At 34.4% G+C, this 119,827-nt stretch overlaps 7 protein-coding genes and 1 long non-coding RNA gene across 25 annotated transcripts; 4 read left to right on the top strand and 4 right to left on the bottom strand.

Moving 5' to 3' along the window:
- Nucleotides 1-27,023: 27,023 nt before the first annotated feature.
- Nucleotides 27,024-33,783, top strand: LOC121268916 (ATPase 11, plasma membrane-type). Its single transcript, XM_041173184.1, has 21 exons — nucleotides 27,024-27,396; nucleotides 27,512-27,631; nucleotides 27,724-27,822; nucleotides 27,917-28,054; nucleotides 28,190-28,324; nucleotides 28,419-28,598; nucleotides 28,696-28,902; nucleotides 28,988-29,107; nucleotides 29,216-29,335; nucleotides 29,551-29,673; nucleotides 29,756-29,860; nucleotides 29,998-30,142; nucleotides 30,918-31,082; nucleotides 31,199-31,437; nucleotides 31,629-31,661; nucleotides 31,805-31,886; nucleotides 32,274-32,434; nucleotides 32,606-32,791; nucleotides 32,880-33,062; nucleotides 33,149-33,327; nucleotides 33,421-33,783. Exons 1-21 carry the CDS (start codon nucleotides 27,343-27,345, stop codon nucleotides 33,515-33,517), a joined length of 2,871 nt encoding a protein of 956 aa, XP_041029118.1. The 5' UTR covers nucleotides 27,024-27,342; the 3' UTR covers nucleotides 33,518-33,783.
- Nucleotides 33,784-49,099: 15,316 nt separating this feature from the next.
- On the bottom strand, nucleotides 49,100-59,794 carry LOC121268917 (protein NRT1/ PTR FAMILY 2.11-like). 3 transcript variants are annotated; one of them, XR_005941282.1, is made up of 5 exons: nucleotides 59,274-59,793; nucleotides 58,935-59,152; nucleotides 58,092-58,651; nucleotides 56,998-58,003; nucleotides 49,100-49,316 (listed from the first exon to the last, which is right to left on the bottom strand). XR_005941282.1 is itself a non-coding variant. In XM_041173186.1 (4 exons), the coding sequence occupies exons 2-4, from the start codon at nucleotides 59,073-59,075 to the stop codon at nucleotides 57,100-57,102; spliced, it is 1,605 nt and encodes a 534-aa protein (XP_041029120.1). In that variant the 5' UTR covers nucleotides 59,076-59,159; nucleotides 59,274-59,794; the 3' UTR covers nucleotides 56,895-57,099. The 3 variants fall into 3 exon arrangements, 2 of the variants coding, with proteins under 2 accessions (XP_041029120.1, XP_041029119.1); XM_041173186.1 differs by lacking the exon at nucleotides 49,100-49,316 and having other exon boundaries at nucleotides 56,895-58,003; nucleotides 58,935-59,159; nucleotides 59,274-59,794; XM_041173185.1 differs by lacking the exon at nucleotides 49,100-49,316 and having other exon boundaries at nucleotides 56,895-58,003.
- Nucleotides 51,511-53,415, top strand: LOC121268918. The gene is made up of 4 exons (XR_005934266.1): nucleotides 51,511-52,028; nucleotides 52,134-52,199; nucleotides 53,107-53,148; nucleotides 53,270-53,415. It is a non-coding gene; the product is annotated as an uncharacterized LOC121268918 (long non-coding RNA).
- A 3,810-nt stretch (nucleotides 59,795-63,604) lies between the features above and the next one.
- Nucleotides 63,605-65,101, top strand: LOC121234030 (protein JINGUBANG-like). The gene has a single exon (XM_041129828.1). It carries the CDS (start codon nucleotides 63,722-63,724, stop codon nucleotides 64,967-64,969), a length of 1,248 nt encoding a protein of 415 aa, XP_040985762.1. The 5' UTR covers nucleotides 63,605-63,721; the 3' UTR covers nucleotides 64,970-65,101.
- Nucleotides 65,102-74,412: 9,311 nt separating this feature from the next.
- Nucleotides 74,413-84,812, bottom strand: LOC121234149 (inositol polyphosphate multikinase beta-like). Of its 12 annotated transcripts, XM_041129969.1 has the most exons (7): nucleotides 77,836-78,182; nucleotides 77,330-77,745; nucleotides 76,799-76,882; nucleotides 76,628-76,695; nucleotides 76,448-76,551; nucleotides 76,247-76,318; nucleotides 75,231-75,425 (listed from the first exon to the last, which is right to left on the bottom strand). In XM_041129969.1, the coding sequence occupies exons 2-7, from the start codon at nucleotides 77,397-77,399 to the stop codon at nucleotides 75,404-75,406; spliced, it is 420 nt and encodes a 139-aa protein (XP_040985903.1). In that variant the 5' UTR covers nucleotides 77,400-77,745; nucleotides 77,836-78,182; the 3' UTR covers nucleotides 75,231-75,403. The 12 variants fall into 12 exon arrangements, 7 of the variants coding, with proteins under 7 accessions (XP_040985905.1, XP_040985903.1, XP_040985904.1 ...); XM_041129971.1 differs by lacking the exons at nucleotides 75,231-75,425; nucleotides 76,247-76,318 and adding an exon at nucleotides 74,413-74,731; XM_041129970.1 differs by lacking the exon at nucleotides 76,247-76,318.
- A 4,972-nt stretch (nucleotides 84,813-89,784) lies between these two features.
- Nucleotides 89,785-98,363, bottom strand: LOC121235746 (ribosomal RNA small subunit methyltransferase G). Of its 4 annotated transcripts, none has more exons than XM_041132128.1 (8): nucleotides 98,075-98,363; nucleotides 97,768-97,960; nucleotides 97,514-97,623; nucleotides 97,267-97,345; nucleotides 97,101-97,168; nucleotides 92,310-92,376; nucleotides 91,845-91,958; nucleotides 89,785-90,055 (listed from the first exon to the last, which is right to left on the bottom strand). In XM_041132128.1, the coding sequence occupies exons 1-8, from the start codon at nucleotides 98,300-98,302 to the stop codon at nucleotides 89,925-89,927; spliced, it is 990 nt and encodes a 329-aa protein (XP_040988062.1). In that variant the 5' UTR covers nucleotides 98,303-98,363; the 3' UTR covers nucleotides 89,785-89,924. The 4 variants fall into 4 exon arrangements, with proteins under 4 accessions (XP_040988062.1, XP_040988063.1, XP_040988064.1 ...); XM_041132129.1 differs by having other exon boundaries at nucleotides 89,785-90,037; nucleotides 98,075-98,362; XM_041132130.1 differs by lacking the exon at nucleotides 91,845-91,958 and having other exon boundaries at nucleotides 89,785-90,037; nucleotides 98,075-98,360.
- Nucleotides 98,364-110,199: 11,836 nt separating this feature from the next.
- Nucleotides 110,200-112,501, top strand: LOC121234169 (U-box domain-containing protein 38). Its single transcript, XM_041129992.1, is given in 4 exon segments — nucleotides 110,200-111,029; nucleotides 111,032-111,811; nucleotides 111,814-111,876; nucleotides 111,879-112,501. Coding segments are annotated over 4 exon segments (1,614 nt in total). The 5' UTR covers nucleotides 110,200-110,500; the 3' UTR covers nucleotides 112,121-112,501.
- A 426-nt stretch (nucleotides 112,502-112,927) lies between these two features.
- On the bottom strand, nucleotides 112,928-118,541 carry LOC121234168 (glutamyl-tRNA(Gln) amidotransferase subunit A). Of its 2 annotated transcripts, XM_041129989.1 has the most exons (12): nucleotides 118,315-118,540; nucleotides 117,158-117,259; nucleotides 116,813-117,037; nucleotides 116,600-116,682; nucleotides 116,405-116,505; nucleotides 115,937-116,060; nucleotides 115,691-115,845; nucleotides 115,278-115,414; nucleotides 115,017-115,187; nucleotides 114,644-114,868; nucleotides 113,640-113,873; nucleotides 112,928-113,326 (listed from the first exon to the last, which is right to left on the bottom strand). In XM_041129989.1, the coding sequence occupies exons 1-12, from the start codon at nucleotides 118,501-118,503 to the stop codon at nucleotides 113,189-113,191; spliced, it is 1,884 nt and encodes a 627-aa protein (XP_040985923.1). In that variant the 5' UTR covers nucleotides 118,504-118,540; the 3' UTR covers nucleotides 112,928-113,188. The 2 variants fall into 2 exon arrangements, with proteins under 2 accessions (XP_040985923.1, XP_040985925.1); XM_041129991.1 differs by lacking the exon at nucleotides 113,640-113,873 and having other exon boundaries at nucleotides 118,315-118,541.
- Nucleotides 118,542-119,827: the final 1,286 nt, after the last annotated feature.

The raw sequence follows: 119,827 nt of genomic DNA, 5'->3' as shown, positions 1-119,827 counted from the left end.
TCTACATCGAAGCCTTCATTCCATTTCTCAATTCGTGTCTAACCTTTCATATCCCTCGAAGCCATCCTCCTCGCTCTTCCACCTAGGCACACACCAAACACCTTCTCCGGTGTGGAAGCCTTATCCTTTCCAAAATCCTCTCCCTTGAAGCCTTATCTTCTCTGGTTAATGTCTGAAATAAATTTGCTTTATTTATTGATGCCTTCTTCTTTTTCTCTCTTTCTTTTTGTTTGCTTGATTGGGGAGTTTTGCCGCTAATGATTCATTTCTAATCTTTCTGGTTAAGCAAACAAAAACTAGTTGCATGAGGGTTAATAACAATAGTAAGTTTTTACGAACATTTACCATAAAATGTAATGACTCTATTGTGTGAATTGCTTGTAAAGAGGAATATAGTGAGTGTAATGGCTATTGGAATGATGGAAAAATAAAAAGGCACACAAGATGTTTGATAAAAGGCTCAATAAATCCACAGATAGTAGCTATTGAGCCTGTGTTGGCAGAAGATTTTGCTACTGTCCAAACAAAATAAACTAGCTATCTGAATTTGTTGTTGGAATCCTTTATTAACGACTAACTAAGTTTTGTTGCTGGAATCCTTTATTAACAACTAATTGGAATCAAAATAAAGATCTCAATAGCTTGTTGCCACTCAGTGGATCTTATGGCTTGTGAAAATGATGTTAGTTCAGTAGTGAAAATGCTTTTGGTTTTTATGTTGGTTTTTTTTTTATGCTGAGATCAAGTTGAATGTGAGGTTATTTGCAGAGGATAAAATAGGGATGAAAAAAGGTACAAAAAAAAAGAGAGAGAAATTCAAACTTTGTTGACGGTGGAGATGGCGGGGACCTCTATGGACAACGATGGCTACTGTGGTGGGCGACGACTTGACTGTGGTGTAAGGTTGTGATGGGTGACAAAAGAAGCTAAGGGAGAAAAGCTTCGACAGACAGGGGCGCGACAAAGAAAAACCAAAGTGAGGGCAACGGAACTTGGTGGTGCGACGACCTTTCGCTGTGGCGGCGACGGAGCTGGTGCGGTGCAGCTGTGATCTGCATACTGTGCCGCGGCAAGGCAAGATCAAAAGAAAAGTCAGAAGGTAAACTTGAAATTGAATCTAAAGATCAACTAAGAACGTCTCTTTTCTAATTTGTGTAAATTTGCCTGCGTGACATTCTGTGATTGGGTATGTTATTCTCATAAGTTCAGTCGGACCATTTCGAATAGGACACTTTTTTTTACTTAGAATATGTTTTTTTTAATGGCGATTTAAGTTAGCGCCCCAAATGAATGCTTTCGACAATGATTCTTGACTTTTTGCACCAAATACAAAGTGCTGCAAATAAATTTAGCCACAAAAAGTAGTATTTCTTGTAGCATGTTCTATGACCTTCATGATTAGCATCAACTTAACTTAGGATTAATTACCCTAATCTTATTATTTCTTATAGTCTTTGTATTGGATTGGATATGATTTCGAACAACATCTGACCTCCTAAGAATAAATTCAACAAATCCGATTTGGATTCAATTAATCTTTTCAAAATTGAATGTATATCGTGCACGTATCCCACACAATCGAAATGACCAATGGATTGATCAGTTTGTAAAGGGAAAATCCAAGGAAAATAATGAATGATGCATGCCGTGAGTGCATCACTTTTCACACCTTTTTGAACTGCAAATGCAATGCTAGTTTGCCCTCCATTCCATTCTCTTTTGCTTCCCATTTACAAAAGAGAAATAACTTGACGCGTTACGGTGAAGTACGGAATGGTACCTTTATTTTTATTTTCTTGGTTTGCACAACAGAAGGACAGACAAAGCTCATGTGATGTGATTTTTTTAGTAATTTCTATAAATTGGTTGCCTTTTTTATGCCTTCTAAAGTTGTTTGCTGCATATGCTGCCAAACCCAACCACGCTTGTCACTTCCCACCGCCCATTTCACATACCTCTCCAATTATTAGCCCCACCAATCCAATTGAAATCAATTTACAAAATCAAAAGTGCGACATATTATTTAATATGAGGCGCTTGCATTTTCTCCTTTAGTAAATATAATTTTAATTAAATTAAAATTATGATAAATAGAAATTTTTTTTAATAATATTATATACAGTTATAAGATATGCAAGATTCGTATACTCTTTTTATTTTTTTAAATAAAGTCTACTATTAAAAAATAATTATTTTTCATGTGGATCTCTAGATTTATTTACTTTTTTTAAAGGTGTGCTCGGAACTTACATACCTTAAAATTATATATATTATTTTCCTATTTTAATTCAAAAAAAGATTTTAGAGATATATTTCATGGTCAGAGTTCCACCAAGAGATACATTTATATGGATGCATCTTGTTGTATGAAATGCTTTAGATCGAATGATTTCTCATTATGGATAATTGGTAGAACATTTTTATGTGTAAAGTGTGTTGTAATGTTCCCAAGGGAGTGGAAGAAAAGTAAGTTGGGCTTTTGGTTTTCATTAAGTACGTGCTTAGTTTGAAAACCTCGATTGGTTTTCTTGGTGTGTTTGGTGACCTTCAAATTTAGGTTTGTAAGTTCAAATTTTCCTATCAAATTTAATCGAACGAATGAGGAGTGAGAAGCACTTGACAATTAATGAATAATAACCAATAATCTTGAAAATGACGTCATTTTTGTAACATTAAAAACTATATTTCTATAAAGAAAAGTTCAAAGCAAGGCTTAAAAGGTCGTTGAATTTTAAATCGAAAATGTTGGTTTTTAAATTTAGAAATGATTAAAATATTTGATATAAAGTAAAAATAATATGAACTATTACCTTTGTTCAATATATCAGTTCGGTTGTCTAGATTTAAATGAAAATGTGTCTTAGTACTTGAACTAATATATGTCTTTTGGGGATATGAGCCTTAACCGCTTTCCAACCAAACAAAAGGTTGTATCCTTTGGTGAATTAGAAATATTTTCAATATATTATCTAATCTTTGAGAAGTTGTGACTTCTTAAAAGTGCTCCTTCACTTTAGTTGTGGCTTTTCATAAATACCCTTTCATTTATATAAGTTGTGACTTTTCACAAATACCATTTCATTTATGTGATATAATTTTTCACAAATACCATTTCATTTAAATAAGTTGTGACTTTTCACAAGTACCATTTCATTCTCTATAAATAGGGAACCTCACCCACAAATTCATATATCTCCAAATTCTCTACAAAATTAGAACTTCCTTCTTCTTTTTTACTTTCTTTTTTTGGGCTTTGGCTATTTTATATCAGGTTCGAGGATCTCCTTTTGTGTGCACCGACAAAGAGATTAACGGGAACTGATGTTGTTGTAGCTTGGGAGTAGACTGTCAATAAGCCTAGTGCATGTTTATAATTGGAGGCGGCGGAATCTACTCTAAGGAAAGCGTCCGTCACAACGTGCCTCAATACTGAGTTCTCTCTTTCTAATTTGTTCTTGTTATTTTACATATTCTCTAGTTTACAAAGTGTTTCAAAATATTTTCCAACAATCTTAAAGTATATCCTCTTTATTAAACTAGATGTGTGTTTTAATTGTTTGGTTGCCACCATGACTTCAAACGAACCAATTGCACTCGAAAAATTTGGAGGAGTCAATTTTAAGTGTTGGCAAGAAAAGATGAAAATCTTTCTTACAATGCTTGGATTATATTTTGTTATTGAAAATGATCCTCCTTCTTATGATTTACATGAGCCCGCACGTATTATTGAATTGCAAATATATGCAGAAAAAGATAATTTGTGTAGATATAGGATTTTAAATCATTTAAGTGATACACTTTTTGATGTTTATCAACACATTAAATGTGCCAAAGATATTTGGAATGCTCTTGATAAGAAATATGGTGTACAAGATGTCGAAATGGATAAGTACACCGCAAGCTAATTTATTGGTTTCAAGATGGATGATTCCAAATATGTGGTATAGCAAGCTCATGAGCTAACTATTCGTTACCATGAATGGGCCAACGGGAAATGAATATTACCGAGCATCTCCAAGTTACTTGTACAATAGATAAGTTGCCTCCTTTATGAAATAATTTTGGCCTATCTCTTAAACATAAGACTGAAGATATGACCATGGAAACTATGATCTCTGCCATTAGGATCCAAGAACAACACTTGAAAAATGATCTAATCCCACCATTGGTTTATGATTTTCAGTCTAAAGCAAATATTGTAGAAGACCATAAAACACATAAGAACCCAATATATCAAAAATCCAAATTCAATAAGGGTAAAACTAATTATGGGAATAATTTGAAACCAAAGTCATATATTAACAAAGATGACAAAATACCCATTTGTTTTAACTGTAACAAACCGGATCATTTAGCCAAAAATTGTCGCTATAAGAAGAGGAAATATCAAGGCAATGAACAAACAAGATCGCCTAACCCACAGACTCATATGGTGCTTTTCGGGATAGACTCTATTGGAACCAATGAACGGTATGTAACCATAAGTCTCCAAGTTTATCTAGCTTGTAGTGCTACTGATTGGATAGTAGACACAGGAGTCAATATACACGTCACTTCTAACCGCAATATTTTTTCAACATATCAAGATACAAGCAGCATAAAAGTGACGATGGGTAACTCCACCTCTACACAAGTATTTGGAGTTGGAAAAATGTACTCAAAGTAACATCTGAAAATACTCTTCCTTTAGAAGAAGTATTTTACGTACCAGAGGCGAAGAGAAACCTAATTAGTGGATCTTTACTTAGTGGGGTAGGTTACACATTATTATTTCAATGCAATAAAGTTATTGTAACTAATTATAAGTCATTTGTGAGGAAATGTTATGTGAATGGTGGTTTGTTTGTAATAAATATTCAAAATAATGTAGTAGACAAATTTGATTCTAATAATAAATTTGCATTTACTACATGTTCCTCTTCAATATGGCATACTAGATTAGGCCATATTAATTATCATAATGTTAAAAGAATGATGGATTTAGAAATTATTTATAAAGTTCCTGTTGAATTGGATGAAAAATATTTAATCTGTGTTCAATCAAAACAGCCTAGAAAGCCATTTAAATCTATTATAAGAAATTCATTGCTGCTTGAATTAATTCATAGTGATGATTGTTATTTAAATGGTGTCTCCTCTAAAGGTGGTAATAAATACTTCATTACTTTTATAGATGATATGTCCAAATTTTGTTATGTTTATTTGATGAAAACAAAAAATGAATCATTTAGTAAATTTGTTGTCTATAAAACTGAATTTGAAAACCAATTGGAAAGAAAGATTAAAATTATCAGGTCTGATAGAGGAGGTGAATACTCCTCTAATCAATTGGTTCAATACTGTGAGGAGAATAATATTATACATGAGGAAACCGCTCCATATTCTTCTCAATCTAATGACGTTTCTGGAAGGAAAAACAGAACCTTGATAAATATGGTCAAATGCATGCTCTCTAGTTCCGACTTACCTGAGCAATGGTGAGGGGAAGCAATACTTACATCTTGTTTTATCTTGAATAGAGTACCATTTAAGGGATCTGACAAAACATTATATGAACTCTGGAATGGTAGAATACCCAATATTAATTTCTTTAGAGTTTGAGGTTGTCTTGCAAAAGTTAATATTCCAAAAAATTACGATGCAGTATTCATTGTGTATGCTAGACATAGTTCTGCATATAGGTTTTTTATTATCAAATCAGAAGTCCAAGGTATTGATCCCAACACCATTATGGAGTCTAGGGATGCAACATTCTTTGAAGATCTATTCTCTTTCAAAAATAAGTTAGAAAGATCTTTACCTACAGTAAGTTTTCCTTCCACCAGTAGTCAACCTACCATTATACCAAATCCTGATAGTGCATCTGGATTAGAAAATGAACTTGGAAGGAAAAACGAGTTAGAAAGGAAAAAGATTTTGAACATGATTTCTATACTTATTCTATGGAGGAAAACCCTTTGACTTTCAAGGATACCATATTTTCCATTGATTCTACTTTTTGAAAAGAAGCAGTAAATAATGACATGGAATATCTTAAGACTAATAGTACTTGGAACTTATGTGATCTTCCTCTTGGATGTAAAACCATTGAATGTAAGTAGATTTTTAAAAAGAAATTGAGACCTGATGGTATTATTGATAAATTTAAAGTTAGGCTGGTTGTAAAGGGCTTGACACAAAGAGAGGCTATCGATTATTTTGATACATATTCTCTTGTTACTAAAATAACCACAATTTGTGTTCTAATTACTCTAGCAATGATCCATAAACTTGAGGTCTACCAAATGGACATAAAGATCGCATTTCTTAATGGTGATCTAGAAGAAGAAATATACATGGATCAACCAGAGGGGTTTGTGGTTCCAGGACAAGAAATGAAAGTTTGTAAACTTATTAAATCTCTCTATGGTTTGAAGCAAGCTCCTAAACAATGGCACCAAAAGTTTAATGAAATAATTTTATCTTATGATTTCAAGATAAATGAATCTGATAAGTGTTTATACACTTTTATAATTGATGGTGCATGTGTAACGCTATGTCTTTATGTTGATGATATTCTCATCTTTGGTACCAATATAGATATTGTTCTTAATGTTAAAAAATTTTTATCTAAGAATTTTAACATGAAAGACATGGGAGAGGCACAGGTAATTCTTGATATTAAATTAATGAAATCTCGTGATGGTATTAGCATAAATCAATCTCATTATATTGAAAAGATTCTTAAAAAGTTTGAGAGATTCGAATGCAAACCTATTAGTACTCCTCTTGATCCTTGTTTGCATTTAAGTAAGAATCTTGAAGATCCTGTGTCATAAATGAGATATTCTCAATTTATTGGTACGTTACTGTATATTGCTAATTCTACTAGACCTGATATTTCATATGCTGTGAGTAGACTTAGCAGATATACTAGTAGGCCTGATAATTCTCATTGGAAGGTATTGGAAAGAATTCTTAAATATTTGAAAGGAACCATGATATATGGTATCCATTATTCTGGGTATCTCACTGTATTAGAAGCATATAGTGATGCTAGTTGGATAACTGACACAGTAGATCGTAAACGAACGAGTGGATATATTTTCACTCTCGGTGGAGCAGTTGTGGCTTGGAGATCTTTCAAACAAACTGTGATTTCACGATCTACTATGGAAGTTGAATTAATAGCCTTAAATACTACTGGACATGAGGTAGAGTGGCTTAAAAATTTATTATCAGAAATTTCACTAGTTAAAAAATCAATGCCAGCTATTTCTGTTATTTGTGACAATCAGGCTATGATAAATGTTTGTAATAATAAACACTTTAATCATAAGATGAGACATTTGAGTATCAAACATTCAGGGATAAGATACCTAATAAAGAATGGATACCTGACTTTGAAATATGTAAAGTCAAAAGATAACCTAACAGATCCTTTGACGAAAGGACTGGCAAAGTCGAAGCTTATACGTACATAAATGGGGATGGGATTGAAGTCCATTAATTAGGTCACCGGTAGAGGCAACCCAACCTTCCTGACTGGAGATCCCAAGAAGAAGGTTCAATGGGAAGAACAGACTATTTGAGTGACTGGATGATACTATTAAAATATTATTATAGGTCCATCCCTAGGGTATGAGTGCTACAAATGTAATGACAAAGGAAAAACGAAATGCTTTAAATGAGTCCAAGACAAAGGCGAGGTATTGAATTGCAGGTACCCTTGAAGGATTCACATATGTGAGTGTGACTGTGTGGCCGCAATCTATGGTAATTAGGCTACTCCCTAGAGCGCTCATGAATTCAAGATACGGTGCACGGCTTTTATGCACTACCTTAAAAGGAACCAGATATATGTCGTACTATGAGTGTGGTGTGGAGAAGCCTGAGTTAAAAGATTCTGGTTCAAGACTTGGTTCACCATGGATCTTTCAAATGGAAACACGCTAACACTAGGTAGACGTTCAAAGCTGCAAGCTACCTCTATTGATGCATAGTACTTAGTCCAAATAAAATTGTATTCTATTTGGTTCTTTAAAATATTTTAATCAAGTGGGGGATTGTTAGTTTTTAAATTTAGAAATGATTAAAATATTTGATGTAAAGTAAAAATAATGTGAACCATTACCTTTATTCAATGTATCGGTTCGGTTGTCTAGATTTAAATGAAAGGTGTCTTGGTACTTGAACCAATATATGCCTCTTGAGGATATGAGCCTTAACCACTTCCCAACCAAACAAAGGGTTATGTCATTTGGTGAATTAGAAACCTTTTTCAATGTATTCTCTAATATTTGAGAAGTTGTGACTTCTCAAAAGTGCTCCTTCATTTTAGTTGTAGCTTTTCACTAATACCTTTTCATTTATATAAGTTGCGACTTTTCTCAAGTATTATTTCATTTATGAGATGTGATTTTTCATATGTATCATTTCATTTATATGATATGACTTTTCATAAGTATCATTTCATTTAAATAAGTTGTGACTTTTCACAAGTGTCATTTCATTCTAGTTGTGACTTTTCACAAGTACATTTTCATTCTCTATAAATAGGGAACCCACCCACAAATTCATATATCTCCAAATTCTCTACAAAAATTAGAGAAACACTTTTTCCTCCTTTTTGTCTTTCTTTTTTTGGGATTTGACTATTTTATATCAGGTTTGAGGATCTCCTTTTGTGTGCACCGACGAGGAGATTAACGGGAATCGACATTGTTGTATCTTTGGAGTAGACTGTCAATAAGCCTAGTGCATGTTTATAATTGGAGGTGGCGGAATCTACTCTAAGGAAAGCATCCATCATAACGTGCTTAACACCAGGTTCTCTCTTTCTAATTTGTTCTTGTTGTTTTACATATTCTCTAGTTTACAAAGCGTTTCAAAATATTTCCCAACAGAAAATTGATCAGTATTAAATAAGAAAATATGCAATTCAATTTAAATATGTAATTGATGTATAAATATGTTTAGAATGTGAAATCATTAAAAAACATAGTAAAAAAATTATATAAATCTAGATAGCTTTGATAAGAATGCAAGTCATGTATATATCATGTGACCTAAAATATCCTCATCTTTTTGGCATCAATATCCTTATTTATGAACAAAATAAATACCCTAATGAAATTATAAGATCATAATATTTTTTATATTTTGTTGCATCATCTCTAATTTGATACAAAGCATTCACTTCTCTCGTAACTTTACTCTTCAACCAAATAGAGAATCAGTTTCGAGTTGGATATATTATTGTACTATTTTCAAGCAAGCCATGGTTTGGAACTATTGATCATATACCATTTGAGTATTTGTAACCTTATTTTAACCAAAAACAACATTAAAAAGAACGTAGAAATTAACATCTGTTTATATTATGACCCCCAAACTATCAACTTCTTCATTTGACACTGCAACTTGATAATTTAGTCACAATCTATTTTATGCTACTTGTTCTTTTAAGGTCTAAACTGACTAAATTAGTAAATTATCTCGCATTGTATGTTATTTCCTAGGGTTGCAAATGAACATAGCAGCTTGTGTATATTCGGTTTGAACTCGATTCATTTAATAAATGAGATATTCGTAAACATTAATATAATTCCAACTATTCTAGCAAAAGTTGTATAAACTCGGGTTGACTCAATTTAGGTTAGTGAACAAAACTCATATAAACTCGATTTAACTTGTTTGAACTCATTTTGAAGCTCGTAATATGTGTTATATACATGTGTTATATTTATTACATGTAGTTATATTTTGTATACTTAATTATATATTATCTATTTATTTATAGTTTACGTTATTTAATATATTTATTATATTCCCAAAGTGTGCATAAGATAATTTGTATAATAATATTTTATACAACTATAACTTTTGGTTTATTATATTATCTATATATATATATATATATTAAATAGTTTAGTTTATTACATTTATATGTATTATTATTGTTTAATTATAACTATAAGTTAATTTATTTTATAAAAAGTTATACCATAAGAATTTTTTAATCAAAACATAAGATTCAATTTTAAAAAAATGGATCAGTTCAAACTTGAGTGTTTGTTTATTTTTTGTCCAACTCGAGCCGAATTTGAACAATATTAATGGTTAATGAGCCGAGTTCGAATAAAAATATTTGAGTTCGAACGAGTAAACATACTACTCGAGCTCGAGTACCCTTATTCGAATTTGATTCAACTTGGTTCATTTGCAGTTTTTAAATAATAAATATTACCCTCTTTTGTATTTCCTTTAATAAGAACTACAATTTGCAGGTCATTTCATGTTGAAATTAAGATGCAAAGTATCAATATTAGTCTTCAATTCGTCTAACACGTCCAATCCCAACATAAACCAAGTCTAGTCTTTGCAAAATAGCGTACCATCTTCGAATATTGGTTGGCTTTTTTTCATTTTCCTCGTGTTAATGTGATTGAAAAGAAAGAAAGTCTGGATGATTTGGTAGCACCATCACATCATGAATTTGATTCCACATTGAGATTCATCCCTATGGATGCATCTATCTATCTTCAATAATACTTCTGATAGTTACATGAAGTGAATATATTCACATGCCTTAGTTGTCATGATCAGCTAGTGGTGAGCCTGGAACAATATTTTATGCTTTTTTTTTCAGTAAAAAAAAAAAAAAAAAAAGCATAAAAACACTATTTTATACTTTTAATGTTCTTAAAGGAGTGAAAAAAAGTAGATTGGACTTCATGTTTTTCATCGTGTGCTTATTTCCTAAAATTCCTAAAAAATATATGTTTATGCATAGAGCAATGCTAGCTGTTGCTCGTGCTAAACACTTTTATTCTCAATTACACATATTAATGTGTCATATTTCAAGTAGTTTCTTTTATAAATCACTTAAAAGGTATCCACTTTAAATCTTAAGTCACCAAGTATGACTTGGGATGACAAAGATGATAAGATCAGCCTCGTTTATTTTCAGATATGAGATGAGATTAGTTGAGATTAAAGTTAAAAAGTTGAATAAAATATTGTTATAATATATTTTTTAATATTATTTTTATTTTAAGATTCAAAAAGTTGAATTATTTATTTTATTTGGTGTGAGAATTTGAGAAAGTTGTAATGATGAGATGAGAAGTTTTCAAAATTTTGCGTTTTAGTCTTCAAAGCAGACCAAAAAAGTTTAGATGAAAGTGAGATAAGATGAGATGGTTTTAGATGAAAATTGAATAAAATATTGTTAGAATATTATTTTTTAATATTATTAATGTTTTGAGATTTTAAAATGTTGAATTGTTTATTAAATTTTGTGTGAAAATTTAGAAAAGTTGTAATGATGATGAGATGAGATGAAATATTTTCACTATCCAAAATGAGTTACGTTCGGGTAATGAGGTGATTTCAAATAATCTATTAATAGAAGTAAAAAAATAATAATAAAATATTAAATTGTAGTGAATAGTAGTAAAAAATAATGAAAATTATGTGAAAAATAATGATAAAATACTCAATTATAGTACTACCAAGCACAGCCTAAAGTGATCAAGAAGAGTATTGCTCCTATGCATAAATGTAGTGTGGTCATAATGGTATTCCGCGGCGAAAATTGCAATCGACAGAAAAAAAAAAACACATTTTTTTTAGAAAACCTTATAAACGGTCGGGCTGTTGAATACCCAATAACAGCCTTCCAATTACAACCCGCCACACAACTCTTCCATTTTACATGTTGTGTATCTGTTTACATCGAAGCCTTCATTCCATTTCTCAATTAGTATCTAACCTTTCATCTCCCTCGAAGCCCTCATCCTCCCTCTTCCACCTAGGCACACACCGAGCACCTTCTCCAGCACGAAGGCCTTATCCTTTCCAAAATCCTCTCCCTCGAAGCCACACCGAAGCCTTATCCTCTCTGGTAAATGTCTTGAATAAACTTGCTTTATTTATTGATGCCTTCTTCTTTTTCTCCCTTTCTTTTTGTTTGCTTGATTGAGGAGTGTCGCCGCGAATTATTCATTTCTAATCTTTCTAGTTAAGCAAACGAAAACTAGTTGCAAGAGGGTTAATAACAGTAGTAAGTTCTTACAAACATTTACCATAAAATGTAATGACTTTGTTGTGTGAATTGCTTGTAAAGAGGAATATAGTGAGTGTAATGGCTACTGGAATGATGGAAGAATAAGAAGAAACACAAGATGTTTGATGAAAGGCTCAATAAAGCCACAGATACTAGCTATTGAGCCTGTTGTTAGCAGAAGATTTTGCTACTTTGCTACTGTCTAAACAAAATAAACTAGCTACTCTGAATTTGTTGTTGGAATCCTTTATTAACGACTAACTGAGTTTCATTGCTGGAATCCTTTATTAGCAACTAATTGGAATCAAAATAAAGATCTCAATAGCTTGTTGCCACTCAATGGACCTTATAGCTTGTGAAAATGATGTTGGTTCAGTAGGGATAAGAATGTTGGTTCAGTAGTGAAAATGCTTTTGGTTTTCATGCTGGTTTTTTTTATGCTGAGGTCAAGTTGAATGTGAGGTTATTTGCAAAGGATATAATAGGGACGAAAAAAGGTACAGAAAAGAAAAATTTTTTACTTAGAATAAATTTTTTAATGGCGATTTAAGTTAGCACCGCAAATGAATGCTTTCGACAGTGATTCTTGACTTTTTGCGCCAAATACAAAGTGTTGGAAATAAATTTGGCCGCAAAAAGCAGTATTTCTTGTAGCATGTTCTGTGACCTTCATGGTTAGCTTACGACAATTTTTTATTTAAAAAGATACAATTAGGTATTTTAAATTCTTGTTCGATAATTTTAAGAATTCAAAGTGGTAGAGAAAAAGATGATAAATTTTCGTGAAACTCACTTTATATATTTATTTTTCTTTTATTTTACATCCTAAAGTCTTGAAGGAAACAATAACTCTAAAGGATATATTTAGAAAGTGAGATGAGTTGAGAATATTTTATCTTCTTTTAAAATGTTTTATAATTTCATTCATAAATATCATTTAAAGAAATAACACTTTTTAATTTCAAATGTTAAACTATTTCATCTAATCATTAAAATTTTTCAAAACTTTCAAATAAACACAAAAAATAATACAACTTTTTTAAATTTTAAAGCAAAAATTATATTCAAACAATATTTTAACTTTATAATATTTATATTAAAGTTTTCTCTCTCATTTCTCAAAATTCAATAAAAAAATTTTAATTCAAATAATTTCACTATTATTTACGAATCATTTTACTAATATTCACAGGATTCTCATTCCATCTAATTACCTCATCTTATAGAATTATTATCTTTATAAATTTAACTAATTACTTTTCAACAACACTAAATACCAGACTCTCTAAATCTATCATTATTCTATTAAAATATTGATTTTAATATTTTCATTTATTTTAATTTTAATTATAGTTTAAATATTCATTCGTTATTAAAATAGTGAATTATAATTTAATTCAATGTTATTCTTAAAGTATAAATAATGAATTTTTCTTTAACTTGTAATAGTTTACCAAACCAAATTTAAATATATAGGTAAACCAAATTTAACTATATAAAGTATATGGAAGCAGTTTACCGACCGGGAGGTAGACAGGACAAAAAAGTTTTTCAACTGACCCACGTGGGCACGATGCCTAATGATCATGAATGTCAAAGTCTTTGTAATAATGATCGAAATTAAATAAATGGTGCCAAGAAAAGAAAAATGACAAAAATGCTTTTCTTTTTGTACAATCAAAGGAATTATATATCTGATTTGTTGACAAGATCAAACATCTGATCTTTGTCTAAAAACCATGCATATTGGATTTGGGTTACGTCGCACTTTCTCCCTTCCCCTTATTGAATCACGTGAAAGGGAATCTATGCCATAAAAAAAAAAAAAACATACTTTAAAGTTGAATTATAGCCTTGATCAGGGATTAGATCATATTAATAGCATGATTTTTGGCAGATTATCTACTGCTCTACACAAAATTCAATAGCTGTAGTGGAGAAAAGTAGAAGAACAAAATCTAAAACTTTAAAAATCTTCCATCTAATCTCATTTTATAATAATAATTTTTTTAAATTTCTGCATAAAATAAAATAAACAATTCAATTTTTGTTCGAATTTTAAAATAAAAATAATATTAAAAATATATTCTAACAATATTTTATTTAATTTTTTTAATTTTAATATCAATTTATCTTATCTTATTTCCGAAAAAAATCTTTCTTTTTTATTCTTTTCTCCTTTTTTATCCATTAATTGATGATTTGAAATGTCCATTTCTAATTTTGTTCGCTCTCTCTCCATATTACGTACAACCCCTTTTTGGTATGTATTATAAAGAAGAAAATAGGTCCAACAACTCATTGCTTTTGGGTTGGTTTGGGTTTTAAAACTCATTTCCAATTTTTTGACTTTAGAGTTTTTTTTAAAGAAAGGAAAAAAAAAAAAAAAAACTCTTTTGACATTGTCAAAAGCTAAAAAAAAAGGTTTAAATAGGAAAGAATTTTTTAGTTTATAATGACAATTCATATATCCAAACTGATATACATTCACATCATCTTTTTATATGTATTATATGTATTATATTTAGTCACGTCAATTTATAAATTTTATTTTTATTTTTTTAATTCTCTTTATGAATCTAACACTCATAGAGAAATTGAAGGGTATAGAAAGAAAAATAATTTTATTGTACAAAACTTGCTAAAAATATGTTAAGAAATACAAAATGGAATAAGTTTGAATATCAAAATGTTGGAAACTAACAACATAAAACCAAATTAACCAAAACTCTAGAAATGTTGGACCCATTTTTCCTATATTCTTGACCATTTTACCAACAAATGGGATGGGACTAATTTATTGACTTCATTTTTCCATTTTTTTTTCCTTTTGTTTTATACGTTATAACAACTGCCATGATGTTTCTTGGTACGCCTTCTTTTTTGCATCTTTTCCATTTTTGATGTTTCTTGGTACGCCTTCTTTTTTGCATCTTTTCCATTTTTCTAGAGTCTATTAATAATAGAGAAAATATATTTATAATCGTCAATTGTGTAATTATTATGTAATCATTTTGAAAAAAATAAAAAAAATAAAATTCATATGAAAAAATTAATCTTTTAGTAGTAAATTTTATTCTTTTTTAAAATTATTATACGACGTTTATACACTTCACTATTATATATAAAATTACTTTTAATAATAATAATAATATTTCTTAATTATATAAAATACCATAAAACATATAAAAATATAAACTAAGAAACGTCATCGATCGATCGATCTTGTTTTCCACGTGAACCACCAAACCTACATAGCCAACACGATCCAATAATAATTACGAGAAAAAACCGCAAGCTCCATAAACCCTGCTAGCTAAAGTACTAGTACTTGGATAACTTTCCTACCAAACAAACGTCGTACGGTGGTGCCAATAAGACACGTAATGCATGCACCTTGCCCTATGTACATCTCTTAACATATATTAATAGAATTTTATTATGTATAAGTAAGTTTACGTATCAATCTATGTATTAATATTATTATCTTTATATTTTAAATTTAAATTAGGACTATTTTCAATAAAATCTATTTCTGATAAATCATATTGAATGAGTGTGCGTATTAGTGTGTATAATCGCTTATAATTAAATTTTTTCATATTAATAACTGTTACATTTAAAAAATTATATAAAAATAATTTCATAAATTAACAAGATTTTATATATGATTTATTAAATTTATTTTATAATACAAATAATTTTATAAGCTATTAATCATATTAAATCACGTTAATCTACATGATTACTTAATCTCTTGGGAAACGTATTATATTGTCAAAGCTGGAAACTTGGAGACCAAGCCAACGCATGCAATTGGACTTTGGAGTCAACAAGAGGTGATCAAGAAAAGATTTGAAATTTATGGACGGAGTAAATATATATATATATATATATATATATAATTATTGTTATTTTTTATTTTACTTTTTTTATATATAGAGATAAAAAAATTAAGATATTGTCAATTGATCAAATGATTCTTGGTTCTCTTATTTTAATACTGGATTCACTTTTTTGCTGCTCGAACTTTATGTGATTCTATAGTAGTATGCTCATATATTTATTTATTTTTTATTTAATAAATTAGAAAGTGATTTTTAGCATATTAGTTTATTTTTTTATATTTTAAAAATATTTAAAGATGTTTAAAAATATAAAAAAAATAACAAAAAAATAAAATCTAAAATTTTTACTAATGGAAACGCCCGACAATCAAATATCTATCCTTTACAATATAACTGTATAAAATATGACAACATGTCTATCATCTTTATTATTTTTTAAAAGATTTCAGTGTCACATCGACCAGATTTAAAACATCATTAATTATTATATAAAGAAAAATAATATTTATAATTATAAAGGCATAAGTACTACGGTTTTATTTTTAAAATATAAATAAATATAAGATCTATTTAAAAAATTAACTTTTTTATTAATAAATCTTACTATTTTTTTAAAAAATACACAACACTTATATAATTTATAATTCAATCTAACGTTATTTTTTTAATTAGTTTTAAATTTTTTTGACTTTGTAATACTTGGAGACACAAACTATGTAGGTCAGTTTCATTGGAGATAAATAATAATAATAATAATAATAATAATAAAATTAAAAATAATATATATTAAATAAAAAAAGAAGAAGACGAAGGAGATGAAAAGAAAGCTGGGATGAAGAAAATAGGGAAAAGCAGAATCATCAGTCACCACTGACTCTCGTGACTTTTCGGATGCCCGAAGTTGAATTATTATTATTTTTTTTTCTCGACAATGTTGAATTCATATTTTTTTCAAAGTAATGTTTTAATTTAAAAAAAAAATCTTACCATTACTTTCATATTATACATCATACATCATTTTTTATTTTTATTTCTCTTACCAAATATATGGTATATAAATGATGAGTAGAAAATTTTAATTAATTTAAAAAAATAAAATATATTAAAATTTTAAAAAAATTAAAATAAATATAATATATAAATTGTGAAAATATTGGTAGCAAAACTTTCAATTCAATGATTTCTTTTTCTGGCTGGGAATGAAAAAGAATAAGGACAGAATTAAATACAGAAATCATTTTAAAATATAAAAAATAATATTTTATTTATTTATTTAAAATATCTTATATCAACTCATCTTATTATTAAAATTAACGATAAATAAATAAAATAATATTTAATTAAGTCTCTGATCTAATTGCAGTCCTGCCCTACTCGAGCTGTGGCCCGATTATACTTTATTTGTTTCAATTTTTTAATTATGTGGGTAAGTTTATTTATTTATTTATTATTCTATTGAGCAATTAATGTTTTCGGCAGAAGCTAGGATTTTTAGCAGCTGTGACTTTTGTTGATAGGTGCATGTATGTATGGCTGGCTTATGTTAGCTAAAGTCATGAGTTAATTGAAATGGGCCCATACACTCTCATTATCCATACATACATCATCCCTTGGCATCATGTATGTATGTATGTTACTGATTGAATTTTATAAATAGGCTTTTTACACTTTTTTATTTCTTTTTTTTTTCTCAACAAAAAAAGATATTTATAAATAAATTAAACGATTACAAGATATAAGTTTGAGGTGAAAGTCATATAATCTAAGAGTGAGGGCAGTATGGGTTTTAGGGATTTGGAGTTTTAATGAGGCTTTGCTTGTTGGAGAATGATGCAGTTTCCATATTCTTTGGTGGCTTAGTTCTTTAAAGAAAAGTATTTCAAGAAGAAATCTTTAATGGAGCCTAAACTCGATAAGGGTGCTTCTTTAATTTGGAGAAGTTTGTTCTCAGCAATTGACTTGTTAAAAAAAGGTTAAGATTGAGAGTGGGTAATGGTCAAAATATTAAGATATGGGGGTATAAGTGGCTTCACTCTCTAGAAACTTTTAGTGTGCAGTCACAAGTCAGCAGGCTGGACTAAGAGGCAAGAGTGAATGAGTTGATTAATGAGGAGAATCACAGCTTGAAAGAGCAGTTAGTAGCCGAAATGTTCAATAAGGAAGCAGCAGAGCATATTTGTAATATTCCTATTAGTTTCCTTGGAGGACCCGATAAGAGTTATTAGGGATATACTGGTGATGAAACTTTCAGTGTAAGGAGTGCTTATTATTCTGCTCTAAATCAGAAACATATGAAATAGGGAGAGTCTTCCATAAAGAGTGGTTTGGAAAAGTGTTGGAAGAAACTATAGAAATTGGAGGTACCAGAGACTGTGAAGAGCTTCATGTGGAAGGTTTGTCAAGTTGTGTTGCCAACAAGACATAATCTATATAAGAAACAGGCGGTAGACAATCCAATTTGTATGATATGCAAGCAAGAGGTTGAAACAGAGGTAAATGTGTTATGGAGATGTGTTGCTGCTAATGACATATGGAATGATGCAGCAAGCCCAGTGCAGAAATGGAATGTAAATGAAATTAATTTTTTAGAGCTTTGGATAAGGTGAACAGAGACACTAGATGATGTTACTCTCAGTTGGGTTACTGTTATGTTGAGGAAAATCTGGCTAAGAAGGAACAAATTTCTATTTGAAGGTAGAATGATTGATCCAAAAGGACTTGTACTGGAAACTGATGAGCTAATGGAAGAGTTTAAGGTTGCGCATGTGAGAAGGCAAGAAGGTCAGCAAGGAGGGACTTGTACCAACAACACTAGAACATGGAAAACACCATCAGAAGGTTACATTAAGGCCAATTGGGATGCTGCACTACATAAAGATGTTAAGAAAATGGGTATTGGTGTCGTAGTTTAGGACTGTGAACGAGAAGTTTTGGTTTCACTCCTTGCTAAAAAGAGTTTTAACTCCAAACCAATGCTAGCCGAATGTTTGGCATTGTATAGAGCAATGGTTTTGTGCCATGAGCTTAACCTTTGCAATGTAATATTTGAAGGTGATGCACAAAGTGTTGTGAAGACGGTAAATAGTAAAGAAGAGAATTGACTTTGGTTTGGACAAGTAGTGGATGATATCAAAGAACTACTTAAGAGAAGACAAGATTGGAATGTTGAATGGGTACCTAGAGCAATAAATGTTGTTGCACACCAACTAGCTAAGTTTAGTTTTAATTATAACAATGAGATTGTAATGATCGAGGAGAGTCATGAGTTTACTTCAAGTAATATCTTGTTTGACAAACTCTATAATTGATCTGTTATTATCAATGGAAAGTTCATTTTAAAAAAAAAACATAACAACACATGTAATGCATGCACCTCGTCCTCTCGTACATCTCTTAATATATATGACTAACTGCTATAAGTATAAAGGGATTATCTAAAAATAATTTTATAAATTAATGTGATCTGTAATATTTATTTTATAATAAAAATAATTTTATAATTATCCCAATTTATATGATTATTTAATCTTTGTGATACGTATTATATTGCCAAAGCTGGAAACTTTGAGACCGAGCGGTAGGCTTGTTGATGGGCGGGTGAACTACTAAAGCCAACGCATGCATTTACATGATTATAAATGCATTCTATTCGTGAAGACGAATACATATATATCATGTAAAAAATCTTTCTCCTTTAAAATATAACTGTATAAAATATGATATCACGTCTATCATCTTTCTTATTTTGGAAAAGATTCAGTGTCACATCAGCCAGATTTAAAACATCATTAATTATTATATAAAAATAAATAATATTTATAATTATAAAATATGTAAGCGTGTTGCGTCTTTATTTGTAAAATAATAAATATATAATCTACATAAAAAATTAATTTTTTAATAATAAATTTTTCTATTTTTTAAAAAGAGTAAAGGATACTTACATAACTTTTAATTCAATCTAACCTTATTTTTTTAATTAGTTTTTAATTTTTTTGAGCTTGTAACACTTTGAGACACAAACTATATAGGTCAGTTTCATCAACATCACATTGGTGTCGTGTCTATATACATATCCCTAGTTGTACGCAAATTGAAGATATAAAAAAAATAATAACAATAAACTATGATAAACTTAAAATAATATATATATATATATATATATATATAAAAGAAGAAGAAGAAGAAAGGGGAGAGGAAGAGAATATAGTCCGTTCTATTTGACTGCTTGTTATTTTTTAAATTTTTTATTTATATTTTTTTAAGAAAAATTTAATTATAAACGATTCTGCATATTAATATGTAGATTTTATTAAAAATAATGATAATTTGAATTTAGAATATGAAAATAACAATATTAATATGCAGATTAATATGTAAACTTATTTTTAGATAGTAAAACTCTTTTTTTAATAGATTTAAATATTTTTAAAAAATAAAAAAATATACTTATACACTTAAAATTATTTTTTTAAAAATAATATTATTTATTATTTTAATTTTTATCATCTTTTTATTATTTTATAATATGATATTAGATAATTAAAAATTATTTATTATATTTTATTTATAAATTTATTATTTAATATTATATTGTAAAAAAATAAAAAGGTAATGAGAGATGGGATAACGAAGAGATGTTTTCAATTTTTAAATGGGCAAAGTAACTTTTTCCATGGAAAAAAGGAGAATCATCGGTCATGACTCATCACTGACTCTAATGACTTTTTGGGTGCCCGAAGTTGAATTATTATTTTTGTTTTTTCTCGAGAAAGTTGAATTCATTTTTTTTTCCGAGCTGTGGCCCAATTAATAATTATGTGGGTAAGTTTATTTATTTATTATTCTACTGAGCAATTAATGTTTTGGCAGAAGCTAGGATTATTAGCAGCTGTGACTTTTGTTGATTGGTGCATGTATGTATGGCTGGCTTATGTCAGCTAAAGTCATGAGTTAATTGAAATGGGGCCCATACACTCTCATTACGCATACATACATACATCATCCCTTAGCATCATGTATGCATGTATGTTACAAATTGAATTTTATATGGTAACAAAAATAGGCTTTTTACACTTTTTTTTTATTTCTTATTTTTTTTTTCATCAAGGGAAATAGTTCTTACCCTTTGAAATGAACGAATATATTTGATATGAAAATAAAATTTTATCTGAGATTCATTATTGTTAGTAATACTTATTATATCATGTAATGCATGTTAAGTAATTATCATTTAAATACTGATTAATATATAAAAAAATCAGTTAAAATGTGCCGTATCAACTAATATGATTAAAAATTATAAGATATAAAATAAACACTATCATTAACGTGTATTTCTTGGTATTTTAAAATTAATATTTAAACCCATATAATTGACTATATAGATCTTTATGGTACAACTACATTTTGAATAATTTGCAGATCGAGAAGCACTGCTGACAACATACACTTGTGATAAATAGAGAAGGAGAAAATCTACTTTGCCTCTCTAATTTGACACTTTTATTTAACTCCTAGTTAAAATTTATTATTTTATTTTATTTTATTTTTACTTAGTGGTTAAGGAAGTGATTTTAAGTGTATTGGTGTATTTTTTTTATTTTTTAAATATATTTAAATATGTTAAAAAAATGTGAAAAGAAAAAAAAAAAAAAATTTACGCTGGACGGTATGTCCAGCGGTCAAAATGGGGCGGCTACTATGCCGCCCCCAATAGATAAGATAATGCTGACAAGTGACAACATGCAAAATATGTGCACATGATCCAAATTTGGAAATTATAAGGTACATATATTTTGGACAATCATACACTTGGAATGAAATGTGGCTAAAGGAACATATGTGGGGAAAGAAAAATAGGTGACAATTTGGTGTCTACCATGCACCTTATAATAAGTTACAAACCAAAATCCAAAAATAGACTTGTTTGGATACCAAAAAAAGAAAAAAAAAACAAATTTCTAATCCACTGCAAATTTTTTTTAAGATTTATTTTATTTTTTCATTTAATAAGATGCATTTTCTTGAGTTATCTTAGGGTTTTTATTTTTATTTTTTTTATTTCTTTTATTTTGAATGGAAAATGAGAAAATTTATAGCTAATGTTTCATTAACCGAAAAGCTAATAAGAGCACTGTTATCCATTTGCCTTTACTTCTCCAACACCTTACACGGGGTGATGTGGTATTTTATTTTATTTTTGTTTTCTTCAAGTAAAACGAACGTTTTATTGAATTTCTTCCTCTGCACGCCCATTCGAATTTTTCCCCTCCCCTGCATCACCCCTTTCCCACGTTGCTCCTCTACCCTCCTTTGGCCAACTGTGCTTCGTTCGTCTCATCACCGTGTTGTGCCGCCGCCGACGCCAACAAGCCAAACAAACTCCAGTCATTCGCCACCATCTCGCAGGTGACATTTCTCTCTCTCACTATACATGGTGTTGGGTTAGTTTTGAGATTATTTTATAGATCCTCTCTTTCTTACAAGTGTTTGTGTTTGCTTCATAGAAGTAATGACTGAGTTCTTATTGTATTTGTATGTCCTCTTTGTTTAAGTTTTCCTTAAAATGACAACAAATGTAGTCAATTATATGCAATATCTTTATTGAAATGCAATTTACAGTTTAGGCTCAAATGGACCTATCCACACAATTCCTTAACAAGTCTGGCAGAACAGATGCAGATAATTGAACTTCTAATCAATAAAGGGGCTCTATCAAGTTTTATAGTTAAGCTCTTATCCAGTCCTATCTCAAATATAAAAAATTCGAGATGAGATAACTATAAAATAATGAAGGAAATGGAGATGGAGTAACCTGTAAAATGTTGAGAAACCAAGAGCGAGAGGGTCAGAGAATGAAGGAAATGGAGGTGGAACCTTCAAAATTTTGAAAAAACGAGGGCGAGAGGGCCAGAGAGTGAAGGAAATGGAGGTGGAGTAATTTGTCGATGTCGGTCTGGACGTTCCACGGTGAGCGAAGGTGCAGAGGAGAGAGAGAAATCGCCTAGGGAAAACAGAGGCTTGGTGGGTGCAAAGCCTTTTCTCGCACGGCGATGCAGCGGATCTGAGCTAGGAAAAATAGAGACTTGGTGGGTGCAAGTCCTTTTCTTGCACAGTGATGAAACAAACTCTGAGATTTTGGAAATGAGATTTTGGTGGGTTACAGATAGAGGGAAGTGAGGAAGATGGGAAGAAAATTCTCTGAAGGGACGAACCCCATCTAGGTGGGAAGTGAAAAATCGTGACATGGCGACCAGATCGGGTTTGCCACTTCACAGTGTGTGGTGTTGGTAACTTCAACCGGCTTAGGAATAGATTTCTTTCGCTAATAATAATGTTACCAAATTTAGTTTCCTCTCCTTACTACAACTATGCAACAAAAATAAAGGTGTGATGCTAGTTGTAACAATAACAGCATTATTAATGTGGGAAACATATATTAATCATAAAAAATTAGAAGATTTAGAAACTTAAAAATCAAGCTATAACTTTATTATATATTGTCAGGTCAATCGTGTTGATGTAGTGTGCCAAAAATTTTATTCTCAAGTTTGTGTGTAGATTATACTTAATAAAATATTTATATAACATGATTTGATCGAGAAGATAAATTTTAAAATTTTAATATTAAAAATCAAATTATACAATTTAAGTGATGTGATTTACTGTTGATACTATTTGAAATATCATCACCCAAAATAACTTAGGTTAAATACAAAAATAATTCACGTTGTTGCTACAAAACTAAACTACTACTTGACTTTCTAGTTGAATTTTTTTAATTCATTTAATTTTGATAAAGATGAAATTGATCCATGCAGTCAGAAATCCGTAGTAAACTTTTAAAAATTTAGAAGCGTCACGCCAATACTAACCGACCAAGAGATGCTTGACACGTGTTACTTGAATAAAAAACTAATAATCATAAAAACAATAAAAACAAAAAAATAAAAATAATTTTTCCAGAAAGCCATTCCCCATGATTGAATGGGCAGTCGAGGAACCCTCTACCACCCAAGCCACCTTTGGGCCATTGAGCTGCCCGCGACGAGCCACCCAACACATGGGGAGGCAGGGATGTTACCTGCATAGGTGGGAGTGAGGTTGACCATTCCTCACACCCGTCCATGTTGGGAGTAAGGTTTGCACCCCACACTCCATCTCGGGAGGCAAGGGACGGGGCTCCTTGCCCTGGTGCTAGGGACAGGGGAGGACATCTCATCCGTCTTGCCCTTGCCCTCGCCCAATCCAATGATACTTATGACCCATTGGACTTGAAACTATTTCTGGATCTAAAAATAATTTTTTAGATCTAAATTTTCACATAATTAAAATTATAAATTAAAATTTGTAAATATAACCATAATTGGTTAGAGTTGTATTCACTTCATTACATTGCCTTGATCTCATAGTCTTACTTTTATATAAGAGGTCAATGCAATACAATAGTCTTACTTAAGTAACGTGAGACTCAGTGCAATGAAGTGAATAGACCTCTGACAAATTATATATAAATATATACAATTTATTTATATAAATATTTATATTTATATAAATATATGTCCTAGCGGGATAAGGGGCAGGGCAGGGCCCTGCTGGGTTAGTCTGCTCCCTGTTAGAATTTCTCCTTGCGGGGCAGGGGTCCTGCCCTCGCATGGGCGGGTACAGTTGTCTACCTTACCATGCGGACGGGGGTGGAGTAGTGGGGTGAGGCCCCCGCCCATCCCTATGGGGAGGGATTTTGTTTATTTATTTATTTTTTTCAAGAAAATATATTGTAAATACATTTAAATTTTATGACTGATTTTTATTTATTTATTCAAGTAACAGTTATGGAATGCTGATATGGCGTTTCTAACCTTTTACCAATGGATTTTCTGACCATTGGGGCCAATTTAATATCTTTATTAAAACTATGAGAAATAAAAAATATAATAAAAAATGTTTGAAAGTAATTTGATTTTGAAATAAACTATATTGATTAATTTTAAAGAAATGTTTTAGCCACAAAGAGATCTTATAAAAATAAATTTACAAACTGACGTGTTTTGATATAGTATATTGATTATAAAGTTATTTTTAATATAAAGTAGATATAACATATTCTATGAAACTATATCAATTTTTGAATTTATTTTTATAAGATTTTTTTTGTGACTATAACACTTTTATATTTAACCCAACTAATTATGAGTAGAAAAATTATACTCATCATCCACACACCACACACTATATGTAATTTTTTTTCTCTTACCAAATGTGTGATGTATGGATGATGCGTAGAATATTCAATTAGTTTAGGAAGAATAAAACTAAAATAAAATTTTAAAAAAATTTGAAAAATAAAAATAAGTGTAGTGTGTGCTATGTGGAGATGATGAATAGCAAAACACGAGTAGAGTAATGATATTATGCCCCTAATTTATACCACTCACTTTGATACTTGACGTGATACTACAATATAGTGTATGATGCCTTATTAAAAAAAATTAAAAAAACATATATTCAAAATAAAATGGCTTCTAAAAGCATAAAAGATGAAGATTAAAATTCTATACTACTTTGCATTTGTGTTCTTAATTTTTTTTAATAAGTTACATAACACGTTAAAGTAACAAAATGAGTAATATAAATCAAGGAGGATACAACCATTATTCACTAATTATATAAATAAATTGAAGAACCTGGTTTCCTATTGGTTAATTGAATTAAAAGGCAACGAAGTTCGTGAGAGTTTAAGCAAACAAGTTACGTGATAGAGTTTGAAAAGATTAGGGGCTGATGCAGGTTGGTGTCCTCATTCCATTAATGATGATGTCTATATCAGAATCGTCTTCTGTCACTTCTAAATATATATATTTTTATACATCTATTTTATAATCAATAAACTTAACAAGCATTAATTCATGCAATTAGTAGAACGGACAAAAGACTTTAAGACTTTGAAAATTAATAATTTTATAAACTTTACTATAAAGAAAAATAATTTTTTAGTAATATTATTGTAAAATTTTTACATTATACATCATACACGTGACATAATTTTATTTAAAGAATAAATTTTAAAATTTGAGTCTTATAAATTAAATCTTATCATTTAAATGACGTGGATGCTATGTAAATAATGTGTGATGTAGATAACTTAGAATAAAATTAATTTTCCCTTTTTCATGATGCAGTCTATTTTTTTTTTTATGAAAATACATGTACCTTATATATTTGGAACTTGCGTAAGTTGTTACTTTTTTATTTATACAAAAATGACTCTTATAATTGAGAAATGATATTTCTAATTGTGAAATATATAAATATCGTGTAATTATTTTTAAAAAAAAAGTAAATATGAAACTCATATAAAAAAATAATTTTTTTAATAATGAACTCTACTATTTTTTTAAAAAATTACGTAACACTTACATATTTTACGATCGTATCTAATATTCTATTTTAAAAATAATTTGATAAAAATATCTTCAATTTAAAGCAAAAATATTAAAATAATTTTTAAAAAAATTCTGTGTATCTCTCGTTAGTGTTGAGGTGCTAGAGTTTAGATATAAATTTAATATTGTTATACTGATTATTGCCTAATAATTTCAAGTCTCGTTCAGATAATAAAATGAGATAGAAAAATTTTAAATAAAGATAAAAATTAAAAGTTAAATAAAATATATTTAAAATTTTAATTTTAATTTTTAATATTATTATTATTTTAAAATTTTAAAATTTAAATTATTTATTATATTTTATTTTAAAATTTTAAAAAATTATAATAATAAGATAAGATTAAGGTGTCGTTTGGATTCGAAGATGAGTTGATATGAATTGAGATGGATTGTGAATAGTATTAAAATTTGTGAGTAAAAGTTAATAAATAATAATAAATAATAATGAGATGAATTGAAATGAATTGAGATTAGTTACGAATACAACCCGGACCTAAATAAAACCGTTTCAATCTCCAAACAAATCTCAATTTTAAATATTGCTAAACCTTATATCTCGGCATGAAGTTGGATACAAATCCGTACTAGCGTAAAGTAAGGAGTAAAAGGTCCAAAGTGCTTCTTTCAGTTCTTTGATATAAAAGTTTTGTTGCAGGGGCTTACTTGATATTTTGTTCAGAGAGAGAGTACAAAAAGGTTGCGACTGTTTATTGTCTTGCCACCACTCCACTGCTCTTTTAGCGGTTCTTCAGTTCTTCTTCTCCCTGGTTTTCTTGCAGATTTCGTGTTGGTGGACTATCGTCATTTTGGTCTCTAACCTTAAATTTGGGTTCAAAACCGGTTTTTTTCTTTTTTTAAACTGGGTATTGCTTGGTTTCTGTTCCAATTCTGAGTTTTTGTGTTACATGGTGGCTCCTTGATGGGTTCTGATCTGTGAATGATTCTGTTGTGAGAGGAAGTTAGAGAGTGTGACTGCGTGTTAGAGAAAAGGGAAGAGATGGGGGACAAGTCTGAAGTTTTGGAGGCTGTTTTGAAGGAAGTTGTGGATTTGGTAATAGATCTGAACAATTTGAAGCCTTTTTTTGGTTTTTTATTGTGTCTGTGCTGTGGTTTTTGTTCTTGTAAGAGGTTCTTCTGTGTTAACATTTTGGACTTCGTGAGTGTAGGAAAACATACCCATTGAGGAAGTATTAGAGAATCTGAGATGTAGCAGAGAGGGTCTCACCACGGAGGCTGCCGAGGAGAGGCTAACCATTTTCGGCCACAATAAGCTTGAAGAGAAAAAGGTACTGTTTCATTTCTATGGTTTTCCTCGTTCTATGGTGAAGTCAGACGTTGGTCTTCTGCTTGCTAATATTGTCTTCTCGTTGTGTTTCAGGAGAGCAAATTCTTGAAATTTTTGGGGTTCATGTGGAATCCTCTGTCTTGGGTGATGGAAGCTGCTGCCATCATGGCGATTGCGCTTGCGAATGGAGGAGTGAGTACTCAGCTTTTCTGGTTCTTCTCGTTATTTCTTCGAGAATTTGTTGGTTCGCTATGACTTTGTTTAATTGTGCCTTAAATTTCTGCAGGGGAAGCCCCCGGATTGGCAAGATTTTGTAGGCATTATAGTCCTGCTTTTCATCAACTCAACAATTAGTTTCATCGAGGAAAATAATGCTGGTAATGCTGCGGCCGCTCTCATGGCTCGTCTCGCTCCAAAAGCAAAGGTAACGGATTTGATGGCTTGCTCTTCTGTTGCAAATTAGCGATCTTTAAATTCGGGTTGCGTATATGGTCTCGTGTCAATGTTTATTTAAGGGTGATTCTGAGATGGTTTCAATCATGATAATTTTGTTATAAAGGTTCTTCGAGATGGAAGATGGAGTGAGCATGATGCTGCGGTTTTAGTTCCCGGTGACATTATCAGTGTTAAACTGGGAGATATTATTCCGGCTGATGCTCGACTTCTTGAAGGAGATCCATTAAAAATCGACCAGGTTTGTCTCCTACTATTGAGTGTTTTGTATTCTGTATTCATCCTTACAATTGGTAAATTTCCATTTTTCTTAATTTCTGATTTGGGCTTCACAGTCTGCACTTACTGGTGAGTCCCTTCCAGTCACGAAAGGTCCTGGAGATGGTGTCTACTCTGGTTCGACTTGCAAACAGGGAGAAATTGAAGCAGTGGTCATTGCCACTGGGGTCCATACATTCTTTGGGAAGGCTGCTCACCTTGTTGATACCACCAACCAAGTGGGCCATTTCCAACAGGCAAGCGGATAGATGCACTCTATCTGATTCTTGATCACTATTCCGTGTCTTTCACAATTTTCATTTCAAGTATATATCTTTTTACCTGGTTTTGTAGGTCTTGACTGCAATTGGGAATTTCTGTATTTGTTCAATTGCTGTGGGGATGGTTATAGAACTTATCGTTATGTATCCCATCCAAGATCGGAAGTATCGTCCCGGAATTGACAATCTTCTTGTTCTTCTCATTGGAGGAATTCCAATTGCCATGCCTACAGTTCTCTCTGTGACAATGGCTATTGGTTCTCATAGGTTATCTCAGCAGGTTCGTTGGGTTGTGTTAGTTGTCCATTTGAATGTGGCATTAGGATTTTATGGCTTGTGATGGAATATGGTAACAATGATGGCAGGGAGCTATCACAAAAAGGATGACTGCAATTGAAGAGATGGCAGGCATGGATGTCCTTTGCAGTGACAAGACTGGCACTTTGACGTTGAACAAGCTTACCGTTGACAAGGCTCTTATTGAGGTCAGTTAGGTGATTCTGTTGCTTGCTTGGTTACAGCTGTATTTCTTCCTGTAATAAGATTGGAAAAATACTTATTTTAAACACATGCCTGAGAATTTACCTCTTCAGGTTTTCGCGAAAGGAGTTGATGCAGATACTGTTGTTCTGATGGCAGCTCGAGCTTCTAGAACGGAGAATCAAGATGCAATTGATTCTGCTATAGTTGGGATGTTGGCTGATCCAAAGGAGGTAACTTAATTGAAGTCAGGGTGGTTCAATATTTTTTCTGGGTGATGGTAATGCTGTTACTCGTAGTTCATTAATTATGGTAGTGAAATCAGGATTCTTTTTCTTGGAGGAAATTTATTATGTTCATTTTTTTTTCACTTGATTTAGTTATTTGATTCCAATTTGTTTGTTTGTTTTTGTTTTTTTTTTTAATATTCCATTCTTGCTCCTGAAAGGCACGTGCTGGCATTCAAGAAGTACACTTTCTCCCTTTTAATCCTACTGATAAGCGGACGGCATTGACTTATATTGACCGTGATGGTAAAATGCACCGAGTCAGCAAAGGTGCACCGGAACAGGTAAGTTGCCCTCCCTAACTTTTGTTTGTGGCAGTCCTTTGATACAATATCACCCTAAGCTCGTGTGCCATATGATTGTTAGATTCTGAACCTCGCCCATAATAAGTCAGACATTGAGCGCAGAGTTCATGCTGTGATTGATAAGTTTGCAGAGAGAGGTTTACGATCTCTTGCCGTAGCATACCAGGTAGCGGGATATCTGTTTCTTTCTTTTCAAATCCTATCATAACTACAGAAGATGTACATCAGTGCTTTGTTGTTATATTATATTTTACTAATATAATTCCAACACTCCTTGATTGGATTTTCATCCATTTTCTGCAGGAAGTTCCGGAAGGAAGGAAGGAGAGTGCTGGAGGACCATGGCAGTTCATCGGTCTAATGCCTCTCTTTGACCCACCTAGGCATGACAGTGCAGAGACAATAAGGAGGGCTTTAAATCTTGGAGTGAATGTGAAAATGATTACAGGTGCGTTATATTGTAATTGGAAGCCATGGTTTTGCTCGAAGTCCGGTAGTTGAAGTGCAACTTCATATATGCTTTTAAATCTTTCTAAGCAAAAATGTTTCCTTTGTGTCTCAAGTGGTGTATTTGGATGGAAAGGAAAGAACTGTGTTTCAATGATAAGGAGCGTACTTTGGAGGAGGTTCAGAATTTTTTTGTGCACTATTTATTGCTTTGGTTTTCTGCTTTAGTGATTAATGGAGCTTCTGCTCATGATTGTTTGTTGTTTTCTGCTTCTTGAATGTATTTAGGTGTTTTCTTTTGTATACTTCTTGTATACATGGCATTGCCTATTTCATTCGATTTAATAGAATTGTCTTTCTTACTTGTAATAAAAAAAAAGATTTAAAAGCATAAATAAAATGCTATTGCATGTGAGGGAGCCCTTACAAAAATGAGACTTAAAAGTCTTTCAATCTGGTTCCAAATGTGGGCTGGGTTTCCGTATTTGGATTAAACCTCATATTGGATGTAGAAGTTCAAAGCTGCCTTGACCACAACCACTGGTCTTGGTGGGTGAGATCATTTTATATAAGCTATAATTCTACTATTCTCATTTATCCTTTAATCAACTGAAACGGTTCTTTTTTCTTCTGTATTCATAGTGCTGGTGATCAGCTTTTCTAATATTACTCTTATATCATTTATTTTTTGAACCTTTTATCACCCTCTCTTGAAGGTGCAGTAATACCCTTTTTAGTAGTTGGCTTATGTTTCTGAGCCTTGTGTTTTCTGTCAGGTGATCAACTTGCAATTGGAAAGGAAACTGGACGTCGGTTGGGAATGGGTACTAACATGTATCCTTCATCAGCTTTGCTAGGACAGGACAAGGATGAGTCTATTGTAGCTTTACCAATAGATGAGCTGATAGAGAAAGCTGATGGCTTTGCTGGTGTTTTCCCTGGTATTTTGATTTACATCTTGTTTGAATTGTATTCAGTCTCAGCTAATTTTAATTGTCACTATAGGTTGCCAGTCTTAGTGCTATGTTGTCCTTATATTGTTATATTAATTGCTCAGAGCACAAATATGAAATTGTAAAGCGTTTGCAAGCGAGGAAGCATATATGCGGCATGACTGGTGATGGAGTGAATGATGCTCCTGCCCTAAAAAAAGCTGACATTGGGATAGCTGTTGCTGATGCAACAGATGCAGCTCGTAGTGCTTCAGACATTGTCCTCACAGAACCTGGTCTTAGTGTTATCATTAGTGCTGTTTTGACCAGTCGGGCAATCTTCCAGAGGATGAAAAATTACACAGTAAGCAATAGGCATAGGTTTCAAGTTTGATTTAACATGCTTATAGTTTTAGTATGCTTATGGTTATGATCAATGCCAATTTTTATTGTGATGATAGTTCTAAATTTATTTGTGTCAAGTGCGCATAAGCTCTGGTTTGAGTACAAGTACATATTTGATCAATTTACTAAAATTCGTCTTCTGCTTGTCAGATTTATGCGGTTTCCATTACTATTCGTATTGTGGTAAGCCAACTGTTCTTTGATTTTATAGCATAGATGGCGCCATCTATGTGCTTTATGGCAAGTCTTTGTTGATGATTATATTTGATGAGTTAGTGAGTTATTTTCCACTCAGAATATGTTCTGCTTCTTTGATATGGTTACAGCTTGGCTTCATGTTGCTGGCGCTCATATGGAAGTTTGACTTTCCACCTTTTATGGTGCTTATCATTGCCATCCTTAATGATGGTTCGTGGTTTCTTCACTTTCTTGTCTCTCTCCTCCTCCCATTTGTTTGCGTGTGCAGCACAATTTATATAATTATTTCTTGCACATTAAATAGGTAATATAGTTGCTCAAAAACAGGCATTCACTGATCTTGTTTAGTAGGTATTGAGATTTCACTGAATAGATAAAGGCGGATCCTGTCTCTTTTAGCTCCATATTTATTCACATAACAGTTTCTTATGGTGGTACTGTTGTTAATTGATGCTCGCTCTATCATGGTAGTGAAAAGGTTTCTGCTGTGCTAACCAATTAAATGCTCTTCTAAGTTTCATATATTTTTTTAACTAGCAGTTTTAATGCTGGTTGCAAGTATCTTTGAGCTTTGTTACTTGCATTATGACATGTCAGGTACTATTATGACCATATCAAAAGATAGGGTGAAACCGTCTCCTTTACCGGATAGTTGGAAGCTAGCTGAGATTTTTACCACTGGCATTATTCTTGGTAGTTACTTGGCAATGATGACGGTTATATTTTTCTGGGCTGCATACAAGACAGACTTTTTTCCGGTAAGATGGCCCACCTTTGTTCTCATCCGTAGGCCTTACATGACCCCTAGGAATGAAATGTGTTCATTTTTTTTGCAGCATATTTATCAGAATTCTTTTGTCTATTTATATGGTTCTGGACGCTTCTTTTGGTTACTTACTAATTGATTTCTTTGCGGGGTGCTTATTCAGCGCACATTTGGGGTGCCAACTCTTGAAAAAACTGCTCATGATGACATCCGGAAGCTTGCTTCAGCAATATATCTGCAAGTGAGCATCATTAGTCAGGCCCTCATATTTGTGACACGATCTAGAAGTTGGTCATTTGTTGAGCGTCCTGGGATGTTGCTTGTAGCGGCTTTTATTATTGCTCAGCTGGTGAGCCAACTGCCTACAATTTTTCATTTTGCATTCATTGCTGGTGGTTAAAGACAAAGTGTTTTTCCTAATCTTTCACTGCCGGCAGATTGCTACTTTGATTGCTGTCTACGCGAATTGGAGCTTTGCTGCAATTGAGGGGATTGGATGGGGTTGGGCCGGCGTGATCTGGCTGTATAACATAATCTTCTATTTTCCTCTTGATCCCATAAAGTTCTTTATACGCTATGCTCTAAGCGGGAGGGCTTGGGATCTTGTCATTGAGCAGAGGGTATGAATGGCATCGGTTTGTTGGAGTACATTATTCTATGGTGTCTTTGTTACTAGTTATTATTGATTGATTTCTCGAAAATGTAGATTGCTTTCACAAGACAAAAGGACTTTGGGAAGGAACAGCGGGAGCTCCAATGGGCACATGCACAGAGAACATTGCATGGGTTGCAGCCACCGGACACCAAGATGTTTACTGAACGAACACATTTCACAGAACTCAATCAAATGGCTGAAGAAGCCAAAAGAAGAGCCGAAATTGCAAGGTAGGTGGTGATCTTTGACAAAGGAAATGTGTGTGTTCATTTTGTACACAATTCTGCTTGTCTGATTTGTTTTATTCTCATTGCCTCGTTCAGATTGAGAGAACTCCATACACTAAAAGGTCACGTGGAATCAGTGGTGAGACTGAAGGGTCTAGACATAGACACAATTCAGCAAGCATATACAGTCTGAGGAAAGTTCATATATTGGTCCTTACCAAATGCTGCTGTGAAAGCTGCTTCTTCTAGCTTTGAGAGTAAAGACATGTAATCAAACATGTCCCTGAGTTTACCCCCAAAACATCCTTTTAAATATGACACTATAATGTCCATTTTCAGCGGTTACAGATGGCTGAGGTCAGCTCTTACCTATTTTCTTCCCCCTCTGTGTTTTGGACCTCTCTCAAGTAGCCTCTTGTGGTGCTCGAAAATAGTGAAGTGCTTATTATATTAATGGCATATAAGAAGTCCATATCGATATTTATCCTGTTTATCATATGCAAACCTTCCTTGCTTATATATATATAATACTTGTGATTCTTAAACTCATGACACGCCCGTTGTACTTTTCACCTATTTGATATTTTCAGTTTTTGGAAAATTCGAGACTTCAAAATGTTATTATCTTTAATGAAAATGTGCGTAATAAAATCATTTTGAAAATAAATGTCTTAAAAATTGGAGTAAAAAAAGAAAAGAAAATAATAATGTGCTAGAGTAAGGGTGGATCTCCACCTTGCGTGAGGTGGAATGTGGAGGGAGAAATTAATTTTTTCTTTTTAAAATCTTTTTGTTGTTTTTGTAGTGTGTTTTGTTTCATTTGTTTTATTGTTTTGTTTCATAAATTCTTTGGGTTTGTTTTCTTGTCTGTTGTTAAATTTATTCTATTACATTTTTGCTTTAATTAGCTAGAAATGTTGGAAAATGGGCTCAATGGCCTTGGTTTTCAGGGGTAGCGTAATGATACTCTTACCACTCGAGACTATTGGTTTACTACCACGATTTTCTCATATGTAAGAGATTTGACTGTTTGCTCTGTCAGGAGTTTTTTGTTCCTCTGATATATGAAGCTTCTTTATTCAAATTGCCCGCTTTATTCAAGCACAAGCCCATCCCCGTCTTAGTGCAAAGTGTGAACTCCCATCCTGATGGCGAGCCATCGTAAACGGCGGCAGAACGAGATGGATAGTCTCTTGCACACGAACTCTCTCTCTCTCTCTCAATAAAATCTTTGTGTCGGTTTCGTTTTTAGTGGCCAACCATCGTTCAAAGGCGTCTAGGAGAAATCACTTGAATGTTTTCCTTCTAAAACTTCTGGAGTATGGGTCTCCAAGCTATAGAAATCCATCCAAGTACTTATAAAAAAAGTTAATGGAAATTCATATAAATTTTTGGCCATTATTATGTTCATGGTGTGGCCATGTGTGTATCTTTCAAATACTTGTGGTGATCTTTGGTTTTGATGCATATTTCTCTACATTTATAGTAATTTTATGACAGAATTTCCATTCGAGACGCAAATGTTAGGTCTGAGATTGGAGAACGAAAATGAATGGAGAATAAAAATGAAAGGAAAACGAAAGGAAAGGGTTGAGATTTATTAGAGCATGTGTACATGCCTTAGAGGATAACACCTCACAAGCCACATCCACTGCATTCGTTGCATGTTCTCAACAAAATGCCAAAATTGACTGCTCAATATGGAATATTGTAGACTCTTCTAGAATGATTCTTTTGTAACTGCTCATCTCTTCTATAAATATGAGTGCTACTGTATTGAGGGGAATATTCGAAATACCAGAAATGTATTTGTTTAATATGAAATCTCTTTGATGCATTCTTTCAAACACCTCTGCTACACTTTGTTTCTTTCTTGCTTTAACATGGTATTGAGAGCCCGATAGGGCCAACGCCCACACTTTCCTTCTCTGATCATCTTGGCAACACCCAAACCCACTTCCTCGAATCCCTCCATCACCAATTCAGCCTCACATCTCATCACCATCAAACTTTCTATAGATAACTATCTACTCTAGCACGCCCAAATTACCATGTTCCTCAATGACAACCAACTCGTTGGATATGTCGACGGATCCATTCCCATACCTCCCACCACCATTGACGATGAACCTAGCCCAGACTATACCTTTTGGCTTCTTTAAGATCAGCTCATAATGTCTGCAATTTATTCCTCCCCCACTGGTATTGTCATTTCCCATGTTCTTGATTGCTCCACTTCCCATCAAATCTGAAAAACACTTCACAATCTTTACTCTGCTCAACCACATCTCATCTCATGCTCACGAAGTTTCAGCTTGCAACTCTAAAAAAAAGGTCCGATTTAATCTCTACCTATTTTCATAAAGCCAAGGCCCTGTCTGCATCTCTCAATGCCGCAGGCCATCCTCTCCCTAATTTTGAGTTTATCATCTATTTTTTAACTAGATTAGGATCTGATTTCGAGTTCGTAGTGTCTTCCATCACTACGCGTCTCGATCCTCTCTCCATTTCTCAGGTCTATAGTTTTCTTGTAAATCACGAGTCACGTCTTGCACATCAAACCCTATCTCTCATCTCAAACAATTCCTTTAGTGCTAACTCCACCACTATACAAGGTTCATTTACTCCTCCTAACTGAGGCTGTGGTCGTGGCTTTCAGCGTGGACGGAGTGGTTGTAATTTTACTATGTCTCCTTTTAATTTCTTTTCTTCTTTTCACACCAATCGACCAACCTACCAACTCTATAATCATATTGGTCACACGGTCATGTCTTGTTATTATCGGTTTGATCATGCATATCAGTCTCCTCCTTCCCCATCTCTCTCAGCTAATTTAACTAATTTCCTGAATATGTCCATTGCATCTGCTAATTGATTTCCAGATACTGCTGCTTCTACCCACTTCACTTTTGATTTTTCTAAGCATAATCTGGAGTTCACTCCCTATCAGGGGCCAGACCAAGTAACTATTGGAGATGGATCATTCCTTGCTATTTAGAATTCTGGCTTTGGCTTACTTTCGACACCTTCTGGCAATTTTCTTCTCCACTAATTACTTCATGTGCATTTAATTTCTCGAAATTTATTATTTGTTAGACAATTTTGTTTGGATAATTCAATTTTCTTTGAATTTAATTCATCTGTTTTTTTTTTTTTTTTTTTTTTTTTTTTGGTGAAGGATTTACATTTCCATGAGGTACTTCTTCAGGGCCCCGTTAAGAATGGCATGTACATCCTTTCAATTGATGATAAGGATGTCACTCTTCCCTCACGGTATGCTTTCATTGGCGAAAGGACCTCACCTAACACATGACATGTTCATCTTGGTCACTCCTCTCCTCGAATCACTTCCTTTACCACACGACATCACAATCTTCTAGTCACTTCCACATCCACCTCATCTCCCTGCTTGGCGTGTCTTCAAGCCAAATTACACGCTCTCCCTCACTCACTCTCACTTTCTCGTTCTAATTTTCCTTTTCAGTTGTTATTTTTAGATGTCTAGGGACCTGCGCCTATGCTATTCTCCAGTGGTTTTAAGTTTTATTTTTCTATTATTGACGACTTTACCAAGTATGTTTGACTTTTTCCTTTACGTGCCAAATCTGATGTTTCTCCAATTTTTCTAACTTTCATTAAATATGTATGTAATACTTTTTCTAAAAATATTATTGTTCAATCTGTTTGGGGCAGTGAGTTCTGCCCCTTTCATGCTTTCTTGCAAAATATTGGCATTTCTCATAGAATCACCTGTCCATATTCTCATGCACAAAATGGCAGCATTGGATGGCGTCATCGCCATATTGTTGAAACTGAGCTCTCTCTTTTAGCCCAGTCTTCGGCTCCTAACAAATATTGTGTTGATGCTTTCCAAATAGCCGTTTTTCTTATAAATAGAATGCCCACACCCATCCTTCATCATATTTCTCCCTCTCAAGCACTTTTTAATTCTCTACCTGATTATAATTTTTTACTTGTTTTTCGCTCGGCCTGTTGGCTTAACCTTTGTCCATTTAATCATCACAAATTAGACATGCGATCTTAACTTTGTGTATTTTTAGGATATACCCTTGATCACAAAGGGTATACTTGTTTGCATATCCATCTGGAAGAATTTATGTTTCACATGATGTACATTTTGATGAAACTCTATTCCGATTCGCATCTTCTCAAAAAATTTATCTAGTCAGGCCCCTATTGCGCCAACGCCCATTTCAACTAATTCTTTCTCTTCTTCCCTACCAATTCGAGCATTCTTTCCAAACACTCAAACTTCCTCCTAGCCCCCAATCTCCCCGTCTCCCTCCACAAATCCATCCCTCACTCTCATTTCTCATAATCAAGCCCATGAGCCCATCATCACAAATCCGACCCACCCTTCCGAATCTCCTTATCCTCTTGAATGCACTTCTACTGCGCCGTCTCCTTCAAACCCTAACTCCTCTCTACATCTTGTTGCTCTATCCTCCTCCATCTTTTCTTGCACAAACACTCATCCCATGACTACTCGGTCCAAAGCCCCCATCATCCGTCCCCTTTATCGACAAGATGACACCATTCCATGGCCACTCCCTCACCACAGTGTCTCCCTCACCACATATTCTTCCATCCTCGATGAGCCCACCTCCCACATGGAGGCTTCCAAATTCCCGGCCTGGCGTGCTGCCATGGCCAGTGAGTTTGAAGCTCTCATCTGAAACGAGACATGAACTCTCGTTCCTCCCTATCCGTGTCAAAATCTCTTTGGTTCGAAGTGGGTCCTTAAGACCAAACAGCTTGCCGATGGGACCATTGAGCGGCGCAAGGCTCGTCTCGTTGCCAAAGGGTTCCATCAACAAGCCGGGCTTGACTACTTGGAAACCTTTAGCCCAATAGTTAAGCCAGTTACCATACGCCTCTTGATCTTTATTGCAATGTCTTGACAATGGCCTCTTCATCAATTAGATATACAAAATGCATTCTTGCACGGGGACTTGGAAGAAGATGTCTTTATGCAGCAACCAACTGGGTTTGTTCATTCTGATTTTCCTCATTATGTTTGCAAATTGAAAAAATCTATCTATGGTTTGAAACAAGCCCTAGGGCTTGGTTTGCAAAGCTTAGTTCGAAATTATTAGCACTCGGTTTTCATGCTTTCATTTCTGATTCATTCCCTTTTATTTTTACATCTGCTACTGCTTCTGTGTATGTACTAATTTACGTCGATGACATAGTAGTTACTGCCTCAGATTCCTCTCTCATTATTGATTTTATATCCTCTCTGTCCATATATTTCTCGGTCAAAGACCTAGTTTCCCTTCATTTCTACTTGGGAATTCATGTCTGTCGCACTGCTAAAGGCCTATTTTTATTTTAGTCTCATTACATCTTCTGACCTATTGAAGAAGACTAATATGCATGAGTCAAAAATCGTGTCAGCACCTATGTCTACATTTGATAAACTTTCAGCCCTTGATGGATCCTCATTTGAGGATCCTCATCTTTACCGAAGTGTCGTTGGCAGTCACCAGTACATTTCCTTATTCGGATATCTCGTTTGTAGTCAATAAAGTCTGCTAGTATATGCATTGTCCCTGTAACTCTCATTGGCATGCTGTCAAACGCATACTGCGTTATCTCAAACTCATCACCTCCCTTGGTTTATTTTTTTTTCTTCTGCCTCTCCCCTTAAACTTACAGCATTTTCGGATGCTTGGAAATCGACAGGTGGGTTTTTGTGTCCATTTTGGGTCTCACTTAGTGTCTTGGAGTTCCAAAAAATAACTGACAATAGCTAGATCCTTTACTAAAGCAAAATATAAATAAGTTGCAACTATTGCTTTTGAACTTTTGTGGATACAAGCATTGTTAAAAGAATTGAGAATTTTTATTTCTGAAGCACCAAACTTGTTATGTGATAATATTAGTGCAACTTATCTTTCGGCTAATCTTGTTTTACACTTACAGACTAAACATGTGGATCTTGATTATCATTTGTATGTGATCGTGTTGCTAACAAAACTCTCACTGTCTCATTTATTTCAAGTAAAGAACAAATTACAGATATTTTCACTAAGTCGCTCTCATCGACGTGATTTGCTCTCCTATGTTCAAGCCTCACCATCCTACCGGTGTCGCTTGAATTGCGAGGGGATATTAGAGCATGTGTACCTTCCTTAGAGACTAACACCTCACAAGCCACGTCCACTGCATGTTCTCAATAGAATGCCAAAATTGACTCTGCTTATTATGGAATATTGTAGACTCTTCTAGAATGATTCTTTTGTAACTGCTCATCTTTTCTATAAATATGAGTGCTATTGTATTGAGGAAAATATTTGAAATACCAGAGATGTATTTGTTCAATATGAAATCTCTTTGACGCATTCTTTCAAACACCGCTGCCACACTTTATTTCTTTCTTGCTTTAACAAGATTTGAGTTTTGAAATTCAAAATGAAAACAAAAGAGTTTTAAATTTCGAAGTGTTCTGACTATCTGTTCAGTTAAATTTTTGACATATGAGCAGAGCCAACAATAGCAGATGGAGACGCAAGAAAAGAAAAGAAAATCAAATCTATGGGTAGTAAGCAGCTAGTCTCAAGTGGTAAGTTATCATTACCTTAAGGGCATGCTCCTTTCAAAACCAGGAGCAAACAATTTCTTGATGTCATGTCCTATCAGTAAAAAGCTAATGATTTACCTAACATATGTGATGTGGGCGCCTTACAGACTTTTAGGGTAAAAGATGTTTATTTGCAATATCTTAGAACTCTGGTTCGAGATTCAAAATGAGTGTTTCAACGTTAAAAAGTTGATAACACATGCGGTCTGATGACAAATTCTCAAAGGAAAAATCAGTGCTTAAAGTTGGTAGTTTGGGTCAAGTGTTTTTGTTGAACTGTTTTTGACATTGCAGGCATTAAGCAAAGGCAGCATTTAATTACTTGTTTGAATAAGAACTAAGTTGATAAGCTACGATAATAATGGATCGCCCATCTACCCAAACAGATGCTACTTCATGTACATGTATGCGGTCCTGCCCAACTAGTTCGTGATTCAACTTTCAATACCTAGTTTCTATTCTTAACTCCCGAATGGTACAATAATATCCAAGTTTTTTCATCACTTTCTTTTGATTTCTTGATTAGAAATGATACTTTTAATTTTACGGCACGTAAGTCTTGCATATTTTTTTAAAAATAAATAAATATGAGATTATTGTGAAAGAGAAGAAGAGATCTCGCTTAAAAAATCTGCTCTTTTAAAGAGTAAGGATGCGTTTAGATGTTGAAGTGAGTTGAGTTGAGTTGAGTTGAGATAATAAAATATTGTTAGAATATTATTTATTATTATTATTATTCTTTTAAGATTTGAAAAAATTGAATTGTTTATTATATTTTATGTTAAAATTTGAAAAAATTATAATGATGAGTTGAGATGAATTGAGAAGAATTTTAATTCCAAACGAACCCTAAATTAGTCCATTTAGAGAGAGTTAATTATACGACAAGGTGGCCATGTCGAGGTAGTGGGGTTGCCCCCATGCAAAGAAGTTTATCTCACATTAGTTTACTTGCGACCAAACTGAAATTGAGACTAATTTTTGGAGCAAAACAGAGATTTCCTTAAGGAAACGCGTAATCATTAAAGGACTACTGAATTATTGCATGACATGACATGACTATATATATATATAGTTTCAGAATCAAAGACGTACAATGCTTTTCCACTTGCTCTGTTTTGGATCTTTTTGGATGATGCTACAGATCTCCCTACCGGATCACCGATGGTTCAAGTGTATTTTAGATTTTTTTTTCTTTTATTTATTTTCTTAACATCTGTAAGTATAGTTTTTTAACAAAAAAATTGAAAAACATAAATTCAATAATATTCATTTACTTAATCATCAAGGGGAAAAAAAAAAAAAATCAACCATCATCTATTGGTTCAAACAATATTATCTTTTTTACAAATTTTGAAGAGTGATGTTAGGGTGTAGTCTGAATCTCATTTTTATATATTTTTTAATTTTTTTTTATTCATATTTTTTTAAATTTTTTAAAAATATAAAAAAATTTAAATGTATACTCTGTTTACTACTGTTTTTTTTTTTTTTTTCCTGATATGACATGATTGACATTTTTTTTTTCTGATATGATATCATGGCATTGATCATGAAAGATTGAAAGTTAGTATAAAAGGCAAGTGTATGACATCACTTCTTTCGCAATAATATCTCACAATGACCTTCTGTTCTGGAAAAATATCCGACATTGACAAAGCCTAGTATCTGCTGGTCAAAGCTCCAGAAGCTCCATTTTTATTGTTATTTTTTTCCCTCCTCGGCAAGTAAAATTTTTATAGGTAAACTAATCGATACAAAATACAAATTTGATAAGGTTCTAGAATCTTTTCAAAATTAACACATATTATAATATAAAAGTAAAAAGAATAAAGTAAATGATCGGAGTAAAAAAATTGATTCTACTCAATTCCCACAATGAGAGATCATTTGGTGACAACTTTTAAATAGTCTGACGAATAAATTATAAAACTGTAGCTAGAAGTTGCAGTAGAAAGGGTTGTGCTGCAATATGTGATAATCCAACTTCAACGTGCATTCCGACCATTTTATTTTGTTACACAAATTATTTCAAATTATTTTATTTTATTTAATTATTATAAATTTTAAAATTTGTATATAAAATATAATAACTAATTTAATTTTTTTTAATTTTTAAAATAAAAATTATATTAAAAAAATTATATTCTAACAATATTTTATTCAACTTTCAAATTTCATATAAGCTAAATTCCTAATCAAATTGTTAACTCTTTTGAACAAACTGAATTTTAGATTACGTTTAGATAATGAGGTGATTTTAAATATTCTGTGAATAATAGTAAAAAAATAATAAAAAAGTAATGAAGTTAGGTAGGGTATGTATTACCGGCTCTTGCAAATATAATTTTTCAGAGGAAAATTGTAGTACTTGATTTAATAATAATAATAGTAATAGTAATAGTAATAGTAGATCTATAATTATTTAATAACCCTTTTTATAACCAACCAAACTCAAAGTGACTGTGCATCTTCATAGAAAATGTTAAATAAACCCCTTCTTGATTTGAATCTTTTAGTTTTAGATATAGAGAATTGTAGAGAACAGTAGGTTTAACTCTTCTCCGTCGTCGTCATTGGAAAATATTTCATTATCTTCTTTCACTTAGGCAGAGACAAGGGTTTTTTTTTTCTCTCTCTAAGCAAGCTTGCATTTTATAAATAAAATATAAATTATTACAAACGATTAAGGAGAGTCTGTCCTACTATCGATATACAAAATAGTAGAAGGAATAATTACTAATGGAATGCTACCAAACAAAGAGTTTGTAGCCGTCCATTGTGCAACAAAATACGCAAATCGATTTTGGGATCGATTAATCTTGTGAAAACTCCAGCCCATGTGAGATTTCAAAGAGTTTGCAATATCATCCGAAATTGGTGCTATTTGCCAAATTTGTTCCTCTTTATAAATAGAAGAAATCACCAACTGAGAGTCACCAACTAGAGAGATAAAGGGATGGTTGAGGTGTTCCGCCATTTTAAGAGCTAACTTTGACGCAAGTGCCTTTGCAATCACTGGGGTAGTAGTAAAATTTGTCTTGGTCTAGATTTCGATGACTTCTTCTGTTGAGTTTCTACTTACAATTGAATCCAATGTGAAAGAATTCCTGACTGCTGCATCGAAGGATATGCATATTTGATTTGTGAGAGGTTTTTGCCATTCCTTCTCCACTTTGGATTCAAACTTTTCTTTCCATGCATGAAGATTTTCTTGATAAGAGAGACTCAACTGTTGTGAAAGATTGTGAAGAGAGAGTTCCTTATGATTATGGACTTGGTCATTTTGAAGCCTCCAGATAAAATCTAGAATCAGACCAGCAAAAATTTTGAAGGGCTGTTCTTCCTGGGAGGTAAGATCGAATTTTTTCTGAGGGTATAAAATAAACTGGAACCAATCCTTCATTGAATTTACTGCCAGCGAAGATAGATTTAAAGGCCATCTGCTGCAACTCCAGAGAATTTTGGTTATGGGGAATTCCATGAATAGGTGCAGGAGAGTCTCTTCTTTTTCATCACAGAGCGGACAATTTATGGAAGGAATGCTCGGAATGAACCTTTTAAGGTGCTCTATTGTTGGTAAAATATCCCAAATATCTTCCATAAAAGGAGCTGGTGGCGGTCATAGATCCTGAATTTCCAAATTTTCCCTCATGAAATATCTGGGATTGCTTCTCTGGAGTAGTTGGCGATAGTTGATGCAAGATGGCGGGCACTTTTAACTGAGAAAATCCAATTTTGAGTTTTAGTCCAAATAGCACAATCTGTAGTTTGATTGGAGTCGGGTAAAGGAATTTTAAGGATTTCCTTTATGCTTTCTTGTTAGAACAGGATGTTAACATTGGGAGATTTCAAGATTTATTATTCTAAATGATCAGGTTTGAGACCTTGAGGACAGTCGAGAGATCAGCTGTGTGGGTGAGAGGGAAATGTTTAAAGTTTTCCAGAGCCAAAATCCAGGGATCTAGCCAAGCTCTCACAGACAAACCATTTACAATTTTGAAACATGTACCCTTTTCGAATAATGGTCTTGCCTTTATAATTCATTTCCAGAGACTCGAGTCAGTTACCTTTTTGGTTGCTAATTCGAATTCGCTTGATTTCAAATATTTTTTGATAGAAGCTTGTGTTAGATATTGTTGCTTGGTTGGCTCATTTCTCATCCTGTCTTCGCTAACAAAGCCACATTCATATTTTCCATCAGTCTTAATCCCAATCCACCATTTTTTTTTGGTTGACAAATAGATTTTCATGATTTTAGGCAGAGCTTGTGCTTTTGGTTATTTGCTTTTCCCCACCAAAAATTTTTGAAACTAGTGTTCAGTTTCTTGCAGATTGATTTTCGAAGCATATGTGTTGAAATTTGATATGTGGGGATGGCACTTGCTATTGATCTGATGAGCATAGTTCTACTGGCTTGAGAGAGCATTTTTGATTTTCAACCATCCAGCCTTTTATTAATTTTTTCAAACAAATCTTTGTAGTCCTCTTTCCTGGATCGACCAAATGTTGTCAGCATGCCCAAGTATTTTATTTTTGAGGTCGACTCTTTGTATGGCATATTCTTTGAAATTACTCTTCTTGTTGCTTGACTAGTATTTTGAGTAATGTAGATAGAGGATTTGCTTTGATTGACGTGCTGGCCAGACCAAGCTTGATATTTATTTAGAGTATTGTTGATCGCCTGAATCGACCTTCCATTTTATTTTGCAAAGATAATTAAATCATTTGCAAAAAGAAGGTGAGATATTGAGGGACTATCTCTACTAATTTTAATACCTTATAGCTTTTGCAATGCTTCTGATCTGGCCAATAGCCTTAAGAGTACCTCCGTACATAGGATGAATAGAAAGGGCGCGATGGGGTCGCCTTGCCGAAGACCCTTTTGTGCCTTGAAGAGACTTTTTGGAGATCCATTGATGAGAATAGAGAAAAAAGCCGTAGAAATGCATTCTTTAATGAGATTTATCCAAGTTGAGTTGAAACCTAAAACTCTCATAAAAGCATAAAGAAAATTCTATTCAATAAAGTCGAAAGCTTTTTCCATGTCTAGCTTTAAAGCTATCTGACCTTTCTTCCCCTTGTGATGCTTTAGGTGATGAAACATCTTATGAGCTATTATTGAATTTTCCTTGATATTGCGACCAGGTACAAAGGCTGTTTGGAAAGGAAAAATTATGGATGGAAGGGATATTTTTAGTCGATTTGTCAAAATTTTTGTGATGATTTTATAAATGACATTTGTCAGGCTTATTGGTCAGAAATATTGAGGGGAAACGGGATTTACTATTTTGGGATTAGGGCTATGTGGGTGTGGTTTATTTGTTTCAGAAGTTTCCCGCTTCTAAAGAAATTTTGAACCACCGCGACCACATATTTTTGGATAATATGCCAGTAATGTTTGTAGAAAAGAGCTGTCATCCCATTTGGTCCTGGTGCTTTATGATTTGGAATTTGTTTGAGTACACCAAAAATTTCTAATTCCGAAGGGAAGGCATAGCTATCAGGAGTTTATTTTCATCATCTGAAATCTGTCTTTTGAAAAGGTTTTCTAGATGCTTAAGAAAAATAGGATTTGTAGAGGTATAAATGAATTTAAAATAATCTATGAAAGTAGATTCGATGATATCTTGATCCATTGACCAAATACTTGGGCTTAGCTTGATTGAGTTGATCTCATTTCTTCTTCGATAGATAGTCGTTGACAAATGATAAAACTTTGTGTTTAGGTCAGTTGTGGTGAGCTAGTTGATTCTTGATTTTTGTCGCCAAAGAGTTTCTTTAGTTTTGAGTTGTTCTTGAAGCTTATAGTGAAGAAACTTCTCTCTCTGTAAGCTCCACTGGTTTGGTGGATTACTCTGGAGATTGCTTAGCTCTGACTCGAGATGCTTGATATTGGTCTGGATCTTCCCGAAGTAGATTTTATTCCAATGTTGAGTGCCTTTTTTGTTTCCTTAATTTTATTGCACAAAATAAAAGTTGGATTCCCATACAATTGATGGTTCCATACCTCTTGAATTATAGCATTACTGAGTGCCTCTCGAATCTAGAATTCCTCAAATTTAAAAGGGGAGAGATTCTTCCTTATCTTCATAGTGTTAAGCAAGAGGGGATTATGATCAGAGGTTAAAGAAACTATGTGTTGGATAATGGCATCTGAAAAAAGTAGGTGCCAATTTACATTGGCTATACCACGGTCCAGTCGTTCTCTAATTATTGCATTTCCCATTTGATTATTTGTCCATGTGAAAATAGGCCCCGAGAAGCCAATATCAATGAGGCCATGAGAATCCATTAAACTTTGTAGGCCGCCTATGGATGAGGTCGTTACTTGTTTGCCACCATATTTATCTTGTTGGCCTAATAAGTCGTTGAAATCACCTATGCAGAGCCATGGACCATTAAAGGAGCCGTGAGTTAAATCCAAATGAGTCCAGAATTTTGCTTTTATTGTTTTTGTCCTGGGGCATAAACAAAAGTTACTAACCAAGTATTACTGAGAGGATCAGAATAAACCAAAATAGAAATAGCATTAGCATTAATATGAGCCGGTTCTATATCCACACCTGGTCACCATGATAACAAAAGGCCTCCTTTTTTTCTCGAGGTAGGGACGTGTACAAAATGGTGGAAATCTAGTCTATTTACAATAATAGAGGTGCTATCATTAGACACCATGGTTTCCGACAAAAAGATAATATCCGGATTAAACTTATTTATAAAAACCCTTAAACTTCTGATTGCTTTCGGGCAGGCTAGACCCCAACAATTCCAAACCAGGGACTCCATGGAAGAGCTGGAGGCATGGTAGAGCCTGCCTTGTCAGCTTTCTTGAATTTTTTGGGTAGTGATGCCTTGGATCAAGCTCTGGTGTATGCTTTTGATCTTGTAGCTTCCTTTGTTTTTTTAACCTTACCAGATGATGCTCCTTTTGTTTTAATGGAAAGTAACAAACTAGCCGCTTCTTTTTCCTCATCTCTAGCTTCTTTGATAATGCTGCCTGTCTGTGGGTTATCAACCTCAAGTATTTTCTACACTTTAGTTCTAGGTGGGTTAGAACCTTGGTCAGAAAAAAGGAGTTGCCCTTTTGATGAGGATTAGTGAAGTTGAGCTATCCTGACCACCAGCTTGAGAACCAACTTGTAGCAAAGGCTCAACAAATCGTATGTTGGGCCTTGAGTCTGCCGGGGGAGCACTTAGTATAATTGGTTGATAAGTGATAGAAGACACAAAATTTAATTGTTTTGGTTTTGGATCCAACGGGCTTGATGCATTGAATGGGGGATCGGACTTCCATTTGTTATTTTGGGCCATACCTTCTAGTGGGCTTTTCATGCTCTCTGTTGTCTCTCATGGGCCCTGTAGAGAAAGATCAGTTGAAATCTATTGTGAAATATTATTTCCCACCAACGAGAAACCAGACAGTTTAGTTTGCATAAAGACTTCCGCATTTGTCTTCAACCAACTAAGACCCATTCTTCAGTGTTTATAGATGGGGAAATGATAATATTCTTCGAGTCCGTCCCCGTGTGGTTACTGCAGAGGACCTGTGGAGAGATTGATTGAGAACCCTGTCCTCTTGAGTAATTGATGGAGTGAAGTTTGGTGGAGGAGAGTTAACACCCGGAGTGAATAAGTGAGTTTCGGTTGTTGGAGGGCCATTTATTACAGTTAAGGGGCTACTGTAGACTACAGTCGATGGGGCCATCCTCACCATCCAATCCTGAGGGAGTTCGCATGCCGGAACATCATTGTGAGTGCCATTAAGAGCGCCGCTGTGAGGGCCACTATGAACGCCGCTGCAAGGGGCTGAGAACATCTGTGGAGACGTCAGTTTTGGCTCGGTTTCCTTCTGCCTTGTCGAAATCTGGGAGGTGAGTTGATTTTTTGCTGGGTTTTCCGCTAGGTTGCCTTTAGATTTTCCACTGGGTTTGCCACTTGCATTTGCTTCAGATTTGAATTGATACTCGTTTGGGTTTTTGCTAGAAATAAGCTCATAGGGAGAATTAACTCTAATCGGAGGTTTGAGTGAGTAATCTTTGTGTAAGGTCCGATTATCTGCTTGATGAAAATCCCAATTTTATCCCAACTTTCCTCTAACGAAATAATTTCCTATTACAAAGAGGTCTTCTTCTGTTATAATAGCTTTTCATTTCCCCTGTAAATCATCTGTTATTGGTTCGTTTAAAGGAAACATTGGTAGAATGAGGGCCGACAAACCAAAACCCCTATTTTCCAACATTTCAATGTTTGGAAGGCTCCCTCTTTCTTGAGTCCTTTCTTCTTCTTCTGGAGAAAGATCCATAGAGATTCTAGGGACTATTTCTTGACCTCGATGAATAGGATTAGTTGACATGAAAATAGGAGATTCTGCACGTAGCCAAGGCCCAAATGGCATCTGTTCTGAGTTGGACTTTAGAGAATTATAGAAAATTTGAGAGTGCTCGATCCTTCCACTGGCATAACAAAAATCAGAAAGACGTTCATATTTAAACGAGACCCATGTGTTAAAGTTGTTGTCCTTTGGTTCCCATAGTCCTTGCTTCAGAGGTTTGGTGATGTCTAAGTCCATCTTTATTATAAGAAACGATCAACATCCACACCTAAGAAGGTTCCAAGGGTATTCCCTATTTTATAAGCATTTTTTTTTTTGTCGTGTGGTTTTTGGTAAGCCCATGGATTTGAATATGGAAGGGTGATGGGTTGAGATGAATCTCTTTCCATGTAGTTTCTACAAGACAGTTTTTAAGGATGAGGAGATGCCCTTTGAAGTTCCAAGGGATTTGGCTCAGGATTCTCTTTTTATCACTAGCATTTTGAAAAGTAAAGACAAATGTGTATACGTCAAGATCTTCAATGTGGAACTTACTTAGGAAGCTCCAAGCGGCTTTGAAGGAAGCATTTAAGGAAATTCTGTTCAGTGGACGAGTTGCAACTATTCTACCGATGAGAGCTAATTCAGGGTCACCATTAGAAGGTTCATTTTCAGGAGATAGATTTAAACCTTCCCAAGAAATGGCCTCTGTTTGGTGAATTAGCTGCTCCATATCCATAAAGGTAATGACAAGAAACTGTGAGAGTTTGTAGAAAGTTGTCGAGGATCACTATTGAGAAAGGCAAAGAGAACTCTAGGAGAGAGAGCGGGAGGCAAAAAGAAGTTATTGTAGAAAGTTTTTACATAAAGTTTTTGTAGTGTTATCTCTCAAGAGAATGGAGAATAAAAATACATATGCCATGTTTCCCATTTATGTTAACGCATGCATCCTGCTTTAGTTTAACTTTGCATTACAAATTGGCATTTTCTATTCAACTAATCTGAACCTACATAAAGTTGATACATAAGTAATGGACCTTAAACTGCCTCTAAAAATATTATTCAAGATGGTGTTATCTCAAACTCACCACCTCCCTTGGTTTATTTTTTTTTTCTGCCTCTCCCTTTAACTTACAACATTTTCAGATGCTCATTGAGTTGGTTGCCCGCATGATCAGAAATCGACAGGTGATTTTTGTGTCTATTTTGGGTCTCGCTTAGTGTCTTGGGGTTCCAAGAAACAATTGACAATAGCTAGATCCTTTATTGAAGTAGAATATAAATCAGTTGCAAATATTGCTTGTGAACTTCTGTGGATACAAGCATTGTTAATAGAATTGAGAATTTTTATTTTTGAAGCACTAAATTTGTTATGTGATAATATTGGTGCAACTTATCTTTCGGCTAATCCTATTTTACACTCATAGACTAAACTTGTGGATCTTGATTATCATTTTGTACGTAATCGTGTTGCTAACAAAACTCTCACTATCTCCTTTGTTTCAAGTAAAGTACAAATTGTAGATATTTTCACTAAGTTGCTTTCCTCGGCCCGATTTGCTCACCTACGTTCCTCACCATCCTACCGGTGCCGCTTGAATCACAGGGGGATATTAGAGCATGTGTACCTGCCTTAGAGGATAACACCTCACAAGCCACGTCCACTGCATCCGCTGCATGTTCTCAACAGAATGCCAAGATCGACTCTGCTCAATATGGAATATTGTAGACTCTTCTAGAATGATTATTTTGTAACTGCTCATCTCTTCTATAAAAATGAGTGCTACTGTATGGAGGGAAATATTCGAAATACCAGAAATATATTTGTTCAATATGAAATCTCTTTGATGCTTTCTTTCAAACACCTTTGTTACACTTTATTTCTTTCTTGCTTTAACAAGATTTGAGTTTTGAAATTCAAAATGAAAACAAAAGAGCTTTTAATTTCAAAGGGTTCTATCTGCTCAGTTAAATTTTTGCATATGGGAAGAGCCAACAATAGCAGACGGGGACATGAGAAGAGAAAAGAAAAGAAAAGAAAAGAAAATCTGTGGGTAGTAAGCAGCTAGTCTCAAGTGGAAAGTTATCATTACCTTAAGGGTATGCTCCTTTCAAAACCAGGAGCAAACAATTTCTTGATGTCATGTCCTATCAGTAAAAAGCTAATGATTTATCTAATATATGTGATGTGAGCGCCTTACAGACTTTTTGGGTAAAAGATGTTTATTTGCAATATCTTAGAGCTCTGGTTCGAGATTCAAAATGAGTGTTGCAACGTTAAAAAGTTGATGAACACATGCGTCTGATGACAAATTCTCAAAGGAAAAATCAGTGCGTAAAGTTGGTAGTTTCGGTCAAGTTTTTTGTTGAACTGTTTTTGACATTGCAAGCATTAAGCAAAGGCAGCATTTAATTACTTGTTTGAATAAGAACTAAGTTGATAAGGTACGATAATAATGGATCGCCCATCTACCTAAACAGATGCTACTTCATGTAGATGTATGTGGTCCTGCCCAACTAGTTCGTGATTCAACTTTCAATACCTAGTTTCTATTCTTAACTCCCGAATGATACAATAATATCCAAGCTTCTATCACTTCATTTCGATTTCTTGATTAGAAATGATACTTATCTTACGGTGTGGATGTCTCGTGCATTTCTTTTAAAAAACAATAAATATGAGATTATTGTGGGAGAAGGGAAGAGGCCTTGCTTAGAAAATCCGCTTTTTAAGGAGTGGATTGGTCCATTTCGAGGGAGTTAATTATACGACAAGGTGGTCATGTCGCCGAGGTAGAGGGCTTGCTCCCATGCAAAGAATTTTATCTCATATTTGTTTAACTTGTGACCAAACTAAAATTGGGATTAATTTTTGGAGCAAAACAGAGATTTCTTTAAGGAAATGCGTAATAATTAAAAGGACTACTGATTTTTTGCATGACATGACATTACAATATATATATCTATAATGAATATATAAGTGGCGATAGAGGTGAACAGTAGAATTGTCGTCCTCCGTACATCTTGCCCTTTTTTAGGTGTTTTGTCTTTTTTATCCTTTTGTTTCACGTTTTGTGTTCGTTTATGTGAGGATATTTTAGTCTTTACATCCTGGGATGTAACGTTGTGTTAGTGATATTTTTCTCAGAAGAATTTTAGACCACACAAATCCATCTCTCATTCTCGGCTTTGTCTGCCTCTCGAGTTTTCTCTCTCAACTCAGACCCCCTCTCTTTTCTCTCTCTACCTCGCGACATGACCACCTTGAAATATCAAAGACAACACAATTTCTTTGTTGCTTAACCACATCTGGAAATTAATGCCACCATAAATGTTTCATCTCAATTCATTGTTGCTAGATGAATTAATGTTTTTTTGTTGCTTCTATTTTTTGTATCTTCTACAATACTTTGTTGTTTAAAGCTCCATGAACGGCATCCATAGGGCTGATAACTCTAGCTAGATGAATAGCTACATTTCTTCTATACCATTCACACTTTTTTAATTTATAGTAATAATGATTAAGTTATATTTTAACTTTGACTTATTTACTTATTTCTTACTATTGCATAAAACTTGAAAAAGTAAGGCAGGAATCCAAATCCAAAGATGAATATTTGAGGAAGTTAGAAGAGAACTTATAGAACCTTGAGAGCAAGGCAAAAGGCAGAGATTAGAGTCATAAAAATCTACATGAGAAGATCAAAAAACTTGAAGGTAGCCATCCACAACCAATATGAGAAGCAACTTTAGAAATTATCTGAGAGATTGAAGGGAAAGGAAGAAGTCTACAGTAATCTCCAGCAAAATTGCTTCCCACTTGAACTATAGTAGATAATTATGCCTTTTTATTTTATTATTATTGCTAAATTTGGATTATTTATCCTTAAGGTCAAAGAGTTGGAGACCAAGCTTTTGCTTTTACAGCACTCAGAATCTGCATATTTTCAACAAAAGGTTTGTGTATCTAACTCTAAAGCGTGAATCGTTTATTAAAAAGTCACTGCTATTATACTATTTTTTTTCCTAGTGTTAATCAAAATTCTTTTTGTTTCCATAATTCCACCCTGTTAACATTTTTCTATGCACCCATTTAAGTCCCAATTAGTCCTCCACTTTTTTTAAATGAAAACCAAACTTTCAATTAAAAGTTGGCTTCATATGTAGTTTCTTTCAAAACTCTCAAACTGCATGGAACTCTATTGCCTTTATTGTTGCAGGAGGAAGTACTTTTAGAGCAACTTAAGAAGTCCAGATTATAGGTAAACTAGGCTTGCAATTTTTTATGGGTGCAGACCATTTTTTCCTTTTTGAATGAGGTTCTTATTGGGATCCAAAGCTAAAAAAAAGGATCTAGCCTGTTAAAAAGCATTTTCACAAGTCATTTTTTATGATTCTCTTGTTAAAGCAAAACAAGGCCGAAAAAGAGAGTTCTTTTTAATGTTAAAGCACTACGAAAGACTATTCTTTTGTACCACTCTTTGTGTTTGAGACTTGATTTCAAGAATTCAGTTGTGAATAAATGTAGGACATGATTAAACTAATTCTCTGATCCCTTGTAGTGATGGTTCATATTTAGGCACAATTTGATTCACATGAAAGAAAATTTGAAACTTTCGATGGCAATAATTTACCACAATTTGAAACTTGTAAAATAAAATTAATGCTATTAGAATTATATCTTTTGGAAATTTGGTGTCTCATTCACTCCAGAATAAAGAGATTTTCTTTTGAAGTATAGTTTCATTACCTCGAAAACAGAGGCTAACGAAAATATCAATGCAGGAATCAATAACTTGCTCTTTTGGATTACGCTTCACTTTCTATTAGAATTAACTTGGATTTGGGTTTATGTTACCCTCAGGAGCAAAAGGCAATGCTGGAGAATGAGGCCCTGCGCAATCAGGTGAGAATTAAACTTGATTGAACTATGCATACATACACATCAGAACCATTTCTTCTGCATAAAGCCATGTGAACGACCTAAATTTACTGTACTGATGTTTATTGTCCCTAAATATGAACAGCTTGAGCAAAAACGAAGAAGCATCTCCAAGTCAGTTTCCCTTGAATTTGAGCCTAAAAAGAGGAGGTTTTCCCAAACATGTTCAAAATTGTTTCTACCTCATCTAAGGAAAATGAGCATTCAGACACTTGTTTGCAATTGGGGTACGTCACAAGTTTGCATGAGTTCAATATCTCCAAATGTATTGCCCCCCCCTCCTCACCAACACCACAAAAAAAAAAAAAAAAAAAAAAAAAAAAAAAAAAAAAAAAAAAAAGACAACTGGGGACACACGCCTTTCTTGTTATGGAAATCCGAAGAAGATGTGATTTTTCAAAAGAGTGTTATTTGTTCTATGGTACTTTATAGGAAGTCATATTAGAAATTAGTGATAAATTAGTTTCTTCTTTTGGATGCACTAGAAGAATTTGTTATGGTTTGATTCATTTGAATATGTTGTAATCAAACTTATGATAGTCATTAAGTGTGCTATATATTCATGACATGCCTGGAAGCTTAAGTTTGACTGTAATTGTCCATGATTTATGTTGATTTTGTTATTATTTGTGATCGTAAGTTAATTTTATCATGTTCAAACTTCTGTGGCATTTACTAGCCTTGTTATCGTAGCCATCCCAACATTAAATGTAAGTTGACTGGTGTTTTGTTTAAGTTCATAATATCTTTGTATTGCTTGCCCCAACATTATATATGATAATATTATTTATCTCATTTATAACGATTGTGACTATCCTTTCGATTGTGTTTAAAATTTTATCATGGGGCTCAAGTGACTTGGACATTACAGTCAATACCCATTTATGCTTTAGTCTTTTAGCCTTTTTTTTTTTCTTTGACTTTTCCTTTATGGCATGTAATGGGACAAAGTGTTTTACTTTTTTCCCTTGTGGGACCTAAAATAGGTGATAAAGTGCTTTACTTTCTTTCACAAACAATTATTTTCATTCTCTTGCTCTTTCAGTTAATTGCTAAAGGATAAATCTGAATTATCAGATGTAATTTTCCAATGAGTGCCTGATATGTGTAGTTATGCACATTCTTCTATTTCGATAGTGTCTAAATCCAAAGAGAGTATTACTCTTTTGTTCAAAGAGATATGTGTAGTTATGCGCATTCTTATAGACATTAAAACCTTAGATTTTAGAGTATCTGCTACTATGCATGCTTGACTTGTACTCATATAATTTTTTCTGGTCTAGAGTAAGAATAATGGTTTTCTTTTATATACCAGATACGTGAACCCTAGCTTGTCTCAAAATTTTCTCTATAGGCAATTTCTTAAGTTTGTAATCATATTGTTTCAAAAAATTAATAATTTGATAAGATCCTCATTTTACACTCTTTGTTTGATCTTATATTTTTTGACCATGCAGTTGCAATTGCAATGACTGTTATGTACCTAACCACACTGGATTAGGTAAACCAAATATTAGAGTGGATTCTCTAGAAAAATACTCATATTGTTTTTTTGAAAATTTATTCTTATAATCTCTAGCCTTTAGTTTTAAATCTTTTTTGTTAGTTATTTATACGCTTTCAGGATTTTGGAACTTGTGTGCAAAGTATGGCTGACAAAAATTGTAAATGTTTATGCAGTTCATTTTTTTCTTTTTAAAGAATTCAAATTTAATTTTTATTTTTTTTTAGATGTCTATCCAAGAGTTTTATATTTTTCATGTGATTTGCTGCTTAATGCTTGCTCTGGCCTTGACTTTATTTTTTCTGCTTTTCATTGTCCTTGGGTTGCTTGTCTTGTCTTGATTAATACTAAACTGGTATTATGTGGTGTGTTGTTATAGTGTGTCAGCATTAATGAGTTCTTGAAGACTGCCCAAGGAGAAAGGTACTACAGCCGAGCTAGTCATGGTAGACTCATTCTTGGAGAATATTACAACACAAACTTCCCAAAAAGATTGAATGATTCAACTTGGTGCAGATATAGATCAACTCAAGCAATATCATAAAAAATTCAATACCCTCCTAATAAATCCTATAGAAAAGTACACTACATGAGAAATTATATATTAAACTATGATTCATCTATGATGTGTGTACCACTTTATTTTATAAATTTGTATCAAACACAATTGACATTAGGCATGTTTGATACTTTATTTTATAAACTTGTATCAAATTTTGTTTTTGTTTCTATGCATTAAATTATTTATCAATCAAATTTTCTTGTAAAAACCATATTATTTTTGTAAAAAAACTGTTTCACCCAACTATGCAAACGTCCATTTGTGTGTATACTAATTTACTTTTCTATCTATATATAGTTCATATATATATATATATATAAATGAACATGTATATTTTCTCTCCCTGAACGTTTCATTACTACTGGTATATATATACACACACACGGTGGTTTCAGAATCAAAGACGTACAATGCTTTAGCTCCTACTCTATTTTGGACGTTTTTGGATGATGCTACAGGACACAGTCCTACCGACAAGGGTATTTTATTTTATATATATTTTAAACATTTATAAATATTTTTTTTATAAAAATTATTACTTAATTATTAAGAAAAATTATTTTAAAAACCAAACAAAAATGGTATCATCAATGGTTCAAAAAACATTATCCTTTCTACAAATTTTAAAAAATACTATTAGGATGCCGCGCAGCAATTGTGTCCTTAGGTAAAATTTATTTTTTTATTTATATTTTTTAATATTTTTAAAAAATATAAAAAAATATGAATACATTAATAATTATTTTTTTAATTAATAAATAAAAGAATTTTAAAAAAATTAAATAAGGTTAATAATAGTGCCATTATTATTCTAAAAGGATGACTCTCTGTCAGTGTTTCAATAATTAAACGATGACTCTCTGTCAGCGTTTCCACCTCTGTTCTCTCTTTTTATTTTCCTGGCAATTGATCATGATAATAAAAGATTGAAAGTCAGTCCAAATGGTAAGTGTATCACTTGCTTTTGCAATAATATCTGACAATGGCCTTCTTTTCTGAAATAATATCTGACATTGACAAAGCCTAGTATCTGCTGGTCAACGCTCCAGAAGCTCCATTTTCATTCTTTTTAATATGTGATAATCCAACTTCAACATGCATTCCGACCATTTTATTTTGTTACACAAATATCTCTTAAATTTTTTTATATAAAAACAATAAATAATTTAAATTTTTTAAATTTTAAAATCAAAGTAATATTAAAAAATAATATTTTATTTAATTTTTAACTTTCATCTTATCTAAATTCCTAATCAAATTGTTGGCTCTTCAATTTCAAACTAGGACACGTTTAGTTACGAAGTTTAGATAAGATGCTTGGTTAAAAATTAAATAAAATATTGTTATAATATAATTTTTTAATATAATTTTTATTTTAAAATTTAAAAAAGTTGAATTTTTTATTATATTTTGTGTAGAAATTTAAAAAAATTATAATGATGAGATAAAATGATTTTTTATATCCAAACCGGGCCTAAATCGTACTCTGTTAGTTGTGTGGAGGGTGTGATTACCGGCTCTTGCAAATATAATTTTTCAGAGGAAAATCATAGTACTTGATTTAATAATAATAATAATAGATCTATAATTATTTAATAACCTTTTTATAACCAACCAAAATGACTATGCATCTTAGCTTAACTCTGCATCAGAAACTGGCATTTTCTATTCAACTGATCTGAACCTACATAAAGTCGGTACATAAGTAATGGTCCTTAAACTACCTCTAAAAATATTATTCAACATGGTGTGTGTATATATATATATATATATATATATATATATATATATATATATATATATATATACAGCCTAATACAATAAAGATTAGCTGTGAACTTGTTTATCATCAGGCGATTGTTTTTCCAGATTGTGTTGATCCAGGCTTCTCTTCAAGAGTATCATCCTTGCCAGTCCCTTTGTACCTGTACCACCTTGAACAAACTAGAAAGTAGCCAAAATTCAGCACCTGTATAGCAGCAATTGTGTAATAAAAGTAGTCCAATCTTCCCTTGTTAAGATCTTCTGGCAACCAATTCCCGGTTGCAGCCCCCTTTGTTGTTCGATGAATAATTGATATCAGGAAACTACTCAAATAACTTGAACCTCCCATGCCACAATATAATAGAGATCCACCAATGCTTCTCATATTCTCAGGGAATTGCTTGTAGTAGAATTCAACTTGGCCAACAGCTGCGAATGCTTCAACTAGTCCAGCTAGTGTTAGTTGAGGAATCAACCAGAGACCTGACATTGAGGAAATAGCACCTCTTCTTGGTTCAACTCCTAGAGTTGGCTTGGTTAGAGCTATTGTCCTTCGACGCCCTTCCACCAGAGCAGATACTAGCATAGTGATAATGGAGAGAAATATGCCAATTCCCATCCTCTGGAGGACTGTGATGCCGCCTTCTTTTCCAGTAAGCCTTTCGAGGAATGGGACAACAATTCTGTCATAAATGGGTATCCAAATGGTCAAGCTCAGCATCAAAAAGACAATGTAGGATGCAGCTGGGATCTTGAAGTTGCTGTTTCCTAGGCGTCTGTTAGATTGCTGGGCTTGGAATACTGCATAAGTATTCTGTTGAACTATGACAAGATAATATATGAGGGCTGCAATCCATATAGGAATCACTCTGAACAAGCACTTCACTTCCTCCACTTGCTGCATGGTGCATAGTTTCCAAGGATCAGTTGCTGATCCATCTGGGTTTATTTCATCTCCGGGGGTCACAATTGCGGCTTTGTCCAGGAATCTGCCAAAATGAACATTTTGGTTGTTTCAGTTTTTACACCCAGGTGTTCATGTGACCTTCAATTTCAAAATTCTTAAAAGTTTCCTACCTGAATTGCTCGGAGTATGGAAGCTTGGAGTTAATAGAACTTGGAGGAACATAGTTGAAGAGGGAGAGCCATGGCTGTTCTGGTGGTTTTAACGACCTTTTCTTAATAGCAACCACTATGACCTGTATCAGACTGGTCACAGGACTACCTGTGGCTTTAACTTTCACATACATTTTTGAACCCATGAAAAAGAGTGCACACGAAATGAGCATCAGAATTGCTGGAATTCCTAAGCCTATAGCCCAGCTCACATTGGATTGCACATACACAATGAGTGTCAAGGATACCAACTGAGCAAAAGTAAAGGTAAAGAAGTACCAATTGAAAAAACTATTGATTCCCCTCTTCCCAGATTCTGTTTCAGGGTTGAATTGGTCGGCTCCAAAGGCCAGGTTGCATGGCCGAATGCCAGCAGCCCCTACAATTAGAGATCCAAACCCAGTCAGTAAAAATGCCAATTGCCCTGCTGTTGCCCCTTTGCACGTGTCAATCTCTCCTGATCCGCAGGAGGGTGGATGCAGCTTCTTGATTGCCGCTGTTAGTTGTATCAGAAGCAACCCCTTTACAAAAATAGACAACAAATCAGACATCAGATGCATTCTGACAGAAGTTGAATGAGCTAAAATTCTGCATATGGTTGCATCAAGCAAATGAAGAGGTACATCATTCTTATACAGCTTTCTCAAGCCTTCTGTTTTCCTTGGACCTCAGTTCTTGTCTTTTTCATATAATTTATAACAAATAAGCTTTATTCAGAAATAAATTTTCGTCATATACAAATGTCATCTCTCATGGATGCAAACTGATTACAAAAGGAGTATGAATGGTAAGCAGTAGTAGTACCATAAAGGAGGCGACTGTTGCAAACCCCAATGTCTTATAGCGACCAAAGTAAGTGTCACAGAGGAAAGCACCAACCAAGGTGGAGAAGTTGGTGGTACCATTGAAGACGTTGATCATGGTTGCAGCTGTAATGCTCTTCATGTTGAAGACACTAGTAAGATAGATCAAGAGGTTGGATAAGGTGCCAATGGCTCCCAGCTTCTCAAAAGTCTCATTCCCTGAAATCTTGTGCAAATCAGAAACTAAGGGATTTACAACAAACAAAACTCAAAATGAAAAGAAGAAGAAAGTAAAGGTCAGTCACAGAAGGGGGCATGCAACAGAAAACAATAAGCTAACCTATGATAAATGGCATGACTCTCCATCCTCTGTAGTTAATTTTAGGCTCTGGAGTTCTAACATCTTTCTCATTATTCTCCATGGTTCCTCCATCATTCTTCTCCATTCTCTCTAATCTCTGTCTCTCTGTCTCTCTGTCTTTGTGCGTTTGTGTTCGCGCTATTTAAAGAGAGAGATATGCTACAAATTCAGAGGAAGAAGTTCTACTCCTTTTCCAACCTTTCCCACCTATATGTTTGCCATTTTCATTTCCTGATGGAGACGCCTAGTCTTTCCCTCTCTCTCAGGGATCATTTTTTCTCTGAATGAGTTACAAGAGTACTGTGACTACTGTCTTCTGAGGTTCTGTTGGACCACTGAGCCTTCATTCAGACCATTAGTCCAATGGAAAACAAAGTGGTTTCCGTGAACGATTTGAAGTTCTCCTAAAAAATCCCTCTCGTAACAAAGAAGAGAAGAGAAAAAGATTCCTTGTCATTCAAAGTCTCAAACTGGTAGATCGAGCAAGATTATGCAAAAACATAGCATATCCTATAACATGGTGTTAAATAATACAAGGTAGAGCTATGCCGCTCAGGTTTGACAGTTAGGCATGCCCTTAGTACAGTAAATTGCATTTTTTGTTTAAACTAGTTTTTAAATATCTTTAAATATTTTTTAAAAAATAAAAAAAATCAATAAACAAATAATCACTTTCGTAATTATTAAATAAAAAAAATTCTATGAGCGATCAAATTAAGAGAACAAACTCAAACGGCATATATAGTATCATTTTCCATAATATAAAGGTAGGTTTTGTTAATGCTTTCTATAAATTAGATTGGTACTTATTTAGAGAGAATAGATTTTATATACCTACTAGTTTTATGCGTAAGTTGCTTGTGTGTGATAAACATAGTGGTTTGTTGGGTAATTTTGGTGTAAGGAAAATTTTTGTTGTGTTGCATAAACGTTTGTGGGAATATCATTTGCCATTCAATGACGTGTTGCATGAACGTTTGTGGAAGTATAATTTTTCATTTATTGATGTTTTGCATAAACGTTTGTGGAAGTATCATTTGTCATTCAATGACGTATCGCATGAACGTTTGTGAAAGTATAATTTGTTATTCATTGGTGTGTTATATAAACGTTTGTGTGAGTATCATTTGCCATTTATTGAGTTTGCATATAATTGGAGTGGTCATTTTGGTGTGAGGAAAGCTTTAGATATGTTTCATGAACATTTGTGAGAGTATTGTTTGACATTCATTGAGTTTATATATAATTGGAGTGCTAATGCTACTACTCAATTTCACCTTTTGAAATTGTTTATAGACTTAATCTATTTACTCTTTTAGATTTAACAGGATCTTCTAGATAAGTATCCTGTTTATGCTATTTTCAATGTTGCTAACCATTTTCCTTTTGATCCAGGTGGAGATTCGAGGTCGAATCCTTTTGAGGAGAGGGGAATGATGGGAACTAAGGTGTGCCTAGTCTTAAAGATTCTTTGCAACTTCCAGATGAGCCAATTACAAGATCAAGAGCCAAGAAGATCAATGAGACAATGCAAGAATTGATGCAATCCACTTGGAACGAGTTTAGCAAGAGCCCAACATTCAAGATGGGCTTGAAGGTTAAAAATCCAGTTTTGATTCATTTGATAAGCGATGGAAGAGGGCAACGACAAGACTTAAAGGCTTTAGGCTCTTGAGAGGTTTCAACTTATTTAATTCATTTAAATGACTTATTTTATTAGTTTAGAATTATTGGGTTTAATTATGAGAAGGACCTAAGGGGGGTCTATTCAAGGGCATGTTGAGAAATTTATTATTTTTGTTGAACTAGGGTTTTAAGAAGTACTGTAGCGAACTAGGGTTTCAAAAGTACTATAGCCGAGTTACTATAGCGTTGTACTGTAGTCGTGATACTATTCACTCAAGGGTATTTTTGGAAGTTGGGGTTTTATTTTAGTTAGGATTTTAATTAAGTTTTGGTTTAAATACTTTGTTGTCTTATTTTAAGAAATTTATGAAATTTGATGAATTTATTCATTGTGAGTTGAGTTTTACTCCTCTTGTTCTTAATTGAACTTTTAAACTTATCAAAGGTAAATCATAACCTTTATGGCGTTCCTCCTTGTAATCTGGATTTTTAAGACGGGTTCTTCTACAGGTCTAGATTTTAATATAATCTAGGTTCTTGAAACAAGTTCTCATTAGGTCTAGGTTCTCCATCCATTGACTTGATTTTGGCTTTCTTGGAGAGTTTTCAAATTGACTGTGGGTTTAAGGGATTTCAATCCCGCGGGTTCATATCACATAACTTCTACAATTCTTTTGCTTTTCCTCCTGGTAAGCTTTGCGACACTTCTTAGCGAAGGGAAGGTCTGAAAGTACCCGTGGGGTCTTTTCTTCAACACAAAAAAGAAGCCATGCTAGATTTTAGTGGCCATTGAATCTTGTTAGCAAAACCTAGAATGCTACAATGAAAGAAAAAATCCAAGTCCAAAACTGCTTCCTTTTCCGCGAAAGAGAACCAATGACACACTCATACATTGTCAGCGGAGAACCAAGAGTCATGCTTACAACGGTAATGGCTATGCCAGCGATGGTGGAAGTAGCTCGCCCAGTCCACCTCCTTCGCCGCCCCGTCACTCCAGACTCTCCCATTGCTGCCACGACGGTCACAGGGATTCCCCTACCCCAAAACGAACCGTTTTTCCCCTCCCCCATTTTCATCTCCATTTAAATCTCGTTTCTGTCCAAAAACGTAATTCACTATCAAATTAAAACGCACCGTTTCATTAAACGGTACAGGTGGGATGGATTGGTGCGCATTCGTCCCCCAAATCGCCTTCATTCAGAGTTTTCCTATAACATATGTATGAACATGTCATTAATATTCGGTATGATATAAATGTCAATAATGATATCTATAATCAGTCTGCAAAAATATTATATCAATTCGTATAAGTTATACGGTATAACTAATTAATTAATAGCGTAAGCAAGTCATGCATTTTATAGTGCAGAAAAGGCCAAATAATTAGGGCATAAGATAAGTTTTTTTTTTTGAGACAGATGCATGTACAAAAAAATATATATAGATCATTATTTGAGGATATATGATAGATAATCCATTTCTTGATTTATTTTTTTTCTTAGCTGGGTTGGTTAGTAAGGGTACCCTAGCCTAACAGTACACCATCCAGATCTTACGTACCAAAAAGGATATCATAAATATATATGTGTATATATATATATATATGTTGATGAAGTAAAAAACATTAGTGCATATTTATATATATATATATATATATATATATATATATTATAAATTTATATGGGACATACTCGAAGATAATTAAGCAGCATGCATGGAATTGCCGTCCACTTCAGGGAAAGTACATTACTGGCTAGCTAGCTCATCAGATGGGATATATATCTTCACGTTTCAATAACTCTTTCATGGCATATATTAAAAAATACACGATTTATATATATATATATATATATGAATAAATCTTCTCATCAGTTACTATTTATTATCTCACATCTCACACTTTATATAGTAAACCGGTTCACTACTAAGGTTCTTGCTCCAATCCCTCTATGAGAGAGAGCTTGAGGAGAGAGAGATATCGAAGAGAAATAGAGCTTGATCAGGAGAGAGATCAAAGAGAGGCCGATAAGAGCTTGAGGAGAGAGAGAGGTTGAGGAGAGTAGAGAGAGAGAGCTTGAGGAGAGAGAGAGGTCGAACAGAGAGAGCTTGATCAGGAGAGAGATCAAAGAGAGGCCAATAAGAACTTGAGGAGAGAGAGAGGTTGAAGAGAGAGAGCTTGATGAGAGAGAGAGATGTTAAAGTAGAGTGCGTACGACTGTATGTAACATTACTCATATTTGTATGAGGGGTACTAGGAATACCAAAAATCTTACACCTTTTTTGTACCGATCAAGAACAATGTAAAAAAAATATTTTTGTTTCTATTTTTTAAATATTTTTTAAACATTTTTAAAAGTTAAAAAAATATAAAATTATTAAATAGCGCCTTCTTAATCATTAAATAAATAAAAAATTAAAAAAAAATCGAAACTTTTTCAGTGGCTGAATCATTAATTCACTATTTGTATATATGTGTGTTATGAACGAAGGCTGATGCCTGGCCTTCTCATCAGCTCATCAGTCATCACTTGGCTGGGCCAATTCTTATTCTCCACGCACTGATTAGATAGTTGACATAAGAAATTACCGATCCAAAAACACTAATTAGCATTAGCTGATATGAAAGTTAAATTAAAGTAAAATATCTTTCATGATATTAACGATCAGAGATCAGGATGTGTACATAAAAAGTACAGACAAAAAGTAGTGTTCTAAACCTTCTCCCCCAGAAATTCCATTATCTAGATCTATATATTTTAGCTCACCTCCCTTCCTTCTTTTCTGTCTCTGACGTGGGAGTTATGGCATGCCCACAATCTAATTGTAACTCGAGGAATGAGTCTCCATCCGAGTCTAACCACCATGAATCCGAGTTAACGTCCCTCCTTTCCCAACGAAACCTCCAATCAGTTCCTTCACTCTCCTCCTCACAATCCCAACAGCAACAACAATATCTGATTTCCAACACCCACCACCACTGTCTAACCACTCTCAAAGGCCATAACTCATACATATCCTCTCTCACCCTTGCCGGAGAATTCCTCTATACCGGCTCTTCCGACGGAGAAATCCGTTGCTGGAAACAAAACCCTTTACTCTCTGATGAATCTGATCATGAAAGTCCGATATTTAACAACCTGGTAGCTGCTGGGAAGGGTGCAGTGAAGTCCCTGGTGGTTCAGGCCGACAAAATCTTTAGTGCTCATCAAGATCATAAAATTCGGGTATGGAGAATCGACAGCCATGAACCTGATCATCACCAGAAGTACACGCATTTAGCCACACTTCCAACACTTGGTGACCGTGCGTTTAAGATCCTGATGCCCAAGAACCAGGTTCAGATACGAAGGCACAAAAAATGCACCTGGGTTCATCACGTTGATGCTGTGTCTGCACTTGCTTTATCAGAGGATGAATCCCTTCTCTACTCCGTTTCATGGGATCGGACGCTGAAAATTTGGCGAGCAAAGGACTTCAAATGCTTAGAATCCCTGACAAACGCACATGATGATGCCATAAACGCTCTGGCATTATCTAACGATGGACATGTTTATACTGGCTCGGCGGACAAGAAAATCAAGGTGTGGAAGAAAAACCCAAGAGATCAGAAGATCAAGCACTGTCTAGTTGCGACACTGGAGAAACACAACTCGGGGATAAATGCATTGGCTCTGAGCCGTGATGGGTCTGTGTTGTACTCCGGTGCCTGCGACAGATCCATAGTGGTATGGGAAAAGAGCAGTAATGGCGGCAGCATGGAGGTTTTGGGTGCGCTTAGAGGCCACACAAACTCCATATTATGCTTGGCTGTTGTGTCTGATTTGGTTTGCAGTGGCTCAGCAGACAGAACTGTTAGGATTTGGAGAGGTTTCGACAGAAACTACAGTTGTCTGGCAGTTTTGGAAGGGCACAGAGGTCCAGTCAAGTGCTTGACTGCAGCAACGGATCATCATCGTTGTGAAACGGCTGAAAAAGCTTACCTCCTTTACAGCGGTGGTTTGGACTGCGACATTAAGGTTTGGCAGGTTTTAGTTCCTAATTCCTATTGATAATGATGATTCCATAGAAGACGAATCCTCCTTCTAACGGTATTGATCCGTAGACAATCCAAAGTAATTCCAAAGTGAGGGCGTGTACTTACTTTCCTTTTCTTTTTTTCTCCTTTTTTATGTATTTTTTTTAATGATTTAACCATAAAGAAATTTTACAAAAAATAAATTTATAAATTAATGTTATTTGATGTAGTTCGTCATATTGTAAAGTTACTTCTATTATAACATAACATATGAAATTATATTAGTTTGTGAGTTTAATTTTATAAAAATTTTTGTCACTATAGTATTTTTTTTTTTTTTTTGTCTCAATCTGTTTTCTTCATTGGAATAACTACTGCACAGCAAAGGTTTGAAGGTAATTAATCATGATCACCAATGAGATATTTCGATCCATATCTTCGTAGAGAAGTCTTTCTTTGGGTGCTTATCAACTAATAATGATGTGCAAGACCTCTCCCCCCAATAAACTATGATGCTTAGATATTTGATGAGTAATGTTATGTATAATCGTGTAATGTATAATTATCATGTAGTCACTTTGAAAAAGAATGTTGTCTATTATTAAAAAACTAATTTTTTATGTTGGTCTCATATATATTCAATTTTTTTAAAATGATTTTACTGTACTTGCACATTCACAACTGCAACTATCATTTCTCATATTTGATACTGTTTTCTTTTTCTAATCGGTTGCGACAAGTTTTTTACCCAATTGTTTTTCATCTCCGACATTTTAATTTTCGTGACATGATTACTGTTGCTCGTTACTCCATCCAATATTTGGTGTTTAATCAAATTGGAGTTCGATTTATTGATCGTTGTAATGGATCAACACAAACTCCACAATCAGATAAAGCAAAAGGCTGAAACAAAAATAACAAACCACATCCAAATGATAGCCAACGTGAATATAAGGATCAATGAGAAAATCTAGGAGACAATAACTCTACACTTTCAGATAACTCTTGTACAATTTCAGATAAACTTTTGTAACAGATTCACATGTATCAACACTTCAATAAATAATAGACGATGATCCTCATTTGAATCATTGAGGAAAATATTTCTTATGCAATCTATCTTTCATACTTCTTTATGGTATCAAGAGCCACAAAGACATCCACCTTTGCTGCCAATTCTCTCTCTCTCCCACCCAACTTCATCACTATTAAATTATCTCGTGATAATTATCTTCTATGGCGGGCTCAACTAATCCCGTACCTCCGCAGTCAAAATATTTTTGGCTACCTTGATGGCTCCCTTCTTTGCCCACCTGTCACAATCCCTTCTTCCCCCACTTCCTTTGTCCACATCCCAAATACCAAATACTCTCACTGGTCACAACAGGACCAGATTATACTAAGTGTCATCCTATCCTCCTTCACTGAATCCCTACTCACCCTAGTCGTTGGACTCACCACCTCTAGAGATGTTTGGCTCACATTAGAAAAAATGTTCTCTTCCTCTTCCTTTGCCCATATTCTCAGCACTCGTTTCCAACTCTCTACTCTCCAGAAAGGGTCCTGTCTATCTCAAATTATTTCACCAAAGTCAAACATCTCTCTGATATTTTATCTGTCATAAGCCACCCTCTCAACACTTTTAAAATTACATCCTATCTCCTAGCTGGTCTTCCCTCATCCTATGACTCCTTAATCACCTCTGTCACTACTCGATTAGATCTCATGTCCCTTGATGACTTATATCGACACCTTCTCACTCATGAAACTCGCCTTGATAAGCAAAACACCTCCTCTGAATTTAGTCTACCAGCAGCTCACTTTGTAACTTCTTCAACTGGACGTGGCCATCGAGGTTCTCCATCAATCAATCGTGGTACATCTCAGTTTGGCCATGGCTCCAGAGGCAGAGGCAGGGGCATGGCTCCGCCGCTCCAGTACTTACTCAGCCCATCAAAATTCATTTTCCAACAAACCCTAGTGTCAAATATTCTCAAAAACAGGCCATACAGCTGCAACATGTTGGCACAGGTTTGACCAACAATTAGGGATGTAACCGGTCCGATTTGGTCAGGTTTTGAAAAAATTTTGGGACCGAACTAGTATACACCGGTTTTGCATTTTCAAGAACCGACACCGCACCGATTACTCTCTTAAACCAATACTTCCGGTTTAACAGGTTCCAGTCAAATTTTCCAGTTTTTAATATATATTAAATATCTAATTTCTTATACTTATATATATTAATATATATATATATATATATAAATATTAGTAATACACACTATTATAGTATATAATAATACTATTGGTATAGTACTATTACTATATGTTAGTGATAATATAGCAATTAATATACTAATATATATTAGTATTACTAATATATTTATCAAAAGGAATATGTTAAGAATTTATTAAGCCATAAAATATAATTAATATATATTTTATATTTTAAACATATGATCAAATAAATGTTCATGTTTAAATTAAAATTTTATGTTATAAATTATAATATAACATTATTTCATATATAATTATAATTTACAAAAATCTTATATAATATAAAAATATTATATATAATACTAAAACTTACTTAAAAATATATAAATATGCGAACCGGTCCGGTCCGGTACTAGAAAATATAAAACCGAGACCAAACCAGTTATGACCGGTTTTTAAAATGGAGGAACCGGTCCCAGACCCAAAACCAAACCAAACCAACCGGTCTGGGCCGATTTTCTAGTTCTTCGGTTTATTTTTACAGCCCTATCAGCAATTCCAAACCTCACCATCTGCTCAAGCATATGTAGCACATCCTCAAATACCTCCCACTTCCCAGTCAACACCTCAATATGACCAAAATTGGTATCCTGATATTGGTACCACCACCCACATTACCTTCAATCTCAACAACCTTACCCTCAATGCTGACCCATACACAGGTCCTAATCAAGTCCAAGTTGGAAATAGACAAGATTTGCGTATTCACCACACTAGTTCCTCCCTCCATTACTCATTTACAAAATTATTTTTTCTCACTAACATCTTACGTGCTTCTGAAATAAAAAAAGAATTTACTTTTCGTTTATTAATTCATAAAATATAACAATGTTTACTTTGAGTTTCACCTTTCCTTTTTATGTGTTAAGGATCCATCATTGGGCGCTATCCTTCTCCAAGGTCAAAGTAACAACGGCCTCTATCCTCTGCACACCAAAACACAAAATTCTCATCTCATCTCATTTCATCATTACACATTTTCAAATCCCCATGCAAAATATAATAAACAATTCAACTTTTTCAAATCTCAATTCAACTTTTTCAAATCTCAAAACAATAATAATATTAAAACATAATATTTTAAACTTTCAAACAAAACACAAAATTCTCATCTCACCCCCCAAATCACCCTCCTCCACCAACCCAGTTTCATACATTGACGAAAGAGTATCAATTCCACAATGGCATGCTCCCCTTGGGCACCCTGCCTTACGCACAGTTTAAGCAATTATTTCCAAACATCATCTTGCAATCACCAAAAATAAAAACTTTCTCAGTTTGTCATGCATGTCAACTAGGGAAGAGTCATAAATCACCTTGCCATTTGTCTACTTCAATTTCGTCTAGTCCATTTGAACTAGTATTCATTGATGTATGGGGTCATTGGTCAGTCAGTGGGTACTGTGTATACCTCGGCTCCAACCTGATATCATGGAGCTCCCGCAAGCAGCCCACAATATCTCGTTCTAGCACAGAAGCAGAATATCATGCAGTTGCAAATACAACTGCTGAGGTTATTTGGCTCAGATCCCTACTCACTGAACTTAGGATCTCAATCACTAACACGCCAGCCAACCTAATATCATGGAGCTCTCATAAGCAGCCCACGGTATCTCATTCTAGCACAAAAGCGGAATATCATGCAGCTGTAAATACAGCTACCGGGGTTATTTGGCTCATATCTCTTCTCTCCAAACTTGGAATCTCAATCACTAACATGCTGGTACTCTGGTGCGATAATATTGGTGCCACATACCTGACGGCCAACCCCCTCTATCATGCCCACACAAAGCATATAGAACTTGAAATTCACTTTGTTCGTGACCAAGTTGCACAACGCCTACTACATGTTCAATTTATTTCTAGTAAAGATCAAGTTGTTGATTCCTTCACCAAATCACTTCTCATTGCAAGATTATGCTTCCTTCATGACAATCTCAATGTCCACGAGCTCCCATTGTGATTGAAGGGGCATAATGGATCAACACAAACTCAACAATCAGATAAAGCAAAAGAAACAAAAATAACAAACCACATCCAGGTGACAGTCAACGTGAAGATAAGGATCAATGAGAAAATCTAGGAGACAATACCTCTTGTACACTTTCAGATAAACTTCTACAACAGATTCGTGACATGTACCAACACTTCTATAAATGATAGACGTTGATCCTCATTTGAATTTTGAATCATTGAGGAAAACATTTCTTATACAATCTCTCTTTCATACTTCTTTACATTGGCCTGTCTATCTTGATCCCAAACCTCAAGCAACGTTATAATTCTTGAACTTCACCATTCTGAAAATGAAGAAGCATCCGCACAGTGCTCCCTGGACATATATACTTTTAATCATTTTTCTAGCCTTGCATATTGGTGCATGATACGAATTCTAGCGAAACTCATGTTGTTAGAAGGTATGATCCGTTCTAGCCTTGCATATTGCCTGCAGTCACGTACGTATGATGTCAATTAAACAAAAAGCTTTCCTTGTGGAGCAGTGAAGTTGGTGCTTTCCAAACTTGGAAGTAAGATTAGTTCAGGAATTTCTCTTCTTTTTGTTTTTTTTTTTTTTTCCGAACTTTTTTTTTATTATTGACCATGTATTGCACCTGCGATATACTGCCCGGCCTGAGTTTCATCTTTCTCCGATCGAGTTCGGAAAATATCTTGACTGTAATGGCATGATCCTTTCAGTACTACTGTTTCACCAAAGGAAATATCATGATCTTTTAGTCCTCATAAAGACTAGTCCGAAATATAAAGGTCAATAAACTATAAATTAAGTCTGGATTAGTGAAGGTCACACTCCATAAATATTACCTTTCTAATATTGTCCATATTCTCAACTAAAGTTGGATTTTTTAAAATATATATATCTACAATCAATATAATAAAGGATGACTTAAAAATAAGCAATAAAAACAAAAATAATTGATAAACTATACAAGTTTCCCTTGCATACATATAAAGGGGCACATAGGCAAAAGATTAATAATTTCAGTAACAATTAATGAGATACCATAGAACTAATTAAGAAGGGCTCTGACGTACATATCTAAATCATCCAAGAAAAGCAAATGATGATATTATGTAAAAAGTAATGCTAGATAATATTGTAAATTGTGCAAGTGTCGTGCATTCTTTTTGAAAAATAATAGTCTATCATTAAAAAATTAATTTTTTTTATGTGACTGAACTCATATTTACTTACTTTTTTTAAAAAAAAGTGTATTGTACTTGCACAACTCATTACTGTATCTAGCATTACTCTTATGTAAAACAAAAAAAAAAATCAAAGTTTACGGCCTCTTAACACACGAAAGCTACTTTAAGTTTAACGTGATTCTCGTGGTGATCACGTAGTCAAAATCTTTTTGCAACAAATTTTGTATCAGAATTTGTAAAGTAGACAAGTAGATATGCATGCATAGAATAGTTTTTGTTTGGTTTTATAAAAGTTGCTTTTAGTTTTTATATTTTATATTTTTCACTAAATTCTAGAAAAATGATTAAAGAGAAATTTGGGTAGTAAATTAAGATGAAATGAGGAGAAAGTTGAATAAGATATTATTAGAATATTATTTTTATTTTAGGATTTGAAAAAATTGAATTATTTATAATATTTTATTTAAAAATTTAAAAAAATTATAATTATTAAATGAAATAAGTTTAGATACTTTCTAAATCTAAACAGTGTGAAAAGTTGAACTAAAAATTTTTTTTTGAGATTGAAAGATGTTTGAGTTGAAGTTAAAGTTGAAAAAAATAAAAAATAAAAAAACAACCAGACATGTCCTTTTGGCTACACATCACCTCCTAGCTAATACTTGAAATGCTATATCAGTTATTGTTATGTTTTTTCCCACAGTCCCACTCTATCACTATTAATTAATTTAATTTATTTATTGTTAAAGTACTAAAACGGCATAATTAGAGAAATATAGTTCGAATCTAACCACAAGAAGATTATGCTTAAAGGTTAAAAAATATTAGGATTAGTATTCTACGATCTAACCATGCACATGAAGTATAGTGTATTAATTTTAATCAGTATTTATGATGAAGTTTAGTTTATAAAATGGCCTAATTAAACACAGTTCAAAATCTGGATAGTTATACTTTGATCGATACATAAGAGCATTAGCAATGTCAAGTCCAAATTTTGACTAAAACTTGAAGTTAATTTGATTTTAGCCAAAATCTTTGAAGATGTTAATTCACATTGGACTAACCATTCTAAAATCAAAATAATAATATAATATTATATATTTCAAAAAAAAATTTTTATATTTAACAAATACACTCCATATATTAATTAATAATTCAATATTTACTGTCCAAACAAATTATTTAACATGAAGAAGAAAGGAAGAAAATGGAAGGAATGAAGAAAGTAGACGTGGGAATGAGTGAGAAAAGTGCAAATACTTTTTAGTAAAACTAGCAGTAGGGTAACGTCCAATGGACGTTTGCCCAATTTAGTTAATTAAGAATATTATCATATTTAAATTATGTTAAAACTCTAATTATTTATATAATTTTACTTTTTTAAAAATATTTAACAAAATTTTATCATTTATCTAATAATGAAAGATTAATATTTTATAAATTAAATTTGATAATTTATTTATGATATGATATTTATATGTTAATTATCTAATTTAAATTAATTTAAATCAGTATTTAAATTTTCACCATTGGATCAAATTTGTAGACTTATGATGAAGGGTTTGATTTAAATCCCAAAAACTTTAATATTTTATAAATTAAATTTGATAATTTATTTATGATATGATATTTATATGTTAATTATCTAATTTAAATCAGTATTTAAATTTTTACCATTGGATCAAATTTGAAGACTTATAATAAAGGGTTTGATTTAAATCTAAAAAACTTTAATATTTTATAAATTAAATTTGATAATTTATTTATGATATGATATTTATATGTTAATTATTTATTTTAAATTAATTTAAATTAGTATTTAAATTTTTACCATTGGATCAAATTTAGAGACTTATAATGAAGAATTAGATTTAAATTTCCAAAACTTTCATTTTCCCCTCACTTTCTCTTTCTCCCTCTCTCTCCTTCCACTCAACTGCGTTTTCCCTCTCTCTCTCTCACGCAATCTCCTCTCTCAAGCAGCCGTGTGCCACCGTGCGGTGTCACCAACCACGTCACCAGCTTCCCCTCGCGCCGACGACCAAACCCCGTCGTTGAAGTCCCTTGACAACTCCTCCCTTAGCCACACGCTAGCAACCCGAAATGAGTCTCAACGCATGGGTTCTCCACCCTTGCACTACCGCGGCTTAGCCTCTACTCCACCAAGCACCACCATCGAGTTCCCCTGACGCTGTGGACTATTTCCATGGAACTCACCACCCGTAGCTCCTCCCTAGCCCCACCACGCAGCGCCTCTAGACGCACGGGTTTCTCCCCGTAGCGCCGTCGTTAGCCAAGCCCATGCCACCGCACCACCATGACGGCCTAGATCCGCCGCCTATAGCCCACGACGCCACCACCAACCTTCCACAGCACCTCCCCTGCTCCTCAATGCCCAGCCCTCTACCTCTCCCATTTTGTGATTTTGTAAATTTGTAATTTTGTACATTTTGTAGAATTAAGATAATTTACAGTGAGTTTGTGATCATCTTACTGTGATTTTGATATGATTTCAGTGAGTTTGGCGTTGTGTGATCTATTTTGAGATGATTTCGATGAGTTTGACGTTGTGTGGTCTGTTGTGATTTCGGTGATTTTGTGATTATTGTTTATTACTGTTCACATACACTATTTATTATTGTTCACATTCATAGACGCTTTTAAGTATAAGGGGAATATTTTTTTAGTTGGTAAACAGTAACTTACCAAATATGATTTTGATTTTCTATTTATTATATCTCATAACTTGACTTGAAATGATTAACTAGTTCAATAACTGATTTTGGAAAAATTTAATCAAAATTTAGATTTAGCTGGCATTTGGTTAGTCCCTCTAAGAAATTTATAGTGTTTGGTAATTGCTTTTCTATAACCTTGGGACAATAAATAATACGTTTGTACTCGTGTTTTTAGCGGGTGAATCCATGTATCTACGTAACCATGATTTGTAATTGTATGAACTACGTTCGTTTAAAAAGTCAGATATGATAATTGAAAGATTTTAAAGTTATGTTAACTGTATCTATTTTTTTTTTTTTTAACAATATTGATGTAATTGTTTAATTTAAGTCTTTAACCGCACTTGTTGACATCATACATTTTAAGTAACTCATGTCACTATTTAATATGAAACCATGCACTTAAAATATATCACATCATGTATGATTGAAGATGGTAAATAAATTGTGAAAGATCAACATTTCTTATTTATTTTTTCACTCTATATCCAGTTATTCGTAACAAAAAGAAATGGGCATGCCATTCAACTGAAGTGACTTGTCCAAGGATTTGTAGGCAAGGAAGGAAGAAAGAGAACCCAACAGGATAAAGGAAGAAAAAGAAAAAGAAAGAGTAAATAAATCAGACGAGATTAAAAAAAAAAAAAAATGGTAATAATTGAAGTTTATGGGGGCCCATGAGAGAGGATTAAAATGATGGATTATAAAGGACAAACTCAGATCAGTAAGATTTATATATAAAAAATGCTAAAAAGTATTGGAACTTACATTAATAAATGAATACTTTCGGCAGGAGTTCAATATGTGGCAGCCTAATATTTTTAGATCTGCCTAAAAATCTTCACCTTCGCTGATACTTTATAATTATGAGTACTAATTGCATATGTAGGGGAAGTTAGGTACGTAACAGTCATTGTTCCCAAGCTATTTTAACCTAATTTCTTTTTCTTTCCATATATTTTTTCTGTTATTTTCAAAGATCCACATCTCTCAAGAGATTACCATCGAAAAATATAACATAATTATTTTGACCTAGATCCCTAAACTAGGATAATATATTGTCCATGTGTCTGATCTTGAGTGATTGCAGAATTATTTTAATCACTACTTTTAACCTAATTATTTTGAAAAAGTGATCATGTTTTTCTCGTTGAATTCAATATTGGTAAATAATCCAAATAAAAGAATCTGGGGGACTATGTTGGGTAAAGGCGGATCACAAAACTAATATGTGCCTTTAAGCATGATGTGAGAGAGAGAGAGAGAGAGAGAGATTCTGGGATTGATGTAAGAGTAACTAAGAGGTTTATACATCTAAGGATCTGAAATTAAGCTGTAAGTTGAACTCCTAAGTTAAAGTAAAACAGTTGAGACGAAATGGGCAAAAATTACATTATACAATGAACTTTGTAATATGAAGTGACAAATATATATATAACATGACTTAGCTAGCAGAGATTTATCAACACAGGTAAGAGTAAATAAAGAATTAAGATGTTAGCTTACCACTTCTCTGCTAGCTTATACTTGTGAAGCTCTGAACACTGGGCGAGTAATCTAACTGTAACCCCTGCCAACTTAAATATTCAGGGTACCATCATGTTGACCTAAAATACAGTAAATTACCCAATTAGTCAAAAGATTAATCCATGATGACAACAGGTTCTTTTATCCCTAACACACATCACTTTTCGCCTACTAAAAGTCATCACTAAATATGTTGTGATGACATCTATATATTTCCAGGACTGCATTGCTGCTGACAGCAAATACTTCTCAAACAATTCCAGAAAAGCAAGCATCTTTATTCTCATCTTTATTCTCTACTATTCATGATGAAACTTTCTTCTATGGCTTTGGCCATTCTTTTTTTTTCCCTTACAATGCGGGATCACTCGAAATATAATTTAAAAAATTGACCTATCATTAAATATACAGGGTCCCCACTGATTACTCCACAACCACCAAAAAGGAACTCAATAATTTACCATCTCAGCTTTATTTAAATTTCACTTCTCGAAAGACACCTCCCCCAGCTTGAATAAAAGCAACTAAAAACATAAATGAACAAAGAATGAACATCAAGCACACAATAGGTCACTCTGGTGGATCAAAATGTATATTTCTTGCTTTTGTTCTTTGCTAAATATAATTTTTTATAGGTATGCTAAATATAATTATCTGTGCTTGCAAGAAGTACAATTTCAACAGCAGAATGGGAATCTGAATTATTTACAGTTGTGCTTTCGCCCGCATCCCTGGATGACAAAGTTCACAGTCTATATGGGCTGCGTGGCTCCACTGGCACTCATTCCATAAAGAATACTAATATCAGTTCAATATAGCTGCATATCGACTGATTAATAAAAAGTTATTTCAATATTCAAAGATTATAAGCTAAATTTTCTTTTTGATGATAGGGGAACCACCCCACGGCAGAGTCCTTAGGACTCACCCATGGAACCTAAATCCCCGGGGAGACTAGCACAGCAACCCACCGCCATGGCCTGCCAATTAAATCGCAGTTTGATTCCACATAAAATCAAACCTATGACATGGGGCTCATGCTCACAAGTTCGCCCTTACCACTTGTGCTACCCACGGGTGGGTTTACAAGCTAAATTGAGAAGTGGCAATTTCTCTAGGGCAGGTTTATGCCTAGGAACCATCCAACCAAGTCAACAAGTGACCATTGAAGTTAACAGCCAAAAACAAAGACCAAAATGCTTCCAATTAAAAGCAATTGATATAGGGGATAGCCTAGAACTTGCCAAGGTCAGAATTCAAACCAGGGACAATGAGGCAGGTTCACAAGAATGTTTTATAAACATTCTCCATACAGGTAGTAAAACCCTCGAACATATAATAAGAAGATTACACTCGATGCTCCAACGTTCTCAAAGCATGGGAAAACTTGGCCTTAATGTCATGGCTATGTCATCAAATTCATGTAGGGCAGTATTGTGGTTTATTTAGTAAAACAAAATGGTACAGCGTATCATGCTCATCATGAATATTTTTCCTTTTTGCCTGTGCAATCCCTAAATCAATATGTTCTTTGAAGAAAAACAATTGCAACTTCAACATTCTTAATCCTAGTCATTAAAATTAATCATGCTCACCACTCTTCTCCCTCCACAATCTTCATGTCCATGCATTTATTTTTTATGATGTTGAACCTCAACAAGGCGACCCTTCAAACCCACCCACTGTTTACTTGATCGATCCTCCAAAAACATTGACAATTATTATTATGTATACACTATCCATAAGGAAAAAATAAATAAATTAAGAGACTAGAACACAACTAACTGACTATAAACCTTCCCAAACAGCTCAACATCTTCATCTGGCCCCTAACAATTAGGGCCTTAGGATCAAGGCCCTTTGGCCATCTCTTGTATACTCTTTTGCTGCTGCCAACAATCTCCATCAATATTAATGTTCAGTGAAAGGCAATGATAAGGTAGTTGAACTTCCAGAAGTGGATAGCAGATACATACCTGAGGATCATGACCCTCTGCAGCCACAAACAGACCACTAGCACAAACTAGAGGAAGATAGTATTCAGCTGAAAATGAAGAAACCAGAATGAGCAACTTTAGTGGAAATTAACCATTTAGAGTCTCACAAAAACATAGAAGAAACCAAGATAGGGTGTTTTTCAAGATTATGTAAGATTCCCGTTTCTGCAACCACCCTTGCCACTGCCACATCAAGTTTCTCACTGAAGCAAATAGCCCGCCTGAAATTTGCTCCTATAAAAAGGTTTGTAATTTTCAATGGAGCATGGAAAAGGGAATTGGTGAGCAACATAAACAATCTTAACGCTCAGAAATAGAAAAGTAGAAAATAAAACAAAATCAAAGTTTATGTGGATAACAACATCCTTGGAAACAGAGAAGTGACAATTTAATACGAACTACAAACCACACTTCCTACAGAATAGCTTGATAAGCCAATCTTAGAGACCCATAAACAATAACATGGATAGCACCCACTCCAATTAGGAACACGACCCCACTATGCCATAACCCATGGTTCATATCCTATACGGAAATTCTATTTCAAATCATTAAACTTGCTTCAGCTCTTCCTCAGAAATCCTACAAGGAAGCATATTTTACATAGTCTCAAAGGGGGAGAGAGTTCACATACACAGGAATTAAGGAAAGTAACATTCAAATGGAAACACACTCGTATACCTGCAAATGTGAAAATATCGTACAAGAAGGAAGCGGGAGACAATATTAATTCCTTGTACAATTTAGTCATTAGATTGGCCAGCAAGAGCTATCACATACTCCAATAAAACTCAGTGCTTGTTCATAGACTCTAATAGCGTTATTTTCCAATCTACCGTCCAAGATTTGATACCAGACCCACCAACAAAAACAAACCAGAAAATGAATTTAGAACATAAATTTCAAAAAAATTAACAATAAGCCGCATCAATGCAGCACAAAATTAAATTTAAAAAAAAAAAAAAGCAACAAATTGATTTTCCTGGGAAGCAGTAGCTAAAATAAATCCCGGAAGCCCCGCACCACTTCCGATCAACGATGTTAATGTTTTCGATTGAGTTGTTACGGTGAAACATCAGTAAGATTCTTCAAACTTTCTGCAAAAACCCGAAAAGAAATAATTCTTCGAACTTTTCTTGGTACCTATATAAAAATATATATATATATATATATATATATTTCCTTACCTGGAGAGAGAGAGAGAGAGAGAGACCTGGTTCCTATGGAGAAGATTGTCGACATTGAGATGGACCTGATCTTGTTTGGCGGGAAGTACTGGTTTCGGAAAAGGATGAACCAAGTTCTCTGAAAGTGATTAGGGTTTCGGCGCTGATGATTTCGAAATAGACGTTGGCCTTGAAGCGGAAGATGATTGAAGAAATTCCCACGAGAAAATTGAACAGTGGGAACAATACAAAGCCAAACTAAAATCTTTTTTCGCGCGCGCTAGTCTCCGGGTTCTCGTTCGTTCAACAAAGAAGAAACAAAAGGCTAAAAGCTTTGATTTCGGGCAATTAAAGCCCAAGACATAATCGTCCCTGTTGATAAATAATGTAAGCCCAATTTCTCCAGAAAAAAGCCCAACTTTCAATTGCTACCAAAATCAGAGTAACTCTACGCTCAGGGAAAAGATTTACAAACCAATAAAAATAAAAATAAAAATAAAAACAAATTAAAAAAGGAACATTTTGCATATTTAAAACTCTCACGTTTGACACATCAACCCTCCATCCAATTCTTAATTCTTTATATAAATATATATATATATATATATATATATATATATATATATATATATATATATATATATATATATACACAAGGGTGGGGGTTCAAACCTGGTTCTCCCCATTTAGAGACCGGGTCGAACCTGATTCTCCTCATTTAGAAACCAGACCTTATGCCATCTGATCTAAAGGACCTTGGCATCTTCCATCCAATTCTGAAGTAAAGTACAAAAAACACGCAATATTGTTTGATGAAGTTTTTAATACTTTGAAGGTGCAATGAGTGAATAGGAGTTTTCTCGTATATTCCTCCTGTATATGAGGGTTTCAACATGTCAAAAGTTGTGATTTAGGTACTACAATGCAAAAGAGTTACAATTTAAGGTGCAAAGTGTAATTCCTCAACAACAACCAAAAAACCCCAAAAAGCTTACAAATGAAATAGAAACAACTACAAGTGGAAAGTACTTAGATTTCAGTATCCTACCATGAAGGCACATAGATAAGCGACAGCCTACACAGTGAGGTGAGAAAGTCAACATTGAAGACATCCTATTCATTTCTAACCGGCTCAATCGGTACAATTACAATTATTGTTAGGGTCTTGCAGAGAAGCTTTGGCTTCTTCATACTCATCAGAACAGCTCAAAATCTCCGTGATAAACTTTATCAAAGAACAGAGCCCACCCAAGAAGTTATGATCAATAACACCCTTGCCTTCCAAAACATGAGCAAAATCAACAAGTTTTACTTCAGCACAATTCCTTTCTTTAACTACTGATTCCTTATCATACACCATGAGAACCGAACAAGAATAGAAATGGTAAATGGTTTGATCCTCAAACCATTTTTTGAGTTCCAACAATTGTGCCAAAATTCCAGCAGATCCACCATAAACAGTTGATGCAAAAGAACAATCAGGGTCCATACCTGTATCTACAGAGGTGTTAGAGGAGACAAACTTCCTCAAAACTAACCTAACATCCTTGGCAGTAAATTTCTTGACAAGCTTTTTATCTGGCTTCCAGGTTTCAGATTCTTGGCTCCCATGTACCTGCAATCCAGATATCCTAAACCCCAGTGCAATGCTTGTTGAGTCTCTGTCTTTCTTTAAACACTTTTGGATATAGTCCTCTGATGCTTGGGGGTACCACGTTCTGGATCCAATCTTAATGTCCATGATAGACGGATTGAGGTGACTTGAGACAGTATCTTGCAGCACAAGATGAGGATGCAGGCCAGATCCATCAGATGCCTCTATAAGCCGAGTTCCATAAAAAATAGGAAAGAATCTCCGGACGTGATCTGGAATCTCAGTGTTCGATGAGAATGATTTATAGAAGGCTACCTCGTTGGACCCACGATCATCATCTTGAAGAGGTTTGTAGAAGTGCCCTACATCATCTATCAGAGGACCGAGCATTCCATCACGACCCTCGTGGCCAGCAACCTGATGATCTGGGACCTTAAGCATGGTCTAGGGTATAAGAAACGCAACAAATTCACTAATCTTCAACTATATTTGTCCTCTGAAGGTACTGCTCTATCACATTAAAAAAATAAAAGAAAGAAGTGCCTCCTGCAGATTCGAGTTCATTGACTATTAGACATCTTATGAACAAGAAAGTCATGCAAAGCGCATCATGAACAAAGGCAATATACTCAATATAAACCAAGCAACAAATTTTGAACACCATGAAAAGAAAGGAACAACTAAAGGAAGTAAACTAGTTAATAATAACAACCCTGATTAGCAAAATCACAGGGTTCTAACATTCTTTGCTTCAGAATCTGGGCTCTGACTTTGATGCATCATGCAGTCATAGTCCCAGATTCCGATCTCCGACAAGATTCTGACTCTGTTACTCTGCTCTGGCATTGGAGTGCTGGGCTTGGGCCATGCTTTATTGGGATTTTTTAAATGTGTTTTTAATGGGCTCTATCTAGGAGACTAACAGAGCGTAGAGATCATATATTCCCATTTATGAAACAAGCAAATGGATCAAATATAATGTAACAGATAAAATCAAATACCTTAAGCTTTCTTAACCAGCATCGAATCCAAACCCAAGGCAAAAACACATAATCGATTACAATCGACAAAATTGAGCATCGGCTTAAAGAAAAGTTTGGGACAGGTCTCTAAAGGAGCTTTATTTAGAAAAAATAATGAAACAGACTAGAATAGGAAGATGTAATCGACAAAATTGAGCATCGGCTTAAAGAAAAGTTTGGGACAGGTCTCTAAAGGAGCTTTATTTAGAAAAAATAATGAAACAGACTAGAATAGGAAGAAATCAAAAACAAAGGAAGCTTCTCAGAACCATAAGACTATGCGTGAAATCAGTAATAAAAGAACTCTACTTATTTGGGCAAGAAGTTGAGGAAGGTCACTCTACATATTGAGGAAAAAAGGTAATCAAAGAACACACCAAATCACCCATCACAGATTCAAATTTGCCGACAATGCTTTGATTCCTCAATTTTCCAATACGTTGCGAAAACAATGGCCTAAAGAACTGATCAAATACATGCCATTTCGCCAACTCCCCAAAAACAAAAATCACTCAACCCAAAACTTTAAAAACAAAAGAGCTAATAAAATGCATGCCACACTCTCTATAAACATACTTGCATCAGGATTTTACATTTCCAATCAACAAAACCCATCAGATGAAATTCAATAACAAAATGATCCTCAGTTCCTCATCGATCCTATCCAGATGACAAACATCCAAAGCTACCCCTTTCCTTTAAATCTGCAAATAGACCATTCCAAATAAACTTCGAAAAATTGAGGGAAAAATCGTCACTTACCGTCTGAAGTGAAAAAATGGTTCCTTTCTTTGTTTCTTCAGTCTTTCCTCTCTGTTCCCATGAAGTTAGTACACTGATAAAAGAAATGGGGAAAGGGAAAAAAAATGGGGAGAGAAAAGGTGAGAAATGAAATGGGGAGAGAAAAAAATGGTTCCTTCTTTTCTTGGAGAGCTGCATAGGTTGCGGGAAAGGAACAGAAGTGGGGAGAGTAAAGGTGAGAAATGAAACCGAGGAAAATGAAACCGTCTAGGTGAGAGAAAAAACAATAAATTTTAAGATACCTGAGCTACAGTGGTTTAACATATTTGTTGAATCACTGTAGCTCAAAGGCTGGATGAGTAATGACCCAGTGCCAATGGTGCCGAGCATTAGCATTGGATTATGCAAATGCAAATGTAAAATTTGCATAATATGACGTGATTTTGCATTTAGCTATTCCACTCAAAACTTATTCTCAGATTGGATTATCTATCTATTAGTCAAAATAATAATAAAATATTATAAATTTAATAATATTGTCTTTTCAATTTTTTTGTTCTATTATTTTTTTTCTAAATTAAGAGCTACAATGGATCGACGGTTGAGTGTTCAATTGGCAAAGCCTAGCTCTTATTGCTGAATACAAACCTAGCTAGAAAGGCTAGAATCGAATCTTAATTACATAAAACAGACAAAGATTAATTCAAAGAAGTAAAGCTGTTAACTACATGTTTGGAAAGCTTATACATATATATATAGGAGGGCCAGCATGATGGATCTATCTGCAGTGAAACAAGGAGGAAGTTTCATATCAGAATGGATTCATTTATGATGTGAATAAATGCTGGATGTAGATATGGAGGTAAGTTTCAGTGTCTTGTCCTCCATGAAAGCTCTCGAGTTAGCATTAAAATGGAGGTGGGGCCAAAGGTCATGGTGGATATGAAGAAGGTTTTGCTTTGGAACTTATTTCAAATATAGTCACTGTCATATTCTCATGATCGGTACAACCAACCAGTAAAAGTTGCGTTAAATCCCCCCATGCTATCTAATCTAATTAGCCCAACCCATGTAATTATTGGGGCTTAACTATGTTTATAATGGCATCAGAATTTGGTTAGTTCTGAAGCTAGCTCCACACCAGCAGATCAAACATGTGCATATATTTGCAGGACACACTAATATAAAACTAAAGCATTTTAAAACCTTCTATATATGGATGTAGGTGCATACAAACCTATACACATATCTGTACGTGTTTGTATATATCTATGTACGTGTGTAAGTATTAATAATGTGGTATTCTATTTTATTACTTACTTTAAACCTCTTTTGTTTTCATCTTTGATTGTCAGGAAGTTGAAACAATCTATACCCATCATCAGAAAACAGTAATTGTAGATGCTGATGCAGGTCAGTATAAAAGAAAGATCATGGCATTTGTTGGAGGTCTTGATTTAAGCATGGGCCGATATGATACTCCAATACATCCTCTTTTTAGTACTTTACAAACAGTGCACAAAGATGACTACCTAATCCTAACTTCATGGTAAATGATTCAATTAATTTATCAAGAACACTTACTGAATTTGCATTAGTTTTGCATTAATTTATCAATTAATTAACTTCCTCAATAGCACTTCATCAAACACTTCATCTTCACAAAGACCACTTCACTCCACTCTCACTCCAACTTCACAAAGACCAAGCAGAAGCAATACAAATGAAATAAATCTTGTAGACACGATCCTGGAGTGCAACAGGCGAATTTTCAAGAAAGGAAAAAAAAAAAAAAAAAAGACATGCCATATATAAAAGTGTTCACATTCGTTTGTTCTTATTGTTCTAGAAGTATATGTAAGTGTCAATCCAGCTTTATACATGGCAGACAAACAATAAAAAAGAAAAAGGAAGTGGATTCTAGTTACAGAATATATATATATATATATATAACACATGTTAATTAACTTACTTCCAGCTGGCTAATTGCTTGTGGATGGTATTACGGCAGGTTTGGGGGCAAAGACAAGATGAGATACTTATCTCATCTCATCTCATCATTACAACTTTCCCAAATTTCCACACAAAATATAATAAACAATTTAACTTTTTCAAATCCCAAAACAATAATAATATTTAAAATTAATATTTTAAACTTTCATCTAAAACCAAAAATTCTCATCTCACTCCCCGTTGCGTGGGGGGAAAAAGGTTGAAGACTACTCGCCCATAGTTCTTGAGAAACAGACCGAGAGTTCTTTTTTAGTTCACATTCGTTTCTCTGATATAAGATTAGGATCAATAAGGTTCTCTTCATTATGACTATAAGAGGATTTATGATGTGTATATTCATGGTCTGTTGCTATTCCTATCAGTTTTCATTTACTTGTTTTCAGATCAAAGTGTCTGGTTTTGAGCCTAGGATTCCAAAGAATTCATTTAAAATATATTCCCCTCTCACTGTGTTTGCAGACAGAATTGAGAAAAATATACAAATTCAACCAACATCACAGTAAAACAAATTTCAAACATACTTACCTATTTTTTGAAACTCACGGCAGGATGTGCTGGTGCTGCTGTGACGAAGTGGTGCTGCTGTGACGAAGTGGTGCTGCTGCGACGGACTGCTGCTGCTGCGACGGGCTACTGCTGCAATGAAACCCAAATGCAAAGTGAAATAGGATGCCACTTTTCTAAGAAAGAAACAGGGCCTAACTAATAAGTTATTAATAAACCAGATGAAAAATTAGTTTTCTGATCCATACAATCAATCTGATTATCATGAAAAATTAATCATAAACCAATTAGAGAATCCAAAAAAAAAAGGCAAAATAAAAGCTACAACACACAAAGGGGGTCACGATTTGGTCAGATTAGATGGGTAGGTGAGGAGGAGGGACCTTGAGTTGGGCCTCGGCTGCATCAAGGCGCCTCCATCTCTGAGCAACTTCAATGGCTTCTCTTTGCCTTGAGTGGTGCTGCGTCGATGAGAAACGACTGGACTGGCTTTTGTGCGATGGAAACAGACACTCTAGGTCAGAGATCTTGACCAGATGGCTTGAGTGTCTTTTGTGCTAAGGAAACGGGCGAAGTGATCTCAGATTTTGGGCTGGAAACAATGGGAGAGCAAAAGGTGTGGGTGGAAACGATGGAGAAACAGATATGCGGTTGCACGAGACGGAAAACGGAGAGAAAATTGTGAAGGAAACTGAGTCAATCCAATGCGGGAGCAACAAACCGAGAGAAAAGCAACTACTTCGATAGACAGAGGAAAAATCGAGGGAAGAGAGAGAGCGCTTCTGGAGGAAGAAAATAATAAACAAACATTTGATTGAACTACAATGTTAATGCACGTCACTTTTATGAAGTTTAGCCATTTTATGGATTGCCCATATGGCTAACTCAATGCGAATACTACGAGAATTACAGAATATCCGTACCAAAAGGATGCCCTCAAAGAGACCTTCTCCTTCACCAGGAGAGAGAGAGAGAGAGAGAGAGAGAGAGAGAGTACCTTAAAGGTGGCAGCGGTTCTCAGCGCCAGCGGACGCCGAGTGAGGGAGGAACTGCGGGTGTGATAAAGATTGATAATCTGACAGAAATGAGAAAGAAGGGATTACTTTTAGGGGGTAAATATTCTGGTTATTTTCGGTTTTGTATATTTTTTTAGGAGCAATGATACAATGACAACCTATCTACCATTTATTTACAATTTATTAATAAAATAAATATTTTTTATAATTTAAATTCATCAAATCAAAATCAAAATCAAAATATATATTTAAAAATATATTATTGTACTCTAAGATTGTAGACAAGTAGTAAAGTATGACGTGTTTTATCATTCCTATTTTTTAGAATCTATATACACCAGTTTTAAAATTTTAAAAATCAATATCATATTGATTTACTATCGAAATCAAAACTTTCAATTTTTTCAGTCTAACCTGATTTGATCCATTTTTTCGATTTTACGAATTATATATGTTAGTAATAATATGATATTTATATATACTAAATTATTAATCTATTTATATTATAATATAAATACATTATTTTATAATAATTAACACTTACTAATATAATATTGAATTTAACTATAGTCTATATAAGTTTTAGACTTTTTATATGGGTATATATGATCAAATGTGTACAAATGTATTTATAAAAAGAATATATATCTATATATTATAATTTATTTTATCCAAAATGCATTTATCCTTTATATATATATATATATATATATATATATATATATACATATACGTGTGTGCGCGCTAATTTCAAATATATATGTGTGTATCAAAACTAAATTTATATTAATAATTTAATATTAATGTTTATGTTTAATATTAAAATTTTATGTTATATTTATTTTTATTATGGGCTGTCACCCCCATCCCACCCCCGCCCACGGAGGTAGGCCCAGATGTGGGCAAGTGGCCCTGCCCCCAGTTGCCCGCCCCTACTGACCGGTTCTCCACAGGTTCTAGCCGATTCTCATCGGTTCTTATACACCCCTAAATAGGAAATGTGGTGGTAGGTTATGGGTTGTGTGTGAAGGAACTGGAGTTGTAGCAATGCCTAGGCATCAGTTTCTGTGTGTTTGTTGGTGCACTGTGGAGGAGAGCTGAGACCAGAGCAAGATACTAAGAGCATTGGCATTGGCTTCATCAAAAGCTTAGTCAAATGCAAAATTTAATGAATTTCATCAAAATAGGGCTGCATTGGATTAGTCAAAGATATAAGTATGAAACTTTGAGCTACAGTAAATGGATAGGTTTCTTCAAATTTGAAGGATTACTATTCACTCATCAAATCTATTTTTTATTCACTTTTAATCTCCAAAAGTCTTTTTTATTTACGTTTAATTTACAACCGTCTTGTAATAATAATGTAAAAAACAGATTAAATTATTAATTAACATATGATTAATGTAATTGTAAAATATGAAAAAAAATAAAAAGATTTTTATTAAAAAAATAATATTATATTATTATTTTGATTAATTCAATAGCTAATTCAATGTGGAGTTATGGCTAGAAAAGTTTTGGATTTATAGAAATTATGTACTTTTAATCAAATTTTAGAGATAACTTTGATGAAGCCAATGCTAATGCTCTAAGTTTTGACTTTCTAGAGTATAAACTCTTGGTGGCAATGGTGCAACGGCCTCAACTCAGACGCGGGGGGGGGGGGGGGGGGGGGGGGGGGGGGGGGGGGGGGGGGGGGGGGGGGGGGGTTTTGTCGTTGCAATCTTACGGTGTTATGACTATAGCTAGGTGTGGTTGCTGGTAAATGAGCGTGGACAACCCACAGTTGCCGTTGCGATAGCTTGTTGGTGTTGGGATGCGGCTGGTGGTGCCTCTAGAAGCTTGCGGTTCACGGTGAGGACATGCAGGACTACTTCAACGTGGGGTCTTCACAGCAGGATGTGGGTAATATTCTCGGTGCACTTGTTCGTTTGCTGGTTTGTCGTGGGTTGTGGGGAAGAAATCGAGCAACTAAGCCATGAAAGAAGAAAATCAGAGGGGGAGGAAGGCTGGGTTGCGTGCGTGGGGCTGAACATGAGTTTGGTGCTGTGGCATTAAGGGAGCCTTTGAAGCGACCCCGAAAGTTAGCGCGGCAACTATAAGGGGGTTGCTAGGGCCCAGGGGTATTGCATTTATCGCAAAGAGGCTACCATATTCGATTAGAGAAGTGGAAAGAGAAATTCAAATGGTCCAAGCTCTCTTCCATTTCACCACACAGCGCACACCTTACTGCTTGAAGCTATTACAATCCGTTTTTATTTTCGGTACGTCTTTAGCCGTGGTGTATTGCCAAAATAGGATTTTAGGGCACACATTTTTTTATTTAGTTCTTTCTTTCTATGTAAATATTTAGAGATTGAGAGCAGATAGACAGTATAGAATAGGGGGTGGTGACCTCTAAAAGCCTAAGCGCCATTCACTGTAATACCATACTCGACGGTGGCTCTATACGGTATAATGTAAGCGAAGAGAGAACTCAAAACTGTTTTGTGAAAGCTCATTCTGCTTTTCACATGCTTTTTCGACGACCTCCTTATCTATACCCGTGGTGAATCAGATTGGAAAATTAACAAAAGGATGATAATAGGTATATAGAGAAATTGGGAAAGGGTCCCATAGAGTTCAAGTTGGAGTTGATTAATGATCAACGAGAGTTTGAAATTTAAAAATATAATCTAGTTGTTCATTTAACATAGGATTCAGAGTGACTAAAACTGCGTAAGGAACCTCAATCAACGATGATTTTAAAATGAGAAAGATTCTAGTAGCTGATATTAAATTCTAAAATGAGTTTAGTTCGTCCAATAATTATTTTTGGAAAATTTCTGGGGCCAATTACTAGTTAAATCGGGTCAATTGATTCATAAAATATTAAATGAGCTTAAATCTAAATCGCTCATTAAACCTAATTTAGACCTAATAAAATTATCCATATTACATTTCTAATAACACTGGATCAGATTGTTACATGCTAGGTCGAGCAAAAGTGGTCATGCCTGTTTTTCGTTTTCACTATAATATTCTTTGTTTTTATCTTAAAAATTATTTTTATTATTTCTTTTTTTTAATATATTTTGAACTTGTATAGAGATTTATTAGAGCATGCTTAAGGTCCATTTGTCAACACAATTGTTCTCGAGTATTCTCAAATAAGTAGTGCTATTTGAGGCATTTACACCACATATCATCCACATAGCATAATTTGATTTATAAGATTAAAATTTTAAAATTTATCTTCCTAAATCAAATTAGATCACATGGGTGGTGTGTAGTATAAATGCATTTAAATAAAATTATTCTTTTAAGATATTCTCATATATTTTCTTCCCAAACATCAATCAAATGCAAAAACACTTCTCAATTTTAAATTTTCAACTTTTTCATCTAATTATTATAACCTCAAACTCCCAAACAAAATACAAAAAACAACACTACTTTTTTTTTCAAATTTCAAAACAAAATAATAATACTAAAATATATTCAAACAATTTTTTAACTGTATAATATTTTTATTCAACTTTTTCTCTAATTTTTCAAAACACAATAAATTATTTTACTAATATTCACAAATATACTAATATATTATAAGTATCCAAACGTGGCTTTAATCTCTAAATTTCGAATGACTGCTTGGTATTATCAATTTTATTTATAAATTTAATAGAGAAACTTGAATAATTTTTTGTTTTAATTTTTTTTCCTTTTTATGTTTTTGTAATTTTGTTGTTGTTGTTGTTGTTGTTGTTGTTGTTTACCATATAAAAATGACTTCTTAAATACTTTTTATTCTTTAAAAATTTTTATATTTGTCAAGTGGCATATGTGAAACAGTCAATGGTATTGATATGGAGGGGATAAAGTTTTTATGTGGAGGCCATGCCTCGAATCTCTCCCTACTCAACTCAATTTGCTCAAAAAGAGGGTGGTGGATAATCCTTTATGTCCGATATGTTGTGTGAAAGAGGAAACTGTTGTTCATGCTTTATGGAGATGTGAGTCTGCAAGGGATGTGTGAAGCCAGTGTTTTAAGAGATTACAGAAATGTTTCATGCCACAGACATCTATGCTGCAATTTGTAGAAGCTTTAACAGATTCATTGTAAGAGAATATTGTGCAAGAATTTGTGGTAGTGGCTAAGAAGATTTGGTGGAGAAGGAATATATTTGTCTTTCATAATGAATTCCCTCACCCAAACTCCCTTGTCAAGGAAGCTAATCAAACCTTAGATATGCTAGTTGAAGAAGCAAGGAAGATCGACTCAAGTCAAGTGTACATCAGCAGAAGCTTGGTCTCCACCTGGAACAGATTAGTTTAAAATCAATTGGGATGGGACCATTGAGAAGATCAAAGGTTTGATTGGAGTTGGTATCTATGTCCTTTGGAGCTTTACAAGCAATCAAGTTTGGCTTTGAACTTGGGCTTAGGTAAATCATTGTTGTGGGAGACTCCATGCAGGTGACAACTGCTATTAAGGAGAATTCTGAGCCATGGAGCAGTGCAAGTACGTATGTGAATGAGGCAAGATTTCTACTAAAATACTTTGCCAAGTGGGATGTTTTTCATGTTAGGAGAAATGGTAACAAAATGGCTCATTTGTTGGCAAAAAAATGTTCTTTCCATTTCAGATGTAAATTGTAATGATAGAGGAATCCCCTCCTTGTATTTCATCTTTATTATAATGGAATGTGACTAGAGTTTTTTCTTCACCAAAAAAAAAAAAAAAAAAAAAAAAACCAATGGCATTGATACGGCATGTCCAACTTTTCATCGAATATAAAAGAGTCCTTCAGTGCTCGGTCCAAAACAATCAACAGGAACTAATAATTTGGAAAGGCTACTTTGCACCCGCTACTATTTAAATTTTAATTTTTTTAAAATATTTTAAAAAAATTACTACTAGAGAATTTGTATATATATATATATATATATTTACAAAAAATATGTAAAGATGTTTAAAAAACATTTTAAAAAAAAAAAGTGAAATTGCACTGGCGGGTAGAAGGATCCTAATAATTTTAACTTACACACTTCCCCGTCTCCATAAAAGCAACTAAAAACACAAACGAATAAAGAATGAACATATCAATCACAGTAGGTCACTCTGATAGATCAAATCGAATGTTTGCTTTTGTTTTTGTGCTGCATCCATTTGGAACAAGTATAATTTCAAAGCACACAAGTTGTCAATAAAGATAAAAGCAGGATGGGCATCCGAATCATTTACAGTGGTGCTTTTGCTGGTACCCCCGGATCACGAGGATACTTTCTTGGGGTGGGGCGATCTTTCAAACATATAATGGCAGTTCGCTGTCCATATGGGCTGTGTGACTCCACTGGGCATACAAGGAACACTAATATCAGTTAGTAAAGAATCATATCAAATGAAATGATCCTTAATGCAAAGTTATTCATACACTTCAAAGATTTTTTTTTTTTTTTTTTTAATGTCGGGGAACCTCGCCGACACTTAAAGATTTAAATCTAAATTGAGTAATGACAGTGGGTCTACAGGCATGTTTAAACCAGGAGCAATCCAATCAAGTTGATATGTGGCAGTTGAAGTAAAAAGACAGAAAAAATAAAGAGGAAATATGCTTCCAATTAAAAGCAAATGGTACTGAAGATGTCTGATTTTAAACCGTGGACAATGAGCCAGACTATGTCACAAGTATGCTTTCTAAACCTACTTTACAAATGGAAAGACTCGACCCTACGTCAAGGCTATGTCATTGGTTTACTTGGTAAAATGAAACAAAACGGTACAAAATGTCATGCTCCTTGTGCATTCTTTTCCTTTTGGCAGCACAATCCCTGAATAAATAGCCTCGATCTTTTTGAAAAACAGTTGCAACTTCAACCATTCTTGGAGGTGCTTGGGGTGGTTGGTGCACTAATGTAGTGTTTGTGTGTGTGTGTGTGTGTGTGTGTGTGTGTGGTGGGGGGGGGGATGGCAATGTTTCGAAAACAATATCCGATTTGTGGTTGGACAGGAAATCAGGTTTTGGCATAATGTTTGGTGTGGAGAGCACTCTCTGGACAGGGCGTTCCCAGCTCTCTATAGTATTGCAGCTAATAGGGATGGTTCGGTGGCGGATCTGCTTGTGTTTGCCCAAGGCTCTCATCAGTGGAATATTCTATTCACTCGGGATAACTATGATTGGGAATTGTTTACCGTTTCAGAATTTTTCAGCTCGATATACTCAGGAAGATAACGGCACAGGGCGATAGGATACAATGGAGGTGTAGTGGTAGCAAGAAGTTCATAGTGAAGACATATTATAAAATATTGGCATCACAAGGTAATGTATCTTTCCCATGGAAAAGCATTTGGAGGTCTCGCGTACCTTCCAAAGTGGCTTTTTTTGTGTGGACTGCTGCCCTTGGGAATATTCTAACCACGGATAACTTAAAGAAGAGGGGCCTCATTGTGATGAATTGGTATTATTTGTGCAAAAAAATGGAGAATCAGTCGACCACCTATTATTGCATTGTGAGGTGATGAGAGAGCTGTGGAAGGGGATATTTAGTAGCGTGGATGTTGCTTGGGTTATGCCGGCAAAAGTGGCTGACCTGCTTGCTTGCTGGAAGGGTCTCCAAGGTTGTTCCCAGGTAGCCGCAGCATGGAAGATGATCCCGTTGTGCATTATGTGGTGTATTTGGATGGAAAGGAATGCACGGTGCTTTGAAGATAGGGAGCGAAAAATGGCGGAGCTTCAGAATTTTTTTCTACATACTTTACTCTTATGGTTTTCAGCCATTGTCCTTAATGGAAATAGTGTGCATGATTTCTTATCTCTAATTTAGTGTTTTTATGATGTATTTAGGCATTTTCTTTTGTATACTCCCTGTGTACATGGGCTATGCCTATTTTCGTTCATATCAATGAAACTTACTTCTTATTTATTAAAAAAAAAAAATCCTTCAACCATTCTTAATTCATATTCTTAAAAATTAATTATGCCCACCACTCTTATCCCTACTTACTCTTCATTCACTTCCCTGAATAAATAGCCTTGTTCTTTGCCTGAAGGTGATACACAAGCTGGATAGGAATGTCAACCTCCACACTACCCGAGCCCCCAAAACCATAAAAGCCAATAGGAGAAAAACAAGTGAATGCATTTATAAAGAGCCACTTACCAAAAAACAACATGATTAAGTGCCAAAAATATGTGCAGGCAAAGAACTCATATCCTAGCCGCAGAGGTGAAGACTGAAAATGTATGGAATGGATCATACAGGCAAAATATCCACCTGGTGAGAGTATAGGAGGTTTGTAATAGTTCTCAGCCAGAGGCAAATATCTTTCCCAAACAGAATCAAGTCAAAACCATGACCTTGAGATCAGTTTAGAAGATAATATTAACAATTTCAAGCAGTAAACAAAATATATACTTTGCTTAGTAGTCAGTATAAGTTAGAAAGGAACTACATTTCACTATTCCTATTTACTGTTTACTACTAAAACAGAGAAGCAGTTTCAAGAAAAAAAACAAACACTTGATGGTAATGTCCAATTCTATTGAAGCTATCATCTAAGAGACAAGTGAGTTTCTCTCACTCATTAACACATGATGTGTCAAATTGAAAATATAAGGAACAAACCTGAGGAAAGTTGCAACAGGGAAGAACCCATCATTTGAATTGCTCTTTCTGCATTTCTAACTTCCTCCTATGAAAAGTACCATATAAAAAAATTAGTTGATATTTCCCACCAAAAAAAAAAACAAATAGATAAATGAAAAGAAAAATCGAAAAGTTTTCTCTTGTTTATGTCTTAAGGCAGATTTTCGTTGAACAAATTTGCAGATCATAAACTCTCAAAATCTTTACATTGCATAGTACACAGAAATTGCAGTAAATCAAATTTTATAGTAGTACATGCACAGAAACATTTTCAGGATTTTATCAAGAAAAATAAAATCAGTTTTTTGCTTGTATGTACAATATGTAGTAGTGACTCTCCTTTGGAGATGACTGTATTACGCCCTCAAATGCCACATGAAAGAATTTCAAGCCTCCATATTGGCTAACAACAGAATGTAGCTTTTATTTTAGAGTAGAAAAATTTTAGCCATAACTTGGATTTACACGAAATAAAGGAACCCCAGGAGACTCTTACAACTTAGTTCTTTCTACGATTGTTAGTTTCACATTTGTTAACTTTGAGATGGTTATTTCTGATATTTTGCCCAAGGACCTTGCCCTCTTTTTGTTCAACATGTAGGTAGGTCTTCTTCCTTTGCTTGGACTTGATGTACATTGTACCCCACATATATGTCAAGTACTTCAAATCATTTAGGTGCAACAGCAACAACCATACTTATGAGAATGGCAACATAACTAAAGCAACGGATAGAAACCTCAGAAAGTGGTTGTATGTTTGTGACATCTAAACGTATACATAATAAAACTAACAGATACGCACTGAAAAACCGTTTCCTCTAGTGAAGGAAAAAAAAAAAAAAAAAAAAAAAAAAAAAAAAAAAAAAAAAAAAGAGTGAAAGAGTAGGGAGTAATTCACCTCTCTACGTATAAAACCTTTTTTATAGGTACTTCACAAAAACAGAATTGCACAAAACAGGGGCCAACGATGGTACATGGGAAGTATACAAGATAAACACTAAAAAAGGCAATGCACAAAACATCAGGCAAGTACATGAAAACACAACATATAGCCGAACATAAATATTCCATTCATGAAATATTTGATGTATGGTGAGTTGACTTCCCACCACAAAGTAATAACTTGATGTAGACAGGCTTATGGAAATCGGGGCATATTATGGTGGAGTCATAGGGATGAACTCATGGACTTTTACAGATGTTTCTATTAGAGAAATTCTGCTCTGAAGCCAGTTTAAGAACACACACCACACACCTTTATTACGTGGCAAACCAGGTCTGAAGAGAATGAGAATAAACCGGTAGTTTAACACAAGATCAAGAAAGGGGTTACTCTGTTCTCTCTGCCCCCTTGTAGTTCGTCTCTCTCTCTCTCTCCTCCCCCCCCCCCCCCCCCCCCCCCCCCCCCCCAACTGTTCTTCAAACTGCAAGTTCTCAAAGGTTGTAACACCCCCACTCCCCTTAGTTAAGAATAAAGTCACTTTTAAAATTTTTTGGGAGCCAAAGTGCTACTACTAACCTTGACTTAAAATATTTTTCTTTTATTCTAAAGGAAACGCCAAGTACAAAGATTTCTTATAATAAATATAATCATTTTGTATTAAAATACTGAAATCATAAATGAGAGTGTGTTGAAGCCTTTATTAAAATTTCTCAAAATCTGTGTCATAAAAAAGCACAACTTAAAATCTCTGTACATGATTTAGGCCACTGTCACGCCTCCCTCCCTAAACTAAGTCTCGTTCTGCAGCTATACTTTCATAAGTATTCTGACTATAGGTGGTTTAAAAACATAAAACAACTAAAAAGAGTCGATGACTCAATAAGAAACCTATCATAACGTAAACATACTTAACATAAGGTTTTTCATAAAATATTTCATGCTAAGAACTTAAAAGCATGACTATTCATACGTATGCTATGACATTACATGATTTATTTTGGCTTATCTGACGTATCTTACTTATCATACTGGCCCACACACTTAACCCTTTGTGCAAGTTTGTGCACTGGCCCTACATCTCGCGGCTGCAAAAGGAGCTACTAATAGTATTCTAGCATACTATGGTGGACCATGCTTAGCTCCGTGGCTTGCACATTCACCCATAAATCACATTGGTACCATGCATCTAAATGACCATCTTATTAACTGCTCTGAGCTTATCTTACACTTGATTTTATGAAAGCTTATGCGTTTTTTGCAACATGAAATGCATAATACATGTATAATATGCGGAATGAAACATGATGAATGACATGCTTACAAATATTATGATATGCGTGAAACATAAACATTGGCTTCCAAAGAACTAGCTTAATAATAATATAGATAACTATCGAACGTATGCTAATCATAATTTATGATTAAACTACTTACCTTGTAGTATTGTTTCCTAAAATTTTCGACACAAAATCGATTACGGTGTGATGGAGGGACGACAGTGGTTGTGATTAGGAGGGAAGAATAGACGATGGTGGCCTTGCCGTGTTTCATGGTGGGGGGAAATGAGGCTATGACATGCTGAAGGTAAAAAGAGAGTTAAAAACAAAAAGCCTAGGCTTGAAGAGGTAGGTGCACGTACAGCGCATGAGACTCTATTTATAGGATGGTATGGGTTGGATTTAGGAATTTTAAGGTGAAGAGGATTCTAGAATTGTAATCCTAGTGTGTTTGAAATTAAAGACATATTCTAGTAGTTCATTTAATGTAGGATTGGGAGTGACTAAGATTGTGTAGGGAACTTCAATTGGTGACAATTTTGAATTAAAATAAATTTCTAATGGCCCATTTTTAAATTCTAAAAGGAGTCTTAACTCCTTCAATAAATAATAAATGAGACTTAACTTAGTTATTGAGCCTAACTAAAACTCATAATCAATCTCAATAATTTATCACTCATGGGCTTATCCAATATAACCCATTAAATATAATTTAGGCCCAATAAAAATTATAAATATTCCAACATTAGAATTATTGGGTCGGGTCGTTACAACGGAAATCACGGTTGATCATTGGCGGTTTTCCAGGTCCGGTCACTCTGTTCTCTCTCCCCCCCCCCCCCCCCCCCCCCCCGGCCTCTCCCCCTCCCCCCCCCCTGTTGTGTCCGACTCTCTCTCACTCCCCCCCCCCCCCAATTGTTCTTTCGTCTGTTTCGGATATGGAAATTATCAACCAAACAAACAAAAACCCTAGAGAAATAGAGACCCACTTAGTTAGATCAGCGACTGTTTCTAACTCCACTAATTCTTGCTTGGGATTATGACTTACTGGAATGCTTTCACAGTTTAAGAACACTTTTTCCCCTTTTTCATTTGAACTGGAGATTCTGATTTTTGACGTTTTAGGAATTGTTTCTTTCCATATAACCATCATTGTTGGAGAATCCAGTTTTAGCTTCTTCCAAATAGGTTCTTCCTTGCGTGCTCTTCAAATGTGGTTTCTCCCTCTCTAGTGATCGCTCTCTCTCTCGGCAGATGCATGCTTTTCCTATTCTTTGGATTTTTCAGCTTAAATAACGCAATGGTTAAATCTGGTCCAGTTAGAAAACCATTTAGAAAGCCAATCTAAGAAATTTCATAGATTGGGGATGCGGGGGAGAGCTGCTGTGTTTTGTGGAGTTAAAGAAAACATAACTATGCTGGCACCCCACGTAAGTGGTGTGTGGTGTAAGCGCTTGGGAGTAGCAGGACTCTTTTTATTATTTCCAGGTCCACTTCATTGCAGGCTGCAAATAAGTACTGAAGAAAAGACTAACCTAGGAAATCTCCTCATCCATTCCTTAGGGTTAAATGTTGAGGTCATGGGTTCAATTCCACGTGGTTCTATAAAATGTGCATTAAACTACAGAAGAATAAAACAAAATTAAAAAAAAAAAAGACAGCACGCAGATGAAACTTGGGCGATCACACCTAGGGATTCCAAGTTCAGAAAAAATTTGACCACTGAGTTAAGCTTTTGAAACATTTAAAAACCACAAACATAGACCGTTGATGTAACTAGAACCAAGTATAGGCCATGGACCACAGTCGAAATCTCATGTCAAAAGTCTAGAACTTAATAAATAATAGACTAAAAGACCCACAAAAATCTAAAAGAAATAGGCAGCACCAAGAACCTATAAGCAAAAAAAAAAAAAAAAAATTAATCAATTAACAGACTAGGACAGAACTAACTGTGTAGAAACCTTCCTAAACGGCCCAACAATGTCATATTGCCAAAGTTTTGAATTGTACCGGCTGGTACGGCTGAGATATATTGTTTCTGTGGCGTAGCCAGTACAGAGAAGGGTATAGTTTCGTACCAGTCAGAATTTCAGCCGTTTCAGTCCGTACCAGCCGATATTTCGGCCTTCACCTTTTTCTTCTTTTTTTTTTTCATTTCTTCAAACTGCAAGCTCATTTTTTGACCTCCCAATTAAGACCAGACTATTTATAATTTATATATATATTTATATATAATTTATTCATATATAGACTATTATTTTAGAATATAATTTATATATATTTATCTATATAATTTATTCATATATAGATTATTCCGTAACGGTACCAGTACCGAAATATCTCGTTTCAATACTTTGACCGAAACAGCCACCAGTACGGTATTCAGAACATTGCATATTGCACTAACAATTAGGCCTTAGGATAAAGGACCCTTTGGCCATCTCATGTATACCTTTTGCTTCTGCCAACAATCTTCATCATTATTAATGTTCAGTAAAAGGAAATGATCACGTAGTTGAACTTCCATAAGTGATGGTAGATACATACCTGAGGATCATGACCCTTTGCAGCTACAAATAGACCACCAACGCGAACCAGTGGAAGACAGTATTCAGCTGAAAATGAAGAACCAAAAGGAATGACTTCAAAAGAACAGAACACTTGGAAGTCTCAAAGACACGGAAAAAAGCTGAGATAGGGGGTTTTAGATTACCTAAGATTCTCATCTCTGCAACCGCCCTTGCCACTGCTACATCAAATTTTTCTCTGAAGCAAAGATCCTGCCCCAAATTCTGTCCTATAACAAGGTTTGCAATGTGTAATGGAGATAGGAAAAGGTAAATGGTGAGCAACATATTTTACATACACGAATTATGATAATAATATCCAAAAATGAATACAAAATCATATACATGCAAAGGTGAAAAAACAGAGGACAAAATGGAGAAGAGAAGCAATACCTCCGCTCTTCCTCTCACAACTCGGACATTAGACAAGCCAGCAAGACCTATGGCATTCTCCAAGAAAACGCAGCGCTTGTTCATAGACTCTAATAGGGTTACCTTCCAATCTTCCATCCAAAACTTGTAAATTGTTAGCACAGCCATCAATATAAGAAGACGGCAAAGGAATTTGCAACATAAAATGCACAAGTCAATGACAAGCCGCATTAATGTAGCATATAATTCAGCTAAAAACACAATCAATGATTCACCTGGGCAAGCAATAGCTAAAATCAATCCGGGAAGCCCCGCGCCGCTTCCGACATCAACGAGGTTGATGCTGTCGACTGAGTCGTTACAGTGGGAGGCATAAGAACTTCTCATAGGGGGTATAATTGCAAGTGAATCCTCAATGTGCCTTTCCATAACCTCATTTACCTCTGTAACGGCGGTAAGATTCATTCTCTGCACATTGGAACAAAAATTTATAGCAATTGGAGAAAGCGTAATTTCAGTTTCTTCAAAAACTTGAAATGAATTATTTTACTACAACTTTGCCTGGAGCAGAGAGACAGAGACCTGGTTCCATTGGAGAAGAGTGTCAACGTAGAGATGGACCTGATCCTTTTGATGGGAAGCAAGGGATTCGAAATAGGAAGATCTAAGTGCTCGAGTAGTGAATAAGGTTCCAGTGCTTATGATGTTGCACGGGCAACAAATAGACGTTGGTGTCGAAGCCGGAAGGTGCTTGAAGAAATTCCCCCGAGAAAATTGAATGTTGGGAACCATACCACGCCAAACCAACATCCTTTTTTCGCGGTGTCTCACAGCGTTGGGGTCTCGTTCAATAAAGAAGCAGCAAAAAGTAATCGAGTAATTTTAGATGATAAATGCTAGGTTGACCGATGGTCTACCGAGCATTTGCACCGATGGGTGCATTTTTATTTTTTATTGTTTTTTTTAAATATTAAGAAATGTATTAAATTATTATTATTATTTAAACATTAAAAAATAGATATTTCTTAATGTTTAAAAAAAAATTAGTAATAATCAGCCATCGATAGACTTTCGGTCTCCATTGAACTATCCATTTTAGATATCATATTGAATTGTAAAGTCTTACATATTTTCGAAAAAGGGCGAGGTATGTTATTAAGTAAATTTTAGATTTATTCAATTTTTTTTTTTAAAAAAAGCTCATGAAAATTATATATAGAAATTATTTTTTAAAAGTATAACGTCTTAAATTTCATTTGTTCTAAAATTTAATATAAAAAATTATATTCATTTTCAACCGATTCTAGCTCAAAAAACAAAAGCTTTTTATATGAAGCAACACGATTTATAACATCACTAATATAACATATTTGAGGTAATAGTTTATAGAACTTCAGATGATTCATGACAAAACATACATGCCACGTGAATTATGTTAGGTAGGTGTTAGGTTGACTACATAAACATCAATAATATTTACGTGGATGATTGTTTCAAATAGAGTAATGCTCTACAAAATGAGATTTCAAAAAGATGCCACACGCTTGACATGGGATATGTTAATGTCATTAAAAATAATTTAATTCTAAATTATTTAAAAAAAAAAAGCTTTAAACAACAAAATGATCAAAATCTATCTATTTTCTAATTTTATTTTTTAAGATATTTTTATTGCGATTGGTAGCATAAGCTAACATGAATGTCACTCAATTTTGTGTTCGATGCGTAGTGAGTTTCAAGAGATTGGGCTCAAATGTTCAAATTTGGGCTTACATAGGTCACAAATTGCAGCCCAAATAGGTTTAAGGGTGCCCTAGTGCATTAACGCATGGGATTCATGGTACTTTTGCGATGTGTTTGTTTATAATATTTTTTACAACATATAGATAAGTGGTGCCGACCCACTTTCTAAATGTAATGATGATGTGCAGATTTTCGGAACCAAACAGGTCACAGCACTTGGGGACTGAAAAAAGTACTCTTTTTTTTTTTTTTTTTTTAACCCCGTTGGGTCATTGCATCCTCACTACCGAAAGGGTCCCACGTAAAGATAGCCCTGGTGTGTCCACAATTCCGGCTCTCTTGTTTTGCACTGTTCTCAGTTATTCTCTAAATAATGGTAAAAAATTAATAATAAAATATTAATAAAATAATAAATATTAATGAATTATTCTAAAAATAACTCACCTGAAGTATTCTTTTGTACCCAAACTAGTAAAATAATGAAATATTTTATTCATCGTCTTTATATTTTATATTATATTTAATATTTTTTTATTTTTTTCTCTTAATAAATGTATAGTGTAAATGATAAGTAGAATAATTTTTTTTATTTTAACAGAAATAAAATTTAAAAAATTAGGTATGATATTGTATGGTACTGTATGTGTGAATGCATGGGTACGATTTAATGAGAGAGAGAGAGAGAAGCATGCACCGACAAGAAAGTTGTCGTTCCTATTTGTTATTGAGAATTAAAAATCAAGAATACAGGAGAGAGAAGACAGTTGAGGAGGAGAGTTTTCAGTTCCATATGTGTAAAGGAGGGGTGTGATCATTCTTTAATCATTCATCAATTAAAATAAATAAGGGGTATCCAAAAATTAAATGTGATAAAATGAAATAAAATGGGCAGTGAATCCAACAAATTACTCCTAACCTACCTAGTATTCGATTACTCGAATTAATTAAGGAAGCTGGAGCGATATACAGGCTACGTGCAGTACTTATCGACCTATATATATAATATATATATATGAGAAATTTTATTACAGTTCTCACTTAGAGATTATATGTACAGAGGCCTTTATTAAATGAGAAATATCATCATTTGGAATAATTTTGTAATTTTAAAAAATTTTAAAGATAAAATTACTTAAACTTACATTGCAGTCTTCAAATGGAGACTGTATCTAGTATTGTTATATATATATATATATATATATATATATATATAAACTCAATTGACTTTTGATGAAGATATACGTCTAGTGACCGAGAAAAGGAATAGCGATACTTAGGTAGCGTGTTCTTTTTGGACACATTGATAGCAGAATGTGATCGGTCGAGCAAGAGTAGTCATGTGATCATCGATCGATGAAAAAGGCTGGGGGGACACGACATCCTCTGAACTTTTGAGTCTTGCATGGGCTCGGAATTACTTTGTTGATGCTAAAAAGATCATTTGAATCTCCGACATTTTTTTTTTTTTTTTGTAATTTTTTTAATCTCTCAAGTCTCAACAACTTTGGGTTCCTGCAATAATTTTCACTACTCATGTATAAAAGGAGAAAGTGGAACAAAAGGCTGGCTCATTGGGGCGACTTTATCAGGGTCAAACATAAAAAGTCATTCATGAACAATGCTGATCTAATGCTTCATTTTCTAGCCCCAAGTTTAACATCTTTTGATTCCAACGTCTATGGATCATTTCTTCCATATCTCTAGGCCTTGTTTGGACCGCCGGATCATAAGAAATTTTGCATGCAGGCTAGCTGATTATATATATATATATATATATATATGTATATAACTTTTCTTGCTAGGTAGATACAACATATCAATATCTTATTATTTTAGATCTGAGACCTCATTTGTATTTAAAACCCACTTCAATTCATCTCATCTCATCATTACAATTTTTTTATATTTCCATACAAAATATAATAAATAATTTAATTTTTAGTTTACTATTCACAAACCATCTCAATCCACCTCAACTCATCTTTAAATCCAAACCACTCCTCAGTCTAGCTCAGAACTTGACCAAAAATAATGGTAGGAGCAATTATAGCGAGCGGGAGTACTACTTGTGGGCCGAGGGTGCCAATTATAGAGAAAGGCCAAGCAAAATAATGCTGAAACATGCATGTTTTCGAAATGGACGAAAAACTACAGATGTAATTTGGGTTATAGATAGGAAAGATCATCAACACTGATATATAACATGGTTGTTTTCTTGTCTTAATGATCATGAGATGAATGATATGCCGCCGATTAAGCTGTTTGGTGGTGATCATCACAGAATCTGAGTCTTAATCACTAAGTTTGCATGGGGAGCTAGATTTCCATGGGACAGATGACAGATTTGTTATGCAAATAGCACGCACGAAATTGAGCTCTGGATATAGAGCTTTTTTTTTTTTTGGGAGGGGGGGGGGGGGGGGGGGTGGGGGAAAAAGGGTAGCCGAGCCTGTATGGAAAAGAAACAAAGGAAAACGGGGGGGGGGGGGGGGGGGGTGTTGTGAAGAAAAGAAAAGAAAAGATGTGTACACATTATCAGATGATTGAGTACTTTTTGAGTATATACAGATTATCAAATCAAGTATCATACATGCAGCAGCTAGAGTAGTACTATATACTGAGGTGACCCATTCAAAATATGCTTATATATGTGGGAATCTTATCTTTTGTCTGTACACAATGAATTATTACTTTGAGACTTTCAAATATTGCAGAAAAAGAACAAAGAATTGCCTGCTTTCTAATAAAAAGATTGATACATTTGAGCAACAGCAACTAACATTTTTGTCTCCATTTACATACACGAAAGTGCTTTTGCAGGCCAGCCAGCATGCTCACAAGGCCACACATTCAGCCTCCAAGTACCATTGTTCAATCCTCACACATACACACACAACTCTTCGACTCTCTCTCTCTCTCTCTCTCTCTCTCTCTATATATATATATGTATATATTATTGCTAAGATCCGAGTCATGCCTGCCAAATTCCATCGATCTTTAGCTAAACCCAATAAAGCTTAAGCATTTCATCAACTCCATATACAGTCACAAACAGCCTTTTACTGCATTCCATAAAAAAAAATAATAGTGGAAATACTGATCAGGAAGAATAGAAAATATGAGTATTTCAGCAACATGAACACCTGTGCTGCTTCCCTTTGCACCAATCATGTTAATATTGGGTGCTGTACGTTAATGCAAGGCCACACAAAAATTGTTGCACCTGATTCTTTTTTATTTTTCCACATAGAATGATAGAAAATAAAAATATAGCCCTTTACTTTGGGAAGAATTAAGAAGGGCATGAAAAAGCTAGCACCATGGATTTTGTGATAATTCCTCCACGAGAGAGAGAGAGAGAGAGAAACTATCTATCATGAATTAGTCTCTCTCCTAGAGATGGCACGCAATAACAGCTTGGATTTTTCTTCAAGCTTTCAACGGCATCACCCAACAGCAATCATCATGCCCTCCTCCTCGCCCTTCCCTCTGACTCTCCACCACCATCATTACCCCCACACCACTCCCAACCCTTGCTTTATCATCATCCACCAACCCCCTCATGACCTTCACCATCGACAACAACACTCACAAAAGCCAAAAGAAACAGCACAAGAAGATCAAGAAGAAGAACAAGAAGAAGAAGAAGCAGATCAAGAGAAAGAAGAAGAGGAAGAAGATCATGAGGGTTTCGTTATGAACGAGAAAACCCTACTTTTAAGTTTCAATCTTTTATGATTGAAGGGTCTTTTCATCAAAGGATCCAACAAATCTTGCTCTTGGGGAATCAAGCGCCTCGGTCCGATCGTCAGCTACATCAAGCTAATCAATTATATATTTTAAGTTTTAAAAAGCTTTGGCTGCATCATTTTTTTTTTTTTTTTTTTCATTTTTACATCTTAAGTACTACACACATTAGCTGCTTTAATATGTCTTACGAGTGCTTAGTTCTTTTTCTGTTTAGATGTTTGCAAAAATAAGAAAACAACATAATTGCATTTAGTCACGCGTGTTTCTCATTAAAAATGTCGTGCAGATCTCTCTCTTTCTCCCTCTCATTGGTTTTTTTTTTTTTTTCCTGGATTTTGTTTAGATGCTGTTTGACCAATCATATGTGTGGAGAAATCCTTTGTTTCTTACGAGTTAACTAGTTACCAAGTTCGATCTTGTCTGTGTTAAACTCTGTTGAATGGATACTATCTTGCTTGAAGCGTAGCATATAATATTCAAGCTTAAAACTGAGAAAATCTTTCCTCTACAAGCTAGCTAGCTAGCTAGCTAGCAAGGCATATATGTAATTGTTGAGCTAGGGTTTGCCATCTCATATATATAAAACCTGAAACATTTTAATGATCTGTTAATGTGTTCTCGATATCACTTAATATATATATATATATATATATATATGTTGATCATGGCCGGGACAACTGCAGTGATCGAGCTGTGGCCACACCTTATAAAATGACTCGAATTCATACACACGATGATATTGTAATCTGATCCAAAGATGCAGCATGTCGCGCGTGAATGCCCTAGCTAGAGATAATTAATTAGATCAGGGACATGATCATGTGTCGACCGACTGTGCATGTAATGATGAGTATACATGGTTAATTTCTGTTTGAAAATATTGATCCGCGTGCATGCAGTACTACTCAAATCTATCTGGACAATATTAAGGAATTATACTGTACATATATATATAATATATGTGGGTTGAAACAATCTTCTTAATTAATTTCTGGAGTAGTCTTGTTGCTCATGGCGGCCTGAACATAGAAAAAGCCAGGCCATTCATTAGATCATGATGATCTAGTGCTCAGTTACCATGAATACCAGCTTAATTATATTGGCCGATCGAAGCGCACGGTAACAATCTATATCTACCAACACCCTCAATTACAGTTGTTTTTTTGTTAATTATATAGGATCATGCTAGCGAGCCGCGCTTATCTACTGCTAGTTATAAATTTTTTTATTATTTTTCTTTTAATATTTTTATGTATTTTTTTAATATTCTTAATTATTAAGAAAAATATAAAAAAATATACAATTTTACTAATAGTCACTTCATTAACCATTAAGTAAAAGAAAATTTAAAATGCATGAATGATAAGATTGAACTGTAAATTTGAGGAACTCCACTAGTATTTTTCTTATATATATATAAAGAAATACTATAAGGAACTTACACCACACACCTTCACATAACTAACATGTGATTTGTCATTCTGTCATTCTATTTAAATACATACATAATTAAGCATTAAGATAGAATTAATGACAAATCACATGCATGTTGATTATGTAGAGGTGTGTGATATTGTAAAGTTTCCATGTATAATTTGTCTATATAATATATATATATATATAGCATTTTGAAATATTTTCATTTTTCTCTAAAAACTTTGTATTTTTTTATACCATGCATGGGGGTATTTAGAAAGCCGATCAGTGAATTGATAATGAATTAATGTTTTTCAGTACTAGAAGATGATCAACACATAATGATATAAGTACATATTTATTATATATATATATATATATGTATATATATATATATATATATATAGTTATTAATGGTACTGGTTCTACCGATCAAGTGATCTTTAATATTTAAATTATATAAAAATATATGCTTTCTTCAAACTTCGAGGAAAATAAGAAATTATTGACTTCGTTGATTCTTGCTGCCTGCATTGGCTTAGCTAAGACTAATTAATTGGACTGATCATCAATGATCATCGAGAACTAGAGCATGTATTAATATTTTTCAGTGGTTTAAATATTCCATTAAAATCTTCTCAGACTTTTTGGGATCATAATTAATTTATACTCCATTTTTGTTTCTATTTGTAATGGCGGTGTGCGAGCAAATTAAAATATCGTAAGACCGGATTACTCATAAATAAAAGTAAAACCACAAAATAATTAAGGTAGGTTATTCATGATACTCCTTGCTAGTCTAGGAGAAATCTCATGCCCTTAATTAGATATATAGCATGGATGACTGATGTGATAGTCATGCATGCTATTAAAATTATTTTTATATAATGAAAAAGATGAAGGTATAATCACATGATCGATGTCTCATGTACTCTTAAATTATTTAATAATTACTCCTTAGTTTCTTGGGCGTGCATACCCATTAATTTGTACATGTGTTTATATATATATGTATATATATGCATAGATTTGTTCTTGTTATAATTTAAATTTCCTACAACATTAATTATTTTTAAAAAAAAATTAAGCATGCAGGTCCTGCAAGTCCTATATATAAGAGAATCATGCATGGAAAAATTTCAAATTTAGTGGAATGTTATTTATCCTCCACATGTAATAAAAAGATATTTTACTCAGTCACTTGGCACCCCCTACTACTAATTCATGCAATATAGACTAGTACGTACTTTGTGGCACTTTTGGGGAGTTCTTCAAGTTCTTATAAACAAAAGCCAAGATGGTTGGGATTCCAAGAAAACAAAAAGAAAGATATATCACTACAATAAATTGGCTTTTTTGTCACGAACGGTTTTGCCGCAATTAATTCATATTGTTTTTGAAAATGACTTTTTCCTAACATTTCAAGTCGTAGCTGACTCTTCAGAACTAACTAGCAATATATAATACTTAAATCTGTTAATGAAATATATGTCAAAAATATTCTTATTTTTAACGATTTTTGGACTCGCAAATAGTGCAAAATTTTATCGTAAAAGTTTGCCAATTATGATTAATTGGAGTTGAAAAAAGTAAATTTTTTTCCCAGCAAGTCTTTTGCCAACGGAAAAAATAAGCCAAAATGTTGGGAGTTTTGTACAAAATTCTATATATCCCAAAACCCACATTCTGTTCTTATATCAGAGAATTAGTTCTCGTGCAATAATGTAAACTAGGGAAACCAAGAACACACGTACTTAATTATATTAAGGACGTTTTATCGCTTTTTATTTATTTTAAGATTTTATTGTATAATTGATATTAGACTTGGGACATGACTTTTTAGACATGCATGTAAAATGATCTGAGACCCCAATGATCGCCCCTTTTGTTAAATAAAGACATTTTTTTATAATGTGGACAGACATCTTTCATCTTGTATATTTCATTTTTTTTTTAAATAATAAAGAAAGAATAAGAAGAAGAGAAATTCACTACCTTTCACCAAGAACCAATTCATGCCGTGGAGGAAAAAAGTACTCATCCATCATGGGCGGAGGAGGAGTAGATCTATACATGGTGGTTACATAATACGTACTTATAAACCTCCACTGTGTTCTCACATAGAGGAAACGAGTAATATTATTAGATATAATCGTAGAGTGCGTAAATACCACGTAATCTTTTTGAAAAGAGTATAGTTCACTATTAAAGAATAATTTTTTATATGATCTTGTATTTATTCACATTTTTTAAAAAAATTACGTAGCATTTACGTATTCCACGACTGTAAATATCATTTTTCTTCTCCTTTTGTCACGTTTGGAAATTAGGCAGTACTTTTGTTATTTTATTATTATTTTTTTTTTGTATGGACGTAATTACCCACTTCTATTAATTTGGTTTAAAATGGCTATGAGGTTCAAATTTTTACATGTCTTAAAACACATACATAAAATATATTAATTAAGTACTAAATTAATCCAAAACCTAATTTAAAAGTTTGTCGATAAATTGTGCGTCGTATTGCCAAACATTGGCATAAGTTTTGCATGACCATGCTAGTAGGTGGACAAATAGGCTAAGAATACGTATAGTGGGCCTATTATCCTGATTCTTGACTTAGCCCAAGCCCAATTCCTAAATCGACAGTCCAAATCCAAACGTAGCCTCAGTCAGTCAAAATCTTGACTCAGTGGCCGTGATTTGGATTTCTATATTCCTATCATAATCAAAACTGTTGCTTGAAAGCACCACGTCTATTTGTATATTTTTAATAAGTTAGGTAAGAATGTGATTGGAGTCCTTAGCAATCGTTAAAAGTTCTGAGAATTTCTTCTTATTTTCTTATTTTCTTTTAATATTTAATAGGAGTATTACAACATCATTTCACTAAAAAAAATAAACATTTATGGCAAGTTATTTCGGATTAGAATGATTATTTATAACGAGAATAGACTCATTTTTATAAAAAATAATTATTTTAGTAAAAATTAACTAACTATAAATAAATAATTTTTTTATAGTATTTATGTAACATACAATATCACTTACCTTTTCTCTCCGTGAAGCCACATTATCCACTATGTGGACTTTGATTGCAAATGGGTATAACACAAAAAGAAAGTAACAACTCAAGGGGATCATGCGCCGACAATGGTGGAATAGATATGAGGATGTCGACGATCTACAAAGTGGTGGTCGGGGGGCTAATGGGGCGAGTCTACTTCCCAAATTGCAGGACTATTGGCCTGCCCAAGAGGAGAAAAAAGACAATATATATATACACACACATCATGGGAGATAGAGAAGAGGAAGGGGCCTCTTCTTTGTTTTTTAGTCAAGGAAAAAGATCAAAAGGTTTTAGAGAAGGGTTTTGCTATTGATCATCGTCCGCACACACCACATTTATTTTAATTTTTTTAATTTTATTTTATTTTTTTTAAATTAATTGAATTTTTCTACTCATCATTCATACACTAAATATTTAATAAAATTAAAAATTAAAAAATTACATGTCGTGTCATGTAGAGGTGATAATTAAAACTTTTATTTAAAGAAAGCGCAGGAGAGGAGAGAAGTGAAGGGAATTAATATGTTATCTCAAATTATTCAGTACTTATAAACAAATATTTATCATTTAGATTGTGTTTAGGTGTTGAGATGATATCAGATTATTTGAGTTGATATGTGAATAATAATGTTTTAAGAGTGTCAATTAAATATATTTAAATGTATAAAATAAGTTGATATATATGTTTAAATATATAAAATAAATTTGAGATATATTACTTAAAAAAAAGTAATAGGTTTGATCGAGATTTGAGATATGAAACATAGCCTTAAGTCAAGTTTCTCAATTGCTGTTTCTCCAAATAAAACAAAATTTTAGAGTTGAATTGTATTTGAATGGTGGTTAAAGATTCTAACTTCAAATCAACCCTCCCATCATAATTTGTGCAAGCTTTCTTTTGCATGCCCATTAATATTATGAAGGGTACTGTGATGTTGTATTTGAAAGGGACACTGCCACGTTTACCAAAAAAAAAAAAAAAAAAAAAGGGACACTGCCACTTTATGTAGATTCTTAATATTCTTCTAAATATTCTTTAAATCATTTTCTTCGCAAGCTTGCAATCTTTCTTAACAGGACCCTTTATATATATATATATATATACACAATCATAAAGGTATTTGAATGAAAGAAGTTTTATATTTATAAAATAAATTTGATAAAAATAAACTCACAAATTGATTTGATGTAATATCTCCGATCTGTTTTATAGTAAAAAAAATTTTACAATCTAATATATCATGTCAAATTAAATAAGTTTATGAGTTTAACTTTATGAGATTTTTTTTTATGAATGAATTAATGTTTTTAGTTATAATATTTTGAGGAGAGAATATGCCTTCACTGCATTGGGAAGGAAGGATTCTTTCTTTTTTATTTTTTACTTTGAAAGGAATAAAGCTTTTACTTTTATTTTCCCCCACTTTCCTGAGCAGAGAAATGATCTTTGGATTCCACAAGCAAGGAGATATCCTATGAACCTTTGAGCTGAAAGATAACTTGAACCTTTAAACACACTTTAAGTTGATATGCGCATGCACGCATACATAACTACAACAAAAAAAGAATAAATACCCCTTTTTTTTCTTTCTTTGTTAACTAATGATCATTTGTTCTGTTGAGTGTTAAGGGTAAGATATTAAATTGTTTCATGTGACTTTTCTTGGACTTAATCACTTCATGTACTTTTTAATTATGTTTTTTTATTCCATAAAGATTTAGTTTTCATGTAAATCTTTAAACATGGCAATCGATGACGCATGCCACTTGTAAAAAAAAAACAATTAAAACAATTATAACATTTCAAATAAACTAATTAACATTAAGAAAATTATATTTTCAATAAAAAAAATACCAAATTTTTCATAAAATAACGGGTTGCCGGCCACCACACTTGGTGAAGGGACGGGAAGGAGAGGGTCCCCTTGCCTAACCACGACCTAAATCTTTGAGGGTCATTATATAGCGACTCCCATAATTGATGCTAATGTGGTGTTTTAGTTAAAGAGATCACATCTTCTATTTTTATCTAAGCCATTTGGAATGCAACCCATATTAGCATATTATATTAACTATTATTTTCTCTATACTATTAAAATATTACTTCTTTAATTTTAATCTACTTTTCTAATTAATGGTCATATTTATATATTCTAATTTTAACGTTCTTAGAAGAAATTAAAAAAAGTTAATTTCATTTAAAATCAATCCCTCTCATATTTAAAAACTAAAAAAGGGTCTTTCTAAAAAACAAATAACATTAGCGTTCGTTTGAGGGTGAGATGAGGTGGAAATTTTATGAATAGTATTAAGATAATTTGTGAATAGTAATGACTAGTAAGATAATTTGAGTTAAGTATTTTTTGAGTTTTGAAAAATGAGAAGGAAAAAATTGAATAAAAGCTATTATAAAATTAAAATATTGTTAGAATATAATTTTATTATATATATATTTTTTAGAAATTTAAAAAAGTTGAATTATTTTTTATTTTTTGTTTAAAAGTTTAGAAAAGTTCTAATGATTAGTTTGAAAATTTTATATTTGAATTATGTTTGAGAAAAAGATGGGATGAGATGAAATGAGAATTTTGAGATAAATCTAGTTTCAAAAAAGTCCTAAATAAGATGGAATTGATTTATGGACTGTATTTAATTTTTCGAATTCCAAGAAATATTTTAATAAATATTAAGAAAACTATGAAAATAGAAGAAGTAATCTAAAGATTCTAAACCCTAAAACATCAGCCATAACGAGAGTCTAATCTCTCACGCTCCGCAACTCGGTCTAATCTTTAATCCGATGCACCTCAAACCCAGAAAAGTCCATCCTCGCCAAGCATCATCAACATGCAACCCCTTCGACTTCGACCCCACACGCTTCGTACCCGGAATTCCTCTTCCCCTCTCTCCACCAAACCCACACAATCCTATGTTCTTCACCCTCCAATCTCTATAATATACCTCTGACCCACAGATTTTACACTCTCTTTCGCACAAACTAAACGGGAGATCGAGGAAGAGAGCTCTAAATGGGCGGTAATGGGAAACACAGGTGGAAAATCTCATTCCATCGCACCAGCTCCATCTCTAGCTCTAACTCTAAGATGGAGTCCAAGCAACCCAACAAGGAATTCATCTGCCCCGTTTCCCGCTCCTTGATGTCTGACCCTGTCGTCGTCTCTTCCGGTCAAACCTTCGAGCGCGTCTCCGTACAAGTCTGCCGGGACCTTGGGTATTCGCCCAAGCTCGAGGATGGGTCCAGACCAGATTTCACTACCGTGATATCGAATTTGGCCATCAAATCCACAATCCTTAACTGGTGCGAGAGTTCGGGTACGGAGTACCCTCGCGCACCGGCTTATCGCACAGTAGAGCAACTTGTCCGGTCGGAGATGGCGGCGGGTAGGTATTCGGGGCCCAAGATTAGGGTTTCTGAGCAGGAGTTGTTGAGGGGCGTGGCGGATAACCCGCCGGTGATTTTCTCCCACGCGGCGACCGAGTTGGGTCACCGAGTCAACCACTTCTACTCGAGCTCGTCGGAGGAATCGGTTGTAATCGCGGGAGTCCGGCCACTCCTTTGCCTCTTACGACTCGGCCTTCGTGCTACTCGTCCTTCTCTCCTTCCTCCGAAATCGTCGAGAACGAAACCCTAACTCAAACCCTAAACCCTCAGTCTCTGACTCCCGAAGAGGAACAATTTCTCGCGAAGTTGAAGAGTACCGAGGTGTTCGAACAAGAAGAAGCGGTGATTTCGCTGAGAAAGCTCACGAGGACCAGAGAAGATCTCAGGGTTCCTCTCTGTACCCCTAGGCTACTCTCAGCCGTCCGATCACTTATATCATCCAACTACGCCACCGTACAAACCAACGCCATCGCTTTGTTGGTGAATCTCTCTCTCGAGAATCGCAACAAGGTGCTGATCGTAAGGTCAGGATTCGTCCCCCTCCTAATCGAAGCGTTGATGGACGGAGCCAGTGAATCGCAGGAGCACGCGGCCGGTGCTCTCTTCAGCTTAGCGATAGAGGACGATAACCAGATGGCAATCGGAGTGTTGGGGGCTTTAGCGCCTTTAATGCACTCGCTGAGGTCCGATAGCGAGCGAACTCGGAACGATTCGGCCCTGGCTCTGTACCATCTGACGCTGATACAGAGCAACAGGGTCAAGCTCGTGAAGCTCGGATCCGTGCCGACCCTGCTGGCAATGACGAAGGACGGGAACTTAGCTAGCCGGGTGCTGTTGATATTATGCAATCTGGCGCTATGCACGGAGGGGAAGTCGGTAATGCTGGACGCGAATGCGGTGGAATGCTTGGTGGGATTGCTGAGGAAGGGGGGGTGGACTCGGAAGCTACACGGGAGAACTGCGTGGCGGCTTTGTGGGCACTGAGTCAAGGGAGCATGAGGTTCAGGGGTTGGCGAAGGATGCAAGAGCGGGGGAGGTGCTGAGGGAGATAGAGGAGAGAGGGAGCGAGAGGGCGAGAGAGAAGGCGAAGAGGATATTGCAGATGATGAGAGGGAGGGAGGAGGAGGAGGCGGCCAGGGCGAAGCACTGGGAGGGGGTTTTAGACTCCGGTAGTGGAGTTAGTCGGAATCGCTATCGAGTTGGCGGCGGGAGGAACATGAACGGTCCAAGTTCAACGACCTTTTGATATTGGTATTAAGAAGAAAGAGTAATTCTATACACCATACTCTCATCTTATTTTTATTTTAATGGTATATTTATCATCATTAAATGATAAATAATTATTTACTAAAAAATCATTAAGGGGTGATAAATATGTTACATCTTATATAATATGATGAAAGTAAAATGAGAGTGTGATGAATAGAATGTTAGAGCACGGACAGTTAAAAACATTCGTAAGTGTTGGTGGTGTAATTATTGGTAGGAAATGTTGATGTAGTTTTGGTGGGTTATATGGGTTTTGAGATATTCGTTAATTAATATGTTATTTGTAAGTGGTTTTGACTGTGAATGTGTACATTTTAGCAAAAATGCACTGAAAATATACGTGAGATGATTTTGATTTGCTCGGCTTTTCTTATTTTTTGGTCACACGCCATTCCTGTGTTTAGCGAAAGATCCGATCTTTGTTGCCTCCTCCCCGCTTTGTTTTCGTGCGAGATTTTTACCCGTTGGGGCTTAGAGCTCTGGACAACTACTCTCTGTCTGTGACCAGTCAAATGTGCCAAAAAGTAAGACATATGATTGTAGTCCTGCCGTCCTTTGTTCTGGTTATAATCACTTTTTGTCTTTTTATGTAAATTACTTTGTTTCGTACGTTGTGTTCTACGCGTTTGGTGCAGCTCATGTGAACCTGTAAAATGAATCCATCTCCCTAGTTCCACATTCAATTAAACTTGAGAAATGTTGCTTTATCATCCCTAGACTGTCTTTGATGTCTCATATAAAATGCACATTGGTGCCTGTGATCGAGATGACAAAATCTACGCCGTATGGTAACATAGCTCTAAAGTTGAGCAAGCTTAACTTGGGTATATTGACCACCTTATCCTTGTTAATTACCTCCATAATCTTGTGGTCCCTTTATATATGATTATGGCCATACAAATAAACAGTCCGATGCCCACACCTTACCACTCTCTCCAATATGGCACCCCTTTAACGGATAAAAAACTCAATCTACCACCACACCAATGGCGAGGCTCCTATCAGAAACATCATCATAAGTACTGGAGTAGCGGGTGAGATGCCTTCAATGATGCAATTGCCTGGCAGGGTAGATAACTGCAGGTGGATTTGGAATTGAGTCATTGGGGCTGAGATCATCGATAGGTGGGCGTTGTTTATGGTGATCAGTTGCTGATTGGTATGCCATTGCCAGAGCTAGAGCCTGCAAGGTCATCAAAACATCGATCAGCTTGGTTCTAGGTCGTTGTTCATACTAATGGAAACCACTACCTACGAATTAGATCAAACATCCCTGCTTCTAGGAAGTAACAGTTGACTTGTTGCCAAGTTCATCAGACATGGCCAGATATAAAAAGCATTATATGAGAGCAATCAATCTAGTGGTCCGGGGGAAAGAATTGTTCCTCAAATATAACAGAAGGGCTTACCAGAAATTTAAAATCTGGAACCCAATAGACTGTCCACAATTATGGATCAATCATTAAAGGAGAAAAACAATTATGGATCCTGCTTACAATGTGGTCACGATGAGGAGGTGCATAGATGCCGGTGGTCACAGTGGATTTCCGTCGGCTGCCACCGTGAGGTGGATTTGATATATTGGTAAATCCAGTAGGAACAACAATTACAGGCATACCCACAAGATTTCCCATGCAAACTTTCTCCCAGTCAGTTGCATTGCCAATGAATGCATCAACTTTAAAACTTTCTTTAACTTCCTGCATTAACTTTCCCCGCACTCTTTGTGCCTGTGGACAAATATTGAAAGCATGACACTTAAAATAGCTCAAATAAGAAAATAAGTCCATTTCTAGTATATACTGCGTGCTTAGATCAAGCAAAATCTATCTGGCTTTGATCAACTGACAAGTCCCCCAACTCCAATGCATTGCCATTCAACCTTATTATACTAAAAGCTGAACACTTGCAAAGACCGATGAGCTACTCTTCCCTCAACATCTCAAGGGCAACATCTTGAGAACCTCAGTAAGTTAAAGGTCAGTAGTTCAAGTGGACATGCGTTCTAAATATATCCATGACAGCCCTGCAGGAAGACTGAAGACCTATTAATTGTTGCTGACATATCGTGCAGTGGTTGATCACACTCACATTTAATGAGCTCAAACACAACCATTATCTCTTGCCATCAAATGCAATTGTATAAAGCCACTGATGATGCCTACTGGTACGTTGGTTGCCTGGAACCTGATGCTTATTTGCCAGGAAGTTGACCAACAACTTCTGATAGAAAATCTTACATCAAAAGGAAACTACTGAAACATGGAAGGATATTTAAAATTCGAGATTCGTAGATGAGGTGATTCAGTTTGTTGGATTAAAGACTACAAATCCTCTGCAATTAGATAGCAACCTGCAAAGCTACCTGAACTAATATGGTAGAGAGCTGGAATGTATTGTTGAACTACTGATTAGCATAAGAACTAAAGAACATAAAACTCATTCGACTACTACAGCCATATCAAAACTCTACACTCCAATTCTTCTAAATGGTACGGACCTGGATGTAGTCTACTGCTGGAATCATACGCGCACGCTGTAGCTCAGTAGGCCATTGATCATGAGATTCATAATCATCATCCTGCCCCGAGCGCTGCCACTCATCAAAGTGAGCCAACATATCAACATCCATTGTAAAATTCAGGATACCTTGGACAGACTCAACCGTATAATTCAGTTTGAAGGGAACCATATTAACACCCTTTGTGGCAAGAATGTGAACAACCTGGTATACATATCAAGCAAATTCATTTGAGCAATCTTTTGAAGAGTTTTTTTTTCCCTCTTAAAAAACAGTGCAATAGCATACATGATGTATGGTCAGTATCATGTGGTGTCAGCCCTCAAACGATAAAACAATCAGGACTACCAACCTCCTCCTCAGCATCGTCAAGATATCCCACTGTGAGCTTTGTGATGTCAACCGAGAATGGGTCATCAAGAGGACTGTCTCTTGATGAGGGATCATCTGGATCCCTACCCCGAATAGCATCCAGAATAACAGTACAATCTGTGGCGCTTCTACAAAATGGGCCAAGCTTGTCCTGGTAAACAGATGATACATAAATTTAATCCATAGCTGCAGCCCTGCCAAGAAAAAAAAAAAAATTCCAAAAAGCAGATTGAGGTAGTACCAAACTTTCAGATATGCTCATTACACCAGTTCGGCCAACAGTGCCGAATGTTGGGCGCAATGCCGTCACGCCACAACGAGCAGCAGGATAAGTGATAGAGCCAGCTGTTTCAGAACCAATTGCAAATGGAACCATACCTGTGATGAAACAAGTAAATTTTCAGTTGAAGCAATGCAAACTTCTAATTCCCTTTTTTCCCCTCCTACAAAAAAAAATCTATGACAAGGGTTCAAGCAATAGTCATGAGGAAAACAGACATAGAACTGAACGTTTCCTATACATATACACAAGCCACTTGTACCGATGAAAAGCACTATATGGAGTTGTTGAGCCAAGTGGACCCCAAAAAGAAAACTTGTAGGAAAACAATAAAGGAAATGGAAAATGTTGACAAACTCAAAATTTGAAAATACCAGCTGAGGTGCATGCAGCGGGACCAGCTGATGAACCTGTTGAAAACTCCTCAATGTTCCATGGGTTCCTTGTCCTACCACCATACCAGATGTCATCATATGCTAGAGATCCAGAAACAAGTTTTGCAACAAGAACTGCCCCAGCAGCCTTCAACCTATATTGAGCAGTCACCAGCTTAGCAAGCAAAATACCATTTATGACATACTTCTTGGTTACAAATTCAGAGACTCAAACATGCTTTACACCTCTTGTATACCCAAGCTTCAATGTGAAGAACTTGATCTTTGAAAGTTTTTGAACCCCATGTTGTTTTATATTTGGGAACTGAAATTATATCCTTCAATCCATAAGGAATTCCATGTAGTGGACCTAAGAGAACAACCCAACATTTTTAACATAGGAATATCTCACCAAATATAAAAATAGAAACAAAAAACAATAGATCCGTGGAAGATCCTGCCTTCTCTGTCGTATCACAAGCAGCATCAATGGTTATTGCATTTTGGTCTAAAAAAGTAACTAGAAAAGAGGCACAATGCAGCATCAATGGTTATTGCATTTTGGTCTAAAAAAGTAACTAGAAAAGAGGCACTGCATTGTGCCTCCACATTTATATTTAGAATTATCCAATGAAATTACTCCAAAATTTTAAAACACTAGGATTTTTTATTGCTACTCTGGAGAATTATCATACTAATTGAAAAGAGATGTACCCAGATACACCCCTTGGGCAAGCAAAGCATCAGCTTCCCTTGCTTGCTTATATGCAAGTTCTTCAGTATAGGAGACCACGGCTTCAAGAACATGATTGTACCTGTTGTTATTTTCACAATGCATATTAGACAGACAGTTTTTAAATGGTTGATGAAAAACTTATGTTATTGGGGCGTTTTTCTGCTCCCTACTACCTTTTCAACCTCCGCAAAAAAATATTAGTAAGCTCCTCTGAAGTAATTTGTTTTGTTTTAATCAGGTCCCCTAGTTCAAGAACCTAATGAACAGTACAAACAAAGAATTATAAATGAGTCAAGATGAAGGAAGAGGATGAGAGACAAAGGAAACTAAGGAGAGAGGGAGGGAGAGAGAGAGAGAGAGAGAAGAACCACAATGAACAGACTTACACTCATGAAGGCAACATCTTCTTCACTTTCTGGTCTCTTAGTGCCAGAAACAGATGGATAACTAAACCTTTTGTCTATGCTTTGTGGTTTTTCACTGCCCCACTCGGGATTGAACACCAAAGAAGATGGATTATTCAGTCCTCCATTAACAGAAGCAACTAATTTCCGATTGGCTCTGATTATAGGGATATTAAAATCTTTGGCACCCTTGGCAACCTCTCGAATCTAAATCAGATAGAAACATTGCATAATTTTCTGAGGTCTAACTAATACCCCCACAACATGGAATAATGAAATATATAATGCAACGACAAAACAATTGAATTTCAAGTTATACGAGGTCACCTTTTCACCGTTGAAGAAGTTGGCATCAAATAAATCAAATGCACATCTAAGGGATGCAACTTCACTAATCTTTTCCGAACTTTTGCTGTTGTTCTTACTGTACTGATCATAAAACACAAGATAAACGCCCAGAAACGTGATAAAATAGAAAGGCTATACTTTCTATCAGCATTCAATACGTATTACCTGATATTAAAGCTACCTGAATGAACCTGAACTTTCTGACAGAAAATTTCCATAGTTTTTTATAGGTTTTGGCCTGTTTTACATATGTTAGGGCGCAAAAATAGATATTTTTTATATAAAAAAAATGAAAGGACATAAAAATCAATAGATGATATCATGAGTTCCCACCTACTCAGTAAGTTACAAGTTCTAAATTATAGTGACACATCTTTGAAAATTTAAGTCATTTTCAGGACATTGTTTAGAGATATATCGTCTTCATAAAGTTAAAAAAAGCAAGAATAAGTCATGAAGGAAGACGTAGGATTCAACAATTCCAACAGAAAAATCGTTTATTTGTTAAAAAAAAGAAAAAAGAAAAAGAAAAAAAGAAACAACAACAACAACTCTAACATGTTTCTCAGTTATGAGATCGACCCGTTTTCCCATTCTCCAACCTTTTCTCTTTTGGCAAACAATTTTCAGGGGCTTTGACAAAATTAAAACTTATTGGACCACATTTTTCAAATGAAGTCTTTTAAGTGAAGAGTAACTTTTATTCATTCAATACAGTCATTTCTTTCTTCTTGCAATTCCTCTGTTTACGCACAAAACGGAAGTTTCTGCACAAAATACAGATAGATGGCATGTAAAGTATAGATTTTACATACAAATTTATAAGAAAGGGGCAAGCATACTAGTTGTAATACTTAACTCTATAGAACCATAAAAAGAATATGGCCAAACTGGAATTAAAACGAATCTATCTCAAATTTCAGGGACAATAAGCGTAAAACACTAGAAATCAAGAACACATTTGCATGCCGATGAGAGAGAGAGAGATGGGTTGACTTTTGGTGTCTTGTGTCAACGATTTCCTCATGAATACGCAATTAGCAAAAATTAGTGCAGATTGATAGTAGAGATGTAAGGGGGGGGGGGGGGGGGGGGGGGGGGGGGGGGGGGGGGGGGGGGGGGGGGGGGGGAGTTACCATATTTGTGAAAGTCGGTGAAAAAGGCGAGGCAAGGGGGGTCCTGGTCCTGGGGCAGAGAACGAGATTGACAGCACAGCAAGAGGTTATAATCGAGAAGAACGGCAATAGAAAGCAGAGGATGTTGGAGGATCGTGTCGAGCCGAGTGGTCTTGGAAGAGGATACCCGTCCTGCAACATGGCTTTCATGCGTTTCTTTCAAATTCTGTCCTGCTCTAAAGTGAGTGCCTTCCTTGCTAAGTACCCATGCGCTTTCTTCGTAAAAAATAATAATAATAAATAAATAAATAAAAACCCTTCCTCCCATGCGCTTTCTTCGTAATAATAAAATAAATAAAAAAGAAAAAAGGGATACCCATGCGCTAATCAGACACATTTTGCAGTGCGTGCGAAATGTCCACTTTACCCTTATTTGACCTTTTCAAGCTTATTGCTTTACAAGACAGACTCGTTCGTAACTACAAAACCGTTGAGTACAGTCATTGAAAGTAAACGGCGAGTAAACGGCTGACGTCAGCTGATATTTAAAGAAAAAAAAAAAACTAAACAAAACTCTGGTTTTGGATTTCCGTTTTGGTGCTCAACCTCGATCCCGTCTTTTGCTGATGTTTTTTCTTTAAATCGTAAGCTTGCAATAAATGTTTTTCTTAAACAAAACAAAACAAAAGCATTCTCCTTAAAACAACCACAAAAGCATAAGTATTTCACTTTTAACTTTATCCCCGTCTCTCTCAGACTTTTTTCTCCTCATCTTCCTTTCACGTTTCAACAAACCTAAATAAAAAACAGCAAACTTCACTCAACAATCTCTCTCTCTTTCTATCTCATTACAGAAAAACATAAACCCTAACAAGCAACGTTAATAACAACAACACTTCCAAGATTTACCCATGGACGAGTATTTTTCTATTTCTTTCTTCCTCCTAAGTTTGATTTTGTTTAGACCCATATATACAATTTCGTTCTGATTTAAACCCATTATAAAATTTCTACTTCCCTCATCTCTAAAATTAAAACCAACCAAACCCGTATTTTCAAATATGTTTTGATTTTCCTGAATTCGTTTTGCATATCTGAGTGGTCAAACTCGAGAGACAGCAGCGTCTAGAGAGCAACATCAACCTCTACGGCGGTGGTGACGGCGATGACTATGAGCGTGCACGTGACCGCCCTAGACGGCCTTGTCAACATCAACTCCATCTTCACCATCGTTGTCTCTCAACGTTGCCAAGAAGCTCCTCGTCTTCGAGGTCCTCTCCTTCAGCTTCTTCCTCTTCTCTTCCCTCGTCACCCAAGGCCTCAAGCTTGTCATATATGCCTTTATGCAGTAATTTTGGTTGTTAAAAAAAAAAAAAACACTATGCGTAAGAGTTGTACTTTTTCTAGTCGAGGAAGGGAGCTTCGTGCGGAAGAAACATAGAGAGGGAGGGAAATTGGGGAGACGAAAATGTGAGTTGAACAATAAGGAGAGAAGAAACGGTTTTCAATTTTGAACGAAACAAATCGTTTTGTT

The sequence above is a fragment of the Juglans microcarpa x Juglans regia genome, chromosome 6D (genome assembly GCF_004785595.1).
Source record: "Juglans microcarpa x Juglans regia isolate MS1-56 chromosome 6D, Jm3101_v1.0, whole genome shotgun sequence".
Classification (NCBI taxonomy): domain Eukaryota; kingdom Viridiplantae; phylum Streptophyta; class Magnoliopsida; order Fagales; family Juglandaceae; genus Juglans; species Juglans microcarpa x Juglans regia.
This window is presented reverse-complemented; position numbering and strand designations above follow the sequence as displayed.

What these genes read in the sequence shown, in the direction of transcription:
- LOC121268916 (XM_041173184.1), top strand. Translation starts at nt 27,343, where the DNA reads ATGGGGGACAAGTCTGAAGTTTTGGAGGCTGTTTTGAAGGAAGTTGTG. An exon ending in TTGACAAGGCTCTTATTGAG is followed by an intron (nt 29,108 to 29,215) that starts GTCAGTTAGGTG and finishes TTACCTCTTCAG; the next exon opens with GTTTTCGCGAAAGGAGTTGA. An exon ending in ATCTTGTCATTGAGCAGAGG is followed by an intron (nt 33,063 to 33,148) that starts GTATGAATGGCA and finishes TCGAAAATGTAG; the next exon opens with ATTGCTTTCACAAGACAAAA.
- LOC121268917 (XM_041173185.1), bottom strand. Translation starts at nt 59,379, where the DNA reads ATGGAGAAGAATGATGGAGGAACCATGGAGAATAATGAGAAAGATGTT. An exon ending in AGTCATGCCATTTATCATAG is followed by an intron (nt 59,153 to 59,273) that starts GTTAGCTTATTG and finishes ACAAGATTTCAG; the next exon opens with GGAATGAGACTTTTGAGAAG. An exon ending in CAACAGTCGCCTCCTTTATG is followed by an intron (nt 58,652 to 58,934) that starts GTACTACTACTG and finishes ATTTTTGTAAAG; the next exon opens with GGGTTGCTTCTGATACAACT.
- LOC121234030 (XM_041129828.1), top strand. Translation starts at nt 63,722, where the DNA reads ATGGCATGCCCACAATCTAATTGTAACTCGAGGAATGAGTCTCCATCC.
- LOC121234149 (XM_041129965.1), bottom strand. Translation starts at nt 79,849, where the DNA reads ATGCTTAAGGTCCCAGATCATCAGGTTGCTGGCCACGAGGGTCGTGAT.
- LOC121235746 (XM_041132128.1), bottom strand. Translation starts at nt 98,302, where the DNA reads ATGTTGGTTTGGCGTGGTATGGTTCCCAACATTCAATTTTCTCGGGGG. An exon ending in TTGTGAGAGGAAGAGCGGAG is followed by an intron (nt 97,346 to 97,513) that starts GTATTGCTTCTC and finishes GTTATAGGACAG; the next exon opens with AATTTGGGGCAGGATCTTTG. An exon ending in TGCAGAGATGAGAATCTTAG is followed by an intron (nt 97,169 to 97,266) that starts GTAATCTAAAAC and finishes CTTCATTTTCAG; the next exon opens with CTGAATACTGTCTTCCACTG.
- LOC121234168 (XM_041129989.1), bottom strand. Translation starts at nt 118,503, where the DNA reads ATGAAAGCCATGTTGCAGGACGGGTATCCTCTTCCAAGACCACTCGGC. An exon ending in CAGCAGTAGACTACATCCAG is followed by an intron (nt 113,874 to 114,643) that starts GTCCGTACCATT and finishes ATTTGTCCACAG; the next exon opens with GCACAAAGAGTGCGGGGAAA. An exon ending in CTCCTCATCGTGACCACATT is followed by an intron (nt 113,327 to 113,639) that starts GTAAGCAGGATC and finishes ATGACCTTGCAG; the next exon opens with GCTCTAGCTCTGGCAATGGC.